General features: G+C 52.4%; 7 protein-coding genes and 1 non-coding gene across 17 annotated transcripts; 3 read left to right on the forward strand and 5 right to left on the reverse strand.

Annotated features, from left to right (window-relative positions):
• The first annotated feature begins 3,956 nt into the window (after window positions 1-3,956).
• On the forward strand, window positions 3,957-4,027 carry TRNAG-CCC. Its single transcript has one exon. It is a non-coding gene; the product is annotated as a tRNA-Gly (tRNA).
• A 106-nt stretch (window positions 4,028-4,133) lies between these two features.
• Window positions 4,134-7,044, forward strand: METTL26 (methyltransferase like 26). Of its 2 annotated transcripts, XM_038151806.1 has the most exons (6): window positions 4,134-4,336; window positions 5,481-5,643; window positions 5,747-5,806; window positions 6,199-6,266; window positions 6,470-6,548; window positions 6,616-7,044. In XM_038151806.1, the coding sequence occupies exons 1-6, from the start codon at window positions 4,134-4,136 to the stop codon at window positions 6,661-6,663; spliced, it is 621 nt and encodes a 206-aa protein (XP_038007734.1). In that variant the 3' UTR covers window positions 6,664-7,044. The 2 variants fall into 2 exon arrangements, with proteins under 2 accessions (XP_038007734.1, XP_038007735.1); XM_038151807.1 differs by lacking the exon at window positions 5,747-5,806.
• A 191-nt stretch (window positions 7,045-7,235) lies between these two features.
• WFIKKN1 (WAP, follistatin/kazal, immunoglobulin, kunitz and netrin domain containing 1) lies at window positions 7,236-10,340 on the reverse strand. The gene is made up of 2 exons (XM_038151805.1): window positions 9,783-10,340; window positions 7,236-8,961 (listed from the first exon to the last, which is right to left on the reverse strand). Exons 1-2 carry the CDS (start codon window positions 10,005-10,007, stop codon window positions 7,471-7,473), a joined length of 1,716 nt encoding a protein of 571 aa, XP_038007733.1. The 5' UTR covers window positions 10,008-10,340; the 3' UTR covers window positions 7,236-7,470.
• A 3,622-nt stretch (window positions 10,341-13,962) lies between these two features.
• RAB40C (RAB40C, member RAS oncogene family) lies at window positions 13,963-50,931 on the reverse strand. 2 transcript variants are annotated; one of them, XM_038150930.1, is made up of 7 exons: window positions 50,818-50,931; window positions 50,348-50,611; window positions 32,296-32,356; window positions 29,554-29,614; window positions 19,340-19,417; window positions 18,718-18,940; window positions 13,963-16,909 (listed from the first exon to the last, which is right to left on the reverse strand). In XM_038150930.1, the coding sequence occupies exons 2-7, from the start codon at window positions 50,499-50,501 to the stop codon at window positions 16,629-16,631; spliced, it is 858 nt and encodes a 285-aa protein (XP_038006858.1). In that variant the 5' UTR covers window positions 50,502-50,611; window positions 50,818-50,931; the 3' UTR covers window positions 13,963-16,628. The 2 variants fall into 2 exon arrangements, with proteins under 2 accessions (XP_038006858.1, XP_038006857.1); XM_038150929.1 differs by lacking the exon at window positions 50,818-50,931 and having other exon boundaries at window positions 50,348-50,811.
• Window positions 50,932-56,184: 5,253 nt separating this feature from the next.
• On the reverse strand, window positions 56,185-90,516 carry PIGQ (phosphatidylinositol glycan anchor biosynthesis class Q). Of its 4 annotated transcripts, XM_038150924.1 has the most exons (12): window positions 89,694-90,123; window positions 89,445-89,525; window positions 86,621-87,311; window positions 80,904-81,035; window positions 79,232-79,352; window positions 72,736-72,862; window positions 71,429-71,582; window positions 68,721-68,832; window positions 66,558-66,638; window positions 65,479-65,593; window positions 61,406-61,467; window positions 56,996-57,148 (listed from the first exon to the last, which is right to left on the reverse strand). In XM_038150924.1, exons 2-12 carry the CDS (start codon window positions 89,467-89,469, stop codon window positions 56,996-56,998), a joined length of 1,773 nt encoding a protein of 590 aa, XP_038006852.1. In that variant the 5' UTR covers window positions 89,470-89,525; window positions 89,694-90,123. The 4 variants fall into 4 exon arrangements, with proteins under 4 accessions (XP_038006851.1, XP_038006852.1, XP_038006854.1 ...); XM_038150923.1 differs by lacking the exon at window positions 89,445-89,525 and having other exon boundaries at window positions 56,185-57,148; window positions 89,694-90,122; XM_038150926.1 differs by lacking the exons at window positions 89,445-89,525; window positions 89,694-90,123 and adding an exon at window positions 90,363-90,516.
• A 146-nt stretch (window positions 90,517-90,662) lies between these two features.
• Window positions 90,663-95,493, reverse strand: NHLRC4 (NHL repeat containing 4). Its single transcript, XM_038150927.1, has 2 exons — window positions 95,382-95,493; window positions 90,663-93,495 (listed from the first exon to the last, which is right to left on the reverse strand). Exon 2 carries the CDS (start codon window positions 93,477-93,479, stop codon window positions 92,355-92,357), a length of 1,125 nt encoding a protein of 374 aa, XP_038006855.1. The 5' UTR covers window positions 93,480-93,495; window positions 95,382-95,493; the 3' UTR covers window positions 90,663-92,354.
• Window positions 95,494-103,106: 7,613 nt separating this feature from the next.
• On the reverse strand, window positions 103,107-127,807 carry PRR35 (proline rich 35). 5 transcript variants are annotated; one of them, XM_038150922.1, is made up of 3 exons: window positions 127,440-127,807; window positions 107,914-109,560; window positions 103,107-106,858 (listed from the first exon to the last, which is right to left on the reverse strand). In XM_038150922.1, exons 2-3 carry the CDS (start codon window positions 109,533-109,535, stop codon window positions 105,928-105,930), a joined length of 2,553 nt encoding a protein of 850 aa, XP_038006850.1. In that variant the 5' UTR covers window positions 109,536-109,560; window positions 127,440-127,807; the 3' UTR covers window positions 103,107-105,927. The 5 variants fall into 5 exon arrangements, with proteins under 5 accessions (XP_038006850.1, XP_038006848.1, XP_038006847.1 ...); XM_038150920.1 differs by having other exon boundaries at window positions 107,914-109,625; window positions 127,440-127,806; XM_038150919.1 differs by lacking the exon at window positions 127,440-127,807 and adding an exon at window positions 120,722-121,337.
• LOC119707095 lies at window positions 121,487-132,814 on the forward strand. Its single transcript, XM_038151624.1, has 4 exons — window positions 121,487-121,638; window positions 122,728-122,805; window positions 122,922-123,261; window positions 132,657-132,814. The coding sequence occupies exons 1-4, from the start codon at window positions 121,492-121,494 to the stop codon at window positions 132,812-132,814; spliced, it is 723 nt and encodes a 240-aa protein (XP_038007552.1). The 5' UTR covers window positions 121,487-121,491.
• Window positions 132,815-138,454: the final 5,640 nt, after the last annotated feature.

Consider the following 138,454-nt stretch of genomic DNA (forward strand, 5'->3'; position numbering starts at 1 on the left):
TACCTCCCCCAAACCTCCCCTCTTGACACGAAAGTACATAACATTAACCCAGGAGATTGGGTTTTGATAAAATCCTGGAATAGTGGACCATTAATGCCTAAATTTGAAGGCCCCTTTCAGGTACTCCTCATCACTAACTCAGCTGTGCTGACCAGAGAAAAGGGTTGGACCCACACCACGAGAGTTAAAGGACCAATCTCACCCCCGGACACTGGACAGGAATCGGCGTCAGTTTCTCCCTCTGGCATTGGACCAGATTCCACACCACTCTCACCCCCTAACTCAGGACAGGATCCACATCACGAGTTAATTCACCTGCGTATACCATTATAAAAGGACCCAAAGACTTAAAGTTGACTCTCAAAAGGAAGAGCCAAAAAGACTGATGAACTGAATAGGAAAAGAGTTTGGTATCAGAACCATCACATATCTTGAAGTGTTTTAAGACAGTTCTGTCTTTAAAAGAGGTTTGTAAAAAGGTTAAAGACTGTTAATAAGTGATTCTGGTTAAGTCCTCCCAATTTAGTACCAGGGACTCCAGGTTAATCTTCTACAGAGCACTCCCCTAGGAGAGACCAAATTAGTAAGGACAGACCAAGAGAGGTTTAACCAGAGAAGCGGATAGCAGGGACTCTAAAGTGCTTGGAAACTTCTTCTTAGTAAAATCCCCAAGAGGCAAGGCCAGGTGGGCAGGTTGTGCAGAATGACCCATACCGGACTCTCGGGAAGGGTACTAAGGATGGCTTCCATTGCTGGTGGTGCTCTGGGGAGCCTGAGAGAGCCGTGCAGTAAGTGCTACCAACCCCTCTATGAGGAAGAAGAGTTCCTTGTTGAGAGTCCACACCGATCTAAACCCTAATTGTGTTAACCTCTCCCAAGTGGTCCTTTGTCAAGAGGATGAGAAAATGTATTGGATGGCCCGGAATCCCGCCACTTTTAGGCAGCAACTCCTGGGAGAGTGCCCTGTGGGAGAAGCCTGGTTGTGCCTTGAACGTGATGTTACTGAAGCAGGCCTGGCAGATATAGTCAAAGAGAAAGAGATAGGAAAAGCGATAAGAGAACAAGACCATTTAGAGAGAGCCCGAGGTAAGAATCTATTCATAGATTCAGTGGAAAGAATCAGCCACGAACTGAATCTAACTCATTGTTGGGTTTGTGGAAGTACCCAGATAATCGAAATTTGGCCATGGGAAGGGATTAGCTGAGGGCCATTGGAGATCTTAAAATAGATACAGAATAACCCAGAATTGAGTGTTACAGAGGTGAGGGGGAAAGAACAATGGAATCTGAAAGCAAGAATAATAGGAGAAAAATGTATTTTAAGAAAAGGGAAAGGGTACAGTACGCCAGTAGGAAAAATAGCTTGTAAAAGGTATTTAGCAGTAAAGAACTCTGCTACCCGGTGGATCCCAAGAGATCCAAATAGATTTTGGTCTGTTGAGAAAAAAGAAGGGAAGAAGTGTATCTACCATGAGGCATATGGACTTTATGAGTGTGCTGAAAAAGGGATAAATCCCTTTTGGGGAATGAAAGAAATTTCTAAATATTGGGAATGCCCAAGAGAAATAAGAACACATTTTGGGAGGCCCCTAAACACCTGTTTTGGATCTCTGGTACTACAGCATACACTAAATTGCCAGGAGACTGGTCTGGCAGTTGCATCATTGGAATTATAAAACCAGCTTTATTTTTATAACCCAAAGAATCTGGATCAAGTTTAGGAGTTCCTATATATGATGATTTACGAAAAACCAAACGGAAGAGGCGAAGTGCAATAGAAATTGGGGGAATACAAAATTGGAAAAGTGAGGTTTGAACACCAAGAAAAATTATCAAGACTTATGGCCCAGCCACCTGGGCTCAAGATGGGTCCTGGGGTCATCGGACCCCGATATATATGTTAAACAGAATCATCAGGCTTCAGGCAATATTAGAGATAATATCTAATCAGACCTTGTTAGCTCTTGATCATATTAATGACCAACTCACCCAAACCAGAACAGTAATTTATCAAATCAGATTAGCTGTGGCAGTCATTAGAAACATCTCAAAAGAAACAAGAAAACTAGCATATGTAGGTAACCAAGAATATGTCCCTCAATAATTCCAGTTGTTGGGATAGCCTATGGGCTTTCAAAGGAGATTGGTGGGAGAAGGTAGCTTTCTTCACTGTGTGTACACTTGCTGGTTTGCTCTTTTTACCATGCTTACTTCCCTGATTAATTAAAATGGTAACATCTGCCGTGCAGACCAACCTAGGGATCTCTGAAGAAATTAACCTGAAGAAACCAGAAAAGGTTAATGAGGTAACCATGATCACCAGAGTGCTCAGGAAATTTATAATCAATATTAAAAATTAAGGAAATTCTATGAGTCAGAAACTGTAAGTTGATGTGGGCTTAAGCCTGATCAAAGAAAAAGAGGAGGGACTGTTATGAGTAGAAAAGTTGTCCATTTTTTTTAAAGTTGCAGAGGTAACAGGTTAAACCAATTGCTGCTAAGTCGAAGTTTTAAGTATTTATATATACTTATTATTTAAGTATATATATATATATAAATAATATTTAAATATTATTTATATTTCATGTTGTAATCACCTGTTGTTAATAGTTTTTCTTTAATTACCTGTTGTTGGTGGTTAGAAATCCCTCTTCGTCGGGTATCAGCCTGCTGCTTCCTGGAAAACGGCACACGAGACTGTGAGGAGGAGGGGACATCGGAGCTGGTATGCGAGTGTGGAAACATCCCACCAAATCTAGCAGGAAAAACCCCTAAAACAAGGAGCCCAAATGAAATTAAGAGATCTAAGTGATGTCTAGAGGCGAGGAACTGAATCCAGTGTCTGCAGCTCCAGTCTGCCTCCTCTTCTGTGCCTCTCCTAGGAGCAGTGGTGGCATGTGCTGTTCTCCCTACCCGAGCTGGTTTTTCTAATAAAGGTATTAAAAAGGAGAAAGATCTGCTGCCCAATTTATTTCTGCCCAAATGCTGAAGAATGCTGCCCAAATTATATTGAAGGCCTCAGGACACTGGAGCCACGGCACACAGAGGGAGCAGATTGGGGTCATTCCTGGGACACAAAGGACCCAGGCAGGGAAGAGTGAAGGGGTGCAGAGGCAGGGGCTGAGGTGCCACCCCCACGGGGACAGCACTGTGAGTAGCCCTGAGCTGAACCTCCCATGACCAGCGCAGGGAGCCGGGGTGGGCAGCCGCGTCCTGGCCAGCACGGTGACCTTTGGAGTGGGAGGTCCCGCCAAGGTGTCCCCGCGTGGCAGGAGGTGCAGACCCGGCTACCCCGCAGTGTCCACCGGCCGCCCCTGTGGCTGGCGACAGCAGCCAGAGTTTTGGGGAGAGACCGTGCGACAAACACACCGGGGTCTCTGGGAGGCTCCAGGGGCCGCAAAGCCACCCCACGAGGGTGACTTTTGCCCTTCCGCCGCGTTGGCCCGGCAGTGGCTCGGGAGGGAGGGGTGTAGGAGGGTAAAAGCCTCCCATAAAAGCCCAGCAGCCCCTGGCCCTGGTGGGTGCCAGGCACGCGTGGACCCTTCGCGGGTGTGCATCCACTGCTGTCACCCCCAAACCTGTCACTGTGCCTAAATGCAACCCTGACCCACGGGATGTCACCACTGGCTGTCATCCGCCTTGTAACGTTAGTCTCCCCCCGGACTTGCCCGGGGTTTCTAAGCGCTTGTTGGCGCATCCCTGAGCTTTCCCATGCTTGGAAGCGCTGAACCCCTAATCCTTGTGCTCCAGATGGATCCCTCCGGATCTCCGTCTCCGGTGACAGCTGTCGCGGAAAGGGTGGGTGGGGGTCCCCGTTTTCCCGGGGTGTCCGCGCAAAGCCTCACTGTGTCCGTTCCGGGGGTGTCGCTGCGTGCCGGGGCAGCGGCCGTGCCGGAGCCGGGGGTCCCCGCGGGGCGGTGGCTCCGAGGGGCGGCGGGGCGGGAGCGCTCCCGGGCGCGCCGCTGGTGTAGTGGTATCATGCAAGATTCCCATTCTTGCGACCCGGGTTCGATTCCCGGGCGGCGCAGTTCTTTATTTTTCCTTCCCTCCGCCTTGTCCCCTCCCCGCCGTGCGGAGCTCCTCCCGCGGCGCGGGGCGGTGCCGGCAGCTGCGGCTCCCCGCTCGCCCCGGCCATGCAGGTCCCGGCGGCCGCGGAGCGCAACAAGGGCCCGATCCTGGCGGTGCTGCGGCAGTGCGCGGCGCCGGGCGCGGGGCCGGGCGCGCTGCGGGTGCTGGAGGTGGGCGCGGGCGCGGGGCTCCACGCTGCGCACTTCGCGCGGGCGCTGCCGCAGACGCGCTGGCAGCCCTCGGACATCGACCCGCGGGCGCTGCGCAGGTGAGCGGGGCCGGGGGTCCCGGGGGGACGGGGGACCCCGGAGGACTGCGAGGGCACCGCCTGCAGCCCCCTCCCACGGGCCCATGGACCCGCGGCCCCGGTTCCCTGCTCCCCGTTTTATTTTTTTCTTTATTTATTGTATTCCGTTTGGGGATTTTGGGAAAACCCCAATGTCTAATTCTCCTGCAGTCCTGGCTCTCCTGCTCAGTGCTTTGCTCCCTCCAGGAAAACCCCGATGTCCGGCTCTAAGAAGAACTGGATACGTATTTTCTCCCAGAGAAAACCCACTCCACAGTGGGCCCAGGCTCCACAATTTTTTTTTTTCAGGAAAAAACCCAGTAACCAACTCTCCAGCAGCCCGAGCTCCCCTGCTCAGTACTGTATTCTTTCCAGGAAAACCCCAATATTCTGCTCTCAGATGAGCTTAATGTGTATTATTTTCGCAGCAAAGACCCCCTTGGACAGCCCAAGCTCTCTGGCTTGATGCTTTATTTTTTCCAGGCAAACCACAATATTGAACTTTTGCCCAGCCCAGGCTCCCCAGGCCAATACTCACTATATTTTTTTCAATAAATCCCCAATATCCAACTCCCAGACACCCCATGCCCCCCAGCTCAGGTCTTTATTTTTCCCAGAAAACTCCCAAAATGCAGCTTTCCACTGTAGAAGAAAAGTAAGCCTGGTGGGGAGATCTGGAACCAGCCCCTGTTCAGGAGGAGTTTTGTGCTGCCCCCCGAGCAGCACCCACCACCCTGGGTAAAAATAATCTCCAGGCTGGGAGGCTGCAGGAGCTGAGACCTAGGTGGTGAATGTGCCAAAAAGGGTGTAAATAACACCAAAATCAGGAGGTGCTGGTGCAGTGGTGCCAGTGGGGTTCCTCACAAGGGGAGAGTGCCCCAAACTGGGGGAGGTTAGGCCCTGAGGCCTCTGCATCCACATGCTGCTGGTTGTCCAGGTGCTTCCAGTTCTCCATCTCAGCAAAGGGCTGGGCAGGGAGCCACCAGGCTGTGCTGCACCCAACGTCCCTTTGTGGGTGTTTTTCCACTTCTGGGAGTCCGTGCAGGGCTTTGTCCCTGCCTGCAGCGGCTGCTTGGGGCTGCACGGGGCACCCAGCTGGGCTTGACATAGGGTTTGGGGCCCACAGCATCGCTGCCTACGTGGAGGCCACAGGGGTGCCCAACCTGCTGCCCCCCATCCAGCTGGACGTGTCACAGGGCTGGGAGACCTGGGGGGGCATCCAGCCCGCCACCCTGGACCTCCTCGTCAGCATCAACATGATGCACATTGCAGAGCTGCGCTGCACCGAGGTGAGCCACCCTTGGCAGCCCCCATCCCCTGCCAGGGCCCAGGGGTTGCTCCCGGGAGTGTCCCCGGCCCCCTGACCCGGTCCCCACCTCTCTCGTTCCCCAGGGCCTGTTCAGGGGTGCCGGGGTGCTGCTGAAGCCCGGAGGTGTGCTCTTCACCTATGGGGTGGGTCACCTGTCCTGGTGCAGGAGCATCCTGGGGGGTGCAGGGTGTCAGAGCAGATACTGGGGGGCAGGTGGGAGGGCAGCTCCAGTCATGGCTTAGGGAGGGAGCTGGGAAATGCAGGGGCTTGGCTTTTGGGGGTTCTCTGCCTTTTGCAGCACATGCTGAGCCCTGAAAGAGGCAGTTGTGGAGGAGACGGATCCTGTCCTCCCTCACCTTATCCAAAGCAGAGTCTGGGGGTGCCTGCAGAGGGTGACAGGACTCCTTGGGGGTCGTGTCTCTTCCTGCTTGGCTTCTGTGCTTGGTGGGGACAGCAAGTCCCCACCAAGCCCGTGGAAGGAGGGCTGGGGTGCACGGGGTGGCTCCTGCCTGCAGCTCCAGCTGTGTCTCACCAGCCCTATGCCGTGGACGGCCGGATCAGCCCCCAGAGCAACGTGGACTTTGACCGCAGCCTGAGGCAGAGGTAGGAGGGGGCTGGGGGGCTCAGGCTCCGGGGGCCCCATCCTGTCCTCTCTGTCACGCCCCCGCAGCTGCAGGAAGCTCCCTCCCAGCGTGGTCCTTCAAGATAAGCCAGGCCTGAGGGCAGCCCCCCGGCTGGGGGTGCCCCCGGGGAGATGGGGCTGCTTTGGGTGTCCCTATGTGTGACCCGCGCCTCCCGCTCCGCAGGAATCCCGCCTGGGGGCTGCGGGACACGGCGCTGCTGCGGGAGCTGGCCGAGGCCAACGGGCTGTGCCTGGAGAGGATGGTAGGTGATGGGCCCTGGGGGCTGCCCGGGCCGCTGCGCACCCCTGAGCCCGGCTCTGTGCTTCCAGGTGGACATGCCGGCCAACAACAAGAGCCTGATCTTCCGCAAGCTGTAATCTGCCCTGACAGCACTTCCTCCCGGCGCTGCTGTCCCCACTGCTGCCTCCTGCAGGGTGTCACCGTCCCACCGAGGCTGCCACTGGGGCTAGGGGCGGCAGGGATGGGACGGAGTCCCTCTCACCCAGCTGGGGCTGACTTGGCTGGGCGGGGTCCATCTCCCCTGGTGCCTTTGGGGCTCCCTTTGCAGTGGGGTGCCCCAGCCTGGGCCACAAGACCCGGCACAGCTGCCTCGGGGGGGCACAGGTTGGGGGAGGGGCGGTACCCCTGGGCATGGGGGAGACTCCTTGCTCCATTTCCTCAGAGGATGCTGTGCTGATGGGTGTCTCCCTTCCCCCTTTCTGCAGGATTGTGCTGCTGCCCCCCCAATAAACTCTGTGGCTTTGCCCCCCACACCCCAGCAGCTCCCTGATGTTTTCAGCACAAACACTGGGGGTGGGGGTGCCCCCAGTTCCAACTCCAGCACCAATGAAAGGGTCAGGTCCAGCACCCAGGGGTGTTACACTGGGCACAGAAGCTTTGGTGAAGTGGGAAGATTTTATGAGTGGGGTGTTCCTGGCAGATCTCCCACCCCTCTGCAACCCAACACAGTTCTCTATTGCTTTTGGACAGGCTGAGGTAGGGGTCACACGGTGCGGGAAACATGCAGCAGATAAATTATAGTGGAGGTGGGAGCTGATCTGGGGCTCAGCATGGGGTTGGGGAGAACTACCTGACAGTGGTAACCTCTAGACACAGGCACTCCCTCAGGCTGCCCCCTCTGTGCTGTGTCTGCAGCTCCCCCGTCAGCACATCCTGATTCTCCCCTAGTCCTGGAAGCGGTTCAGGAGGTCGCAGGTTTTCTTCTCCATCAGCTCGTAGATCTTCTTCACCCGTTTGTCGTTGGCCGCTCGGACGTAGCTGCTGGGGTCCAGCGTGGCCATTCCATCGTGCACCTCGCCCATGATGATCAGGGGCCCGTCCTCTGCCGTCATGTTGGGGCAGGGGCAGCTCCAGTCCATGTCGGTCAAGGTCACCTCCAGGTACTTGATATTGAAGAACTTGAGGCCCATCTTCTCATCCTTGAGGACGTCCTCAAGAGCAAAGCGGGCTATGCCGGAGTCCTGGTCCTCCACGATCTCCATGAGCCGCCCCACGATGGCGAAGTCGCTGCGGCAGAGGCTCAGCACCATCTTGCTCTTCAGGCGGCAAGCCTTGCACTGCAGGCTCTTGGGGAAGGGGCACACGTCCTCGCAGGTCTCCTTGCTCTCAAAGTTGTTGGTGTTGCCCTCGCAGCCGCCGTAGACGAAGGAGTGGCATTGCTTCAGCAGGTGATTGTACGCCCAGCGCGGCTCCCAGTTCTGGCAGGGCCCCTGCACCATGGGCAGGAGGCAGGTGGGGCGGGCGCTGCCCAGGCAGGCGGCTCGGCACTCCTCGTACGTCTCGAAGTGGTTCCTGTTGGCCCCGCAGCCGCCGTAGCGGAAGGTCAGGCAGGAGCCCTGCTTGGCGTCAAAATGCCAGCGCACTTCCGTGGCCTCGCACCGCCGCCGGTCCGGCTCCTTCAGGCACTCGGCGCTGGGGAAGGGCTGGGGGATGCCGGTCCGCGGGGTCCCCCCCGGCTCCCGCCTGAGCACCGACAGCGGGAAGTCGGCGCGGAGCAGCCCGGCGGCGTTCCGGGCCGTGCAGGTGTAGATGCCGGCGTCCTCGTGGCGGGCGTTGTAGATGACCAGCTGGCCGATGTTGGTGACCACCACGTTACCGTACATCTGGTCCGGCCGCATGATGAAGTTCTCCTCCCGCTCGCTCTGCTTCTCCCAGGTGATGTCGGGCTGCGGGCGCCCGCTCACGTCGCAGCGGAAGCTGACGGTGCCGCCGGCGCGCACGGACTGGTGGAAGGGGTTGGTGTAGAGGGCGGGGGGCACCGGCACCTCGGGGCCCGCGCCCGGCGTGGGTCGCGCCGTGGTCTCCTGCGGCACGGGGCTGGTGTCGGGCCAGGTGAAGATGTGCTTGCAGGGCACGGTGGTGAGGCGGGTGCCGCGCAGACACGCCTCGGCGTCCATGTAGCACTTGTTGTAGTAGGTGAGGCCGTCGGAGGCGCAGGTGAAGTTGGGCTCCTTCTCGCAGCGGTCCTTGCACTTGCAGACGGGCTGCCCGTCCCAGATGTCGCAGTCGGAGCCCTGCTGCGCGCACACGAAGCTCTCGCAGGAGGCTGCGGGCGCCAGCGCCAGCGCCGGAACGCTGCCGTCGGCAAAGCGTGCGGCCACGCAGCTCCGCAGCCCACACACGTTGGTGCAGCATTTCTCAAAGTCTTCACAGTCCTGGTCGGGGAGGGAGAAGAGATTGTGGGGGGGACGTGGCGGTCACCGCTGTGCTGGGGCTGTGGGTGCTGTTCCCACCCCTGTGGGACTTTCGGGTGAGCAGGTGTCCCTGCACAGCCCTGTGCACCTTCAGCATCGCTGGGCTCCAGCTAAGAGCCAGACCTCCCCGGCACAGTTGCACCAGCCCCAGCCCACCCTCAGCACCCCCAGGATGTTTGGGGGTGCACCGCAGTGATGACGGTCCCTTCTCCCCACAGCAGAGAGCAACTTGCCCTTTGCTGGCTGAGGGGAGGCAGAACGCCTACAGATGAATTGTGAAGGAGTCTCCCCTCGGAGTTCAGACAGCCCTAACCGGGGTGGAGTTACCCCTGCTCAGCCTGGTGGAGCCAGGGCTCTCTGGAATGGACAGCCCGGTCCGTAGGTGGGCTCCGGCCCTCAGGGAAAAGTTGGGAGAGGATTCTGTCCTCGGCCTGATGGGGCCCGTATCCCAGCACACCCATTCCCTTCACCCCAGCTAGCCCTTTGACAGGGTGGAAACATCCTGGGGGTGCACGGGGAGGGTGTTCTGACCATGGGACACGGTCTGAGAGGGTGACATGAGAGGGCAACGAGCAGTTTCTCTGCCTGTGGAAGACTGGGGAGCCCAGCAGACAGGAGGGGCTTAGGGGGCAAAGCTGCAGCGGGGCTGAGCCCTCTGAAACAACTGAACCGGCTGTGCCACCCAGTACAGGACCCACACCCCAAAGCATCTCCTTCGGGGACCTTGGGATACCCCCCCAAACCCTCTTACCACCCGCCGCCCCCGCAGCCCCCCCGCTCACCTGGTCGGTCTGGCACTCCCGCTCGCAGGTGCTCTGGGCGTCCACCCACAGGTTGGGGTTCAGCTGGTTGGGGCAGACGCCCAGGTGCCGCATCCTGCCCGGCTGCAGGCTCAGCCCGGCCGCCGCCGCCAGCACGGGCAGGAGCAGCGCGATGCCCACGGGGACCCGCTGCCGGCCCGCAGGCTGGCCCCGGGCCCCGCGCCCGCCTCTCCCACGAGGAGCCATCGGGCCACCCCGCGCTGCCGGCCTGCCTCACTGGCGAGGGCTCGGGATAAATCACATTCAGGACGGACGGGATGAGGGAGAAGGCGGGCGGGGGGACAAAGAGTAGGAGGAGAGGACCAAACCTCTGTCCTTCAGCACACCCGGCGCCCGCCGGACCACCGGCGATGCCGCCCGCCGCCTCCATCCATCGCCGCCGCTCGGGTCTCGGGGCGCGGGGGAAACGGCGCCAGTGGCTCTCGGGGCTCAGTCCATCCCCGGCACGGCCAGCGGGGCGAGTGGGGTGGAAGGGGAGGACGGGAAGGTTGTAATCTGAATCCCCTCCCTTCCCACTGATGTTTCTGGGTGTTTGGAATGGGAAAGGCGCTGACCTCAGCCTCTAACCCCGGCGAGCCCGGCGATCCCTGGGCAAACACGGGGGGAGATCAAAGGCAGAATGCAGAAAGTCTCCAAAGAGGGAGAGTGAAAGGGGGGGCGAGGGGGGGCGCACACGAAAACCCGCCCGGCCCACGGAGCCGAATTCCTGCAGGATGAGAAAACAGCCGGAGCCTGCGGTCCCCTCGGACGGGGCGGCGGCGGGAGGTACGCGGAGCCCGCGGAGCCGGGACCCGGCTGGCCCGGGCGTCCCTCACCCCGCACCGCATCTCTGGGCACCCACCGGCCCCACAGCCGAAGGTGCCCGGGAACGGAATACCGGCACGGATCAATCCCTGCTTTCCAGCCCGCATGTGCTGCTGGCACGGGACCGTGTCTCGCCTGGCGGGCTGGGTGTCCACCCAGCCCCCCTGGAGGGGCTCCCTCAGCCCCCTGGGGCTCCCAGCCCTCCCTTCCCGACGATTTACAGCCAGGATGTTTCCTGGGCCACACCAGACCCCGGCATACTGTGCTTGGGCTCAACCAGCACGTCCCGCACCAGCCCAGAGCTGGCAGGAGCCGACCCCGGCTCCCAGGCCAGATCCCCCTAATCCCCGATGGAGACTGACCTGCAGCAGGAACATTTCATGGCATTTTGGGAGCATTAACTCTTCCGGCTCTGGTGAGAGCCTCAGCCCTGAGGGGGGTTTGCAGCCCCTGTGAAACAGCAAACCCGAGGGTGTTTTGCCCCGGGGAGCTGCTCAGCACCTCCATTCTCCCCTCTTGGGGAGCATGTGGTGGAGAGGACAAAAAAACAGTGGGAGCCCTTTCCTTTTTTGTTGGTTTTTTGTTTCTGTTTTTTGGGGTTTTTTGTTGTTTTTTTATGTGGTGGTGGTTGTTTTTTTTTTTTTTTTTTTTTTTTTTTTTTTTTTTTTTTGTGGTGGGGGTGATCCAACCCACCCCCACTCCAGAGCTGCTTTCACATGTAATGGTTTGGTGCTCCCCCAGTCTGTGGCTCCTTGGGGAAGCCCTTTTGCCCCAGACCAGGTGATTCGGGGGACCCTCAACATCCCCACGCTGGTGTGAGCAGGGTGCAGCCACAATGCTCTGGCACGGTGACCTCCAGCCAGTAGCACTGACGGAGTGCTGTGACTGGCCACCCCTGCCCTTCCCTGCCAGCACATGGCTGCACTGCTGCTGCCTCTGGGCTGCCCATGGTGATTCTTGGGGCTCCCCAGGGCCCAAAACCCCAAAGCACAGTCAGGTCTGTCAGCAGCTGGCCATGACCATGCATGGAGGGCTGGAGCGTGTCCCATGGCTATGCCCTGAATCCTGTTCCACAGCCAAGCAGGCACCCAAGGGTCCATCCAGCTGCAGATGCTGGGGGAAGGTTATGCTGCCCTGGGACACTCATGGGGAGGCTGATGTTCTGCAAACAGGGAATTGCATCAGGCTAGCCCAGGCAGGAGCTGCCAGGGCCTGTACCCTGCATGCCCTGGCAGCCTGAAAACCCCAGACTGACCCAGCTGGCCCCAGGCACCCGCTGCCTGGAGATCCCCGATCCACACATCCACAGACTCCAGCTGGGAAGCAACGTGGCAGATGCACGTCACCTTGGTCCCCAGGGCCACAGCCCAGAGGCATAGGGCCACTTTGGGGTGTCCCAGAGTCCTTCCACAGGGGAACTGGTGCAGGAGGCAAGGGGGAACAAGACCTGGAGCCCAACTTCTGCCCATACCCATGTCTGAGCTCTGTGTGGTCACAGCACGATGCCAGTGCCAGGCTCTGGGTTGGTTCTTGCCCCACTGTCCCTTTCCAGAGCCAGGGGGTGGCACGTGTCTCACACCGGAGCCCAAGGTGCGTCACACCCGTTCTCTCAAGATCAGAAGCTGCAAGGACAAGCCAGGAACCTTCACCTCAGTGTTGCAAGGCTGGATGGAGGAATGGCAGCTGCTGCATGGCTGGAAAAGCAGCTCCCAACAACTGGATATCCTCACCCACACCTTGGGACCCCGACCCAGCCTCTTTTAGTGCTTCTTCAGCTGAAGGTGAATGACAAAGCAACTCTTCCCACCCTGACCAAACCCACAGAAATTCCACCATCTCAACAGCTCCCAGCTGTTCACCTCCATGTGTTCAGGCACCAACTGCACCCTAGAACAGGGATCTTTGTGGGTCACTTTCAAAGATCCCAAACACAGATGAGGGTTTTACGGTTCATCTTCACCCTCCAAGACAAGAAACTGGCTCAGCACCGTGTCCTGGAGGGAAGGGTGCCATGCCACGTATCCCTGCTCCCAGAACCTGCTGCACCCGGCAGGCTCCTGCCCCTCCAATGCACCCCTGGGCAGCTGCACCCTCATTTTCAAGCATCTTGCAGTTCTATGAAGATCACCACCTCTTCCCAGCCTATGTGGGACAGTGGGACCAACCCAAGAAACCTCACATCAGAAAGATGGGTGCAGAGAAACACACTCAGTGACCAAAGACCTGAATCATCCCAGAGCAACCTGCTCCCTCCTTTCTCCGAGGAGCAGAGAGCCTTGAAGCTCTGCCAGCCTTCCCACCCCGCTCAGGCTGTGCAGTGTTTTCCTGCCCGGCTCTTCCCAGGCAGACAGCTGCGGCCCCGCAGCCCCCGCTGCTCCGCCCTAATGGGCTCCGGCTGTCCCGACCCCACCTGAAACCACACACAGCCTTTGTTTCGGCCCTGGGAGAGGGAACAGACACTTCCAGAACCCCCTGAAGAAAAAGAGGAAAAAAAAGCGCTGTGTGACTCTTCCCTGACCAGGCTTTCACCTTAGCTCCAGGGTTTTCCAGGCTGCAGACACGATCTCATTTCCCCCTGCCCCCTCCCAGCCCCAGCAATTACTACTTAAGCTGTTAAAACAAGCGTGGCCAGTCTGGTACGAAGTGGAAAATCTGATCCTAGGGAAGTGAGAAGGCAGGGGAAAAGGGAGGTCAAGGGGAGGTGGGCTGGGAGAAGGGGATCAGACAAGAAGTCTCCCTCCACCCCAGGATCCAATCCCCCTTCTCTGGGGCTCCTGAAACCTCCAAAGGTGCCACTCCGGTGCGACATTGGTGCTCTGAGCTCCCTGCAGCATCCTCTCCCTTTCAGTCCCATTCGTCCCAGGACGGCTTCCAGCTTGCTCCAGTCTGGGCTGCCACAGCACTCTCTGCTCCCCCACGATCACCCAGACCCAAAGAAAGGATTTAGGGTTTGACTGTACTTGTCCTGCCCCGTGGAGCAGGGACTGGGCACAACTCCTGGCAAACCGCTCGAGAGCGTGGCTTCCTCCAGCCACCAGTGGGACCAGCCCTGTTGGAGATGAGTTTGTGTTTTCTTAGGGCTCCACTACCCCAAATCAGTGGTTCTGTGAGAATCAAGAACACATTTATCTTCTGTGTCTACAAAACAGGAATCATGGCTCCCCAGAAAATGTAATTCAAGTTATTTTGTGGATGACCTGGAAATGGGAATATACACCTGTAACACGAACAGTCCCAAATCCACAGGCATGGGAAAAACCAACACCTTTTTCGCTTCAACCTCTTCCCAGCCCACACAAAAATGGATACAACTTCTCCTCTTTCAGTTGGTACTTCAAAACAAACAAAAAGACTTTAATTTATACAAAACAAAACCATGTAGAATCAGTTAAACAACACTGACTGTACAAAGAAATAAAAAAATAAAAGGATAGTCCAAAAAAACCCAACTCAGGAATGGTACAAGTGTTGGAGAGCAGCTACAGACTAGTGTTGACATCAGATGCAAGAATCGTTTTCTTTTAAATTAAAAAATAAAAAAGTTTGTTGCTGGGCAATCACTCCAGGGAAATCTTCCATCCCCACTCCAGACAGGATCTGCAAGACTTTACAGGGTGACAAAACCTAAACCAACCAAAGGGAAACAGCACGGGGAGGTGGCACACGTGGCACAGCCAAACCAAAGCAGAGGTACAGCGAGTTTTGAGACATGCAGCAGCTTGGTGATTCCAGGAAGGATCCCTTTATCCCTCTTCGTCCCACACACCGCCGCCAGGCCGGGGATGATTCCTGGGAGGAGCTGCCCTCGGCGGTGCCGGTCACCTGTTGGCCGTATATCCCTGTGCTGCTGAGCCAGCGATTGTCTTCTGCTGTGTGTTAAGTGATGGGAAACAGGTGCCAGCCATCCAGACAGGTTCTCCAAATCCCCTGGCCTTCGTGCCACCGGGACAGCCCGGCTGTGGCTTTGCTCTCGAGCCAAAGCAACTCTTCAAAGGATTCCTCTCCCCCTCCACCTGCCTGGGGTTTAATTCTGTCCTCGCTCACTTGAGCTGGGTGATAAAGCATGAGAGAGCCAAGCCAAGAGACCTGCCCGTGCTGTGCTCTGCAGGGAGGGGAGGGGGAAGCCTCCAGCACTCCCCAGGTCGGCTTGGGAGCAAGGGAAGCGGTGTCCCCACAGGGGGACGGGTCCGTCCTGTCCCTGCTGCCTGGACACCGTGGGTCCGTCGGCCGTGCGGGAGCTGCAGCAGCTTCATTCTGCCCATCAGTGCCCCAGGCTGCCTGGAAAGGGGGAGCAGAGCAAGCTGTTCCCAGGAGGAGATGGCAGCACTGTACACTTCACTTGCTATCCCACTACTCACAGTCTACACTCCCTGGCCACCTATGAGAACCTGCCACCACAGCCCAGCCCCACTGCCAGGCTCCCTCAGCTTCTGGAATAAGGGCTGCGTGCTATTTCTCAGTTTGCAGGTGAATTTCCAGCACAGGTCAGCTGTGGAACAAAGCCAGAGAGGCAGGTGCACTTGCTTGAAAGAAGATCCATCCCAAGCTATTGCCCCTCCAAGATCCAGGAGCCATGCCATGGAGCAAAGCAGTTTGCTCTCCCGGCCTCCTGGGCTTGCTCCAAGAGCCAGGTGATTTTGCCACTGAGGGACCTGGAGATCGCCATTTCCTCACCCCAAACTTCCACCTTCCCAGTCCCTGCTCCTTCACGCTCCAGTGGGAAAAGCCACTTCTGTCCTTTCCCACTTTCATCCAGGAGGAGCCACAGCAGCGCGAGCTCAGGCAGCATCTTTGTAAAAGCAAAGATGGAAGCAGCCAGGATCCAGGAGCTGTCACACGTGGCACTGTCATGGATAGAGGGCACTAGAAGCAAAGGATGAGACTTTGCAACAATAAGGGACAAAATTCAGCATTTTTCTTCTGCTTTAGGCACAATGCTTCCACCCCCTGCTCCCAAATCCCCGATGACAAAGCACAAAGTTAGCAAGGCCTCAGTCTGGCCCCAGAGCTGCCTCTTCCTCCTGCCTGCCAAAACCCTCCAACCCCCAGGACCCTGGCCTCGCTGCTCTGCTTCTCCATGCACTGCCATCCCACCCTGCCTTCAGCACCCACGGGTTCTAGTGAATGACAGGGATAGAGCAGCTTGGGGCACGTTCCACACCAATCGTCCTTTCCTTCTGCACATGTAGTATTTTAAAGCACCAGCATGAGCCCAGAGGTGAGGGAAAGTCTCTTAAAGCATTTATGTGTTTTCATTGGAAAATCCTCCACTTGTCCCCTTTGCTGACACTGGGAAAGTCAATCCAGTGCTTGTATTTACATGGCTGCATAAAATTTTCCCTGACTGCTTCTTAAAAAAACCCTTAAAAAACAAGTGATATTTATATATATGTATAATATTTACATAAATAAGTGAAGGCAGCGAACAGAGTGCTGCCTTCCCCTTTCCAATTGGCCAACTCTTGCCTCGTTTTCTGTTTTTTTTGGCAACAGCAGGTTAACATCCTGGTGCAAACTGTCATTAGTCCATTGTCCCTGTTTCTTTTTGTCTACATCCAATGATCACTATTGCACCAGCAATCTGTTCAGGAGGCCAAGAGTTAAAGTTGCAGCACAGACTCTCCTTGCCTACTCCCTTAAGCCTCTCAATCTTCCATTAAATCCATTGCTCCATTGAGACTGGATGAGCTTTTTTTCCCCTTCCCCCCTCCCTAACCCGGCAGCTGCTGAATTTTCCACCCCAGGCCAAGAGGCGAAGCCCAAAGCATTCTTGGAGGGTCACTTGGCAGATCCTCTCCCCGCCAGCGCTGCGGGATCCAGCCGGCACCACGCTTCTTCCTATGCCAAGCCAAAACGTGAGCACATTCCTAACGCTTGTGCGTGCCATTGGAAAAGCAACCGTGGCCCATCTGAAAGGATCCAGTGGAAAAGGGTTCAGTGTGCAAACAGCTGTACATCGGCGGGTGGGTGTGGATCTGACAGAAGCTCAGGGTGCCCATCCTGCTAAGAGATCTTGCAGTTGTTGCGTGAGCAGTTCTGTGGGGGGCTCTGGGGTGGCCGGATGGATTTGGATCTCTTCAAGCTGTTCCCTTTGCTGCTGCTCCCGCCCCCACTGCTGGCCAGGGAATAGGAGCGGCCGTGCATCATCACAGCGTTCATCCCGTTGGCCATGGAGAAGGATTTCAGGTGGCTCTTGATGGTGACGGGCAAGGGGAGCTTGTCGATGAGGTGCACCGGGGTGCAGGACACGATGGCTCGGCAGCACAGGTCCTGTAAGCTGAACACTGCAGGGAGAAAGGACCACGCAGTCAAGGGCCAGGAGATCTCCTGGGCTGCCCTTCCCCCACAACTATTCCTTACACTGCACAGCTCCAGCTCCTCAGGGAGACATGTCAATAATGATTGCACAGGAGTCAGGAGTAGGGAGCAGGATATTTAGGACAAAAGCTTGGGAAATCAAGGTGAGCTTTGCTGTTGGAGGTTTGTGCTTTGCCAGACACCAGCTTTGGTGTGAACACAGGGTTAGGCACTGCCAGCTCTGCTCTGCTTAGCAGCCGGAGCTGGCAGAGCCTGGCTCACAATCCTGACAGACACTTGGCTTCTCAACCCATCATCTGGCAACCAGGACATGCCTGGGAAAGAGGCAAGAGGGTCAGCAAGTCCTGAAACAGGACAGTGTCAGCTGGGATCTGCTCAGGGGCCAGTTCTCTGCAGAACCCCCAGGCCACAGAGACCCCAAAAAGCCAGAACACTCAGAACACCACTCTGCCTGCCCCAGTTTCCCAGCATCCTCCCAGCTCAGCCTGCACCATGTGAGCCTGCCTTGGGAAGTCCCTCTCCTTGCCGGGGAATTCCCAGCCAGGGGCCACACGAGGGCACTCGTTATCCTCCTGCCTGCCAAAGCCACGCTGTTATAAAATTTCCCGAGCAGGCAGATCCCCACTACCTGCTAGGGAGCCCCCGTTCATGGAATCACAGAACCATTTCCGTTAGAAAGGCCTTCTAAGACCATCGAGTCCAACCATTCCCCCAGCACTGCCAATGCCTCCATTAAACCGTGTCCCCAAGTGCCACATCTGCATCTTTTCTGAACACTTCCAGGGATGGTGACTCCACCGCTGCCCTGAGCAGCCTGTTTAAGTGCCTGACTACCCTTTTTGTGAGGAAACTTCTCTTAATGTCTAATCTAAGCCTCCTCCGGCACAATTTGCGGCCATTTCCTTTTGCCCTTTCCATTCCTAAGCAGGCAGTCTGCAGTCACAAATCCTCTGGAAAAGATGCAGCAAAGGTCTGTGCATTCAGCCCAGTCCCTGCGCACCATCCCTGTGACCGGCAGACCATGGCACAGCAGCCAGGCTGGGGACAGGAGCCCAGGCAGAAAATTTGGTGACTGGGGCTGGCAAACAGGATTTTCTCACACTGCTGAGCAGGGGCTGAAGGTCCATATGAGAGCAGGTCACCCCAGGAACACAGATCTGCTGCTGCTCAGACTGCAGTGGAACACACTGCTACCTCCAGCCAGGAATAATGTGGGAAGTGAGATGATTCTGCTTCAAACTCAACAGGCTGAGATGTAACATGGAACTGGCTTGTGGTTTCCCTCCATGTGGCACACATGCCTGGATATATGGAATAACCCAGCCCACTGCTGCATGCTGACAGCAGGGATGAGATTTAGTCCCTTTCAGCTCCTTGGGCACACTCTGCTTCCCTCCAAAACAAAGAAGACAGGCTCAGGCAAGGCAAGGTGTGAGGTGCTTACATTTGGATTTATCCCACACAGGCGTTTGATTGAAGTACTTTCAGTGTGGGAGCTTATTTGCCCTCAGCCTCATCCAGAGTAAGTGGAAAGGCAGAGGATGCCCCAGAGCACTTCAGGTCCCAGACATGCTGAACTGCGCTCTGGAGCTGCCCATCCCGACGCCAGCACAGGCAGCTCCTGGCTCAGCTTCAGCTTGTCTGGCTCGAGGCATTTCTCCATGTCTGGTGGATGCAGCTCCCGCAGTTCCACCCCTCCCACTCGGGCAGCCACAGCCCCAGGGCTCCACGTGAGCCCAGACTTCCCCCCCGGAGCACCCTCCTGCCCACTGACCTCGGTTGGGTCTCCAGATCTTCTCCATGCCGTGCCGCATGAGGACGATGCGGGACAGCTCCGTGAAGGACTCGATGACGTTGAAGTTGCACAGGGGGCTCACCTCGAAGAAGGTCATGCAGTTCTTCTCGGCGTAGGCACGCGCCTGCTCCGTCGGCACTTGCCGCTTGAAGGCCAGGTGCAGCCTGTTTCCCACCAGGATCCGAGGGACACCTGGGGCGTGCTGGAACAAGGAAAGAAGTGAAGAAATCATGGCTACACCCAGCATTCTGCTTAGCTGCAACAGCAGTGAAGGGACAATAAATAGAAGCTGTTCTGTGGCCGAGGGACTGCCAGCAGCACCTCTCTGTGGTGGGGACAACTAATTTGTTACCTCCCAGTCCATTCATTTCTGAGGGAACTTTCCTGTCTTTTCTTGACCATTCCTGAGCCATTTCCTACTACTCCAGACTCACACAGAAGAGAGGGCAGACACTTATTGCTTTGCTCCACTTATGACTGCACTGCCATCATGTCCCCTCCACAGCTGAGCTGTTCCTGTCCCCACATCAGGTAACACCTTGGGTGATACCTCCCCATGTCTCTGCTATAGATCATCGCATATGTTCCTCTATTCACTTACCTCATCTATTTCCTTTATCCATCTGTCTATCCCATCAAAGGACCAGCGATTAGTGATGTCGTAGACCAAGAGAATTCCCTGGTGGAAGACAATCAGAAGCAATCAGGAAGTTCCATAGTAGGCAACATAAAAGGGGCAGGACACCCCTAACAGACCCCCATATGCAGAAACCAAGAAGCAAAGGGGCAGAACATTGCTCCAGCTGCACCATTTGTGTACCGATAGGGCAAAACTGAGACAACAGGGCTGTGCTAATGCAGTCCCAGGTCAATAAGGAACGTTTTACTCCTGTTTTGGCTCTGGTATCCGCCAAATAATTTCCAAAGCTGCAGTCTCTACACAGGAGGAGGAACTGCCTTGGTGGCTGTCTCTGGAGGAGCAAAACACACTCTACTCCTGTCACAGTTCTGATACAAACTTGCTGAGGCAGAGACACCCCTTTTTTCTATCCCCTTACACAGAACAGCTGCAGTCAGTAGTGAGGTGGCAGCAAGACAGGAAGGAATTTTCAAGCATACCCCTCTTCTCCAGAACCTGTTTCACTGTGAGCCCTTTGCTGACAAGGAAGAAGATGAATAATGCTGATAAGCAGCACAGTATCTCCACAGACTGAGCTCTCAGGACTAGGATCCATCCAGACTTCACTGAAGGTGTTTCTCACTGTCACTGCCACATTGGCAGAGAACGCTTTCTTCAGGCCAGAGGTACCTACAGCATCCTCAGGTTGACATCCACTGCCCCTGAACACCACCCACATCCATGACTTGCTTCCCAGTCACCTCCTGAGGTGCAGCACGTGGTGCTGGCAGCAGCACAGGCATGACTCAAGGCAGGAAAGACAAGGGGCAGCTCTGAGGAGTCTCCATCTCACCCCAAGCTGGGCTGGCAGGATCCAGGAGCATGACCAGACTGTTGGCCATCACTCAGGTCCACAGCATCTCCCAGCAAATGAGCTTTTCTTGAATCTGAGTATTTCTGAGGACAGACAAAAGGAAAGTAGGCTGTGCCTGGCCCTGCAGGCACACAAGTCAGGAGCTGCTGCTTGGTACCAGTTGGGCACAGACAGCATTTATGGAATTGTCCTCAGCAGAGCCTTTCTGCAACCCTCCCATTATTTTTCTGACTTCTTGTCACTCTTCTTTGCAATAAAGGACATTCCAAGTGACAACAAGCACTCCAAGCTCACTTGGCAGAATCATAGTACAAGATGCCTGGAATGGGAACTAGGGAGGAGGAGATGATGCTGTGCTGAGAGAGGAGGAACCCAGCTGGGAAGGCAGCGCTGGATGAAAGGGAACCCAGCAGCAGCAAGACTAAGGGCAAACCAAACCAGACCATTAAACACCAGGTTCTGCAGAATCAGCCTTCCCTGAATCAGGGGTATCCTCCAGGAACAGCCATCCCCTATAGCAAAGCCCCAGCATAGGCAGGGATCTGAAACTGGCAAAGGAAGGTCTCAGCTTTCAGCACAGTCTGCTCTATGAGAGGCCTGGATTGAGCACAGGGAAGGACAGAGCTGAGACATTCCCAGCATCAGCCCTGGTACGAGTCAGGGACCATGGAGCATCCTCATGTACCTGTGGAGCTGCTCCTTTGCCCACTGAAATGAAAGGTGTGCTACATAGATGGGAAACACAAGCTACCCAGTCCTCCCAAACCCCAGCTTTACAGTCCTTGCTGCTGCCAACCCCTCTGGTGAACTGAGAGGAGCCTGTGCAGAAGCTCTGTGTATGATATACCCCAAATTCACAAAAAAAGAAACAAACCCATTAACGTGAAATGAGAAGCACACAGGAATGATAAACTGGCATCTGGGCCACAAAGGCACCTGAATCCTCATAATAAAGTCATATCTGGAGCTGGCACTAGCACTGCTCCCTCCCTCATGGAACAGCAGCCGTTCCCAGAATGCACTGGCTGTGCCTCGACCTTGTCTGCCTTTCTCTCAGCTCTTCTGAAATAAGCAGCTCTCAAAGCCTGATCAATTTTATAATTTTATAACAATTCAGATTCTTCCTTGTAGAACAATTCTCATTCTTGAGCTGTACCCCCAGCCTCCCTACCAACCGCTTCCACCCCAGGCAGTCCTTCTCCAGGTGAAGTTTGTTTTTTCTGTCCACGCTGGCCTCCAGCATCTCCACATCTGCATTTGTACCCCCACAGAAAGGCTCAAATGCACAAAAATAGAAGGGCAGAGGGCACAAAAGGCAAGTCAGATGGGTTGGCTTCATGTTTGACAGTCCAACACAAAGAGCAAGCCCTTCAAAGTCTGGGTTTGAGGCTGTAGGACCTGAAGGTGAGTTTACATAATGGCAGAAGCATCTGTGGGGTGGGGGAGGCATCTTCAGTTTCCTTCAAGGAAAGTCTGGGGCTCCTACCTGGAGTCCGTAATTTTTTGTAGTCTCATTTCTAGGACAGTCCAAAAACTTCATAATCAAAAGAAATTGAGGTTGTTTTTGTTTTGGAGGAGAAAAGTTTCTCCTAGATTTAGAGAGGAAAAATAAGAAGGAAGTAATGATTTTCCGTAATTAAAAAATGTCACAAAAACAAAGATACTGCTTCTCAAGGACCCAATCTGGAAATACCTACTAGCAGGATACATCACATTTTAATTGCATAGAAAAAAAAAAAAAAGACTCTGAGCTTTCTTTTAATTTTTCCTCTATTTGTTTTGATTTCCAACTTCCAAGGCTGTGTGTGAGAATTAAAGAGAGTCAGGAAATAACAAAGCAAAGGGTTTGATGAGCCCCTTCCAACACAAATGGCCAGCAAGATAAATAAAGTCTACTTGCTTCATTTCTGGATTGACAAGTTCCTTCAGCCAAGAAAAACAGACCCAAGACCTAGTTTGTGACGATTTTTTCTGCCAGGACTATGCCTGAGGAGGAGAGAGTTTTTAGGCTTGCTGGCAGCTTCTGCCTGGATCTTCTTTGAATAGGAATAAGGATGAAACTTCAGCAAAAACACACCCCTACTTTCTCAGCAGGGTAGAAGGTCAAGACCATGATTTCTACATGCAAAACATGACCCTTTGTCTGCCAGCTGAGCCTCCAAGCCACACCATGGCTCCAGCACCCACATTTAGAGTGCAGACTGTCCTGGAAAGCTTCTCAAAGGTCAGAATTCACTGAGGCCAAGTTGCCCTTGCCTTGCTCCATCCCCATCCTGCCAGGCTGAGTATGGAGCCCAGCTGTGCTGCAGCTCAGCAGGGACAGGAAGAAGGCTGCTCAACCCCTGGCCAGCTCCTGGTACTTCAGAAAACCTCACACTGCTTCCAAATAGCACTGGCATGCTGCAGACACCACGTTTCCAGAGCACGCATCCCAAATCCACTGCCATTGCCATTTCTGCCCCGGAGAGAACAGCACGCAGCCATGCACAGGGAGGGGGCTGGCTCCATCTCTGCAGACAGTTCCAAGTAAGATCTGTCAGGCTTTTTTAAAGTCTCCTTTGGAATAACATGCACAGAATTTTAATTTCCTCAACTCAACAAATGAACAGTTTCCCATTTGCAGCGTAATTTGTTCTCTAAGTGCTTAGATGGTTGGCAACACCCTATTATCTCCACAGCTTTCAATTTTCAGTTTCACAAAGCCCTTTTGTACCATTATGTACCCCAGGTTCCCACAGTATGGAGTGAAAAGCACCATGCTCAGCTTCTCAGACCGAGGAGACCTGGACCCCTCACAACCCTCCAAAAGCCTTCCTTCTTTTCCTCAGTCTGCCTACAGCTTCTGTGTAGGCAGAAGCTGACTGGACTCATCCCCAGATCCATCTGGGGTCTTTAGAAGCTGACTGGACTCATCCCCAGATCCATCTGGGGTCTTTTCACAGTTGGATTTTCAGAGTTCATTCCCACTCTGGTTTTGTTCCACATTACTGGGATTGGCACAACCCTCAGCAGCCAGTGACAGAAATTTCCACATGAGTGCCTCCCATAGTGAACAAGGAACACAGACAGACCACCGGTTATTGTATCCAGCAGCACATGTGGACACTTACTCTGCCAAAACCCAAATGTGCTTCCAGCAGGAGCTTACACAAAGATCTGTCCATGTAACTGAGGTGGTGGTGGGGAAATATCATCTCTGCCTGCTTGCAGCAGGTTTGGACCAGGTTTATAAGCAAAAAGCTTTTAAAGGTAAGAGAAAATCAGCTTGTATGCTCTAAATGCAAAGCAGGCTTGTCTAAAAAGGCTTCTTAGATGCTTTAGGGGCTTCCAGCACACAAGAAGCTGCTAGGAACACTTACTGCCACTCAACTGCCAAGGACCTCAGCCCAATGCAGGAAGGTGACACGGTGGCCCGGAAAGTGTCACTTGCTGATATTCTCCACTGATAGAAAAAAGCTGTTGCTGAAGAAGGCTGAAGAGCCCCTCAGAGTGAATCTTCTGTCCCACAGGATGAAATAAACCTTAAACAGAAGGTCCAGTACCAACAGGAACCAGAACACTTTGTCTCCTCCTGTCTCCTGTCTCCTCCTCTTTCACATCTCAATTTGATCATGGCTTTCCAGCTGGCACCTCGGACATTGGCTCACGGGCAGTGACATTCTGCTGCCAAACCTCTTCCCAACATTGGGGGGTATTTATCACTGAGCTTTTGATAAGTATTTTGCAGGCAGGCTCCTCCAGCAGCTGTCTGAATTACCCAAGGCAGGTGAGGTGTTGGTAGTAACCAAAAAAGCCATAAGGGAGGGCTCAATCTGCACCTGAGTCTGCTGAGCGGCCAAAAATCCACCACCTTCCTGCATACTAAGAAGCCCCAAACAGGATAAACAGCAGCTCCTCAAACCACCTGCCTAAGCAGAACTCAACAATATTCATCATTTCTTTAGGGATGCAGCTTTGCTGCAAGATGGGAGCATTTTATCACGCTGTCTGGGAAGAGTTTGGCAAGCCACATTTTCAGAAACAGTTTAAATCACTGGCATATGAGGACATCAGGAACGATCCTAACACTGCTTCTTCCTGGCTAGATCAGGAAGCAGCACCACAGCTCTTTCTCTCCTCTGTGATCACTCTTGGAATAGTTTGCATTTGCTCACAGCAGCCAGAACAGTCACAGCTGCTTAAACAGCCGAGATCACTGAGCCAGCTCTGCTGGAATGACTGAGACCTAGAAGCCAAGCAGAAAAGGAACAGGAGTCCAAGAGCAAAAAAGCTTTCTGCAGCACTTTTAAGCACACTAAAGGTGTGCTTAAATATACTTTTCACTGTACCTCATGCTGTGACAATTAACATAAAATCCTTCTGCAACAGAGAAAGCTCCAGACTGCCCAAGTTGGCTCTGCAGAGTGCAACACTACTTGGTTTCCATCTCTCCCTCCTCCCTGGCCCTGCAGTCACCGTGACTCCATCTGTGCTGGAGGCCAGTGCTCTGCTATCCCAGACACAAATGCTCCTCTTTTGTCTGAAAAGGAGACCCTGAAGTGATGTGCTCAGGATCTGCTGGCCCATCAGAACCCAACAGAGAAGGGGATGAAGTGGAAACTCAACATCTAGGGAAGTAAGAGAAAAGGAGACGGGTTCCAGGCACACCAGTACCACAAGCTGGTGCCCAAGAGCTCCCTGTGTCCCTGACAAGATCAGATCTGCTAATGCAGGGCAGGGAGGAAGGCAAGAGACCTGTGATCCTCACAGCAAACCCTGAGGCAATCATGCTGGAACAAGGGGCTGGTTCTTGCTCAGAGCCAGCTCATCAGGGGCAGCAAGGATGTTTTACTGCAGATAATTTCAAGAGGAAGAAGTTCCTGCTGAACATGAAAGTCACATGGCTCGGGACCCAGGCCAGTGGTGTGGAGTTGAAACTAGGGAAGGCATCAAGGTACTCGAGTCCTTTCCCTGGGGAGGGACCAGCCAGAAGTTCAGCCTGAGCACTGCACCAGGCTGTGCCAAGAGGGAAAAAAGAACTCCCAAGAAGGTGTGCTTGCTGTCTGGAGACTGTTTTTCCATGTTGCAACCTCTCCAGGGTCTACTTCAGAAAATTCAATTTTATCACTACACTTGAGAAACAATAAAGAGTGTGTGGGAAAGTCAGGCATGCTTCCCTGGCTTGGAGGTAACTTTTCATACCAAGTATTCTCTCAAGCACTGGCTATTCAGACCTGGGTAAGGCCTGCCAGGTTACTGAGCCAGCCTCCTGCTCTCACAGCCAACCTGTACAAGTCGTCTCTGGAACCTCATTCTTCAAGCTCTCCTTGAGCTCTTTAGTCCTCTACTCAGTGAGAACCTTCCACTAATTCTCATCATGAAGGTGCTCAAGGCCAGTTTACACCAATCTGTTCTTGTACAAATATCACACTGAACTTCAAACAGAGCTTTTCCCATGCTGGCACCTCTTTTCTCTGCTGGATTTGTTCTTCCTGAGCTGATGGCTTTTAGTTTCAATAAGCTGTTTCTCTTGCCTCCAAGGGGATTTGCATCATCTTCCTACAGCAGAAGTCTTCAAGTCTGATGATTCAAGTAGAAAGGAAAGCAAACAGCTGCAGCTAAGAAGCTACTACAGCACAGAGCCCTGAATACATCCTGGAGACCACACTGGGAGTACTGCACCCAGCTCTGGGGCTTCCAACATGAGAGGGATGTGGACATCTTGTCACAGTCCAGAGGAGGCCATGAAGATGCTCCAAGGGCTGGAGCCCCTCTGCTCTGGAGCCAGGCTGGGAGAGCTGGGGGTGCTCACCTGGAGAGGAGAAGGTTCCAGGGAGACCTCAGAGCCCCTGCCAGGGCCTAAAGGGGCTCCAGGACAGCTGGAGAGGGACTTTGGATAAAGGCATAAAATGACAAGACACAGGGAATGGTTTCCCACTGCCAGAGGGCAGGGAAGGATGGATGTTATTGGGAAGGAATTGTTCCCTGGGGAGTGCTGAGTCTCTGGCACAGGGTGCCCAGAGCAGCTGTGGCTGCCCCTGGATCCCTGGAAGTGTCCAAAACCAAACTTGATGGGGTTTGGCGTAACCTGGGATAGCGAAAGGTGTCCCTGGACATGGCAGGAGGTGGAATGGGATGGGCTTTAAGGTCCCTTCCAACCCAAACCATTCCATAATTCTAAATCAGAGAACCCAGAAGCATTTCTGTGTTTCTCTGCCAAGACCACATAGGTTATGCTGTATTTAGGCTAAGGCCATGCCAGACGAAGTCAGCTTCTGCATACTGAAAATAACTGGAGGTGTTGGAAGTCCATCCTTGCAGTCACATAGGCAATTGTTATTCAACACAAACAGTCCTCTTGCTTTGGTTAACCATTCAGAGTATAAATTTAGATACTTTCTTCTCCCACTGAAAGTTGTGGTGAGTTATTTAAGAGACACGGTATCTGTATTCCTGTCAGTACAGGAATAACACTGGAACATCACTTGGGAGCCAACCACTTGTTCCTGAAAACAATCTGAATTTTACTCCAAGCCACCTGGAGAAGACTGTACAAAGACTCCAGTCATTTTCAAGAGGCACCTTCCCTGTGCTCATCTCCTGGGCACTTTCAGAGGGCCTGGAGAGACTTCCCTTGGGAATCACCTCTCATCCTAGGCAGCCTCGCTCCTTTGGGCTGGTTTGCTGCTTTTAAGCATTGACTGTTTGGGCAGACCGGGGCATCGCAACAGCACTTTGGAAAAGGCATTTGTTGTACAAGCAGAGGGCTGTCTTGAGGCAAAAGTGTGAGCTACACCTTGCTGTGCAAGTGAGCTCCATTCCCCAGTATTCAGCAGTGAATTGTTGTTTATAACTTCCTGAAAGGAGAGGGGAGTCAGATGGGGATTGGTCTCTTCTCCCAGGTAACAAGTGACAGGGTGAGAAGAAGCAAGCTCAAGTTGTGCTAGGGGAGGTTTAGATTGCATTTTGGGGTAATTTCTTCAATGAAAGGTTTGTCAGGCATTGGCACAGGCTGTCCAGTGCACTGGTGGAGTCACCATCCCTGGAAATGTTAAAAAAATCCACGTAGAATGCAGTGCTGAGAGACATGGTTTAGCTGGGGCACTGCTGGGTTCCTGGTTTGACTTGATGATCTCAGAGGGCTTTTTCAACCTTAGTGATTCCATGATTCTATACAGCATTGCCATTAGAGGTCCCCCTGCCGGGTTGATGAGGTTCACTGTCTCTCAGACTCACTCCTTGGGAGGGGTAGGCAGTGAGATGGATGAGGCAAACCTTGCTGATGTCCAGGTGAGACTTCCTCCAGCAATACTGATAAATACAGCTGAAAAAGGTCAAGAGCTTCACTTTGAGGAAAAAAGAGAAAATCAATCCCTTTCAAGCCTGTGGGCAGCCAGGCACACGACACCTTGTGGCACCCAAATGTAGTGTCCAGGGAGAACAGGCTGCAGGAATCACATGGAGGTGCTGTGCCAGTGCCTCACAGCTCCATGCAGGTTCCAGACAGACGTGTGTCTCTCTCCCCATCCAACTGGAGTGTTCTCATCACCGCTCATTTCAGCTTTGCCCCGTGCCCCAGTTTGCCCTGGGGCAGCAGCAGGTACAAGGTCTGGCACATGGGCTCAGGCTCTGAGGGTGCAGTGTCTCTGCCAAGACACTTGCTCTGAGGAGCTCCCAGGTCACACCAAGGGGAGTAACCACTGTGCACAGTGGCTGCACACAGGGCTATAAAGCTCCCAGGTGGCATTCCTGGGCACAGTGGTTGCTGCTTTGATCTGAGCATGTGACACAGCAAGGTCTTAGAAAGAGCCAGACCAAAGCTGAGTTCTGTGGTCACCAGAAAAACCACACTGACCAGGTCTGTTCACTTCTAACTGGTGAGGGAAGCAACATGGCCTCAAGGTTCCATAAGAAGGTTGTGGATTCCTGATCCCTGGAAGTGCTCAAGGCCAGGCTGGATGGGGCTTGGAGCACACTGGTCTAGTGGAGAGTGTCCCTGCAGATGGGAGGGGGTTGGAATGAGATGAGCCCCAAGGTCTGTTCCAAAGCAAACTGTGATTATGTGATTGGGGTTCCAGATTTTTCTGAAAAGTAGTAAAGGCTGAAAGAAAATGAAATGTAGAAGCTGAAAGAAACTCAGACACAGGACTGAACACGTGAACGAGAGATCCTGCACTCTTCCACTGCAGAACTCCAACTCTCCTTCCCTTGCACTTTTCTGCAAGCACCAGGAAATTGGCCTCTGCTTCAAAGGAGCTGCCTCACAGCGTCCAGACCACCAAAGATGTGCACTAACATGAATAAACAGGACACGGGGAGATCTCAACAGCACGCTCCAGGTGAGGTGCTCCTGTGTCTACAGCGTGAGTGAATTTGCAGGAAGTCAGAGAAAGAGAACATGGATTTTGCCAGTTAGCAAAGCAAAGGTCTGTAGATAGAAGGAGCAAAAAGCCAAGAGTGGTAAGAGCTTGAGTTGAAGTACAATGTTTCCCAAAGGCTAGGAATCTCCCAGGATACTGGCCTGCTTAGGAGGCTGATACACAGCTTCTGACTCCTAGTGTCTAACAGAGGAGAAATTTTCTCCAAAGCTTTCCAACTTGAAAACAATAAGGAAAATGAAGTAACTCATTTAACTTAGGTAAACTTTATCCTGGAAAGACCCTGCCATGCTACTAAAAGGACAACAGCAGAACTGTCAGAAAGCACTATTAAACAGCAATTTTCCAGAGGACCACAAGATTCTTGTGCTGTTGAGGATCTTGATGCTATTCTGGAGCAGGACCCAAAGGAGAAACTCAAAATGTAACACTCTGCCTCATGTTTTGAGGAACACACATACTTTACGTTCCAACTGAGCTGCTCTAGTTTCAAGTCTGCCTCAAACACGCAAGTAGGAGCCACCCCTATTTTTGGAACTGACTCGAAAGCAACACAGACTGGAAGAACTCCATTGGGAAAGCCAGTGCCATATTTAAACCAATTTTAAAAACCTCAGAAAGTAGGAGCTCCCACATTAAAGCTGAGGCAGATCTAGAGCGAGAATTGCCTCATCCTCTCTAACGACCTCTCAGCTCTCCTCTAGAAATTAAGACTGAATATTGTCTGCACAGACCTTTTCTGTAGGAGTTTAGCAAAGTCTGCCATTCACTCCCTTCTCTCCCACCACTTCCCAAGAACAGAATGCCAGGCAACATGACAACACTGAGTGTCTCTTGTCATCTACAGAGATCCTTTTGGTGATCAGTGCATTCTTCTTCAGAGCTCTTTACTACGGCAGGAAAGAGTTACACAGCCTAAAGTTCAAGCATATATGTCCCATCAAAGCCCTGAGAGCAGCACTTACCTGGGCTCCCCTGGAGTAGGATCTGAAAATAGTGCAAAATCTTCCTTGCCCTGAGGTGTCCCTAAAACACAGAAAAGTTACAGCTGTGAGACGTGGAGAACTGACTCCCATACCGCACACCTCCTACTGGTCATAAAGAAATAAAATAAAAATCAGGGTTGATCTTGTCAGATCTTTAGGACAGGCATGGTACCCAAAGTCCTCTGCATGGTGGGTTCTTCTGGGGAAGAACTGGTGGATAGATCTCTACCTTTGCGTACAGGTTGTCACTGTCATTGTGCTTCCCATGGAGAAGATACAAGCCCAAACCTTGGGCTGCAGCACTACTGGATGATGTGTGAGGGTATAAGTCATTTTACTCCCCAAGGCAAAGAATTTTCTGCCTAGTTCCCTTCAGTTCACAGGAGTTCAAAGTCAGAGAGAGTCTGCAGAGGTCTCCCAGCCATGGAGAACAGCCAACCTAAATATGACCACTTACAGGAAGAGAAATTGCCTTGCACTAGGCTTCACCTGTTTTTCCAATACATTTTAACCAAAATAAAGGGAATTCTCTTTATAGCCAGGTCCCTGACTGACCTGGTCTATATACCCTACAGAAAGCTGAGGATCAGGAGTGGGGTACAGTGTTTCTAGACCACTGTGACAATAAAAGGCTTTTCAGTCACTATAACTTGTCTTGTCTGGACAAGGAGCAACTAAGTTTGACAACACCGCCAGCACCTCTCAGTGCCTTTCTAGAACAAGACACCAGAGTCCAGCACTCTGATTTAACCAGGATATACTGAAATGTGTCAGGCTACTCAGAGACATGTTATGGAGTTTCTCAAATCTATTCCCTGGGCGAGGATAAAAGACACTTTAATGACCACTGAGAAGGCTGAGGAATCCCTCAGCCCCAGATTTTGCAGCTCTAGGAAAAACATTATTGACCTCACGTGCAGGACAGACATTTTTTCAGATGTCATGTAGGATCCTGGACATCAATCTAACAGCCTGTGCTTACATGTCCTTCTCCATCAACAATCAAATACTGGGTAAGTAATGGTGAAAGATACACTAAGGCATCATCAATCAGTGTTATCAGCTTTTCAGTCTCTGTGCTGTTTTCCAGCTCAAGAATTACATTATAAAAAGATGGTTTCAAAAGGGAAGCACTAAGTTACTACACACCTGGGGCAGAAATGTTAAAATGGGTATCTTACAGGAGAGACAAGAATGCAAGTGGCACATAAAAACTTGGAGGCTAGAAGAGATAAATTAGCTGCTTCTGTTCTTTTTTGTAAGAAAAATGAGGACATTCAGCTTCAAAGAGCAGGGGTGTAATTAAACCACCAAACTACACACTGCTAGAGTCAGTCACTGAGGCTTAGAACATGGAGCTCATTCCTATTTAACAATTCACACATGTTACTAATATTCCTGTTACTTGACCCAAGCATTTCTAAGGGGAGATTTAACTCCATGTTTTAGGACCTGTGTCATTCCCTAATTCCCGGACCTGTGTGAAAACCAGGGTAGGGACAGACAACCCATCCTGTCCTTCCCTTCCTCTTTCATCTCCAAAGAGTGCTGTGTCAGCTCCGCAGCAAGTTAGACAAAGCTCAGCCAGAAGGACTCCAGCTGTCCCTCCAGTGCTGACAGATAAGGCAGGGGTTACTCCTCCCATGCAGTGTTCTCCCAGCGCTGCCCCAGGGTCTGGTCACTCCAGTCAGTCCTGCTCTCCAGGGGTTCACCCTACCCTGACGCGGTGATGCCTGTTCACTGCTTGTTTTAATTTATTTTCTACTCAAGGCATTGAGAAATATCCAGCTGCTGAGGGACCAAGGGTTTCACCTGTTCTATTCTTCTACTTTCCTTCTCTTGTTTCTATTTCTCATCCTTGGATATCAGGAAAATCCAGTAATGCTTCCAAAACAATACTAGTCCCTCAGTGATCAAGAGCAGTATGGGAACATAGAATGATGTTATAGCTTGGTTGGAAGGGATGTTAGGCACCAAGCAGTTCCACCCCTGCCATGACAGGGACACCTTCCACCATCCCAGGGTGTTCCAAGCCCTGTCCAACCTGGTCTTGGACACTGCCAGGGATCCAGGGGCAGCCACAGCTGCTCTGGGCACCCTGTGCCAGGGCCTGCCCACCCTCTCAGGGAACAATTCCTTCCCAATCTAACCCTGCTCTCTGCCAATGGGAAGACATTCCCCCTTGTCCTGTCAATCCAGGTCCTTGTCCCCAGTCCCTCTGCAGCTCTCCTGGAGCCCCTTTAGGTCCTGGAAGGGGCTCTGAGTTCTCCCTGGTGCCTTCTCTTCTCCAGGTGAGCATCCCCAGCTCTGCTAGCCTGGCTCCAGAGCAGAGGGGCTCCAGCCCTTGGAGCATCTCCATGGCCTCCTCTGAACCTGTTCTAACATATCCATGTGCTTTTTGTGCCAGGAGCTCTGGACAAGAGAACTACAGGTGGGGTCTCAAGTGCAGAGTAATGGTGAAAATGGTCAGTTATGACAGACAATGACTGAATTCAGACTATTCCAGCAAAGAGCAGCATGGCGTTTGTGCTACTTGACTGACAGAAGGGAATCTTGTTTGCCAGAGTAACTTTCTGGTAAGAACAGCCAGGAAGTCCCACCACACCCCCAGGGATGGTCCACGCTCTTCACAGCCCAGTACAGCGTGCCCCCAGCCCCGTGTCCCTGCTCACCTGGCCTGAACTCCCAGGGTGTGGGTTAGAAAGGCTCAGAAACACTCACCAGAGTTCCAGCTTGACCCTTCTGCCGTCCAACAAGATAGTAGTGGTCTTGTAGTCAATTCCTGAAAGAAAAGCAATGAAAAGCTGAGCAAACCCTGAGGAGGTCTTCAGAGATGCACAAGAACCTTGCTCTGCCCGCAAGGAGCTCTCATTTCATGTTTCCTAAAGGGATGTTTTCTCCTCCTTGTTCTGCTGCCTCTTTGAGGAGAGCTACGGAGACCTGGGAGGAACTGACTTCTGCTCCATAGCAAAGACTGCTCTGTGGAGCTCTATCCCTCCTCCCTGAAAACACAGTTAATCTTAATCCCTACATTGCTTCTGTCTTCTTCATTGTGGTTTTAAACCTCTCAGAACTTGACCTGTAGGAGAAGTTGGATGGGACTCAGAGCAACCTAGGAAGGTGTCCTTGACCATGGCACAGGGGATGGAACAAAGTGAGCTTTAGGGTTCCTTCTAACCCAAGTCACTCCATGATTCTCTGAGATTCAGTGATTTGTAGCATTATCCCACATGGCTGCGATAACTTAGACTTCTGGGGGGTGAACAGACAGAAACAATTTAGATACATCTCTGCTACATCAGCAGGCAGTCCCAGCGTTTCTCCAACACCGCTGCCTGCAGCCACAGGGCATTTTGGGAGAGGTTACAGGAAGGCTGTCCAAAGATTGCTGTCCTTTTTTCTGAGCAGCTCTGGGGTGTGGATCACAGTGGGGCAGGTAAGGCAGGACACACTCCCTCCTTGTAAAGGGCTGAGAAGCAGCACAGATATCTGCTTTTGCTTTTCACAGAGCCACAGCACCGGGGAGCAGCAGAAACCCCACAAACCGCAACAGCCAAGTGTTCTGGCACGCAACTCACACAAGGGGTGTCCACTACCTTCAGATACATAAGAAATTTGATAAAACTGGGAGCCTGTCTCACAGTCAGACTGAAATGTTTGAAAAGAAACAACTCCCCTTGCAAGCAACAGGCCCAAGCCACACGGAACACAGCATTCCCTGCAGCCCCAGGCACAGGGCAAGAGGCACAACTGCACCTCCCATCTCCTTCCCAAAGCCAAGGGGCACCAGGCGCCCAGGAAAAGCAGCTTCTCGGCAAGATCTTGTTAATGAGCTTCAAGTGCAGTGAAGTTGCATAAACAAAGCACAGAGCACCATTACTGCACACCCACTGAAGCATCAACTAATTTACAACCTTTTAATAAAGCAGAGTCACTTCACTCTAATTACATCAACTTTAGTTTTTCTTCTTGCCAACAGATATCAAACTTTGAATCTCTATTAAAATGCCACACTGTTGTGTTACGACCTGCATTTCCCTTTTCCTGCAAAGAGAACACTGCCCCGACAACCCAACAGACAAGTTTGTCAATAAAGCAAATGGATTTTTCTGAGTCATCCGCAGGAGTTCCCTCTTAGTGAAAAACAAATTAGATTTCAGCCTTCAAAGGGTGCTATAAAAAGCAATAAAGATAATTATCTTAAATTCCAACTATTTCCACTGCTGTATCACAGAAAATAGGCAGTTTACATTTTATCTTCCTCCAGAGACAAGTGAATGATCTGTATTTATTTCCAGGCAGACATAAATCTCCCTCATCCCCAGGGATGGCAAGGAGTAGTGGGAGTAAGGCTGCTCTGCTACCAGAGGGGAGCATCCAGACATCTTCCCCTGCCAGTTCCTGAACCAGGATCTGCTGGGCTGTTAGGGAATGGGCTAATTAAGCCCATTGCTCTGTTTCAGATGCAAAATCCCAACTGACTCTGGCCCCTCCTTTGGCACAAGAGCTCCCTGTCAGCAGTGAGTCCCGATCACCCCCAGTGCCACCAGGGCACAGGTGGAGCAGCTGCATGAGAGCACCATGGGGTGGGAACAGGGACAGTTTTCAGGGCACGGAGGCCACATGCTTCCAAAAATGCCACTGCTGAGCTGAAACAAATTGCTTGACTACAGCTTTTAAAAGTGAGAGAGGTTCAGCTTAACTGGGAAGATAAGGAAACTTGTTAATAGAAATGTCAAATATGCAGATGTCTTCATTATGCTCCTCACCCACTAACTACCCAGCCTACGTTCCCAGAGGAACGTGGCTTCCCTGTCCTCAAAACTCATGACTTGGTCACCAGAGAAATGTTTTAAATAGTCCATGTTCATCTGAAACTACACCATGTACTTTAATCCAAAGGGACACCAGTCTTTGGGCGTTACATACGCTGGCCTAAGGAAGTCACACACACTCCAGTTAAAAGCAAGCAGGTATCTGGTTATGGGCTGAGGAAAGTGCTGCACTTTTTAACATAAAACACCCAAACTGAGACTAGGACTGAATTTTCAAAATGTTTGGGAGCAAACTCTGCCTACATTAATGAAAGACAAAAACCTGCACAACTGCAATGTTTTGGAGGAAATTTCAGCTTCCTTTTTCCATAAACACTCAGAGCATCACGACAGCTCAAAGGCACTCCCTGGTTTTGGTCTGTTATTTTAGCTGGTTAGCACTGAGTAGGCTGCAGTTCACAGCTCTCCCATGGCTCACTAGTGAGACAAAATCTGCATCAATTTGGAGGTGCCCTCAAAATCATGGGACTCACCACTGTGCTGAACACCAGTACTGGCCCCTTATATTTCAGTTCCAGTAGCACACAACCGAGTCCTGAGCTGCAGCCCAAGGCACTCCCCCATTTACAGCTCACAGGGAAGCTGAGCAGCCGAGCTCCCCTTCCCAGGCCCAGCCTACAGCTCAAGCTCAGCCTTGGCTCCCCCCTGTCCCAGAGATCTGGGGACAGAGGGTCACAGCAGCCACTAGATGCCACGTCTGCTCTGAGGCTGTTGGCAGTATGGTAGTGCATGGCCACGGCCATACCAGGGCTGCCCCTCCACCTTTACATTTCAGGCAGCTCAGACACAAGCGAAGTTTTTAGAACTTCCTTTCTACATGTGATAAGGGCTCCCCTACCTGAGCATCACCTCTGCTCACAGCCAAGCACAGCTTATTTTGGGATGGACACTGCTCTGCCAGACTGGCTCCGATTCCACTCCCCTGACAGGGAGGGACCAGCCCCAGCACGGGGTGCTGCTGCAGCACACACAGCCCAGAGAACCGGCCCTGCCCGGCCCCGCAGCAGCAGCGCTGGGGGAAAAGAAAACACTCTTGTTTAAAGCCTATTTTATATCAACTGATCTCCTTCTGGACCGATATTACCATGATGCAACAAAGCAAATGAGGCTCAGAGAACAAGTCTGGGCTGTTCTCTGGGATTTAGCATTCAGGCCAACTCCTGTGTTATTTTTCCAGCCCTGCTTTAGACTCCTGCTTACGCTGATGCCATCCCAGCCCCATTTCTGTAGCAAAGAGCTGACCTGGCACAGAGGGATATGCTGTACGAAGCCTGATGTTGGACACTTGATTCTCCTCCATGGAGCTGGGTTTCATGCTCCTGGGCAAGGTTCTGGGGAATCCCAAACCTTTCTTTCTTTCGCCTGTTGCTTTAAGGAAAACCTAAGAAAGCAAGTAATTTTCCCATGGGAATCCACAGGATGTGTTATAGGAAACTCTGATCTCTTCCAAATTACTCATGCTAAGCACAACACACTTTGCATCAGTATCACCTGAAAACTCCACACCCAACCCGAGCTTACTTAAAGCTTTCACCCAAAAGATGACACTTAATGTGAATTGGAAAAGTAAAACCCCTCCAAGAGAAACGGTAACTTTTTCCCATCACTTGATACTACTTTATATCAGGCTGTTCCCTTTCCCCTGGGAATTCATGGCTCGGACACATGTGTATGTCCACTCTGCCAAGCCTCTGCTCTGCACCTGCACAAGCAGCAAAAACACAAAGGAGGAGGCACCAGCCAAGCAGGTACGTGGATCTGGAGTCACACTGGAAAAGGGAGAAACACAAGGGAGATGTGCATTTCATGCTCTCCCTTTAAAGAGGTTGATCTCTTAGGAAAATTGCTTTAAACAGCTCAAGTGAACAAAGCTCTATAAATATTTACTACTGAAACACGGTGGCCTCTGGGTTTTGTGTGGGTCTTTGTTTCAGAGAAAAGGATACAAGTTTGCAGTGCACACTCCTCAGGTGACTCTGTCCTAACACCTGGGTGGAGGCCAGAAGGGCACCTCCCCTTAAAAAGGCAGGTTTGAGCAAAACCTAAGAGCAGCATGTGCCTCTTTCCTCCTTTAGCTCTCCAAGGTGATCCTCACTGCACTGGGGAGAGGGTGATCCCAGCTCCCAGGGTAATGCCAGAGCCGGCACTGCTTCTTTGGTTACTGGCCCAAATCAAGTGTCCTCCTCCAGGGACGCTCTAATGATCCAAGGCCCTACTAACACAGACACCACAAAGGTATAACCAGGGATGAAGGGCTCATCCCACATTAACCAAGCCATCAGCAGGTTTTCCTGAGACCTTCCCCAAAAGCTGCCAGCACCATCTGCAGTGTCTCTAAGAAGAACATAATTTATTAACAAATCTGGACCAGAAGACATTCCAGGTGATGCTCAAAAATCTCTTTCCAAAGGAAAAAAATTAAAAAGTAGTAAAAATAAATCAATGTACTCAAGTGAAACATTGATATAGTTTTAAGACTTAAAGCTTGCTTTCCTTCCGAGAGAGACTCCTTGTCACTTGCAGTCATTCCCCGTTTGTGTGAGTCAGATTGGCCAAAGACGCTTTTCCCACCTCATTTCTTACATGAATGTTTCTGCTTGTGGGAGCTTGGAATCCAACTCGCTGTTAGTCCACCCACAAAAAAAACCAGTGCACATTATTTTAACTTCATTAAAACTCAGTTCCCCCAGCTTGCAGGCATGTGCTGTATGATGCAACCTCAGCTTTTTTCCTCCTTTTAAAAATTAAATTTGGTTTCATTTATTTATAATTCAAAAGAAGATAATCAATCTGCTTGCAAAGAGATACATAAGGTCAACAGGCAAAATTGGAGGTGTGCAACGATGATGAACCAAGGCTAAACCTTTACTCAATGCATCATATAAATAAGAAATAAGATAAACTGAGTGGACTTTTGTTACCTGACTAATGCTGCAATTCAGTTTACTGTTCCTTTACCTACAGACATAATTAAGTCAGAGTGGCTGCATTCTGCAACTCTTGATGGCATCTGAGCACTCAGAAGAGGGCTAAAGGTGAGCTGTGCCTGGTCTCTTGCAGCCCTACAGAAATGCTCTGCTTGACTGGGAAATCTTAAGACTGGCCCAGAAGCCACCAGAAAGACTCACTGTGTCACCACAGTGCCTCACCCAGCCAGCCTGGTGATGGACTTTGGTTTGTGATTGCCATTAGTGCAGCTGAAGCCACCACACCACAAATGTCTAACTGAAAAATTCGCATTTGCCCCCAAACACCCCCAGGCTCCTCTGTTTGCTCACAGGCCATCAGCTCTGCTGAGTGCACAAGGTCTGGGGCACTTAAAAGACCTCGCTAAAGGTTTGTAGGTTTAGAGCCACACTGGCTGCTGGGAAGAGGGGAGAGCACAGGGTTGGAATTAAAACAGAGAATACACAGCAGATATTCAACTTGCTGAGATTTCACAGTGAACTCGAGTAACCAGCTGTGAAGGGCTGGTAATGCTGCGTGGCACCAGAGAGGAGCTTCGAGAGAAAGGGACACAGAGCTCTGACAGCAAGGAGCTGACAGATTCAAAGGTATGCCAAGATTATAAAACAGGCCAACACCAAGAGCATCCAGCCAGGAATTTGTAACCTGTGTTGTGACAATCCTTCCTTACTACACAGGGAAGGATCAAAGCCACAATCACTCAGTGTGCAGCTGGGCTCGAAGGCATGTTCTCACTGCCACAAAGGTAGATAAGTGCCTAGGAACACTTTAGAGTGGGTCAATGGACTGCAAATCCTTTATTGTGTGTTTGCAAAGGGAAAATATCAAGGATGAATCTGTGGTGAAGCTTCTCAGCACCAAGGACTCCAGGAGCTGTGACTAAGCAGGGATGGGTAAATTTGGTTTTAAACCTTATCAACTTTTTGTCAACGCTGTGGAGGCCAAGAACACCACAGCAATTGTGAATTTTTGTGAGAACAAACTATGCATGAGAACCCTGTCCCTTCCAGCCAGGGGTCCATCCCCATGAAGGGTCCGGTCAGGGTGTCCCCTCCTCTGAGCCCTCTTGCAGGGCTGGCACAGCCTGGCTGGGTGTCACTCAGGCTCCCCCTGCCACAGTCCCTTGGCACACCTTTGGGGACATACCAGCATGTTTTCCATCACATAAACTAGCTGTCACCTTACTGCTGTGTATGCAAGACACGAGCTGCTGAAAGGTCCCTCCCTCTCCCTCCTGTGCCAACCTTCCTGCTGGATTAAAAAAGGAAAAAACAATCTGTTCTGCACACAGTGCAGAGGCTGCCCCTTCTCCAGAGCTGGAACTGGAGCCCTTCTGTGCTCTGCTAAGTCCAGCCTAAGGCCATTAATGCAGAAATTCATTTATCCCAAATGCCAGGGATACCCGAGCAGTGTCCAAAGGCTATTTGTTTATTCTATCAAGTCCCTGGGTGTCACAAATGTTACCAGGCCTTTTCAAGATGTTACTAGTCCTTTCCCAAGATGACCCATGCCTTTCCAAGTCATGACTGATATGCCGGAGGCATAGAAAGCCTTGTCCCGGTGTGTGCAGGCACCCCCTGGGGCTGCCCAGATCCTGCTGAAAGCTGGAACCACTCTGAGGGGAGAGCAGCCAGTGGCCAGGCACCCCCATCTCTGCTGAATATGAGGAAAAGGCAGAAGCAGCAACATGCAGCTAAGTCCCATTCTCAACAAGGCCAAGAGAATGAAGGAGAGAGGAGAAGTGCCAGGAGGTCACAAAATTGAAGCCAAAAGGTGAGCATAATAGCTCCAGATCAGCTATGGAGTAAGAACATCACTGCCACTTCCAGTCCCCAGCATGCAAAAACCTCACCCCAAAACCAAGGCAAAGCTTCCAGACCACCTCCACAAGCAAACCACACTCACACATGGGGCTCACAGCAGGAATCTGGACAGCACAGACATCGGCAGAGGAGCTCAGAGCAGCCCTGAGCTGACACCCTCGCGGTGAGGTTATTTCAGGGGGGAACAGCTCCCCAGCCACAGGGTGTTACCCACAGGCAGAGTCTCCAGCAGAGCCTCTCCAGTGCCCAGCTTTGGGGGTGTGCTGGGAGCATTACACAGGTGAGGCCTGGAGTGACAGAGCTGCTCCAGAGCAACTCCACAGCACGTTCCTGCCACACAGAAGGGCCCCACAACCTCACCAGGTTCTCCAGAGGCACTCCCTCACACCAAAGTGGGCGCTCTGACCTCCTGGGACTCATTTTCTGGCAGAACCATATTCACAAGACAACAGTGGAACACCCCCCACACCATATTCAGGTTCACTGCTCCCTCTCACCACACCCCACATCCTACACCTTTTTGTTTAAGAACTGCTTATGGTGGGGATGGTCATGAAATGTCACCTACAGCAACTGAGGCAAGTGACCAAGCATCATATAGCCAACCCAGGCCATTGCTCCAAGAGCAGTATACAAACCCAGGACACATTGTAAATGTGGATTAAAATATCTTATTTTATGGTATTGTTGTTTTGGGGTTTTTTACAAGCCCTCACCATCCTATGAGTGAAAAGGCAGAATTCACCTATCAGAATTGGTTGTTTGTGGGCTAAAGCTGATAGAGGAGGACTTGTTGCTTCACTTCTAGTCAAACAAGGCAGATGGGCATGGAAATCACAGGTGGCCAGGAGCTGCTGAAAGCATGCTCAGAACAAACAGGTTTAACCAACTGTACTAATCCAACACCAAATCCACTCCCAGGCAGAAGGCAGCTGCTGGGGCCAGCACCCAGGTTATGCATGCACCTATGCATGCAGTTTTGAGATCCTCTAATTTCACAAGCACTTTAAAAACAGGCAGAAACATCTGTAAGAAGATACCACAGGTGCATTATCTTCCACTCCAGCTTAGAGGAGTAGTTACTGTCTCTGTCACCCCTAAGTGATACTAAATTGTTCAGAAAAAATGTGGTATGAGGCACAACATAACAGATGTTGCAAATGTGGCATCAACAGATGAAAAAAGAGAATTCAAGCTATTCAAATAGCAACTGATGCAGTCACCCAACCTTAAAAAGTGTGTACAGCAGCACATTAACAGCAACAATTTAACTAGTCAGCTCAGAGCTGTGAGCCACGGGAAAAATCCCTTCCAAACAACACATGAGCTCATCCCTTTGAGTCACGCATTCAGCTACCTACTCTTTAAAGAGAGAAACAATTTATTACGAACAACAGGGGTCAACCAAACATAGGTGGATTCATCCCAGGTCTGTGCCTTTCAGTGTCACAGTTTACTTCACAGTATCACTACTCACTTTTGAGGAGGGTGATAGAAGTTCTCCAACAGCATCACAGCAAAACAGCCCAGTTCCTGCCTGCAGAGCTGGGACTGAAGGTCAGCAAGCATGTGATTTTACCTCCGCGATCCTGTCCTGCACCGTAGCTGAGCTTTGGGAACGGGATCAAGAGGTCTCGGTTGCCACTGGGCATGAAGGACAGCAGCACCGCGCCCGCCCCCTGCTCCTGCCTTGTCCCCTCCTGCTCACGGCAGCTCACACACAATCCCTCGCTGCCGGCAACAAGAGCTGCCCGTTATTTCGGTGCGCGGCCGGTGAGCGGGAGCTGCTTTGGGCAGGAGGGGAGCTCCACGCAGAGCCCACGGCTCCGCCAGCCCCGGGGAGCTGCTGCGGTGCTTGGCAGCTCTGGGAGAAACCCAACGAGCTGCCAAGCACCTCGTACAGACACACGTGTTGAAACTGAGAGAGAACAAAGGCCTTTCAATTATCTGTAGTTACCCAGATTTGTAGATTTTCTCCTGAAAAACATACTCCATCTTCCATTCACAGACCTCATTTCAGCTAAGAGGGATTTCCATTTAGCCTGGAAGCCTTTAATAGGAAGTCTGCTCACATCAGTTCCCAGGCATCTTCATCTCCAGCTGAGAGGGCTTGGAGGTGGGGATCTCCGGCAAATAATTGCTTGTTTGGTTTCGTAACCAGCCAAAAGGAAAACATTGATTTGGAGACCTCTAAGAAGGCCGGATTTGCAGATTTCACTTGTCCACTGCCTGCTGCAAGCCCAGCACCGTTTCAGCAGCTCTGTGGTCCTCACACAGAGGAACTCTGTTCTGGGCACATTTAAGGGGGACAATTGCATCAGAAAATGGCATTTGAAGCCAGGAGCAAATCTGTTCCTAAAGCTCCAACAATTTCAGCAGACACCCGGGAAATCCCAGAAACAGTCCAAAGTCAGTCCAGAATCAGGGATGTGAAGTGGATTTGTGCTTTAGAAGAAAATCAAGAATGATTTTATGCACAGAAGCAACAACAAACAAAAGAGTTTCTTCATGCCTTGCAATTCAGATCTCCATAAAAACTACACAGCTGCACGCAGAAACAAAGGCAGCCTGTGAGGGAAATCAGAGGGCACCATAACAGTCTGCATTGTTGCTGGATGACCGTACAAATATCAAGATATGCTTGGAGACAAAAAAATCCCCAACACTCAAAAAAATCCAAGTATTTGTCCAAAATACTTTGAACATCCTATCCCTCCATAGTTACACTTCTTTGGAGACTGTGCAGGGAAATGCTGCTCTGCAGCATCAGACCCTTGTGGCATCCCCCACACCATGCCTGGTGCGTGCCAGGCTCAGGTGCACACCCACACAGGGATCCTGCAGAGGCTGGTTCTGATCCCTGGGATCCCCATCCAAACCCCACTGGCATGTCCAGGTTTTGCCAGCAACAAAACAGCATTTCCAGACCCATGCTCCACACCCAAACACCCAGAGAGAGCTGCAGTCCCTAAGCTGGGTGTAGACAGGTTAAGCAGACACTTGCAGAGCTCCTGGAACAGCTACAGAGATTCCACTCCCCAGGAATTTCTCTGGCTCCCAAGTTTGGTTTCACTGCACCAACCACAGCCAGGAAAGGGCTGCTGCATGCTGGAAGCACCAGGATGGCTGCTAACATTGGTTTCACCTTCCCATGTGCTGTTTCCAACAACAACAAATCTCCAGGGACCTGACTTACAGTGCATGGCAGGTGTGCTCAGTTCTCCCTCCTTGTCCTTGAAGGATGGACTGGCCCTGTTGGCACAGCAAGCACCTCACTACACACCTGTACAAACTCTGCTGCCTCACAGCAGCTCTCACCAGCCTGAAACCAGGTTTTCCAAGCCCAAATCGGAGCCTCCCAGGTCCCCTCCTGACCTACAGGACAAAGATTTCACTCCAGCTACCCTGGCAGCCACTCTGGAGCACTTTTGCTGCCACCAGGGAAAAGCCAGCATTTGATATTTTAAAAATAGAAGAAAGTATTGAATTTCAGCCTTTTGATACAGATAAGTCCTACAAGAACACAAGTGTGTCTCACCCACAGAGGTGTTCCACAGCACATTTGCTGGCAGGGTGAGCAGCACAGGTAAGACCCACCATGCAGAGTTTCATCTACTTGTGCCACAGCACAGGCCTGCAATTTCCTGGACAGATTTTACCACTAAGTTACTCAGGCAGTTTGACAATGTAAGAAAAATAACAACTCTTGGGACAAGAGAGGACTTAAGATTAAATAAATGATGGGCAAAATGGGGTGAGGGGGTGGGTTGCAGCATTTTCTTTGTTCATTGCTTGGTTGGGTTTTTTTCCATCTAGTTCTGTCTCCAGTCCACTTGGCCTCCACTCCAGAACCATGGGCAAAAGGCCTGTTACAGGTGCTGTTACAGCTGGTACCAAAGGAAACAAGGCAGGGTAATTTCTGCGTCCAGGACTGAGCAGGGAGCAGGGCCAATCACCTGCACAGAGAGGCAAATGCTACAGTAAAACCCACAAATGGTCCCAGGAACCCAGCAGCCTGGTTGGAAACAAGTTAAAATCCTAAACAAAGATTTTTTTAACTCTGTATTTTATTTAAAAGGTTACCCCAAAGATGCTCAGAACCTTCTGTTAAACTGCCATTTAATTACAGCTTTTCGTGTGCCCGTTCTGCCTGTCTCCTCCTTAACCACTGATGGCTTAAGCAGCAAATACTATGTTTGAATTGCACGAAGACTTTTGTCCCAATTCAATGCCCAATCCTGCACAGAACATAGAGGACATTAAGAATTTCAGGTATTATATTTATAGGAGAACAGGTGTCAAAGTTTTAAAATGATCTAACAATATCTAGAATGGGCCGATGGAAATGAAACAAAGATGAAGCAGAAAAGAGGAAGAAAATCTAAAACGCTGTGGCTACGTAAAAATACTTTCAGCAAATAGAAGCTCTATAGGAACAAACAATCTCTAAGCTATGTTGCAACTTTACTATTTACTACAACTTTTGCAGAAGCAAACAGACTCTTTGATGGAGGTTTCTTGCCTTGAGCCACCACCCTCTGTGCCCCAGGGTAATTTTCTTTCAGGTGAGTCTCACCTTACAGCAAAGCCTTTAGCAAAACAAAGCTGAAGGTTTTCACATTGGAGCTTCCTTCCTCCTCCAGTGCCTGCAACCACACAGGAATTGATATGACATAGTGCTACTCTGGAGCTCGAGCTGGAGTGCCAGGGGACAGCAAGGGACAAAGGGAAAGAAATCCAGATTTTAACCAGCAAGGTTATAAAACCACAGCTCAAAGCCTCAGCTCAAAGCGCAGCTATTCTCAAGTGCAATGGAAAGATGCTGTGCTGCTCCGAGAGAGTGAGGCCACAGAGGAAAACATGCCAGGGAACAGCTGGAAACAAAAGCTGAAGGAGGAGGAGGAGGAGGAGGAGGAGGAGGAGGAGGAGGAGGAGGAGGAGGAGGAGGAGGAGGAGACTAACTTCCATAGTCTTTCCTATGCAGCTTAAACACTGAACCAACCAAAAACCTCCATACCAGGAGAGGTGTGGACAATTTTGGCGTGGAATCTGGAGAGAGCAAAACCTGCCTGCTTTTTACAAACATAAAACACAGTGAAACTTTTAATCCCAGTTATTAGAAGAACATTCCACCCATTTCAGCTTTGTACTGCTCAGCTCACATCACCTTTGTGCACTCAGGACTGTGGAACACGTTAACAGCCATAAAAGCACAGCTTTTATAGAGGGATTAGAGGTGGTGAGAACTCTGCAGTGCAATCCAGAACTTTGCAGACTAGGTCCCCAGCCTTATAAAACCTCAACAAAACCACAACGCTCCTCAGAGGTTCTGCACACATAACAACCTACACTGTTGTGCACCTCTAATCCTGACTAGAGAGTGACACCAAACCTGCCAGATTTGGGGGTTGGGTTTTGGCTTGATGGGGATTTTTTTGTTTGTTGGCTTTGTTTTGGAATTCAAGTTTAGATCGCAGCTGGTTAGTCCCACAACAAGCAGAGCTGGAGGTTCAGCACTGTATCTTTGGAACTATTTTTCACACAAAGGTTATGTAGTAAACAATGGAGAAATAAGAGATGCTGGAGCTGTTTCTGAGTTGCCTGCTCTGATGAGATCAGCTCTGCATCTCTGATGACAGGGAAATGAACATCCCTGAAGGACACTGATGCAAGTGCTGGCAGACAGCAGGAATTGCTGCAATAACCACTCTGCAAGCCATCCAAAGAGGTTTCCAGCAGCACGACCAGCACAGTCCAGCTCAAACATTTCCTGCACATCAGTTGTGCAGCCACTACAGGAACGTGATGGCTGGGCTGCACTTGGAACACTTCGCCTCAATCCTCCTCGCACCAGAGTGCTAAAGCCTTGAACTGAAACATTATTCCAAACACTATTCCAAAGAATACAGTCTTGCCAGAAAACAAAGAGCAGTTTCCATGGGTGTGCAGCAGCTGAAGCAGTGGGGCAGCCAGTGTCTACCATCACCAGGGACAGTGCTGCTCCAGCAGAGCAGGACACATCGGGTGGGAGCGGGCCAGGTGAGGAGGAGGAGGCAGCAGCAAAGCAGCACCAGAACCAAGGCTTCCCTCCCTGCGGATGCCAAAGAGAGCCCTGGCAGTGCAGCAGCACCAGGATGAGCATGCAGCTGCCATCAGAAACCTGGGCTCATCGCCTGTAGCTCTCATGCCTATGCCCAAAAGGTGTCACTACATCAGTGCTGGCCCTGTCTGAGGTTCTACTGCACATGGGGTCACCCAGCAATTCTTGTCTGCTCAGGAGAGTGAGCCAGTATGAAGAGAGGTCCTGTGCTTACACGAGTTCAAGTTTAGAGCAGAGCTGCTCAGCTACACGCTTTTTTAAGGCTGTGAAAAATAAACCAGTGCAGCAGAACCTGCAGCCAAACACGGAGTTGCACCATGGCGGCTGCAGATCAGAAGCGAGAGACCATCTCCATGGTCAGTCTTGGAAACTCAGCAGGCAAGGAGCAGAAGCACTGGGAAACATCCCTTCACATGCCCTCCATGGCAGCAAGCAGGATGACACAAAGTGTCTCTTCACCCCCTGCCTGTGCATGCTGCTGTAGGACAGGTTACCTCCTGGCTGGCATGGAACTACCAGGGGAGTTTCTGGTTGCACACTGGTGCCTGAGGGGTCACAGGACATATCAGGAGAGGAACTGCTGTAAAGGAAGACTTGAAAGAACCATCTTAGGGATCTCCAGATTTAGACAGTTTCACAGAAACAACCAGAGGGAAAAGACATCCAAAGCTGTGGATCACTCAAATAAACAAGCTGGTAATTAACAGCAGCCCCCAGGCAAACAGTGGCAGCTGGAAGGGACCGACCACCTCCAAGGGCTGGGCAGTGTCTTCAGCTGCCTCTCCCGTTCCCCCTGGCCAGGGAAAGGGCAGGAAGCTGCACTGCCCCAGCCCTTGCTTCTGGCAGGGAACCCCAGCCCTAGTGGGCCTGCTGCTGCTGCTGCCCAGGAGCTGAATTCCTGCACTTCTGCCATTGGGGAAGAGTTCCTGGGAAAGATCCAGTTTTCACCTGAACCATAAAATCTGTCAGCAGCTATTGCATTGAGCACTTCAGGTGCCTTTTCCCTGACATTGCCTTGGGCCTGGATAGCAGTGGGATACAGAGCACCTAAGGATGGTGCCTGAATAAAGGTACTAAAACCCAGCCAAGGGACAGGGTTGAAAGGAGGTGCTGGGGCTCAGTGCATTAGGGCTGGCGTCAGCACCAACTCTGTGCAGGGCAGGGCTCTCATTTCAGCTTTTGTGTGCTCATTGCAAGATCAGAGTGAGGACATTGGCTGCATCCTCATCACTTTCTTAATACAAGCTGAGGACAGGGAAAATAAAAATAAAAATCCACCCCCTTTCCAGTCAAAGCCATCTGCTCCAAAACACGCTCTACTCTCTCCCTAACACACATTTCTGCTTTCCTGTGGGAACAGCAGCAGGTGAGGGGGAAGGCAGCCGCAGAAAAAGCCCTCTATCATGTGAGGAGGGAGCGCATCACCCTCACGTCTGTGTGGTGAGCCCAGCCCTGACCCTGTTCCTGGGGCACCAGCACTGTCTCACAAAGCAGCGCCGGCCCTCTCGCCTGCCGAGCACAGAGAGATGCCCTGACTCAGCCAGGGCTCAGCTCAGGGCTGGCTGCTCCTGCAAGCCAACAAACCTGCTGGGTGAGATCATTTCAGCACATGAATAACCAGCTATTCGAGAGTGGATGCGTGACACGGCGGTGACAAAGCCACGGGTCCCTCAGGTGAGGAGCAGCCTTGTGCCCCTAATGCACGGCACGCACACCGCCCCTACTTTCACGTGCAGCTCCACCACATCCATGTCCCAGACCACCCCGGGACCAACACATTTCTGTCCTGCTTCAGTTCCTGGGGATGGATGAGGACAGCTGTTTAAAGACCAAAGTGATCTGTGCAGGGGACTCACCCACAAGTAAAGCACAGTTTCACTGGAGTCTGGTGTAACCCCGTGGCTCAAGGCACCGAGCAGCCCCTCCCTGCACCTGGGGAGAAGGAGCCAGCGATGACAGCACAGAGAGCATTCAGGGAAAATGCAGGATTTTAGGCTCCCAGGTGAGATCCTCCAGCTGTCCAGAGCAGCAGTGAGGCTGTAAGAACAGCATCCTGCCTCCACAAGTACAGATTTGGGAAAGGGAGGGTGAAAGCTGGGAAGAAGGACAACGTTGGAAGCCCAGAAGAGCATTAATGTTCTCCCTGTCAAAACAATAGTAGGAAGGTTTAATTCAGGGTCTTCTGTGAATGGCCAAGAAAAGGCAAAAGCTAAATCCAAATCAGTTACAATATCCAGCCACAGGACAAAAACAACACTCCCTGCTCTTCAGAGGCAGCACGCTTGGCTGATGCTCCTGGAGACTGATATACTCCATAGCTCCAGCATGAACCTAGTAAGGAACACACAAGTGACAAGTGGACGTCAAATTTCCTCCTCAAAATGCCACCTTTTTGTCTCTAGAAGTTCCATACTCACTGCCCTCACAGCTTGGTGCAGCAATGGTCAGGGCATCGCTCACATCTCCTGCACCAGGAGTAACAACCACCTCTGCTCCCACAGAGCAGATTTATTTTGCCAGCAATTTAAAGAAAGGACATTGCTGAGGCCTTGCTGTGCACCACAGGAACTGCAGGGGCTAATATAAGATGTGCCCGATTTAGAACAAGGTGCCAAGCTCCAAGGCTCTGCTGAGAAGTGACACTGCTGTTCAGGGATCCTGAAAAAGGATGGACAGAAGCACCTATGGTGCTGTATGACAGACACAGCTCCCACTGCATCCCAGGCTCTCAGATACTGGACACAGGCAGGCAGAGGCTGCTTACAGCACCTAAAATCCAACAGAAAAAGGGCTTTTCATCTCTCAGCTGTGTGCTGATCCAACACCCAGATGCCCACGGAGCAGAGAGGAATCTGTCAATCCCTTTTCGGATAGGCTGGGTAAGAGCAGCTCAAATACAGAGCTACATTTACAGAGCTTCACTTCTAAGGGTGTGCCTTCCCCGACCTGGAAGGACAATCCATTCCACACCGCATCACAAAACCTGGCTGCTTACAACTGTTTCCACAAAACAGAGTAAAAGTAGCAGACCCCAACCAGACAGAGAAGGCAAATGCTCTCTCTCCCCTTCCTGCCAAGGTCAGGGACCTGAGCTCCACACGAGATGTCCCCACCACAAGAGCAGCTGAAAGCACACACAAGTTGTGCTTTCTGCACTGACCAAAATAGTGGTAGATGACACAACACTCATTTTAACACTGGGATGTGGGATCTGGGAGGGGATGAGGACAAGGACAACGTGCTTACAAGCAGATTTACAAAGAGAACCTGCACATAACATTCTGGCATTGCTGTTTTGGGATGGCATTAGGTACTTGCCAAAGAAGATGCCAGACTTGAGCTTTTCCCAAAATCCAAGAGCCTTTGCTCAGGGAATGGTCTCTGTCAGGGAAGCGAGCAGCAAGCCCTGTCAGCACGTCCCAGCTGCGCCAGAGGCACAGGGAGTTCCACTGCCAAGGCTGCCAGCAGCATCAGCAGGATCAAATTCACTTGGATATCCAAGCCACTCCAGCTGATTATCCTAAAGGTGCGTCACCTCCCAGAATCAACAGAAGCAGAGACTATCAGAGCACATATTACTGTGAAAAAACAGTGTGTGACCTAATTCTCTAATTAGGAATGGGCTCAATTGCCCACAGAGGACAAGGGAAGGTTCTGAAATTATTCACTGAGATTTCTTTTTCCAACAAAAAGGTGCTGGTATTTAGTTGCTACAAAACAGTGGGTTCTGAGACAAAAGATCTACAGCCATAGCCAAAATCCCTGTTCTTTGGGTCTCATGCCTATAACAAAGACCCCACTCAACTCACTCCTTATTCCTACCCTGTCTGCTTCAAACCCACTTCAACCAGGAGACAATTCCAAGTGTAATGCTTCACCTAAAACAGCCACCCCGTTACACTCTACATAGTAAACACCAGCCCCATGGAGCAGTTCCACAGCTCCCAGGTGAAGCAGCTTCTCCAGAAACACAAACTCTTTTCAGGGAAGCTCTGAAGCGCCCAGCACCTCCTCAAAGGCAAACCACACCAGCCCAGCCAGACACCCGAGGAGATGAACGATAGCAAAGCCTTCTCCTTCCTGAAGCGCTGCTCCCATTTCACAGGCAGCTCCACTTCTGAGTCACCACCTCCCGTAAATTTCCGTGGAGCAGGTGTACATTTGCATCAGCTCCTGGGAGCTGGTGGTGGCTCCAAGGACCAAGTGTGGTCGGAGCCACACCACTCTGCATGCTCCAAATTTGGCCCGTGCAGAGCACCAAGGAGCTCCCGATTCCCTCGAGTTCCTGATACAGGCAAAACTCGGCACTGCCTGCTCCTGCCCTGGGTTGCAGCGATGATGCAGGGTCTGAGCCCTTGGGGATGTTATTGTGCACGGAGGAGGGGGAAGGATGATAGATTGACACCCACAGCAGGACCCGCACCCCGCCAGGCCGTGCTACACGGTAACTGCAGGAAATGCACAGCGCTACTCCTTGGCTCTTAATTATGGTCTTGTGATACCGTAGTTAATGGTCTGTCATGGGCTCCATTAGGAACCTCGACGCTGGCAGGAGGTGGATCGGCCAACCCGGCCGCTCCCGGCACAGCCACCGAGCCAGAGCGGCTCTGGGCTGGGAATCAGGCTCCAGTTCTTTTGTTACAGTCCCTGCTTCCTCTGGGAACGGCTAGGTCCTTGTGGCAGCCGGGGAGAGGGAGGGCAGCCCTGCCCTGCGAGCGGGACCGCCTGGGAAGGGTCCGGCTGCGCATCCAGGGATTACATCAGACACCAGCCCCTCTGCCCACATTCTCCTCCAGATTTGGGGAATTTCAAGGAGCTGAGGAGGCCTCTGAGCTGCCTGCCACGCGCTGCGCTCCCAGTTAATGAAAAAGAAAAAACAAAGGAAAAAGCAAAACAACCCCTCCCTGCCCGCCAGCGCGGCGCTGGGGTGCCGGCCCTCGGGGTCCCCGCGGGATGCGGGTGACATCAATAGCGGGGGAGGTGACAGCGACAGGAGTGTGTGACAGCGATGGGGGTCCTGCGACCCGGTTCCCCCCAGCCCCCCTTACCGTTGCTGTAGGCGTAGGGGGACTCGGAGGCGCCGTCCTGCAGGCTCTCCAGGATCTCCCCCTTCCCCACGTCGCTGTCGCCCACCAGCAGGAACTTCAGCAGGTAATCGTAGCTCTTCACTGGGCTGCCCTGGGTGCCCATCCTGCCTCTCATCGGCGGGGCGGCCCGGCCCGCATCCTCCGCCCGCCAGCCTCGGGCTGCGGCCTCTGCCCCTCCGCCGCTCACCGCCGGCCGCGCATCTTCCGCCGGGGCCGCGCTGGGACCTGCGGCGGAGGAGGAGGAGGAGAAGGCGGAGGAAGGGCCCGGCCCGGCCCGGCCCGGCCCCGCAGCGCCCCCGCCGCTGACACGGCTCCACTCCGCCCTCCCACTCGCACAAAGCGCCTCCGCCCCACCGGGGCCCGAGCCCGCTCCGCCCCGCCGGGCCGCAGCACCGCGCCCGGTCAGCCCCAGCTCCGGTCCCGCCACCCACCTCAGCCGGGCAGGGCCGCCCCCGCCTCACGGACCCGCCGCGTCCGCCCGAGCCCAGGCGGTGCCTCTGCCCCGCTCTCTCCGCTCCCATAGGCTAATCAGTGCGTCAATCAGAAGTGACCCCGCCCCTCCACAAATTCGCCACTTCCATAGGCTTAGTCACACATCAATCAGAAGCGCCCCGCCCCGACGCGCCCCTGACAGCTCAGGGGGCAGGGCCAGCGGACGGCTGGGCGGCTGAGGACTACAGCTCCCGGCGTGCCTTGCGGGAAGCGGGACATGATGGGATAGCGAGGAGGTACCCGGGGCTGAAGAACTGGGATTGCCGAACTGGGATTGGGGACCGGGACTGGGGAGCATCCGTGTGTGCGGGGCACCCAGGTGTCATCCAGGACGGGGAGGCATCCAAATGTGAGCTGAATGTCCAGATGGGAGGGGCATGTAGATGGGGGCGCATCCGGATGCGTGGGGCATCCAAGAAGAGGCGGCACCCAGGATTTGGGGACATCCAGGTGTGAGAGATGTCCAGGTGGGTGGATACGTGGGAGGGAGGGCATACAGGTGTCCTCCAGATATGGGGTGAGCATCCAGAAAGAGGGGCACCCACAATCTGGGGGTATCCAGGTGGGTGATCATCCATTTTAAGGCAGGCAGCGGGTTCTTGGGGTGGGAGGTGGGTGCACCCCATTGTCAGTGGGGCAGGGGGCAGCCATGGTGACATCCAGCATGTCCCCAGGGAATGGGGCTGTGGGTGCCAGGCTGCCCCTGCCAGTGGAGAAGACAAACTGAGCAGCTGAGGGTGAGGAAGCCCTTGGCCCACAGGACACAAACTCCTCACCAGAACTGTCATTCTGGCAGGAGTGGCCAGAAGGAGCTGTCACTCCCAGGCCCAGCTTGGGCTGCTGCTCAGATTGTGCTGTGCTGCAGAGGATTGTCCCCCGTCTTGCCCCCTCACACTGAACACAGCACATGGGCAGGCCCATGGGACACCAAGGACCCCTCCTCTGAGTCACAGAACACCCAGAGCTGGAGGAGCATCGCTTCAACCATCTCCCAGGCTGAGGTGGCATTCATTGGATCTCCCTTGCACAAGCTTTGTGGCTTGGCCTTGGCAGAACAATTATAGCTGGACAAATGCTGAAATTCCCCGTGTGTGAGAGCAGAGGTTTGGGAGCTGCCCAGCCAGGCCCTGGGATGGGGATGAAGAGCCCGCCTGGACCAGCTGCCCTGCCCGTCCCTCTGCTGCTGACAGCCACACTGTGTTCAGCAGCAAGTCAAACTAGAGGTAAGGGAAGGATTTTCCTCCCAACATCTTTATTCTGGAGTAATCAAAATCTATTTAAGTTCTTATTAAAAGGTTGAATTAACTGATAAAACCTATCAGTAGAACAAAGCTCTCCATCCCTAAACTTGCACACAAGCACTGGAATGTGCAGCATCCCTCAGCCCTGCTGCGACTGGCACATTGTCACTGTCCTGCTGTGCCATTGCTCTGCCCAGCACTCCTGCCTGCAGAACTGGAGCTGTGATGAGCCTGAAGCCAGTGTGGTTCCTGAGCCAGGGCTCGTTCCTGGACTGGTGCACGGGGCTGGCCTGTGTCTCACGTCACCAGGCTGCGTTTCACATCAGGGCTGCAGTGGGAAGGAAGTCACCTTCAGCTGGGGTTAGTGGTGACATTTAAAACAAACACTGTGTCACTGCTGTGGGAGCACTTTGCTCCTGCTGAACGCCTGGTGGCTCACGTGAGGGAAGGAGAAATGCACATTGGCTTTTAATCTCCTTGCCAAACCTCACTCACAAACACTCACACACTTTTAATGAAACTCTCAATGAGTCAGTGCTCTTTTATAATACTTTACCCAGAACCAGAAAACACTGTGAGGAGGATTGATTACAAGAACTGTGAAGTTCTCACCAACTTCCCCAGTGCCAGATGTTAAATAGCAGTGGATGGCAGAGGAGCTGCAGCCTGTCCCTGCCCTGAGCTGGGCCTGGGTTCTGCAGCTTCCCCCAAACACCTCCACTGCTCCCAGCCCCAGTACCTGGCAATGCAGGGGAGTGTTCTGTCACCTGCAGCACCTATCACTTATCATATTTAGCTTGCTGAGATGGTAAATGGGGAGTCTGAGCTTTCCTGGTTTGAGGCCCAGGTGTGGATAAGGGCTGGAGCCAAAGGTGACAGACTCTTGCAGCAACCTCTAATACAAAATGGTGAGCCAGAGGCACAGGTGGTGGGCACTCTGTTCTCATCCAGGAAGGCAGATCAGCTGCCCACATGGGGCTTGGATTGCTCTGAACATGTTTATCCTGCACCCAAAACTCCTAATCCAGCTGGGAAGCCCTGTGGCCTCCTGTCATGTGGGAGATCAGCTGAGATCCAGACCCATGCCCTGTCTGTGCACAGCACACTCACCCTGCAGAGCCCCAGGGCTCTACACTCCAGGCTGTTCCCTGATGCTGCAGACCTGGACACTGCCAGGTTTGGAGTGCTGCTGCACAAGCCCCCAGAGCTCCCACTGTGAGCTCAGCACAGGCAGGAGTGTGGCTGGAGAGAAAGGGCTCTCTGCTACCAAGTCCAGAAAAGGACCAAGGAGCAGGTAAGAGATCTGAGTCAATGCACAGGCACTCCCCTAACCAAGGCTTTATCCCCCAAAAGGCAAAGGGGCTACTGAGCAGTGCCTGAAGAGGGGGAACAGGAGCAGAGATGACACAGGACTGCTAATGTCCACATTCACTGAGGCAATCTGAGTTACGGTGTTGCCGAGCTCTGCACAACACAAGGACAAGGGTCATGAACTGAAACACATCAAACCCTGCCTGAGAGCAGGGAGCACCTTTTCTCTGTGGGGGTCATCAACCACTGGCACAGGTTGTCCAGGGCGGGGTTGGAGTTGCCATCCTTGGAGATATCCCAAAGCCATCTGGACATGGTCCTGGGCAACCAGCCTTGAGTGGCCCTGCATGAGCAGGGGCTGGACCAGATGATCACAACCTCCAGCAGCTTCCTGTGATGGTGTGACCAGCAGGTCTGAGCATAAAGGCTAAATCACTGAGGGACAGAGTTAAGCAAGAAGATTTGGTGTTGGAGCAGCAGGAAGAGGCAGCACAGGGCAGAAGGAAAGCAGCTCGTTCTCTGCAGGGTGAAATGCAGATTTTCCTTACACTACTGGAAGTCAATATATGGGTTGTGTATTTGTGCAAGAGTCTTTGTGTGGGCCTGAACAGGGCACGGTCCAGCTGCAGCATCAGGGAAAACTCCCAAACCCATAACCAGAGCTTTCGGTGCAGTGTAATTACTGAGGTTTCTTTTCAGCATCATCACATGCTGTCCTGGTTAGGGGAAGAAAGTGTTTCTCCAAGGCAGAATTTATCTCTAGGATAGAGTTTTTCACACAGTGAATCACATTTTCCTTCACAAACCCCCTGCCTAAGTAAAGAGGGGGTTTGCGGCACCACTGGGAACCAAAAGGTGGGAGAAACAATAATAAGGAAATGCAGTACTAAAAAAAGTCTGTAAGATTAGAGTCTTTGACTGATGCCTGGCAAAGCCTGCTTGCTGCCTGCTATAAGGGGTGCGTGGTAGGAATGGGAGATCTGAAATTTTTAACTACTTCTCATCTAAGAGCTGCTCTGGATAATACGAATCTGAGGACAAATCAGAGCCAGAGCCTTACCAGCAGCCTCTTCCCTGAGGAAATGCCAGCACTGGGCCAGTCTGTGCTGCTGTGGAAGATGAGGCTGATCCTAACTTCTAATTAGGGAGATGACATAAGGTCAAGTGCTCTTGAGCAGGATGTCTGCTACACTGTTGTAATGTCTCTGCACACAGTCGGAAAAGGGTGGGGGAAGACTCTTTCAGCAGGGACTGGAAAGGAAGAGGAGAGACGTGGCAAACATCCAGCAGAAGCAACTCAGATGCTCAGATACCATTGCAGGCAAGGAGAACACCCAGTGCAAGGAGCAGAGAGGCAGCTCAGGCACCAGCTCTGGGTGACACAGGAGAATTGCAACCACAAGGAGCTGCCACTGCCCAGCTGGGCTGCTCAAGGTTCTCTGTTGCAGAAGACTCAGGATCTCAGGTTTGAGGAGAAGCTTTTTCTTGGCTTGGTATTTCCCCACCCCAGAGTCAGTACCAGCCTTTAGTAAACAAATCCAACACGAGAACATCTGATACATCTGGCAAGTTCCCAGTAGCAAGGTCACAGTTGCTGGTTTTCATGGCTCTGTGCTGTCACTGGGGCTATCATGGCATTTGAACCCTAAGGACCACGATTAGGACCATCATGAACTGTCCGGTCCCACAGGAAGATTTTAAAAGCCAGGATATTGGAAACATTACTTTCACAAGACCAAAAATAACAAAGTTTCTCATAGCAGTCAGCAAACTGAACTGTGCAGGCGAGGGAGGAACCAGGGGATATCATTTAGGAGCTCCACAGGAAAGACGAGAGGGAGGTGAGGTGTAAACCTGCTCTGCTCAGTGTCAGGTGAGGATGGGGCTCATGACTCTGACTTCAGCTGAAGTGAAAATGTTATTTACACCATTCATCCACCGAATGCATCACAGCCTGCAGTTATTCCCACCTGGAGTGCAGAGAATTCCTCAGGTAGTGATCATTCCAAGACAAGAAGACGCTGCACAGGAGTTTTAAGCACGGATCATCATAGAACAAGCTCTCTTCAGTTTCTGCAGGCAGGGATGTCCCAGCCAGAGGCTGTAATGGCAGATGGTGAGGGGGGCTTTGCCACACTGCTTTCCCAGTGATTTGCCCTGGCTCAGGGTGACAGGGCATCATGTAGTGCCCATGTAGTCCTGCCTCCCTCACATGTCCCTAAGAAACCTCAAAGGCCTTGGAGCTTTGCCTGCTAAGGAATGTCTGGACCATGCACCTGCCTGCAGAGCTTCTTTTTCTCCTGCTCAGGCTATGCCTGTAGAGGCAGTGACTGCACCATGAGGGGCTTTTAGCAGCTCCAGACAACCCAAATACATCTGGCCAGGAATGTCCTAAAGCAGAGGGGGCATAACCCTTCCCTTCTGTGACAGCTGCCAGCACATGGATGAGACATAGGGCTGGGGTAGGAAACTCTGACCCTCTTGCTGGGAGTGCTGACTGAAGGCTCGTAAAGCCCCAGGGCACCTTGCCCTGCCAACGCCCACTGGAGTACAGAGGTAGCCATTCAGAGAAGGGCAGGGCACTGCAGCCACTGCACCCTCTCTTCTTCCTCCTCCATCCTTGGTGCCTTGGCCAGCCAGGGGAAAAGGGGCAGGATCCAGCACAGCCCTCACCTGCCAGTGCAAAAAGCAGGGTACAGTGACACTGACTCCTTGTTTGAGCTGGGGCAGGGGAATGAGCAGAGCTGGAGGACATGCATTTTGGGTAAGGACTGTATTTAAATTTGACACAACCACCGCATACCCAGTGGGACATCCTCCAGTGCACAGGCACCCTTTCCAAGAGAGAGAATAGGAGACACATCAAAATAAGACCAGAACATGGAAAGCCAAGCACTCATGCACTTTGGAAATGTATCCAAAGCAAACTACCCTCCCAAGAGAAATCACAGAATCACGATAAAACAGTCTGTGCTTCTGGGCCTCCAGCCTCGCTCTTCCAACACCTCTGGTGCTGCAGTGAGGGTGAATGCAAGCTCTCCTCAAAAGAAATTAATAAATATCCCATGAACTCAGACACCCAGCTGTTCAGTTTTCATTGTAGAACTCCACAAGCTGATTCTCCACATGTTTTTGATCAGCTGGCTTGAGGGCTGAAGCATAAAAGGTCCAAAACATGCTCTGGCTGAAGGCACCACAGCATTGTGGCTCCGAACCACCTGAGGGGCTGATTTGCTATAGCCCTGTGAGCTGACATGGAAGGAGAAATTCATCACCGAAACATTTGGGAGCTGCTCCCTCCATGACACTGGTTTCATGAGGCACTGATGGGTTTAACCTTTTGCTTCCAAAATAATCATTAGCATAATATACAAACACAGTGTAGGGGAAGAGAAAGTTGAAATATAATGTTTAAAAATACTTGCCTTTAAAAATTCAGCCCTTCCTATGTTACCAAAATCTGTTTAAAGGGATGGAGCAGTTGCTGGCTCTGAGTAGCCTTTGGTCCCAAACATTAGGAGTCAGTATGTTTTTCAGGTCAAGTTCCTAAGTTCTTCCACTGTCTTTAGTTCTGCTTGTCTCCTTTGTGTTTCCAAGGGTAGATGAGCTCTCCAAGGAACAGTTTCTTGCAGAGAGATGCCCAGGAGTCCCTGGGATAGCAGCTGTAGGTGGGCAGTCTGTATGTCTGGACCACACCTCCATAGGAGAGGGGGTTGATCTGTGTGGAGAAAGAGGGACAGCAGCAAGGGATGCATCAGTCCTGCTCCTCACACAGCATAGAATCCCTCTCTGGCTTGCTAAGGCTATTTATCTCTCTCCAACATCCCCCAACATTAACAAATTGAGCTTGGCAAGGGGTGTTACTAGAATCATTCCCAAGCAGAGGGGCAGACAAGAACCAGCATGAGAACTGGGGGAATGAGAGGGGAGTGTGTTACACACCAGAGTAGAGGGAACAGTGGCTGGAGAGACAGTAAACAGCAACAGAATCACAGAGTCATGGAATTTTTTAGTTTTGAAAAGACCTTTAAGATCACTGAGTCCAACCCTTAACCCAGCACTGCCAAAGCCACCACTAACCCATGTCCCCAAATGCCACATCCACATTTCTTGTGAACATCTCCAGGGATGGTGATTCCACCACTGTCCTGGGCAGCTGTGCCACTGTCTCACCAACCTTCCCGTGAATAAATGTTTCCTAATATCTAATTTAAATCTACATCTAGTACTGCACTGGGACTCCAGGAATTCCTTTGGAATTTAGCTGTACCTGTTATGAGCTCTCAGCCCACCGCTGTGTGTAAAGTTAAACCTGGTATCACCTGAAACCACCCAGTGGAACCAAGTCTCAGCACAACAGGATCACACCACAGAGCTCCTCATTACCATTTCAATTAAATCTCCTTGGCTGAGTTAATCTTTTTTAATTTGACTTCAATCACCACCCCAAGTCTGTGCCTACAAAAGTCCTGCCCGTGGTCCCAAGTTGCTGCATTGACCTTTTGAAGACAGGGATGTGAATAGACACATTTACTGTACAAGGGGTGACAAAAGCACATCAGACCTTGGCAATGCTCATCCCAGTGAAGCATTCAGGGTAGGGAGGCAGGTAAAGTCCACAGGATGGATCCAGTGTGGCATGAAAAGGATGCATAGCACAGCCTCCAAAGGACCAAAAAAGATGGCACAGAAATGGTGGGGCTTAGAGCACAGACCATCGGAGATGTCCAGCGATGGCGACTTACAGAGGCAGGGAAAGCTTGGTCAGTGGAGAGAAATGGAAGGACATCCTTCTCTAGCAGAAGGGCTCAGCTCTGCTGGAACCAACCAAGCAGCTCTGGGAAAGGAGACTGTAATTCACAGCACAGAATCCAGCCACAAAAGGAAAGAGAGACAGCAAAACCCATGCACAGAGTCACTACTTGGTCAAAGCTGAATATATTTTTTGTCCACTAAAAGGCATCTGGGTTTCTGGGAGTTTGCCTGTGCCACCAGCTTGCTTCAGCTGCTTGGAGCTCAGGGAGTGGTGAGGGATGAACCCCCAGTGCCTACAGGGATGAAGCTCTTGGAAAGCAGGGTTGAGCTAAGAGTTCGTTAGAGCTAATCCTGGAGATCTTTGTCAAATTAGTTTCAAAGTACAAGATTGCTCAAGCAGAAGGGGGAAATGCTTGTACACAGAAGCATCTCTAGGAAGTTCAGGCAAAAGGCCAGAGCAGCTGCTTGCAGGGAAAATTATAAAACAGAATAAACAGTGGGGGGGGAAAAGGCCAAAGAAACCTGTCCCCAGCACTAATAGCTGTAAAACCCAAGTAACTATTTCTGCCCATTTCCTCAGAGTGTCTGAAGTGCAAACATGCTGGGGGAGGAGGATAGGAACTGCTGCTCTACAAGGGAGAGACACAGCATGTGCTCCTTTGGCTATTTGCTGTGTGGGCTGGAAGGTCTGCACACAACATTTCTTGTTGAGAAGCATCTCTGGGTGGAGTGGTGACAACCAGGGGTAGCACTGGCCACTGTAGTAACCAGGGCTTCTTACACCCAGAGCAATTCACATCCCTGCCTCTCCTGGTACAAATGGAAGCAAATAGGCAAAACTCATTATTAATGAAGAGGCAGTACTTGTTCCCCTTACGAAAGTTCTGTAGGTCAAAGCTATAATAAACCCTGCTAGAATACCCATTCTAATGGAGCTGTTCCCTTTTCTCTTCCTCTGCTGTTTAACCCTTTCCAAAGCAATTGCTGGAGAAGATGAGACTTTCAGAAGAAGGTACATGAATGGATCAAACCCATTGTCATCTAGAATCCCAGAATCTCAGACTGTTTGGGTTGGAAGGAACCTTAACGCCCATCTTGTTGCATCCCTGCCATGGCAGGGACACCTCCCACTATCCCAGGTTGCTCCAAGCCCTGTCCAGCCTGGCCTTGGACACTGCCAGGGATCCAGGGGCAGCCACAGCTTCTGTGGACACCCTGTGCCAGGGCCTCAGCACCCTCACAAGGAAGATTTTTTTTTTCCCTAATACCTACTCCAGACCTGCCCTCCTTCAGCATAAAGCCAGTTTTCTCCCTGGGCTATCAGTTCTGTTGAGCCACACTGCCAGAAATATTTCTTCTTGTGCACCAAAAGAAATTACTTTAAACACTGATGAAAATACTGACCTATGCAAGACTTCCTGAAGAAGATTAAGTAGCATTTGAAATGGCAATATCATCCCCCATCCTCTGCCCCCTCCAGGGTCTGGACTTTGCATTCCAGAGGCACTATCTTAAAAATAAAAAATAATCCCTTGGCTGAACCAGGAGCTGATTTGGAATACTCAAAGCCAGCATTATTGATTTCTAATCCATTCCCAGTGCCCTACAGGACAGCTCAGACTATCACCTACAGATGCAATTATTTTGGGTGTAGGTCCATGCATCCAGCCTGACTTCCACCAGGCTCCAAGAGGGCTTCCACACAGAGAGGGGGCAAAGCCACTGCAGATTCTCAAGAAGACACATCAATGTGTACAATAAATAAGAATTTCACTTAAAAACAGGTTTTTTTAGATTAACCTCTCCAAAGGCCTATCACAAAGTGGGATATTCAGTAGGATTTCTGACACAAGCCCCTTTTTCATTTCCACCAGCACAAAGAGAGCAAAAAAAGTGCCTTTTCTGATTATCTGCTCACTACTATTGGAACAAAAGGCTGGGACAGACAACTACAGCAGCACTTCCACCTCTTGAGGTGACGACTTGTGCTGTATTCCAGATAGAAAATGGATCCTCCTGCAGTGGTCCAAAGAAAATTCATCACAGTCATATGACTCATTGCCTTTGCTCTTTAAGTCGTGGTCTTTTCTCTCTGGAAACTCCATCCACCTCATCTCTCACATACACTGATGCCAAAGCCTCTGCCTAGCAGCTCCTATGCCTCATCTCTGGTGTCTGGTTTCCTTTCTCTGGAATCTCCTGGCCATGGAGGATGGCAGATTTTGATTCTTACACCACTATCCTACTGAAAGGCAGGAGCAGGGAAGTCAGCTTGTTTAGAGAATGCTAGTTTTGCCCTAGAAGACATCTGTAGAAGGGATTCCCTCTGGAATTGCTACTAGCTGGTTTGCTGGTTCCCTGCTAGCCTGACCTTTGCTGAAATAGGGTGGGACTGGTGATGGAAAAAGCAAAAGGACTGGGAAGCTGCACTTAAATCCTTCCCACACACTCCCCCAGCGTCCAAGTGCTTTTGTAAGTGTTATACACTACTGGCAGCCTCTCCTCTTTAGGATGCAGAGAGCAAGAAAAGCCTCCCTGGGACATGGCTGTGTTCCTGCTGGGTCAGGAGATGGAAATTCCACTCCTGAAAGTGTAAGGAGAACTTCCCTGCTGCCAATACCTCATTTCTTCTCCGAAGATAATATCCTTTAGTGTCTTTGACGCCAGAGCGTGGGAATGGGGGGGTTACAAAAGCACAGGTAAGCTGTTACACCGCACCCTTCACCAGGGCAATCCTGGAAAAAAGCAGGAGGCCCTTTCCTCTCCCATCTTGCCCAGGCTCTCGTCCTGCTGGCCTCATGGAGCAGCCAAGGCTTTCCAGCACCACTGGAGGGGAAGAGCTTTTCCTGCTGCTTCATTCTGGAGGGTTAACTGCCTTCTTTTGCTTCTCCCAGTGTTCAGCAATTATGACATGAAGCTGCACAGAGCCAGGAGGTGATAATGGCATGAGGTCTTAATCCCAGAAGTAACACAGCTCTGTGTTTCTCCTACTCCCCTTCTTCTGCATTTCACTTCACACCATCCAGGGCACTGCATTTCCTCCAAACACAGGACCCAAGCAGGGCATCAAAAAGCACAGAAAGCAGCAGCCAGCCACAGCAACACAAAATTATTTCCCTTGTTTCAGCATTTTACAGGTGATAGTGTTGAAGTGGAGCCTTCTAGTGGGAGCAGCACAGATGGACTGAGGTCACTCTGGAGGAAGGCATGGGGGCCTTACCTGCATAAGGAGACGCAGAGGTTTTCCATCCTGCTGCTCAAGCACTCTGAACTTCACTCCAGCTGCAAAGACACAAAACAAGGAAAGCAAACCCATGGTGGGATTGTTGGGGTGTCCTGTGCAGGGCCAGGAGTTGGACTCGATGATCCCTGTGGTCCTTTCCCACTCAGGATATTCCATGGTTCAATGCCTGGAGCACAGACCATGAATTTGCTGCCCAGTGCTATTGGCTGAGCACTAATTCCCTAGGACCTTTCTGGATTTGGGAACATTCCCCATTTTCAACAGGAAGCATGGATTGTCTCTACAATGCTTTAAGCCTAATGACATAGCTCCACTAACAGTAACCCCTCCCACCTCCAGCTTGAAAACTCAGTCCTAGGGCAAGCACAAAGCCTAGAAATCAGCCAGCCAGACCTGAGGATGATAGACAGACTGGAAAAACCTTCCACTTTTCCCAAATTTCCATCAGAATGGGAACTCCATGTTAGCAGCAGGCAGAGAGCCTGCCTTTAACTTGTGCTTATGTGGACAGAGCACATGTGGAAATCTGTCCCTCGTTCAGGCTGAGGAAGGGAAGTGGCTGACCTGGAGGCATTAAAACATTTCAAAGCAATCCCTGCCCATTAATCCCAGCATCCACATGTTTTTAAGAGGCTAACCCCATCACACCTGGCACTTTCCTATTTTCTCTTGGATTTGCCTCATTGCCAATACTGTAAAGATAAATAGGAAAGATTTTGGGTTCCAAGAGTGACACAGTGCACACACAGATTTAATACAAAGTTTCAAAGGTAACAGCTTGGACCAAAGAGGCATTTTTCTTACGAAGATGTCAAATTACTTCACAGAACTAAAATCACCAATCCATCTCTGCAAACCTGTTCCAGCCAAGCATGGCCTGTTATTCTTTTCTGCAGGTAAGAAGATGAGACAAGACTAAAGCACAGATCAAACACTGACAGGAGCACAAACAGAATAACACTCCTCACCATTGTAAGTGCCATTGCTGCAGTATCTCTGTGACTCCTGAACACTGAAAAACCAAAATGTTTTCTCTTTTTCCTAAAGCTTTGAATTAATTAAAATAATACCATTCACTACTGGGATAGAGTGCTTTTCTCTAGCACACAGCTCTGGTTTAAACTCTCTCCCCAAACCATAAAACTTTTTCTGTCCAGGACAGGAGGGATTTATCTGCATTTTGCTGGATTATATTGATAGAGGAGCTTCCCCAGTGGCTTGAAATAGATGTTTGAGTACCCTGGGCCTCAACAAGCAAATGTGCTGGATGACCAAAGTGCTCAATGTGATTCACAGAGCTTTGGCTATGAGGAAGTGTCTAAGCCATTCCAGGAACTACTTTTTTTGGCAAACTTTGTGACAGAGAGACAGAAACAAGCAGGCACTGAAGGTTCAGATATGAGGTTGGGCACTCTGGAGTCTTACCCCAGGAACAGTAACCCATTATCCCAGCAAATGCTGGTTCTGTAGGTCCTGGTCACACATCTCCCTTGTAAAGCTACAAGCCAACACTTTCTTAATTAGATTATTTAATTGCTCAAGAGTCTTAAACTTCTTAGAAAACACGAGCACAAAAAGGCTAGAAATTAATTTTAGAATGACCTGCAGGTGACTGCAGAGCTCAGGACTCTGAGCAGTTCCCTTCTCACAGGAAGAGCAGGCTCAGGCTCCTGCAGATCACTCCAGCACAGAAGAACCCTGAACTATTCCCTGACTTCCAGCCAGCTCCAGAACTCAGGGGTCTGCTTTTCCTGTACAAAGGCATCAGCAACGGCAGAGGAGAGGTCAGGACATGAATTCCGAATTTGCTTTGTTTCACATGACAGCACACTCAAGTGAGGGTTTGTATTCAAGCAATTGTGGCAGGTCCCACAGGACTATGACAAAACCTGTCCCAACAATTCCAGTGTGAATCTTGGGAAAGGGAAGTACAGGAAAAACGAGCTGGCCTGTTCACAATCAAACGATGCTGGTAACCTGTGTGTGGGCAGTCTGAGAGCCCTGAAACCCCCGCTGTTCCTTTCTTCATGCAGTGAATTCACATCCCAACCAAGGTGGCACCCCTTGAGCTGGCACTGGGTGCACAGAACTCTTGCACAGAGGATATCAGCTGTGATCTAGATAAGAAAGGTGTTTGGAATTAATAAATATTTCACTTTGGATGTGCGGAAAGAAAAAAATGCATTTAGTTTCTGGTGTGTGGATGGATCATTCACCTACCCCTGGCCTGGGCTTTATCAGTGGAGTATTTTGTCAATTCAGACACTGAATCAATGAAGGCCACATGCCACAACAAACTCAACCCCCTTTCCACCAGCAAAAACTATCCATTCATGTTGGCAGAACTATCTTGATGGTGCCTGTAAAATCAGCTGCCCTAACACCTGCCAGAGGATGTCTTCTCCAAGTTCTGAGTCTGACAAGGGAGTCAGCACCTCAGCAGTGAGGACACCATGTGATGTGTACTCTCTCAAGTCCTTTGAGTTGGATTCAACTGTTCCATCTGTTCCTGTTGCCATGCCACAGTTTTGTGCTGGGGGCAGGAACACAGGCTGCAGAAATGCTCAGAGATGCCTCTTCCTCTCACAGGCAGCAAGGCACTGCAGTGCCAGTTAAGGAACACAGCTGAGAAGTCAATCCCCTGCTTGGGTGGGGGCTTGTTTCCTGCAGCAGAGACCTGGCTGAACAGGAAGGAGGAGAAGTAACCTGTGGTCTTACATAACCTAAAGGAACTCATGGTCTTAAACCTCTCAGTGGCACCAAGATTTCCTCCTGCCCTACATCCTGCCAATTACTGGGTCAGTTTTCTTCAGCAGCATTCCTGTTCCCCAAAGACAGCCCTGAAGGGTTTAAGACGTTTCTGCCAGGAAATTCACAGGAACCTGCTGAAGACTCCCATGGAAAAGCAACAGAGTTGGTAACAGAGCTCAGCTCTACCTTCCCAAAGCTGATCCTGGCAGCACTCCAGCAGACAAAGCTGCTGAGGTTGCCTCGAGCTTCCTCTGCCTTTGATGACTGGCCTTGGTTTACTGATGATCAAGCTCTTTCTTCTACACTAAATTCCTGCTGCATGATCTTTAAAAGGATGGGAGATAATAATTTAGATGTGCTTGACTGTAACTAGATCAACCATAACTGTGGACAGTCAAAGGCATTCCAAAATGAGTCCTTACTCTGGTGCCAGCCCTGGTTTATGGTTATCCAAAGCAAAAAAACAATGACTGGTTTCAAACTGGTGACAGATTAGTCTCAAAAAGGGAATGATTATCTGAACTCTGCCCAGAGCTTTGAAATTCATCCAAACACCAGGGCTTCAGTCAGTCAAAGTCAGCATAGAACTGAAAGAGCTCCATTGATTTGCAACCACTGCAGATCCAACCCTTTGAAACAGCTATTGATATTCCAAGTATTTTTGTGATTTGGCTTGTTTCAGAGGCCAAACACCCAAAGTTATGAACTTGTTTCACAGAATCATGGAATATCCTGATTTGGAAGGGATAACGATCATCCAGTCCAGCTCCTGGCCCTGCACAGATCCCCCAACAATCCCACCCTGGGCATCCCTGGCAGCGCTGTCCAAGCTCTCCTGGAGCTCTGGCAGCCTCGGGGCCGTGCCCGTTCCCTGGGGAGCCTGGGCAGTGCCCAGCACCCTCCGGGGGAAGAACCTTTCCCTGATATCCAACCTGACCCTCCCCTGCCACAGCTCCATGCCATGTTTGACTCACAGAAGTTTTACCTGACCTGGTAGTCTGGAACTGGAATAAAAGATGACCTCATTTATATGGTGCTTGTTTGGATATAATTTTTAGGGGCCAAGGACTTTCTAAAGGTGCTCCTGATTCTGCTTCAGGTTCAGATTTCTTTCCATTGACATCCTCATCCTGCTCCTTGCAGGAACTGGTTCACAGCAGGGATACCTGCACATTTCAAGCCTCGGGTTCTTTCCTACCCCCACTGTATCCTCAATTCAGGAGTGAGCCAGTGCACCAAAATCAAGCACATAATGCAAAATGCTTGAAGTGCTGCAGGGGCAGAGCTGAGGGACTCACCTGCGAGCCTGTAGGATCTGCAGAGGCGAAGGATAAGGGAATAAAGAGGCAGGGAGTCAATCAGGTCCACCAGCAAGTGTATGAGGCCCTGCACAATCACCACCAGCAACCGGAGCTACAAAAACCAGTTTAACAGAACATCTCAGGAAACAGGAGATTAAACACTTGTAAATTCCTGAGCTGAGTTTGGATCTAACACTGCTGTGTGCTAAGCTAAGGCCTCCCAAAGTGGGTGTGATGTTTGGAAGTGCTGAGCATCCAGACCCTGTGTGAGGGTCCTCACCAGTCTGGGTTTAAGGGGTAACTGGAATGAAGCTCCTGCAGCTGGAGAAGCTGTGACCAGCAAGGACATGAGAACTATTCCACTTTCAACAGCCACAGTTGAAAAAGAAGCCCAAATTCTCCCACTTTGAGTCAATTCCATCACTGTGTACCATTGAATGTAAATTTTACTCTCTCCAACAGTGAGCTGCAACAGCTCATTTCAGCCTGAAGAAACCCCAGGTAGAGTTTAAGCAAGAGCAGAGCAGGCAGAAATGAGCTTCCTGCTCTGAGTTTTCTGTCCCTGACTAAAGCACCTCCTTTTGTCACACTGCAGTTATTTTCTGCTGCCAAGCTCATCTGAAAAGAGAGGGCTCAAAAAAGATGCTGAAAACATGTGATGGCCACTGTCTGTGGAAAATTTGGCTCCGGGCAGACCGCGGAGAGGACCGGTCATATTGGGGGAAGAAAAGAAAAATAAAGAAGTTCAAACTTCTGAGGAAAGCTTGGCTAAAAACATTTAATGCAGCACGCTAATTCCCTGAAAAAAAAGTTCTGGATCAGACTATAGAGGCCATCACCACAGATGTGGACACAAACATATCAACTTCTGAGAGAAAGAGGGAACAGTTTGTCCTGTGGCCAGGATTTGTTGGGAATTTCCTCTGGAAAAATACAAACATGAGCTGTGTGTGAGAATCCTTCCTAAGACATCCACATTTTTTTATTTTCTTTATGGATGACCATAAATGTCTAGGAAACCATTTTTTACTACCTCAGAAGAGAGTGTTTGACTTGTTTCAAGGGTTAAATCTTACCAGGGTAAACACCAAATAATACAGTGCAGTTGTAGGCAGAAGGAACAGCAGGATCGTGAACAGCAAAGTGCCAATAAATAACTAGGGAAAGAGGAAACACAATCATGAGCAGAGCAACGGTAAAATAAAATACATTACAAATAAAAAATAGGAGACTCCGAGGCAATGGAAGTTTGCAGGACTCCTTAATGTGTTTTTATCTTGCCTATGTGAATAATGCTGTTACCTTGGATACTTCCAGTATTTCTCCTCTCACTAGGCCTTCTTCAAATTTCTTATTATGGGAGTACATTTGGAAAGATAAAAGCTGGATCTTGACAGCACTTTTCCTTTACAGACAACATTCAAGATTTCCAATTTCAGGCCAGCTTCCTTAGGAAACTAGACTTAAGTGATCTTGCAATTTTCCCACTCTCTGTCCCCAAAAGTTTTAGAGCCCCTGATCAGATTTTACCAGAAAAATGTGGAAAATAACAGAGAAGTGGTAATTTGAATGGGAATTCTGGAAAGAACTGAGAAGTACTTTTGTTCCTCCTTGTTTTAGCAGTGCAGGCACCTGGTGCAAACCTGACAGAATTATTTGTGATAAACATTCCCAGCAGCAACTGGCTGAGCTTCCAGCTACAGGAATTCTGCCTCTTGCTCAGTGGGAAGGTGGGAGAGACAAAGAAGCTGGAGTCGGGAAGCAATATTTAGAGGATGAAGGAGAAAAATCCCTAAGGAAGGAGGTGTCATTAGCTCCACTGCCCACAGAAAAAGTTATTTTTATTCTGGGCCAGCGTAGGTTGGCATAGGTCTAAATAATTCCAAGTGGGAGAATTCAGATTTATACCAAACAGGGACCTGACTCTTCTATTTCCAGTCACCACTTCCAGATCAGAGAGGCCACAGGAGCACAGGGCACTGCAACCTCTGCAAAAACGGACCATGGCTGCAGGATACAATGGAAGAAAACAACCCAGCAGCCACAGCACGGAGATGGATCAGCATCACAGCTTTAGGGATGTAACCAGGAATAGATCACAACCCAATCCATTCTCCTCACAGCAGTTGTTTCTCCCTTCTCCTGTCACTTCACTGCAGTTGTTTAAACCTCCAAAAGTCTTTTAAGGTCTGCTTTGAATGTCTCTTCCTACCCGGCCAGCGACACAATTCCCACTGGTCTCCGCAGCAGCAGGATAAAGCCTCAAGCGCCAAACCAATTCTCCTCAAAGTACACAGGGAGTGAGCCCTGATGCAAACCTGGCACGGAGGCTTTTAAATCACCAAAGAAACAGAAAACCAGCTCTCAGCTGTGGTGCAAGAAGCTCAAGGTTATCTGTTGTAACAGAAAGAGGCGCTGACCCTGCAAGTTTCCAAATATTATTGTATTACTTCAATGATGTTTGCAGCTGCTGGCCTGCAGCAGTTCAGGCTCTGTTGGACTTTTGCATGGCATTTCAGAAATTAAAAAGAGCTTACAGCACTTCACAAAGAACTGTCTCTGCCTGAGTGAGAGTGTGTGGGCCAGGCTCCAGCACAACGTGAATGAAACGGGGCCTTTTAATAGAAACGCTGCCACGGCTGTTACTGTGGCAACACTGCTGGGCACCACATTTCCAACTGCCTCCATCCCTCCCCCGTTCCCACTCCGGGCTCAGGAGCTCCCAGCATCTGCAGCACCCACCACAGCTCAGCTCGCAGGGTGCCTGGCACATGCTCAGGGCAGCTCTGCACTTGCCACAGTTTGGCCCTCTGAGAAACAGAAGGGGAAAGGGAAGGAATGGGATGGGATGGGATGGGATGGGATGGGATGCTGGAGAGCAGGGATAGAGTGCAGGGTAGGGAAGGGGTGCAAGGAAGGGGTGCAGGGCAGGGAGGAGGCATTGCAGGGTAGGGGAGGGGTGCAGGGAATGGAAGTGGTATAGGGAAGGGAAGAACTGCTGCAGGTAAGGAAAGGGTGTTGGAGGGCAGGGAAGGAGTCCACGGCAATGAAGGGGTGCTGCAGGGCAGTCAAGGAATGCTGTAAAGCAGCAGAAGAGCCATGGGCTCAGAGTGTTGGGGTATGTCCTTGTTCTGGGCACCACAAAGGCTCCTGTGTCTGTGCCCCAGTATCAGTCAGAGCAGGAGGGAGGGCATCACCAAAGGCAGTGCCCTGGGGTGTCCCCAGGGCTGTGGCACTACCTGGTCCAGGTCATAGGAGCAGGAATCCACCCGCTGCCGCAGCACGTTCCACTTCTTGCCTCGGAACAGGCGCCACAGAGAGGACAGGCCGTAGATCTTCAGGCAGTAGAGCCTGAGAAAAGAGAAGACTCTGCAGCACAGCTGGCAGCTCCCAGCTCCAGCACCACCCAGCTGTGACCAGCACAGCCCCATGCCTACTAACCCACCTGCAGAGCCAGGGGTGGCAAAAGAAACACACTGGGAATGATGCAGATAAATACTCATGGCTCAGACAACTCTATCTGGGCTGGTCCCTGGCACGGCTGGTCCCTGGTACTGCAGCCAGCTCTGGGCCACTGGAGGGCAATGGCCAGGCTATGCCCTGGAGCTGCAGCAATCACCAGCCTCATGGCAACACTTTCCCTGCAGCAAAAGGGTGGGGAAGCCCTGGTACAGGGTGCCCAGAGAAGCTGTGGCTGCCCCTGCATCCCCAGAAGTGGCCAAGACCAGGATGGATGGGACTTGGAGCAACCTGGGGTAGTGGAAGGTGTCCCTGCCATGGCAGGAGATGAGCTTTAAGTCCCCTTCCAACCCAAACCATCGCATGATTCTATGAGAAGAACCAGCAATCCTATTTCCCCAAGGTCACCTGTATCTCTTCAGTTCAGATCTGTCCCTTTCTCTGCCTTCAGACCCTTCCAGACAGGGCTGGCCAAGGTGTTACCTCCACACCTGAGACAATGCAATGCAATTGTGCCTCTGCAGCTGAGATACAAGGGAGAGGAGTGGAGCCCCTGAAGTTTTCCTAGTAGCCCACAGCTCTAAAAATCCTTAAGAGTGGGAAGAGACCAGTGAAATGCCTGGTGGCCCCTACTGCATCCCTTCCTGAGGCTTTCAGAACTTGGTGCTATGAGACTTGGAGCTAATTTTCTCACAGAAAAATGACAACAGTGAGGAAAACTTGTGGTGACAAGGGGTGGGAAACATACACCTCTTTATGGAATAACAGCAAGGAAGAAAGAGCCCTTGGGATGGAGAGGAGGCACAAAGTGCCCTGGGCCGCAGTGCCAACATACTGGGACATAAAGAAAGGGTACATGGCCAATGTGTGGAGCAGAACAGAGTCTGAGAAAGCCTGAGCTACAAAAGCCAGACTGGCAAACCAGGCTACCTAAGGTGTGGAGGCTGCTCAGATTTCACAGCAGCAATGTGAAAGCAGAGGCAAGGAATCTCATCCAAGAGAAGAATCTGGTTTGAGGAACACCAACTGCTTCAAGGAATTGGCAGGGTGCCTCCAGACTGGCAGGCACAGCTTGGTGCACTAATCCCTAGGCAGGAGAGAGCCCAGGACAACTCCTCCAGGTTCTGGCACACACCTGCCCATGGCTCTGACTAAGGCCACGCTCTCCCTGCAACCCCTGACATGACACCCAGCAGGTGTTGCTGCAGTGGCACCTGCCCCACCTGCCCTGCTGCCTGCACACACATGCCTGCCCTCGTTTCACTCTGTGGTTTGCTCCACAAGGAGATCTCAGGCTTCACCAGCACCTGAACCAGCAAATTCTTCCTCCTGCCAGCTGCAGGAATTCAAGGGGCTGTGCTGGCTGTGGGTGACTGCTGACTCTTCCTGGCTCTCCATGGGGACAGCACACATCTGTACACCCTGTACTTCTGACAAACACAAGACAGGTAGGCTGGCTCCCTGCAGCTCCAGGGAAGAGCAATCAGCTGACAAAATGCTTTTCCTACTTCCTACTACCACTCTGCACAACCAGGTTGAGCAAGGCCATTCCTCCCAGACCAACACAGAAATTCCAGTAATTAGAGGTGTTGGGAAGAGACCTCCCACTCCTGACATTACTGATTCTGGGTGTAAGACCTATGCTCACAACAGACTGGGCTCATAAATCAGATCTCAGTATTTTCAACCATTCCCTAAACTACCCATTGCTAAAGATTTTTTATTTCCTATGTTAAGTCTGAGGAGGGACAATGGCCATTCTGTACTTTATAAGGCAAAAGGTCCTTTATCTCTTCTATCCCATCTCCCTGCAAGCACATCCTGTGGCCTGTGGGACTCCTTGGTGCAGCACAAATTAGAGGAGAGCAGGAACACAGCACAGCGATGGGCACCTCTTGCACAGGAAGCCCAATATGCCCCAGATGTGCCCCAAAGCTCCCTGCACTCACCCTACTCATTCAGAGCCTCTGCCCAGCTCTCAGGCCATGGGACCCTCCAGACTATGACACCAGGATAGTGTCACAGGCCCCCTGTAACCCCAAATCTGCCACCTGTGCTCCACAGTGCAGGCAAGGACCTCTGAAGCAGGGCAGAGACAGGGATTTTGGGGATTCTCCTAAACTGCAGGGGTTCCCCTCTCCTCCTCCTCTTCTCAAGCTCCCCTCCAAATCTCTAGCAGGGTGCAATGGAGGAGAGCACTATGAGGTCGGATCAAAGGGATGGGGTGAGCTGCTTTCTTGTCCTCTGCCCGTCATGTAGTTTCATTTTTCCAGGTCACTACCACAACAGACAAATATCTAAACGGACGAAAGCCATATCTAAACATGGCTTGCTTGCACTGCTGTGGCCATCATTTCTACAGGCTCAAAAGACTGCAAGAAATTACTGTGGGTTAAACTGTGAATTCAGGAGAACTACACCAGGACTGAACGCTTCACCACAGCCTGAGGGGTTTCCAAACAAAGCCCAGAGAGGGAGGGGGACTCACCTGGCCCCGTAGACATAGAAGCAGTAGATGTGGAAGGTCAGGAGCGCGATGATGTCGGAGAGGATGCAGAGAGCCACGGTCAGGCCCAGACAAGCCGACAGCCCCACGTACCACAGGATCATCTCAATGAAGGGGGACAGCAGGTGGATGTAGCCTGGTGGACATGGCAGAGGGTCAGTGTTCAACTGGGTCATCTCCCTCTTGACCCTCTCAAAAGGCTGATTCCCCTTGCCCTAGAACACTGCTCAGAAATCAGAGCCATGACAACATGGAAGTGGAGCTGGAAAACTCCTTTAGATGCCATCTTCTCTTTAAGGGGGCCAACAAAAACTCTCCTTCTGCCTGAGTTCTGGCCCAAGGTGGGGCAGCACTGGGAGGATGGGAAGGAGTGTGCACAGCTTGAACACAGCAGTCACCTTTCTCCACATGGGATTTCATGGAATTAGCATGACATGCTTTAGGTTGCAAGGCACCTTAAAGATAATTCAGTGCCACCTCCCTGCCACGGGCAGGGACACCTCCCACCAGACCAGGTTGTTTCAACTCCTTCCCAATCTGGCCTTGAACACTTCCAGAGATGTAACATTTGATTTTCTAAATTTGTGTCCAGGTTCTTAAGTATGTTTTTAACTGCACCCATCAACCTTTACTGCAACCATTCCTGTTTTTCTGCTCTTCCCACAAAAGCCACCTCATATGGCTTTTGTAAAATAAAGCAGTATGGACAAACAGTCTCTTTCATCACCAAAGTGGGGCAAAGTCACAGAAACAAGACCATACTTGACTGGTGAGCAAAGTAAATAAGTAAAATAACTACTGAGTTAATGTCCATCACGTCTGCACTCCTCCATCAAGGATAACAAGAGTGTTCTATTTCAAGGAAGAAACTGAAATAATAAAATTGCACTAAGCTGAAGTTGGTGATAGCACAGGGCTGGCATTTGCATCCTCACACATTTCTCATCCCTATCTCAAGAGCTGCCTCTCACATAACAAAGACCACGAAACCCTACAAAAGACCTCACAGCAGTGCCTTCCCTTGGACACTCACCACCAGTGACACCAAGGAGCAATCCAACAGCATCCACACTTCTTGCAGAGCATCAATACCAGCACTTTATTTAATATGCATGAATTCCTTGTGTGGGAATCCAACTTTGGCTTCAGTTCCCACAGCAGGAAGACTCTCAGACAAGTCTGTACTTGCAGAAGCACATTTTGATTCATTACTCACCTCTAGGCAAACATTAAACACTCAGAGGGAAGAGATGAAAAGGGAGGCTGGAAAGTTAAACAATTTCACTTACTGATCCAAAGATGGATGTGATAAAGGAAGAAACGGCCCAAAACTTGATCCAAGGCTCGGTTCATTTTCAGTCCAGCTGGTGCTCCCATCAGCCACTGGAGCAGGTCCTGCAGCTCTTCAGCCACGTGCTGCAAACACAAGGAAGCCAGGCCATGGAGAGAAAAGACTGCAATCACTCTGAACAGGGCCAGTGCACTGTAACTGCTGCCCCCTCAAGTATTCCACTACAACCTTCAAACCAATGTGAAAAAACCCAAACAACTGCTTTACAGACAGCTACCTGAATCAGAAATGCACTTTTATTAACTCCTTACTGAATCAAACACAACAGCTGAGAGGAACCTGAATTGCTTCACTGGTCTCTGTGCCGGGACCATGGAACTGTCACTTCTGGCCACCTCTGGAAGGTTTGCACAGTAGGATTCCTTGGGGTAATGAGGGTTCTGGTAATAGATGGCAAATGCTGGTGCACAAATCCACTTCTGGGGACAGTCAGGTGAAAAGTCAGAGCTGAGTTTGAGGAAGGCTGTTAGGATTTTAAAAGGGGGGAAGATGGTAGTGCACTAATGGGCAAAAGAGAGTTAATTTTTATAAACAATCTGTGTTTGTTTAGAGCAGGGTAAAAAACACAATTACATAAATGTATTTCATGCACGGACTCTCTTGATACTTTGTGGTGTACTAGACAATATCCCTGATCTTGCCTATCACTCTCTGCTGGCTTCATGGGTACTCATGGCATCCCAGCAACAAAGCAGCCTTGGAATCACTGATGAAAAACACTAATGGAGGTCCTCCCCACATCACTGAGTCCGAAAATCATTATGGTTGGAAAAGCCCTCTAACATCAAGTCCTATGAACCTAATACTGCCAGGTGCATCACTAACTTACATCCCCAAGTGCCACATCCACATGGCTTTTTGCACACTTCCAGTGACTCCACCACTGTCCTGGGGAGCCTGTGACAGTGCCTGACCACCCTCCTCATAAAGCAATTTTCCCAATATCCAATTTAAACCTCCCCTGATGCAACTTGAAGTTGTTTCCTCTTATCCTGTCCCTGGTTACCCGGCTGTCCCCTGCTGTCAGGAGTTGAGCAGAGACAGAAGGTCCCCCCTGAGCCTCCTTTTCTCCAGGCTGAGCCCCTTGTCCAGCTCCCTCAGCCACTCCTCGTGCTCCAGTCTCTTCCCAGCTCTGTTCCCTTCCGTGGACCTGCTCCAGGCCCATGTGCTGTCACTTCACTGCTGCAAAAAAAACCAAACCCCAGCTCTGGGCTTGATCTTCCCTACCTCAAATGTGTGCTCCAGACCATTCATTGAGGGCTGTTATTCACTTTTTCTGGTGATTTCAGCCCAGGCTGGCGTTATCTATTGATTTTCTGCCTCCACTCCACTACTCCACACTTCTCTTGCAGTTGGGTGATTTTTCTCCTCAGAAGTTCACACTTGCCCTGCTCCCCTGAGCTGAAACCATTGCTGAGCACCAGTTACCAAGCTCTGAGCTGAGGGAGCTGATAACCTTCAGCAAACAGGTGGGGAAAATATCTGGAAGTGATCTCTTACACTGTCCCACATGGACAGAGATTGTGAGGAAAAGCCCTCTTTCTCCAAAAATCCCACTTACAGCCCACGCAAGTGAAGGGCACTGAGAACTGCCCATGTGCTGAACCACCAAGCCACGCTCCCTAAAGCTGATGCACTGCAGCCTACTTTCCTTATCATTCACATGTGTAACTTCCCTATGGAAAAAAATATTTCCAAGGAATGGTTCCATTTTCTTTATTAACCAACAGATCCTGGCAAAATGGGTATGTAAACATTTACTTTCAGTGCAATGGCAAAATTAATGGTTCCATTTTCAACTTCTCCAAAAGGCTTGTCTTTCTATTCCCTTCCTTTTCTATCTGTCTCACTGCAAGTCAGGACTGATTGGATCCCATGGAGCTCACCTCTGTGGCTAAGAAGCGTTTGCTGCTTTATAAATAGACTGGTTTTAATATTTAAAGTGTTGGATTGGTAACTTAGAAAAAGCATTTGGGGATTTTAATGAAATATTTAAATGCTTGAAAGCAGTCCTTCAGCAAGGCTGAGTTTTAGCAGGGAGTATTTCTGGAGGCTGCCAGTCCCAGAGGTGCTGCTAAACCCTGACAGGGGCACGTAGGCCTGGGAAGGTGCCCTACCTTGCTGTTATTTAGCTGGGCAAGGCACCTCAAAACAGAGTCCTGGAGCATAACCTTGCAGGTTGTTTTCCAGACAGGTATTTTAGGACTGATCAATAGCGAGCAGAATCAGGAAAGGTGACGGTGAGTCCGATTCTCCTCCTGTAGTCATGAATACTGAATGTGGGCATATTAATAAATCAGATACAGTGGTTTGGAAGTGTTTCATAACAGGATACTGGGACATGACCAAACTGGAGAGAGACTGGTGCTAAGGAGAGTTAGATGAGCTCACTGTGGAAATATTCTCTTTCCTGTCATGCTCTTCTTCCTAGTTTCCATGTGCAGAGGACTAATGCTGATGTGCCACGGCTGGAAAAGGACACACAGGGCACTGTGATGCTCCAGGGAGTGGAACTGGGGAAGGGTCAGGAGCACCAGCAGGGGCTGAGGGAGCTGGAGTGGGGGCTCAGCCTGGAGAGAAGGAGGTTCAGGGGGGACCTTGTTGCTCTGCACAACTCCCTGACAGAAGGGGACAGCCGGGGGGGTCGGGCTCTGCTCCAGGGAACAGGGACAGGACAAGGGGAAACGGCCTCAAGTTGCAGTAGCAGAGGTTCACACTGGATATTGAGAAAATTTCTTCACTGAAAGGGTGGTCAGGCACTGACACAGCTGCCTGGGGCAGTGGTGGAGTCCCCATCCCTGGAGTCCCTTGAGGACAGGGGTTAGTGGTGAACACAGTGGTGCTGGGCTGATGGTTGGACTTTGTGATCCTAAAGGTCTTTTCCAGCTTTAAGGGTTCTATCTGGTGCAAGTCAGAGCATGCAGAGCCAAAGCTGTCCCTGTCAAACACACCTGCCCTGTGTCTGTTTCAGGTGATTGGGGCTCTAAGATACAATATTTTATAAATTAATATGTAAACATATTTTTCAGGAAGCACTCTCTCTGCTTGCTTTGTTTATGGATCAGTGGAACAAGACCGACTAGAAGCATACATCCAATTATCTCCAAGCCCCAGTAAAGCTTTTGCAGGCACAATCTATGATAAATATGTAACTGTTTCAAACAGATTGCAACTTAGGAAAAAGAGACATCAGCAAGGATAAAAGAGATAAAGGGGAAAAAAAAAGGGAGATGGTTTATAAGCAGTTCTGTTTAAAACTAGTGCAGTGCTTTGAGTCAGGTATTTCTGAAAGAAGGCTGTCTTGTGGAAGGCAAAAGCAAGGACAACCATTGGGAAGCCTGGTGGGATCAAGAGAAGGAGGAAGGTAGGAGTTGTGAGGTCACCTACAGAGAGAAGATTATTCAAGTTTTCCATTTTTGGATTTGAAAGCCTGCTTCAAAAATCAGTCTTTCCTAACAGCTCCTTGCCAGTTACTCCCTGGGTGTCTCTGAATCACATCTGCCTCACTGAGTGACAAAAGCAGCTTGTTATTACAGCCAGCACAGTACAGCTCACCACGCTGGGAAAGTGGGAGCTGCATTCAGTGATGTCTTGTGCAGCATCAACAATTGCCACCCAAGTGCTGATTTGAGATCCATTTTATCAGAGGATGACAAGAGATGGCCAGGGAACACAGCTTGAACTCCTGGCAGCAGGCTGAGCTTGTGACCCTGACAGTGCTGAGAGTAAAAATCACTCACCTGCACTGCCTCCTTCCAGAGAGATGTTGGTTGGAAAAAACCCAAGCACTGTATCCAGGGCCCACACAGCTGGGATTTTGTCAATGTTAAAATCAACCAATCAAACCAGTAAGGTTATGTGTTATATAAGGGTAGTCTGTCAATATTAAAATCAATAAGGTTAAAGTGAGGTTATGTATATAGCCTTATTATACATAACAACCTTATTATAATAGCAACATAGAATGTCCTGAGTGGGAAGGGACCCATCAGGATCATCCAGTCCAGCTTCCAGCCCTGCACAGACCCCCCCCAACAATCCCACCCTGGGCATCCCTGAGAGTGCTCTCCAAACACTCCTGGAGCTCTGGCAGCTTGGGGGCTGTGACCATTCCCTGGGGAGCCTGGGCAGTGCCCAGCACCCTCTGGGCAAGTGAGATACCCAATGTTCTATTTACCAACAGATACAGAGGTGTAGGGTCAATGCTATCAGCATATCTGGGCACAGCTCAAAGCAGAAAAGTGTTAGGGAAGGATCTCTGCTCACAGGGAATGCTGAGTTACTGAACTTGGCAACAAACAAGCACTTGAGAAAGCCCAGTGATGGGAATAATGCAGACCAGATGGACACTCAGCAGCAGAGAGGAAACCTACTGCTGAATGGCTGAGGGGAGATTTTGCTGTCATACTGGAAAAGAAGTGGTGCTGGCTTGCACACCACATGCTGAAGTCATTGGTATATTTTGGGATCACTCAGATCTGCATTTTTTAAGGCTGCACATAATGCATATAAATCAATGCCCAGCAAAGGGAGTAAAAAGACTCCAAACGATTTTGTCCACAATCTCATATGCCTGAAAGAAGAAAGAAAGGCTGGAAAAAAAAAAAACAAACAAAAACCAAAAATTTGTGAATGGCCTGAACTGATAAGCCTGGAAAAACAGGGAAGAAAGGCACTGACTGGCTATCAGCCCCCCCCAGACATGGAGGAGTCAGCACTTCCAGGAATGAGAGCAAACAGCTCCTGGTGATAGCCAGGTAACAGAGTCCACGCATGGAGGAGGAGACTTGGTGAAGATAGCTGTCACTGTGATGCAAAAGCTGAGTGACAGATGAGCTAAATTACTGAAAGAGGAACAAACAAGCAACCCTCACAAGAAAGCCTGTCCAGGACAGGTGCTGGGGTTGGACACACCTTGAGCACAGAGAGCATCCATCTGCCAAAGACACTGGGCAGATGGAATCCCTCCCGGAGCCACCTGTGCAACCAGGAATGCAGCCAAAGCCACTTCCCTGCAGACTTGTTAAGAAATCAGATTTCTGAGAGCTGGGCACTTGCAGTAATCCCACAGGGAAAGATCTAGATAACTTAAACTTCTCCAGCCAAAATATCCGTAAGGGAATAGATGTAGGAATAAGGCTTAGAAGAATATTTGCAGTGTATAGCTCAAACACAAGACCAAGTATCCTGAAACAAATGGGGGTCTCCCTACCCACCACCACTGCTGAGTAGTGCCTACAGCACACATGCTGTCCTTAAAAGTTTGACTACAAAAGATAAGAAAACCAGAAATAGTCCTGATCCACAGCTATGCTGGACAATCCATACATGCTTTCTGAAAGTCCAGCATGTACAAGAATGATCAGAGACCTTGCAATAATTAAGGAGTTAGACATAGACCAAAAAGATCATCATCAAGGGAAATGTGAGCTCTTCCCAGGAAATGTAGCATAAGTAGGAAAAATAAACTGCTGCTGGAATTCTCTGATCAAAATCAAATTCTTCCCAACCAAGAAGCTGGAGAAAGAGCAGAGAGAAGACATTCTCCAGCTGCTAGAAAGAAACCAATGGAAATACCCATGCAGAAATGAAAGGAAAGTGGGCAGAGAAAGGATTAGGCTGTGCAGCTGCATGGCAGGACTCAAAATTGGCTGCACATGTAATCCCAAGACACAGAAGCTCTTAAAAGAGAGCTGACCTCAGATTAGTGGTCTGGTCTCCAGCCTCTGAAGTATATTATATGTTCCTTGCTGCCACTAAACAGATATACTGGAGCTCTGCATCTAAAATGAACCACCAGAAGAGCAGGACAGTGTGAGTCTGCTGATGTTGAGGGATCTCAGTGGGCAAGAGGAGTTATGTTTAAGGAAATCAAAACACACGGCAGGTCTTCCTAGTTTAGCCATATCCCAGAGCTCTTAGGCAGGATTTCAAGTGTTTGTACCCTGACCAGCAAAGCCTTTGGACTTCCCCATGAACCTCCTTCCACAAGCACAGCTGCACTGTTTATCATATTTGACTTTCCAGCAGTTTATCAGACTCAACCCAGGTTACAGCTTTTTTTTTCACCACGAACAACCCATAAAGCAACAACTTAAGGACACTTTCTGTCGACTCCAGAAAAAAATAAAAGCACTATGGCTCCATAATCACCCAACCCGCAGCTGCAGAGCTCTGTCCAAGCCACAATTTTTCCTTTAGAAGCTCGAGGAGCCCTCCCATAAACATCTAATTACTGTTCACAGCACATGCAAAGCAGAGCTGAGTTTCTTTTGAGCAGCCCCAACAGGCTTGATTTGAAGATTTCGTGTTCTTGAGCAGACCTAATTTACATGACTTCAGACAGGTCTCTCTGAAAGCTTGCGTGTGAGGCATTGCCTCCTTAACAACCAACCCAGAGCAGGTGAAAGGGGATCAGATTTGGCCAGACTTACGTCAGCCACAGGGATGAGAGTGTCAGCAAGGTGACCAATGCGGTTCTTCCTGTACAGCCACGACATCAGCAGTATCCCCAGGGCCACATCAATCAGCAGAGACACAAAGATGTTGGCTTTCCTGCAGGCAGGGCAAAGAGAAACAGAGTTAAAGGAAGGATAGTGTTTAATGTTTCAATGACAGTTGTTGGCTTCGCTTATGTAGCACCTTTAATGTCCCAGGGACACCAGGACAACTCACTGAAGAGGAACAATTTTGGAATCTTTTCACTTCCACTGGTGTGCTGCTCCTTCTATAGCCGAGCACAGGAGAGGTTTGTTCAGCCTGGAGAAGGGAAGACTGAGGGGAGACCTCCCAGCTGTTTACAGCTCTCTCCTGAGGAGCAGCTCCGATCTGTGACCAGGGACAGGACCCAAAGGAACGGCTGGAGCTGTGCCAGGGCAGGTTTAGGTTGGAGATCAGGAAAGGTTCTTCCCCCAGAGGGTGCTGGGCACTGCCCAGGCTCCCCAGGGAATGGTCACAGCCCCGAGGCTGCCAGAGCTCCAGGAGAGTTTGGACAGCACTCTCAGGGATGCCCAAGGTGGGATTGTTGGGGGGGTCTGTGCAGGGCCGGGAGCTGGGCTGGACGACCCCTGCGGGTCCCTTCCCACTCAGGATATTCTGTGATTCCATGTTTCTAAACTCAGAGCCACTCAGAGCCACACCACAAAACCTTTCTTAGTAGGGAGCTAAGAGTGGACTGAAGCTACAACGAGGAATGTTAGACAGAAAGGTATATACACACTCAGGGGGATTTACCAATTACCAGTACCAAGGGCAGCAGCACTTGGCACATCCACTGTGATCAGATGGCTTTCCCAGACAAGGCAATAAATAGTGGTTTTGGGTTCATACACAAACCCAGAAGGGCTGCTGGGCTGCCCCTTCCTTTGTAGAGTTTCTGAATGGAATTCCATGACGTGAGTTATTCAGGAATCAGACAGAACAATCACAGTTACTTTTGGCCTTCAAATCTGTTAATCTATTTTAAGTGTTCCCTGGGAGTCTATTACTGCAGGATCAGAGAATGACACAGAACAAGACTGGATGTGGAAGAGCTGTAGGGCATCCAATATCTGTCTCAGATCTCCTCTCTGTTCCTCTCACTGTGCTGTGTGTTTGCGTTTTCTCTTACACTTTGTTACTGTTCTGACAGTGTAAGTGGAGTCTCTAGTCTGCAGTTTCTGCACAAAAAGCTTTCCCAAAAGAGTGGGTGAAAGAGGGGAGCATTTAAACCTTTCTGCTCTTGTAGAAAATGCCAAAGAACACTGATACATGGCCGTGGTTGACAGCAGCACATGTGAAAGCAATGAGCCTGTGGGAGTAGCGACAGCAAAGCACTCACACATGGGTGCAGCACAAGCTTTTGGGGTACAATATCCCAGTTGCCTTTCCTGAGCTAGGGAAAAAGGCAGCTATCTGGCCAAAGGCATGATTAACACATAAAAATACAAATATATATGCATATGAATACAGTGCAGAGTAAAGATATGCAAACTAGCAGGAAATAGAGCAACATGATAGAGTACAGTGAGGACCTAGTACTGTCCAGGCATGGGATACATGGTTTGGGTTCCCTAAAGGAGACAGGAATAGAGCCAAGACACACCTAGCTTTACATGTACTCCATACCTCATCAGCTGATTTTGGTTTTGAGCCTTCTTGTTGCTGCTGATGACCTGGAGGTGCTGCAGGCGATGTCCCAGCTGCTCACAAGTTGAGAGTTTGCTCCACAAGAAAGACAAAGGCCAAAACTTCAGCACCCTGCAGAAACACATGGGAATGTCTCCTCTTGCCTTTGCCATGTAGCAGGCAGGCCAGCATCCAACATCCACGCAAAACAGTCAGCGTGAAATTAAGGTTGTGCGACCAGAGCTGGTGATTAGATGTTAACGAATCTGAAAGCTTAACAGAATTAAGGCAGCCTTGCCAGACCAAGACATGCAGACAATCTCATTTGCACTCTGTCAAACCACGTCTCACTCTTCCAAGGAAGCTACAAGGCAATTCTGATCCAAACCTTTGCTTTTGGATACATCACTGGGCTTGCACAATGCTCCGATCTCCAGGAGAGCAGAGTCGTGTTCAGTGCAACAATACAACACGGTGTAACTGCAGCACAAACCCCAGTGTTACTCATCACAGATCATGGATAGGGGTGGGTTGGAAGGGACCTCAAAGCCCATCTCGTTCCACCCCCTGCCATGGCAGGGACACCTTCCACTATCCCAGGCTGCTCCAAGTCCTGTCCAACCTGGCCTTGGACACTGCCAGGGATCCAGGGGCAGCCCCAGCTGCTCTGGGCACCCTGTGCCAGGGCCTGCCCACCCTCCCAAGGAACAATTCCTTCTCAATATCCCATCCAGCCCTGCCCTCTGGCAATGGGAAGCCATTCCCCTCTTGTCCTTCCGCTCCATCTCTTGTTCAAAGTCCCTCTCCAGCTCTCCTGGAGCCCCTTTAAGCCCTGGAAGGGACTCTAAGGTCCCCCCAGAGCCTTCAGCTCTCCAGGCGAACCCCTCCAGCTCTCCCAGCCTGGCTCCAGAGCAGAGGTGATCACAAGTCTCTGTGTGGTGTGAAGCTGGTATAACAAACAGCTGTGCCCTCCACCCAGTTTATGTCCCTTCCCCCTTCCTTTTCTTTTCTCTTCCACTTGATCCTTCTCTTTTTTTTTTTCCTTTATTACTTCCAAATTATTTTTTCAGGGTCTTCACTTCTACCTTCTCTCCACTGCCTTGCAGTGACCAGCATTATGTAGATAACACAACATTTAGCATTTAATTAGGTTTCAAAGTTAACATCCACATCAGGCCTGTAGGGGAGGAAACAGTCACAAGGTTCTTTTCTTATGACTCAGAAGAAAAGTACAAAATGATGCTAAATTATTTTGGGGAGTTACTTTTATTACCACACAACCTATAAGGCAAGGACAGTTGGTGATTTGTGCAGGCTGAAGTGACACAGTACTGGGAGCAGGCTGGTCATAGAAGACACAGCAACACACGGCACCAGGTTTGGTTTGGGGGATAAATTCTGATGTGGACATAATTTGGATCACTTCTCTCCTGTACACAGGAGTACACCAGCCAGTGCAGTTGTTGCACTATTTTTACTGTGTTTTACTGTTTTTGTTACATGTCCAGGAACCCACGGTCACTTTTAGTCACTTCATCTACTCTCTTGTGCTGCTTTGGCACAGTTTTTCAGGTTACATTCATTTCACACAATACCATTATTCCTTGTATCCTGCTTCACTCTGGAAATTGCACAGCTGCTTGGATCATTACTGAGCACGGCCTGGAGATGAATGTCCCTGGAAACTGTGCGTGCCTTCCACGGATTTCACCCGGAGCGTGCCAGCCCATGCCCAGCAGCAGATGCCTCCATGACTGGTCAGGATGGGCACACTGGGGTGCCCACTGCTATTTATACAATTCACATCAATTACAGAGGTATGGTTCCTCCAAACCCTGCTCAGTTCCCCGGGGCTGCTGTCCCTTTCCTCCCTGCACCCTCCTGAGCCCTTTGAACCCCACTTTGTGCATCATTTGTCAGCTGAAGGACCAGAGTGTTGAAATCCCCCTCTTCCCCCTCCCTCCCCATTCAAATTTCAGACACATTGGGTTCGAAACACACGCAGTGTACTGTGAATCATTCTTAATTTGAGGTCTCCAAGTTACTCAGCTCTGCGCTACAGCCTCCCACCTTGGAGACAAATGAATGCACTGCTCCTCAGCTGACTTGTCAGGAGGAGGGAGCTGAGGCGGTGGAGAAAAGAGCACCGTGCAGGGGAGGGAGAGGGGGTGACTGCTCTGGCCACTGATCACACACACCTGGGCTCACAGATTCACCAAGACATGAGAGCAGATGAGTTTTCCCTTCCAATTATGCCCCAGCTCAGTGGTTACAAACTCCGGTGTGGCAAAACTTGACTAGAGCAGAGAATTGCACTTGAAATGTAAAGAAGGGGAAGGAGGAACACTCTACCTGTGGGATTATGTACAGATGGCTGAAGGTGAAGAATTATGGGTCAAACACCAGCTGCCAGACCCTGTCAGCTCGGGCAGAGAGCAGCAGCTCTGGGGCCTGTGCTACATTACACACTCACTGGGTGACAGTGCCATCCTCTCTCAGCAGTGGGTGTCTCTCACCATCCATGGCTGCTCCTCAAGCAGCCAGCCCCTGGGTCACTCTCAGTCTGACACCCCAGCCAAGACAAAGGACAGGCTGCTGTTGTCTGCCGGAGGAATGTCTTGCACAAGTGGGAACGATTCCCAAAGCAGCCTCATACCCAGAGCACCAAAACATTGTGCAGCCTGCAATGGTTCAGCTCCTCAACTGGACACCATGGGGCCAAAAATACGTCACAGGGATGTCCTTGCCTGTGCTACAACTGACTCTCTTTTCACTCACCACCACAAGCACAACCTCTATTCCAATCACATACTTTCTTTGCAAAGGAAATGCATACACATACTTACTGAAATAAAAATACTAACATACTGCAAAAAGCTCAATAGAGCAGCTGCAAGATGTGCTATGGGAACTCGCCTCTCTGTGAGGACTGAGGAAGAAAGCAAAAATATATTCCTTGCGTGGTCTCCTACCCCTTTGCACATCAACTGTGCATTGCCAGAAATACTCCCACTTGTTTACAACACAGTACATAGAACCATTTTCAGAACTTCAATGGAAAACCAACCAGATAAAAAAACCCAACAAATATCCAGTGATGTTGTGTCATTGCATTATTTAAGCAGCAGGAGATCTTTGGGGTATTTCCAAATACATGGAATTTTTGCAATAAATTAACATAGCCTCCAAGAGTAAGTCTTGATTTTCCAATTCAGTTTTTTCCAAAGAGTGAGAGGGGAATTTTCAGATATCAGATGAAAAGCAATCTTTCCGAATCTGGATCACATGCAAATATTAAGCTCCATTAACCAGAACTACTTCATGTTTTCTTGCTCCTTGCTAGAAACTGCAGGAGCAGCGCCTCCCTTTGGATGAGGAACTGGAGGTGTTTATAAACAGACTTTTTTAATAACGAGCACATGGAATTTATTGCCTCAAGACTAAAACATCCTAACGTCCCCAAGAGCAGAGACCTTCAGGTAAAATGGGAATGCTGCCCCCAAGTTCCTCTGAAGCAGAATCGCAATGCCCACCCCTTAGCACACGGTGGTGCTGAAGAAATGCCTTAATTCAGGATGAGCAGGACTTGGGAACACGGGGTGAGCTTGGAGGGATGGCAGCGACTCACTGCCTGAGATTTCCAACACTGCTGCCCTGCTTCTCCCGTGCAAATACACAACAGGGGCCTATCCAAAAATCCCCAAGCCTCCCCAGCCTGAGAGGACATTGCTGATGTCTTTCTTTAGCCTTTCAAAGCTGACTATCCCTTAACATCACAAAAAAAAAAACCAAAAAAAAACAGACAGAAAGAAGTCCTGTGACCTGAAGGAGAAAAAAAACCCAGTAAATCTTATTTTATGGGATGTCCTGCCTCAGCATGGGGAGGAGGGGACTGGAAAGACACCTGCATGTGACTTCTTGAACCCTCCCTGCCTCGAGTATGTTGGCATGAAGGAGGTTGTCCCACACATCATGTGGTAGAAAAGGGAACCAAATTCCTTTAAATTACTTAGAAGGTCAAGCAGGAGACTCGTTATAAAGCCAGGTACTAATCTCTGTACCCCAAGACTGATGTTTTAAAACATGTAGGAGATAAGTAAATATAAAGTTGATACTGTGGGTTAATAAAACAAAGGAGAGAGAAAGCTCTGCCTCCCAAGGCTAAGGACAGGCTCAGTGTTGGTTTATGCACAGCAAGCCTTGCATTCTGCCTGCTGCCAGGTACAGCTGGCTGCTGCTCTACCTCAAAACATCCGTCCTGCCCCTAGGAAAAGCTGAAGTCAGAATTCCTGAGAAGCTGGGTAGCAGCTATCTGGGCCCAACCTGCCAGCTGAGCTTGAGCTCCCAATTTATGTTTAGACTGCAGACTGCAACTGGATGCCAGCAAGGCTTGAGCTTAACCTGACTCCAAGCCTGGCCTGAATCCTGGCACCAGTTGAGGTGGGACCAAGTGAGACCAAGTGCCTGTGCAGAAAAGAATCATCCTGTCTGTTGGTGGTGGCACACAGACAGAAAAAGGACCATTGGAGCTGACTCCAAATCTTCTGCCCAACCACAAAGTTGTGACTTAATCACCATTAAGAACGAGTAACACACAGTATCTACAGAGCAGTCCCAGGACACAGGGTTTCTTGGTGATACCAGGTTTGAACCTCAATCTCTTCCAATAATCCAAAACTGGACAGTTTTTCCTTTGTGTACCAGACTGTGTAACCCAACTGCTCAGAAAATCTTTCTTTGCATGGGAAGAGTTTCACTGTAATTCTTATACAACTGTATCACACAATTGGAAACCTGTTAAATACCTCCATTCCTTTAGGCTGTACTTAAAAAGATTTATCCATGAATACAGTAGTAGCTGTCACCAAAATTTCATCAATTACAGTGTCTTCTTGCAGCTTAGAACCAGAACTCCACTCTCCTCTCTGTCACAACCTCTCCAGGCAGCTGCAGTGGTGGAATCACCATCCCTGCAAGTATTCAAAAAACATGTGGCACTCGGAAACATGGGTTAGTGGTGGCCTTGGCAGTGCTGGGTTAGTGGTTGGACTCGATCTTAGAGGGCCTTTCCAAGGTAAATGATTCCATGATTCTAAGTTTCTTCCCTGCAAGTCTGCTCAGAATTAGCTTTCAGTCCAAGCACTTGCCAGGTATTACATTTGGAGCATCCTATTCAAGCTCACAGTTGTGAGAACAAGATTTCACCAAGGATTCAGGGTGAGCAGCAATCACTCCAAACTTCTGTAAAGTGCCAAGGTTGCAGCACCACAGTCTCTTGGAGAGAGGATGGATTTAGAAACTGTATTTGCTGATGTTTCACAGCTGCACAGGGAGTCACAGTAAACAGGGAGCAGGGAGTCCCCAGCAATGGAGACTAAGGACAGCCTCATGTCCTTCTGTCAGCCACAGAACAGCTGGAAATCCATTTTCAGCTGTGATGAAAATGAAGCAGGGCTGAACTATCCCTGCTGCAAATGGAGAGGACATTAAACCCTTCCCAGAAAACCTCCCATCTCCATGAAGAGCTCTGAGGGAGCCTTTAGCCTTGTGTTTCCTTGTGTTGGAGCTCCACTCCAACAGGACCTCTTGCAGCAGCCTGTTTACAACAGAACAATTTTGTATCGCATTTCTCACTGGGGCTGAGCAGTAGTACTGCAATGCCTAAACATGAATTACATTTCCAGGCAAAACAAGCTGGGTGATGTCACATCACCTACCTGCTCCTGCAGATCCCAGAGACCAGTGAGAGCAGGAATGTCAGCAGCATGCAGGCAGGTACAGAGGCCTGCTTCAGCAGCTCCACGATGATACTGGCCTCCACCCCATCCGACTGCCAGTGGGTCAGCTTGATGGGCCCCTCGTCGTACCTGTCCGTCATGAACAGAACCTGGCTCCTGGCCACTGTGTCAAAGATGGCCGAGAGCTTTGAGGCATCCTCTGCCCTCTGGCCAGCTGTGTCCAAAGGGGGGTGGAGATGGGAAAGCATGACCTTGCGCTGGTCATAGTATACCAAGATGATTTCTTCCTCCTGAGGGTTCTTAGGGTGTTTCTGAAGGATAGAACAGCTCCAGAATTTGCTGTCTCCCTCTTTGCTTATCTGGATCCATGGCTCATGGCAGAATATGGTCCCAAGGTCCTCCAAGAACTCACTGAGACTCTCTTCTTTCTCCTGTTTGCTATTGCTCCATGAGCCAAGCACAGAAACACTGACTTTAGTCAAGTGCTGAACTTCCCCAAGGTACTGCTTCACCTGGACAGGGATAAAGGGGAAGTGTAGCACAGCAAGGATGACAGCAGAGTTCTGCTCAGAGATCCAGCGGCCGATCAAAATGCCGCTGTCCGCTGAGGAGCAGCACGATGGAAAGAACACCTTCAGTACCATGGCAGTGACCCTGCAGGGATGCACACCTGCCAATAAACACAAAAATTCAACTTGAGGATGGTGAGTAAACACAAGGAAAATCTGAGCTGGCCAAAGCCACCAGAGAGCAGAACTAAGCATGCTCGAAAGCACTAAGCCCAACCACTTAAGTAATGACATTAGTGACAGCCAACAGCCATACACACACATTCAGGAGGTTCCTGATGATCTGCAGTCTTTGAAGTGAGGGAAGGTGAGCCTGAAGTTTCCCAGTAAAGCCCTTCTCCCAGTCCTGGAAAGGTCTTTTGTGGTGGTACACAGATAAGCACAGCCCATCAGACCAGCCAAGATCTGGCATTCACCCAGCCTTAGATCTTGGATCCCACACCAGGTGTGCTGGAGCACCTCCGAGAGAAGGGACTACATCATAGCTCACCATGGTGCCTCTGGGAGTATTTCCTGCTGCTACCAACAATCAAACACTGGTTCATGCTATTCAGTCTCCTTTACCACCTTACAACCCAGACCTCTGCAGCAAACTCACAGAGCAACCTTGATCCCATCACTCAGCTCCTCCTGTCTCACTACTCTCATCTGGAAACTGAGATGATAATTTTGTCAGAAAGGACTACAGTGATTAATTGAAGTACTTTTAATTCATTAGATTAAACAGCCTAAAAAATTAGAAGCAACTCTATTTTATCAGTGCTCTTTATCTTTAGTGTTTTTCTCCCCATCATTAAGAACCCATCTCAGTGGCCTTGGGAGACTTTTCCAGAAAGGAGCTTTGAGGCAGTTGACAGTGTCTCTTTAAATAAGGTGGAGGTTTCTAACAGGAATATAATTGCAGTAAGGAGGGCGCTGGCGCAGAACAGGCAGCATCCGGCGCCCGCTGTCCTTTCCTGTCCTTCAGTGCTTTGTTAGGGATGTGGAACTCCACAGGCCCCCGAGGCTGCTCCTCTGCAAGGGACCAGTCAGTTGGAAAGGGAACACAGAGGGTATTTACAGCGCAGCGGGAAGAGCCTGGTGGCTTTTTTCCTCTCCCTTAGGAGAGGAGAGCTGAGCCAGTAAAGCTCAGCACCTGGGAATTTCCTACAGCACAAAGGGATAGAGGAGCAGTTATGGGGAGTAATTAACCTCTGGGGTTAATCACTCAGAGTGGGGTAATCTCGGGAGTTGTGGACTCCCCATCCCTGGCAGTGTCCAAGGCCAGGTTGGACGGGGCTTGGAGCGACCTGGGACAATGGAAGGCGTCCCTGCCAATGGCAGAGGGTGGAATGAGATGGTCTGTAAGGTCCTTTGCATGTCAAACCATTCTATGATCTATGATTCTTCTGAGATCCTGCTTCCTCACAGACTCCAGGTCTCTGAGGTTATCCCTCGGGTCAAAGAGGGAGAAATTAAGTCCCTCTGCGGCCTCCAGATCTTGCTGGGGGTTGGAGGATCTCTGGAGCAGCGAGGGTCAGTGCTGGGTGCGTTCAGGACCTGCAAACACTGTGCTTCCAGCACTGCCAACAAAATCCCTCAGGAGAGGGAAGTGTTGGGATATACTTTGCAGTTTTGCAGTAAAAGGGAAAATTCAGTCCAAGGAAAAATAACAAAGACAGCCTCATGATGTTTTTCCCATCAAAAGAGGAGAGTTGTTGTGAGTATTGCTACAAGAGACTCTCAGTGCCTATGCATGGCTGTCCTTAAAGGTCTGTCCATCCACTGAACATTTCAGAGAGGAATTGTCAACTGACTCTTCATACACACACTTATTTTTCACTGAGGTTGTTCTTAAAGACAGCCACAATCCTCTGGGAAAACTTCTCATGGAGCAGAAACACTTGTCATCCTTATCTTCTCTAGTTTGTGAGTTTCTCCTCTTACATCTTTCCCAACTTTTAAAATTAACATAGTTTTATGCACCCAACTCCTCTGGCTATAGCTCAGGTCAAATGATCTGCTCTTCAGCTGCTTGAGACATGGTAGAGAAGATTCTGATATGATACTCAGGCTGTACAAAATATCTTGATAGTTGAAAACCCGGCTCATCAACTATTGTTATGTTAATGTTCTTGTATTCCCAAATCCACGACTTGTCATGCTTCCACCTCATTCATTTCAACAGACTGAAATATCAAATGTCATCACAGTCAAATGCTTCACTGCTGCTAATTTTAACAGAAAAATCTTACCAATGCTCATGCAGTCCCTGTTCATCAAGTGCCTAAAATCTTTGAGATCCACCTATTTCTGCTGAAGACATCCACCTTTCCCTGAGAGCACCAATGCAATGACCTCAGGTCACCAAAATGAACAAAATAAACACTACCTAATATGTGTTAATGCAACCAACAAATGAATACAGGACTCCAGGACTGATTAATTCCAGAACTTTTGTTAGAAAAGCAAAGGTGAATGGTGGGATGTGGGCATGGTCTCACCCCAGAGGCTGTCCTGTGGACACAGGGTGCCAAGGGGGACTGATCCCATAGCAGACCCACACCTGCGCATCCCACGATCCTTGCAGGGGGGTTAAGGCCAGGATCTAAAGAATCATAGAAACGTGGATTTGTAAAGATTGGAAAAGCCTTCCAAGTCCAGTCATTCCCCCAGCACCACCACCACCACTAAACCATGCCCTCAAGTGCCACATGCACACGGCTCTTTGAACACTTCCAAGACTGGCATTCCACCACTGCCCCAGGCAGCCTGTGACAGTGCCTGAGCATGCTTTGCGTGAAGAAATATCCCCATCTATCCTATCTATATACAAATTAAACCTCTCCTGGCATCGCTTGAGGCCATTTCCCCTTGTCCTGTCCCTGTTCCCTGGGAGCAGAGCCCGACCCCCCCGGCTGTCCCCTCCTGTCAGGAGTTGTGCAGAGCCACAAGGTCCCCCCTGAGCCTCCTTCTCTCCAGGCTGAGCCCCCACTCCAGCTCCCTCAGCCCCTCCTGGTGCTCCAGCCCCCTCCCAGCTCCGTTCCCTTCCGTGGGCACACTCCAGCCCCTCAGTGTGGCGAGGGGCCCGGCGCTGCCCCCGGCCCCTCGGGGGCTCCCCGGTGCCCGCGCAGGCCCCGCGCCCGGCCCGGCCCGGCCCGCCCCGCTCCTACCGCCCGCTCCGATCCGCCGCTTCCGCCCGCGGTTGCTCGGAGACGCCGCTGCCGCCGGGCCGTGCAGCGGGACGGGCCCGGCCGGCGCCGCCGCCCGCCGCCCGCGTTCCGCGGTGCCCCGGCTCCCCGCTCCTCGCTCCCGGCAGCGCCGCTCCTCAGGCTCGTCCCGGCGCCTTCCCGCGGGCCCCGAGAGCGGCGGGGCCGCCTGAGCCGCGCGATAAGGAGCGGCAGTGCCCCCCGCCCGCCCTGCCACCGCCCGCCTGGAGCGGGGCCAGGGTCTCGGCTGTGCTCAAGGGACACTGCTGGCTCCATCCCCACAGGCCAGGCACTCGCCTGTCATCACAGGACCTCGCTGTCCTCTGTTCCCAAAATCGAGAGACCCCGCTGTTCTCACAAAACCCTGCTGTCGCTCATCCCACAAGCCAGGCACTTTTCGATATGGGACCTCATTGTCCCTCATCCCCAAAGTCCAAAGACTCACCTTTCCTCAGGGAATCCCGTTGTCCCCCATCCCAGTGGCGAGGGACTCGGCTGTGCTGATGGGACCCTCTTGACCCCCATCTTGACCGCCTCAGTGGATGCCTGGCCCAGCAGAGACCCACGGGTGCCCACAGGGGCCCAAGAGCTTTGTCCTGTGATCCGGCAGTGGGATCGGGCCAGTGAGCTTGGGAAGATGCTGGGTGGTATGAGAAGGTCCCACATGGAAAAAGAGAGCAGGTGCAGAACTGGGTGTGGGCTAGATAAAAGGTTTGGGATTTTATTTTAATTGTTGGATGCCACAGAATTGGAAATAAGATGGGGGAGATTAGTTCTTCTGGGAGGGAGCTGAGCTTCCTGGGACTGGACAGGCTGATCTCGCTGTTCCTGCAGACCATGCAGCCCCCCTCCCTGCCTGCCTCACTCTGCAGGGAGAGGGGTGCTGGAGGGCCCCACGGGGTGTCTGCTGTGTTCAGTGCCTGTCCCAGGGCCAGGAGGGAGCAAGGCCTTCTCCAGGGATCATTTGGGATGAAAGGTGGTGACTTGGGTCTGGGACATCAGCAGAGACCGAGGAGTCGTAAAGCTTCGTGCCCACACCGAGGCCCGGAGCGGGGAGAGGAAAACGCCCGTCCCTGTGCCGGCACACCCTGCCCGCCTTCCCCTGGCCCCTGCCGATAAAGGCAGCGGACGTGGCTCTGAGCCCTCCTCTCCAGAGGACAGCAGGGCAGCTCCCGCCCCAGGATGGGGGGCAGTGTGAGGAGTTCCATGATTCAGTGTAGTGGTTGTTGCTTCCCTGTAGAGGTCAGGAATGCAGCACAGAAGGAGTTACCTTCATCTTACCCTTTTCCTGAAGTCTGCTGCAGACCCAGTATGTTGTTCTCTGATTGCAAAACCCTCCCTAACAGCCTGGGAATGAATTAGGACAGACCACTTGGCTCAATCATGCCAGGCTGGACTTGGAGCAACCTGATCTAGTTGAAGGCGTCCCTAGTTATGGCAGGGTGTAGATCTAGGTGATCTTTAAGGACCCAATCCAAACCATTGTGTGATTCCATGATTCTGTGATAGAGCACGGACTTCTAGCATGGCCATACCCCTCTGGTCATGCTCTGGCATCAGGAAGATGGGACCATGGCACATCAAAATCGCATGGAGAGAGGAGAAATATTGATATCAGCTTTGGAAAACATGCAGGGAATCAGGGGTATGGTGATAACAAGTTTGCTGAGGCACCAATGCAAGGCCAGTTCTGAGTAGCTGGGTCATCCTTTATATGCTCTGGTTGGTCCAGAGCTGGTCTAGTCCTGGAGAAGCTGGGGGCCATCAGGCAGTCAGGTCTGGGGTAATGTTCCATCCCTGGAAATGTCCAAGGCCAAGTTGGACAGGGCTTGAAGCAACCTGGTATAGTGGAAGGTGTCCCTGTCATGAAATGTTTTTTACAGTCCCTCCCAACCCAAACCATTCCATGATTCCATGAATCTGTGAGAGCTGTCAGAGCACCAACAGATGCACAGCTCAGCGGGGCTGGAGGGGAACCACCCCCCCTCCCCACCTGTGTGTTTGTTTGGGGTCAGCACATGATGCCCCAGCATTGGTGGCTCTGCATGGGGGCCTCACACAGTACTTAAAGACTTTGACACAGTTCTCCACTGTGTCTGCCACAAAGAGGTGCCCAGAGGAGGAGCAAGCCATGCCAGCGGGCCTCCGCAGCCCTGTGGACACCAGGCAGATGGGAGCTCCATGCTCCGGGAACAAGTGGACCGTACGGCGCTGCTCATCTGCCACCAGGATGCTACCATCCGTGTCTACGCAGACCCCAGCAGGGTTGCCAAACTGGTGTCCATATTTGCTGCTGAGGGAGCAGAGGAGCTTACAGCTGCTCATGAAGACTTTGACGTCTCCACACTCCTCGCTCACCACAAAGCCTCCACTGGGCGCCGGACTGATGTAGCGAGGTCCCTGCAGATTTGGGACAGCGTGGACATTGAGTGTCCTGAAGGCATGGTCCAGAGCAAAGCTGTGCACTTGGCCTTGTGCGTAGTCTGCTACCAGGATCTTGCCCATGGAGTCTACTCCAATACCCCTGGGGGAACCAACCTTCCTGATCTTTATCCATTCCCCCTTGGAGAGGCTGGTGTGAGGGTTGAAGACCCAGATGGCTTCATTCACCATGTCAGCTACAGCCACCATTCCCATCCTAGTCACAGTCACATCTTCGGGCAAGAAAATGCTGCCTCCCTTGCCTGTTTGCTGGCAGGGCAGGGACTGCAGTGTGTGGCCTGTGCTGCTGAGCACATGGACCCAGGGAGCACTCTCAGCTGTCACGTAGATGGAGCCATCCAGGGAGCAATGGATTCCACGGACACCCCCATAGCGGCTGCCGGTGGGGTTGGGAATTTGCCAGACCAAATCATCCTGGCAGTAGTGGAGGAGGTTCTTGATGTTGTCCAGATCTCCACAGAGGTTTTTGGCCTTATCTGCCAGCTGGTGGACCTGGTACTGCGTCACCATGCCCATGCCATGCTGGCTGTGCAGCAATGGGCTGGCTGACTGCAGTGTGGTAAATGACTTCAGCTGGAGGCTGTAGATGGTTTTCAGAAGCTTCTGCTTTAGCTGGCTGGTCTCCAGCGTGCAGTCCATGACAAGTCTTTTGTCCCTGTTTGGGGGAAGCAGTTAGGACCATCACTGTCCCTGCCTGCTGCCATTTCTGGGACCGTGCTATGGTGCTTGCTATCTACCCAGGGTCAAAGAGTTGGTGCTAGTCTGGATTCACTTCATGCCAGAGAGACCACGTCACTTTATTGCCAGCTAATTATGAAATAAAGACAAACAAGGACCATGGCATAGAAATTAAAATGTCAGCAAACTGGACCTGCAGCTGGAGGAACAAGCTAAAAAGGTCCAACAGCTCTAACAGCTCAACTGGTGTCAGACGTGGCCTGAAGATTTATGTGTAAAGGTGAGCCCGTGTGTGAACTTATTGAATGGGACCTCAGACTCCCCATTCCTGAGACAGTGACTTCTTTCAGGTCTTTAACGCTCATTACCCCTATTTTCTGTGAGCCTCATTTCTCCAAACCAAGCTCAATCCATGGTAACCCTTGAGTCACTCAGGGTCACCATTCCTTGACTCCCACATGTCAGATGTCAAACATGGCCAGCGCATGTCTTTGCTCAGGACAGCCCCTTTCCCATCCAAATAGTTTAATAGAATCACTGAATATCCTGAGCTGGAAGGGGCCCACAAGAATCATGGAGTCCAACTCCCAGCCCTGCACAGACACCCCAACAATCCCACCCTGGGCATCCCTGGCAGCGCTGTCCAAACTCTCCTGGAGCTCTGGCAGCCTCGGGGCCGTGCCCATTCCCTGGGGAGCCTGGGCAGTGCCCAGGATTCCCTGGGGGAAGAACCTTTATTGATATCCAACCCAAATCTCCCCTGCCACAGCTCCAGCCGTTCCTTTGGGTCCTGTCCCTGTCACAGGGAGCAGAGTTTAGCACCTGCTGATCAAGTTATTTCTGAAGTAGCCAACAACTTGTCAGGAAGAAAAGGGGAGATTCTGCTCTGAAACATACATTTAATCTTCACCATTTTTTTCAGACAAGAGAGCCACCATAAGAACCCAAATTTTTCTTTTGCACACTCTCCCTCAGTTTTAAAACTGGGCAGTGATAGGAGCCCAGTTTTGCTATGTTGTCCCCAGGCCTGGCTGGAGCATGGCTTACAACACACAGCCAGGAGCTGGCAAGTGAAATGTTAAGAGAAATATGACCTCATTAAAACTCCTGGAGAGACATAGCTTTACTTTGCCTTAAATGTGATTATAATTAAAATTATAATGGGCATACTTGACTGTTTTGAGTTGTTTGCAAGCCATCACGATGCTTTTATTGCCCCATGTCCCATGATTGCCTGGATCATGTGCCTTATGCTGCTCACAAAAGTGACATTTCCCCAGACCACAGCTGAAGAAAGCTAAGGCATACGGTGCCAAATGGTCCTTCTCATGTGCAAATACTGCAACTATCTAAAAGCCATCCCTGCATAATTACAGAGTATCAAATGCAAATGCACAATGGTGGGGATGAGAGAATACAGATGGAAATCCAATTTCTGCTGTTTTGGGGCCTGGGAGCAGCTTTTTCTTCCCCATGGTGGTTATGCCTTGTGTCTCCAGCAGCAGAGATCTGCTTGGTGGAAACAAGCCCTCCATATGCTAGGACTGCTTGTCAGGATCCTCCTTCAGAGCTGGACAGAGCTCTCGATCCAAGAAGCTGGATTTTACAGATGGGGAAACTGAGTCACTGCCAGGGAGACGATGTGCCAGCTGCCACACACCCCTCATCAGGAGCACTCACTCTCACACACCTCACTTCCTGGGCACTGGACACCCAAAGTTGCCATTAGACCCTTGATGGTGTGTCCTGAGCCTAGCTTGAACTGCTTGGGGTCCAAACCCAAGAGGAGGGCTCTGACACTGTCCCCCACACAGCCCAGGCCAACCACCTGTAGATACAAGCTCAGCACCACAGATCCTGTACCTCAGTCCTGCTGTTCTGGAGGCTGCCTGTTCTTCCCTGGCCGCGCTGGCCTCCCGCTGGCTCTGTCCTGCTCCCTCGCTGGGCTCAGGGCAGTGGGACCAAGGGATGTTGTGTTGTTAGTAACGGGCGATTGCCCTGAAGTCTGGGTAAACACAAGAACTTGTGCTGACAACCAGAAGCAGCAAGACGAGGGCTGTTCCACGTGGTTTTTACTCCCTGCTGGTCTCCTGCCCAGAGACAAGGTGCCTTTCTCCTGCCATCAGTCTGTGTCCTACTTGCCTGCTCCTGCCAGAGGGAGGCACCCGGCTGCCTGGGGGATTTGGGGCTTTTATGTAGAGGCAAAAGGGCTGATTTGCTGCTCCTCACCCTTGGCAGCTGCTGGGGTGGGACAGGGATGCTCACATGGTGAATCAGGGCTTCTCACGGCTTCGCCACTGCCTCCCCGTGTGCCCCAGCCTGGGCACAGTGCAGCTGTGTGCCTCAGTCTACCCACTTACAAAAAGGAGACTGGTGAATTTTGCCATGTCAAGCTTTGAGGTGCAGTGATGGAGAAGCAATTCTAGAAGAGGCAGATCAGCCAGGACTGCTAGAACAGCCCCCCTTTCCATCTCCACACTGCTCAACCCAGGCTCCCCACAACTGCACAAAACCATGCTTGGAGTTGGTGGTGGCATTTATTAGTTCTGCCCCAGCAAAGAGGGTCAGGAGTAAAAGCAGAGTTAGCAAGGAGCAGCCTGCAAGGTGCTGCTCAGAACCTGCTCTCCCTCCCTGGCAGTGATTCCCAACAGTGCTTCCTGAAAGGGCCCTCCCCACCTTTGCCCACAGCGAGCTCAAACCTGGAGCTTACAAACCACCTTAAACCTGGCAAAGTCGTGAAGAAGTTTGCGTCTGTTCATTATTCAGATGGCCCAAATATGAGTGAAGGAGGGGCTGCATGTGCCTCACTTAGGACTAAGGAAGCAGGTTGGGTCTGTCTGGCTGCAGGAGCTGTGGGATGGGGATCTGCCTCCCAACTCCCAGGGCTGGGTGCTCTTCTCAGCAGGTGTTTAAAGCCCTTCTGGTCCTGGATCAATGTATCCCTGAACATCACACTGCCTGCCTCAGACCTTTTACCAGCCAAAATTACAAAAATAACTTGACATGACAAGCGTTGGGGCCGCTCCATCCAAGCCCCAGCAGGACGGGAGGCAGCTTCAAAAACCATCTCCCAGGGCAACAGGGTCTGACCTTTTGTTTTGCTGTTGTGTGCTCCACCACCAGGATAAACAAACACAGCCTGGCCCTGGGGCTCCTGTTCACCTTTCCAGGACCATGGCTCTGTCACAACCTGTTCAGAAGCCACCCCAGACCCCAGGAGAGGCCTGTGTCATGGCAGAGCTCTGGCACAGCCCATGCCCACGCCAGCACCGGGACTGCAAGGGGTCAAGGACAGGGGCATGGTCAGCCTGCTGCTGCCAGAGATGGAGCAAGGGAAAGAGAGGTCGTGCTCAGTTCAGGCTTCCCTGGAGAGCGTTCCTTGCAGGTTTAAGTGGCAAAATTCACCCCTTGTGGCTTTTCCTCCTCTGGTGCAGGGGCAGCAGCTCTTTGTTGTGCGTCCACAAGGAACACAACAAGCCCTGGGTCTCTGCCAGTCCCTGTGCCCATGGAGACAGGCATGGTGCCTGCCTGGCACACTACAAGTGTGCAGGGAGTCGGCAGGAGATCCCACAGGAGGAGTCAAGGTCATTGCTACCAAGTCACAGACTTGTGGGAAAACAACCCAAACTCATCTACTGAGAATATTTCCCCTCCTAGAGCACAGCTCTGTGACTGGGGAGAGCGTGGAGGCACCCAAAAATCCGCAGTGTCAGCCCAGTGTCACATGGGAGTGACAGTGGGGCTGCAAAACCTTCCCGTGGCTCTCGTCCCAGCTGGACACCAGAGCACTCCGGCCCCGAGGATCCCAGCAGTCCCCAGCCTGCTCCACACCACTGTCAGCGGCCAAGGGCTGTGGTGGTTTGCTGGGACTGAAGGGACGATGAGGGGACGGAGCGGGGTGGCAACGGGCTGCTCATTGCTGGTCATTGCCCTGTACGGACACCAGGCGGCCCCGTCTGTCCGAACAACCGGGAGTGATTGGCACTGATCAGCCAACAGCTGGATGTGTCCGTGTGTGTGCGAGGAAAAGTCGTATCCCAGAACTGTGCAAGAGGTTTCCGTGGGAAGCTGGAGCATCCGCTGCACATCTACACACAGAAAACACGATCCCAAGCCTGAGCAGAGCCTCTGTCCTGACTGCACGCCCCCACTGTTCATGGAATGCTTGCAGTGTCCAGCTGGGGACATGCAGGGACCTGGGGACACTGGGGGACACAGCTCTTGGAATCTGATCCCCCACGCGGACTGAGACTGAGCTGGGGCTTTCTAATCTTGGTTCCATGGAGGTGACAGCAAGAATTCACCTCCTCTTCAAGCACAGAAGTCCCCCCAGAAAGGAAAGCTGTCCCTAAAACTCTGGTCCCTAAAACTGACCTGGCTCTCTCCTCTGACCAGCATGGAGACCCTGGAACCCCTGCTGCTGGTTAGCTGACCAATGGAAAAGATTCTCCAGAGTCTGATAAGGGCTCAGCTGACACCTCAGCTTCTCCCTTTCTCCCTCCTCCTCTGCAGCCTCCCTTGCTCACAAGGCTCACAAGAGGATTAGGGAGTTAATCTTCTTTGGGACATCAAGCTCCCTGTTAAGATTGCTGGGAAGGGCCAGAAGCTGTGAAGCACAGTGGGGCACTGCTACAAAGCCCCTTTCATGCCAGGAGCAGCCCTGTGGATGAATCCCTGTCCTGGTGGCAGCCTCTCCATTGCCACCACCCCATTTCTCCACCCAGCCGGAGCACAAGGTGTCCCCAGGGCCATGGCAGCTGGGTAGGTGCCAGGCAGTCTCCCTCCACCCCATCCTGGCCTCTCCACCTGGTCTGGAAGGGTGGTGGGAGGAACGAGAAACATCCTCCTGTCCTGGCAGGGAACAGCAGCCCAAGGTGGTGCAGGAGGTGGGGAAACGAACAAAAGCTTTCTGCAAACACAGCTCCGTGCTCAGCCCCCTGAGGAGGGCTCTGGGTGCCCAGGAGCTCTGTAGAATTCCAGGGGCATGGCTATTACTGGAGCCAAGTGATGTGCTGGAAACATTCCCTTATGGATGATACTGAGCCAATTGGTCTTCCACGAGGGATTGCTCTGGCTCTTCCTCTGGAGAGGAAGGTTGCAGGCTGGCACTGCTGGTGTGTCACAGGCTTGTGGCCATCGGCTATAGGTGGGCAAGGAAGCACCTGCACCTCCACTTTCTGTTCCCACTTCCCACCCAAACCACAAACTATAAACATCCTCGGGTACCCTGCATCTAAAATCAGGGAGGAAATAACAGTGGCTGAGTGCTTTTACTCCCTGAGCCCTGGATCTGGGAAAATTATATGGGTGTTTTGGTTTTGCAGCAGCTGCTGCCTGGGGTGGGGGACCCAGGGCTGCCCAGACACAGTACCCAGCTGTGCAGGTGCTCCTGGGTCTTCAGGAAGCTTCTGCCTTGTAGGAATGTCTGCTCCTTGTCTCTCAACCATTCAACCATCAGCATCTTCTCCTGCACCCCAAGACAGCAGTGGGGAACATGGAGCCGCACTGCCCTGGCACCACTTGGCATCTCCTGTGCTGCCTCAGTCCCAGTGGCATGGGCCCCTTCCAGGCAGGGAAGAGGGCAGGAGCTGATCAAACAGCAGCAGCAGCAGCCAGGATCTCACCCTGCCTTAGCCTGCAAAGCCTGAGGGAAACCTCTCTGCTCAGCTTGGCTGCCTTTGGAAGCATCAGCCCTGGTGAGAGCCAGAGCACTGCTCTCACCCACCCCAGCTCTTTTAAGTACTTAAACCCTCACTACTTCCCTCCATGGGCCTTTGATCCAGCTCCAAAGCTAAAAAGGTTCTGCCCTGGGCAAATACCCAGGGAACCAATCCATTCAGAAGCATCTAGGAGCAGAGAAAGGAAACCTTCAATTGCAATAACAGATGAGAAAACCAGGCAGGGAAATTTTATAGCCTTTTGTACTGTTTTTCCTCATGTAAAGCTGAGGAGGTGGGATAGCTACTTCTCCACACTGGTTACACGCTATGGGGGGATGGAGAACACAGCTGCTGCCGGAGCAGATCTAGAGCTGCAGTCTCAGGGACCGCTCTGCACTTCAGTGTTTGTGGCTGATGGGGGTTGAAGAGTTCATGTGGGTCCCAAAATACACCAGCAGTGCAGCAGTGTTCCCGTCAGAGCCAGGGGACAGTCATCAGGGCACAGCGAGGTGGCTCAAGGTGCAGATGCCACCACAGTGGTTATGGTGGGGAGAGTGGTGAGGAACAGTAATACTGCTTCCACTATCAGCTGGGAGCAGAGGATCCAAGATAAGCCACAGGCAATGTGTGGAGTGATGCTTCTGGCTGCCTCTGCTCCTCTTCCTCCCACAGAGAAGCTCCCAGGAGGACCAGGAGGACTTGCTGTTCGTCCCCAGGAGCTGCAGTCTGGGTGAGAGCAGGCGGAGGCCCGGGCTGGGCTGTCCCTCTGATCTGCATTGCCTCGGCAGATCAGCCCCTGCCAGGTCTCAGCACATCTGTGCTGCTTCCCTGGTGTGCTACCAGCCCTGGGGGCAACATTTGTGCCTCGAGGGGAGTCACAGCCTCCCCTGCTTGCTCTTACTGTGCTAAAGCTTCCAAGGAGGAACAACACTGAGAAGAGGTGTGACAAAGAGACAAAGGGAATGGTGTTGTCCTGGCACTGTTAGTACCTTCCAGAACACTTTACTTGGAGCTCCCAAGAACAACACCAGTCCTTACTTACGTTGATGGGGAAACTATGCCCCAGTGGGGTAGACTGACTACGTGCAGTCATTTGGCAGAAAGAAAACCTTCCCAACCTTCCTCCTGGTGGGAAGTGCAAGGTGGGTTGGGGCAGGACCTCTGGAGTGATGAGACCCCTTTGGGGTCAATTCCTGATTTGTCTTCCCAGCCCCAGAGTCCTCTCAGCCTGGTATCTTTCCCTGCCCTTGTCTCACAGTTAAAGTTGCCCTGTCACCGCTGCAAGGCTGGGTCATTGCCTCCCTCCTGCCTGAGATGGAGCAATTCTGCTCCAGGTTGTCTTTGCAGTTTCACATGTCTGCCCAGAAATCTCCTGTCCGACCTTGGCCCTTCTTGAGCCCACGTTTGGTAACTTTCCACTGCTCCGAGCTCCGGGCTGCCCATGTTGGGGTAAGAGAAAACTGGTTGTGCTGGGCAGGAACCACTTCTTGTCCCCAGCTGGTTCCACTTGGTAGCCCACAGTTCTGAGTGAGTGCCCAGCTCCCCCAGCCTGCTGCACATGGGGCCCTGGCACAGCGGGGTGGGGCACCTCAGCACTCACCCTCCTGGTCATCTCAGCCACGGCCTCTGGATTTGCGTGGTCCCAGATCACTTGGGTCTCCCCCACCCAGCTGCACATTGTTGTGTGCGAGGGATGAACTCCCCCTGGCAACAAACGTGTCCCCATTTCTTGGTGTCACACCCAGCACCCTGCTGATGCTTGGCAGCATCCAACTCTGGAGATGGCATTGGGTCTACCACATCTTTTGCTTGTGGGCAAACCCAAGGGAGTTTGCAGCTCCATCCCTTGGACCATGGCTTCCCTGCCAGGCTGGAGTGCAGTGGGAAGAGGTGATGCCCACCACAGCCCCAGCCATCCTCCGTGCAGGTGGATGACTCCTGGGACTCCTGCTGACTGTACCTCTGCAGCAAATGTCCTCTTCCAGCATGGGATCCACCCCCAGATTTTGTCACTGGCCCTTTGCCACCAAGCTGGGGAAATTTGGGGACACAGCATTTCCAGGGGTCTCTGGGATGTTCCCACCTCATGGTTGGGGCTGTCCTGCTCGCAATGAGCAGCCTGGTATGATGTCCAGCCACTCTTCCCCAGGAGCTCTGGTCCCATCCCTGTGTCCCAGGGTGCCTGGTTTGCCCCTGCACTTTCTCCCCTTGCTGTTGACCCTGGCAGGGCATCCAGTCAGAGCTCACAGTCACACCAATGTGGCTGGAAAACTGGTGGGGGATGCAGCAAAGCCACCCTCCGTGTCCTCCACTCCCAGTTTCCCTGAGGTCATGTCCTTGTGCCAATGGGATGGGGAGCATAACAACCTCCTCTTTTACAAGGAACTTGGAATCTGTTTCCTTCCACTGCCTTGCCTGAGATAAGCCTTCCCTCAGGGTTTGTTTATTAGGAAACTTCCCTCCCTCCCAATCTCTGAGCTCCATTGCTCTTGAAGCTGGAGGAGAAGGAATTCCTCGGCAGGAGAAGGAATTCTTGAGCTGTACCCACCTGGGGTTAGAAACTCATAAAAGTTGTGCAGCTCCATTGACCAGGAGCTGCTGGGCTCTGAGCTTGCCAGGGACCTGCTGTGACCCTATATCTCTCCAGCCCAAGGAGCAGGGGGGCTGCTGCCTCATCAGGGCAGGGGAGGGGTTTGGCTGGGTCCTCCATCTGTTGATTGGGAGTGGGCTTGGACGGCAGGAAAATGGGGGGGGACATGCAAGTAGGGGGAGTGTGGCCAACCATGGCCAGGAATGATGGCTATCATAGTGGCTTGATATGAGATGCCTCTAGGGTGACCAAATAGCTGTGTAATGGGTCCTGTGCTGGAGTGGGCTGAGGGCCCTGGGGGTGCAGATTGCAGCCTGGATAAGCCACCCCTGTAGTTCAACTCCCATCCATTATTTAAATGTAAGGGTAAATGCTTTCATCTTTTCAACTGGAATGGTGCCAGCAGCTCAGCCACCTCCCTGGTGGCCTGCAGGCAAGAGTCCCTGGGAGAACTGCCTTGGACAGCCATGGCATGGCAGAAAGGGGAGCCATTCCCTCTGTGGGGGTGCTACCAGCACCCTGGGGGAAAAGGTGCAAAGGCTGATGGACAGGGTGAAACTGGGGACAAGGGATATGACCGTGCACACTCTCTCTGCTCTTCCCTGCACCAGAACTCAGAGTCTAGTATTGTGGTCCCAAAGTCCAGCCATGGTGGATTGTGAAGGAGATGGAAAGGCCATATGTGTGTGCAGAGACTTCTGCAGGAGCAAGTAGTGTCATGGTAGGATATGGGGAATGACTTCAAACTGAAAGAGAGCTGGTTTAGATTACTGATTACAAAGAAATCCTTCCCTGTGAGGGTGGTGAAGCACTGGCACAGGTTGCCCAGAGAAGCTGGGCACGGGTTGCGCCATCCCTGGCAGTGTCCAAGGCCAGGCTGAACAGGGCTTGGAGCAGCCTGGGGTAGTGGAAGGTGTCCCTGTTCATGGCAGGGGGTGGAAAGAGATGAGGTTTGAGGTTCTTTCCAACTCAAACCATTCTGGAGTTCTGGGATTCTATGAATTAGGACACTCATGGCTTCTGTGAGGACATATCTCAGCCTGACTTCTGCTGTCAGACACAGTGGGCAGCCCCTCTCCCCAGCACAGTGCAAGCCAGTGGGATCCTGGCGTTGATCCAGCAGAATGAAAGAGTCAAAGCCCACCCACATAAACACAGATCACACTCAGTCAGTGTGGCCACATCATCTGGCCACATCCTGCTGGTGGCTCACCTGGCACCTCAAAAACAGAGGCTCTGTGATAGGAACTGTGGCATGAGACTGCTGCAGCATCCAGCCAGAGCAGGCAGAACTCCCAGGGAAGAACAAAGCAGCCAGCAGCAACTCCCACTCGGAGGTTTTCCCTTTAATGGTTTGGTTTTTGTTTTGTACATTCGTAAAACTGTGAACAATAAATACTGTGTGATCGGCCCCCAGCTTCCACTTGCCCCCCCAGCTTTCTGCAGAGGTGAAGGACACAGGGAGTGACACAGGAGGGCTGCTCTACTCATGGGAGGTGCCCAGCTCACATCATAGGCACCACAGAGCAAGGCAACATCCCAGCTCTGGCAGCAGGATGGAGTCAGGATCTGGGGACAGAAAGGTGACAGTGTGCAAGCAACATCTCAGCTAAAAAGGGGTGAAAGGCAGCATGGCCTGGTGATCTGGACGTGGATCTCCTGCTGAAGCTCAGGGCTGATGGTCCCAGAGCTCAGTTACCCCTCTGGTGTCCTGGATCTCCAAGGTGCCCATGTTCAGATGGGGATCTGCTAAAAAATATGGGATGATGCTTGGAATTGGGAGGAGATGTGGCTCCCAGGTAGGCAGAGAGACCTACATGACTTGTTGTTCCTCAGAGGAGGTAAAGGCCGGGAAGGATACCATGGGAAAATGGGCTTCCAGCTTCCTGGCTATGCCTGTGGTTTTCCTGCTGTGACTGGGGTGAAGGTCTAGACATGGAAGAAGAGATGGTGAGGGGAGAGAGTAGGGAACCCTGAGATATGGAACAGGGAGGTGCTGGCAGAGGGGGTATGGGCTGCCAGGGTAGTAAGGGGGCTGGGGAGAGGAGGTGACAGCAGGGCATGGGGTGACAGGGGACACAGGATGACAGAAGAGGCTGGAGAGAGACTGGGAGGCTGTTGGGGGAGGGTAATGTGAGCAAGGTGCTTGACGTGGAGGGTCTGCTGTGGTGATGGTGTTCTGGCATCCAGAGATGACAGCACAATTCACACCCAGAAAGGCTGGCAATGCCACCTCCCTGGGCTCTGGGATTGAGGAACTTCCACCCAGATTCTGGGGTCTGTTCTGGTGGGGTCTTCTCAACTTCTCTTGTGGGACCAAGGCCATGCTGGGAAGCAGCAGGGCATGGCCCATCAGGAAGATCTGGAGCTGGCTCAAAAGGGCTACACTGCAGAGCAGAGCATCTCTCTGAATGTCGCCCTTTCCCCCACCCCACACTTTCCTCCAGAGAGAAGAGACCAATAACCCCACAAGGACCCTGTACCCTAAGCAAATTCTTGCAGTGAGAAATAAACACCTTTGATGACGTGGAAGCTTTGTCCAGAGAGCAATCAGGTGAGAAGGGCCAACTCTTCATATTGTCTGGGTCCATCAAAGCACCCGGGAATCCCAGGTGCCACATGGGGCCTTTCCTTCTTCAGCCACTACAGTAGCTCACACCCTTTGGGCCCAGAGTGTGTAAAGCTCCTGGGATGTGCTGTGTACATCCCTTATTTGTGGCTTTGCCACTGTCTTCTTTGTCCTGCCTTCCTGGCCCCCATCCCAGCACTTCCCATTTCAAGGAACAAGCCACCAAGCTGGTGAAGGGCCTGGGTGCTAACAGAACACCCCACCATGTTCTGAACACACAGTATGGATGGGAGAGGAAATGCTTTTCCAGGAGAGCACTACAGGGAGGGACTCCAAGAGTTTCTGGCCCAAGCATGAGGGCATCCTGAGCCAGATCAGATGTTTCTTACAAGGGTGGTGGGGACAGGGATGTGTGACTGCCCTGCAGTGGGTCCCAGTCTGCCCAACAGAGTCAGGAGCCCCCACTGAATACAGGGAGAATGTTTCGGGAAGGCCAGTGCTGATCCCACAAGCAGCAGGCACCTGCCTGGATGGTTTGATCTCCAGTGCTCTGGCTCAGGGGTCATTGCTCAGCATTGTTCCAGCTTGGAACAGGCCAAGTTTGTCCTTTCACAGTTGTTTTGGGGGTTTGTGTCCCTTGAGCTCTGTGGTTCACAGCAGCATCCTTCTCACCCATTTCGCTGTTCCATGTGCCAGTGTTTGAGGGATTAGGACTAGTGGGCAGGAGGACTAGTGGGCAGGAGCTCCTGGGAGCTGAACTCTGCAGGACTGGGGCCTTGGTGAGGAACATGCATCACGTCTGCATGTGCAGAGAGGGAGGGAAGGTCCTTTCTGTGTGAAGGCAAAAGGAGGACCAGGACCCTGGATGGTCAGTGGACAGGAACAAGTCCCCACAGACCTGCATTTGGCAAATGGCCTGGGCAGGAGAGCTCAGGAGCCAGGTATGGAGCTGGTGGCTCCTGTGTTGCACTTGTCATTGTGACTGGCAGGATGTTCTTGTCTCCACAGTGCAGAAAACTCTTGGCCTCTGGGGCAATCCAGCTGGCCATCTGGTTCCTGGCTGTGATCGTCCAGCCTCTGTGAGACAAAGCCACTGTGTCTTTGCTCTGTACAAGGTGACGGCCATGGTCTGTTTGAGCACAACCTGGACCAAGGCTTGGCCCTCTGTAGTCCCTCCCCTGTCTACAGACTGTGGGAACTGGGTGGCAAATGTCCCTGAGTGTCCCTGGTGAGAGGGCTGGGTGAGCCTTTTGATGAAAGCTTGGTGCTTTTGGCAGTTTTCTCTTGGTGTTTTTAGCAGTTTTCTCTTAGTGCTTGCCCCTTTCTAAGGGAGTTCCAGGACTGGGGTGCTGAGGCTGGGAGCATGCAGAGCCCAGCAGCACTGTCCGTGACACACTGGGGAGCACAGGGACTGGATTTTTACACCTGGTGGATTCAGCCGGGGGAGCTGCTGGAACCCCACACAACGTGGTCCCAGCCAGGCAAGGGTGGAACTTTCATCCATGGTGAAGAGGAGTGGAGAGGTGGGACACTGGGAAGGTGAGGCATGAGGTGGTCAGTGAGATCCAGGAGCTCTTGAGCAAGGTGAAATTAGGGGTCAGCATGCAGAGGACTGTGGACACACACGGCATCGGTGTCGCTGGGGAGGCTGCAGGACAGGGAGCGCTGCATGGCCCGGCAGCCCAGGGGCCCGTCCTCGGCGCTGGCCGGAAGCTGTGGGCCCTGCGTGCTGCTGGATCTGCCGTCGGAGCAGAGCAGGACGCTGGAGTCTGCCTCGCACTTGGTGGTCCGGCTGTAGTAGGGCTCCATGACGTGGCGCAGTTCGAGGGGCACGGTGAGGGGCAGCACCTCCGCCTTGATCACGGCACCCAGAGGGGCCTCGGAGGAGGCTGCCCGCAGGCTCTCGGAGCGGCTCATCTTGATCAGCAGGTCAATGGTTTTGTTCTCGGACTCGAGGAGGCAGTTGGGCAGCCCGTCCCCATCTCCAGCCTCCCCGGTAGCTGGACATTTGCTGAGGGGCCCTTGGTCTTTTCCATGAAGCTTCTCGCTTCCCAGGCTCATGTTGCAGGGCTCCTTCTTGGCCTGCTGAACCTTCTCCAGACCTTCAGAGGATCTCTTCACCGACAGGTCCAGCGGTCCCTCGTGGGGTTTAGTGGCTTTCTCCAGTGCCTGGTGGATGTGGTAGAGCTCTCTTCGGATTTTGACCAGCTGGTCCCTCAGCTCTTTTTGCCCAGGGGTGTCCTCCTTTGCCAGATCAGACAGTTTCTTCTCCACCTCTTGGTACTCCTCCAAGGTTTTGGACAGGTCCCCAATAAGCACGGTTGTGGCCTCAGGGCCTGTGATGGCAGAAGACTCTTGGGGTTGGCTCTGCTTGTAGAGGCCATGGTCCAGGGCAGCACCCACAGAGGGAAGGAATTCAGTGTCATTGCCACTCTCTGGTTCCTCAGGCTGGCCTGTGAGGACATCCGAGTGCCAGTGGTCCAGGGCCTTGGGGATGTGGCCAGGGTTGGCCCTTGGACCACTGCAGAGAAGAAGTGGATACAATCAGTAGGGGAAAAGACAGGAAAATCCTTGCGCTTATGTCCAGGGCCAGCATTACCAGATTAGCCGGGTTTCCTCCACTGGCTGCTGCCAGCATGAGACCCTTCCAGAAAGGGCTTTCTGGAAGCCCTTTCAGAAGGTCAGAGCAGGCAGAGCCCTGGCTGGACCTGCACCTGGCGCTGTTCTCCCAGAGGAAGGTGGATCCTGACACACACTATTTCATGGCACCAACAAAGGGAGAGGCCAGCCTGGGGAGATGGTGCTGATCCCACCTCAGCTAGCCCAGCCTGGACTCCCCCTCTTCTTGGAGCACTGGACAATGTTGATGATGTTGACGGAAATGACCGTCCCACAGTCCTGAAGGCCCAATTGCAGGGAATCTGTCCAGCCAGCCTGAGGGCATGGAAAGGGCACGTGGAGATAGAAAACCACAGAGATCTTCTCCACAGAAAGCTCCTCTGGGTGTCAAAGCTGTGGGTTTACTGCGACATTTTTCTTGGACCCACAGCTGGACTTGCACAACCGGGGGACAAACTGAAATTCTGTTTAAAGGAGCTGTGCACATTTCTAGCCCCAGGTAAAAGGAAATGTTTGGGAACATGACCCTCCTTCTGGGCTTTGAAACCAGAAGGTGAATCAAAGGAATGCAAATGTGTATGTTTAAAAATAGACAACGATTGCTCCAGCAAACCTGGGATATCTGGGGACACAAGAGGTACCTTCCTGGTGCCTGTAGAGCACAGGTCCACCCCACAAAGACATCACATCACCTCTGGCTCCATATTGATCAGTGGAAGGCAAAGGACAGCAAGTATGACATAGCTCAGGTGCTTGGCTGCACTTGGGGGCTTTTGAGGCCCTGGAGGGCAGGGAGCTCTGCTTGGGTGGGCACTGGTGTGGACCACCAGCCTGAAGAGCGCTCAGCTCCCTGGGACTCATCCCATGGATTAGTGGGGGGAACAGAGAAACAACAGGATATGGAGATAAACAATAACAACCTGAAGTGAGGAGGCAGAGAGATCTCAGGCACCTTACCTGCTCTGGTAGCTGAGCTTCCCAGGCATCATCCTTTCGGGTCCTATCAAATCCAGCCCATCGGCAGGGAATTTCCTCTTCAGCGGGTTTCTTGGAGGGCTACTGGTCTCCAGACAGGTCACCACTGGCAACTCTGTCTTCCTGACACTGCTGTGAGTGAAAGCTCCATCCTTCATCCCCACCATGGTTTGGTAGATGTCAGTGGCTGACTTCTTGCGTAGGTTGCTGAGGCCCAAAGCTGGGTTGCTCTCCTTCTCCTGGGACAGCCATTTCTCTTCCTCTTCCTGCCCCACCACAGCAGAGTGGCTGAGCTCAGAGCCTGGCTCCTCCCGGACACCTTTGGACCAAGGAAAACTTGTCTTCAGCACGGGAACTTTCAGCAGCCCGGGTTTGTTTGGCTCACTGGAAGGTTTGTTTTGGGGTGGCGTGGGCATGACTGAGCCCACCAGCTGCTGAGGGTCTGGCTTGCTGGAGGACATCTTGCTCTCCGTGGAGCTGAAGGTGTGCTCGAAGAGCAGGGGGTAGTAGAAGCGGGGGAGGAAGGCTGAGCGCTCAGGGCTCTGCAGAGGCTGGAAGTGAGAGGCATGGGGGTGCATCAGCTGTGCTGTGGAGGCCAGGAAGGGCAGCTGAGCCAAGTGAGGGTGTGTTGTTGTGCTGTTGGCCATGGTGGGGCTCAGGTAGGAGAAGAGACTGGGGTTCAAAGGGTAGTTAATACCCAGCAGTGAGAGATTCAGGCTCTGAGGTTCATGGTAGTCACTGTAGGCTGGAGGGGGGTAGCACGGGATAATGTTGCTGTCGGTACAAGGTGGGGACACCTCAGGTGTGTTCCTCCTTTGCCCATTTGCCACCAGTTTCCATTGCTCCATCAAGATCCCACCACTGGCCAGGCATTTCTTTGGCAGTTTGCAATGCTTTGGCTTTGCATCCAGGTCAGGGGAGGCCATTTCCCTGTTCTTCATGACATGGTTCTTGAGGGAGAAGACATCTGTGATGATGAAGTCGGGCTCCACCTCCTTGCAAGGCTTGTTATCCCTCTTGTTCTTGAAGCCGAAGACCAAAGTGTTCACTTCTGGTTCAGCTGGGTCACCTTGGCAACCTGGCTCTTCGTTTCTCTCTTTCTTCTCCCCCGCATCCATCTCCCTCAGCAGGCCAGAAACATCCTCCTCCTCCTCCTGGAACTGGCCACCTTCCTCACCAGCCCCTTCAGCAGGCAGGATCTCCACCCCTGTCATCGGCTTCTCCTCATGGCCATCTCTGCTGGGGACCTGCTTGGCCCGGACGGAGCCTCCTGGGGTGGCCGCGGGGTCGCAGGTGTCCTGCTCGTCCCGCCGCCCACGCAGGCGGGAGCTCTCCGTGTGCAGCAGCCGCAGCTCCGGGTGGAGCAGGTTGCCCTTTTTGTAGGGCCAGTCAGACTCGATGAGGAGGGAAAGTGAGTTCTTGCACAGGCTGTACTTCATGTGGTTGTAGAGGTGGGACTTCTCCATGCAGGTGAAGGGACACTGGAAGCATTTGTAATTGTAGGGTTTGCCCCATGGCCTCGGGATGTAGTGAGGCTTCTTCGGCTTCCTCTCCTTGTGCTTGTAGACTGAGGTCAGCTTGCAGGCCCCGTCGTCCTTGGACATGGTGGAGGCTGCCTGGAGATGGCTCCTGGTGGGAATGGAGGGGCACGGCAGGTGAATCTTCCCACGCCTTTCTGGGAAGCACAGTGTGCCCTGGAAGAGGGACAGCATGGAGGTGGTGAGCTGTGCCTGCAGCTCCCAGGGAGATGGCTGTGCTCTTTGGGCACCTCCTGGCCCCAGACAATGGAGCCCCAGATAGTGGAGCTTCTGGGAGCTCAGTATGGAGCTCCCAGGTTTGCGATTTAAACCCAGGCTGGATGGAATTTTTGACGGAATTTTTGCCCAAACCCTGCAGGTATGCCTGTATACACTGATCCCATTATCAGCCCTCTTCTCTGAAACCACCCCAGAGGAAAAGGAAAACAAACACTATTAAAGGCGTTGGAGCTAAACCACCTCAAACTGACATTGAGGTGCCCAGGTGACCTGCCTGGCCAGGCAGAGCCTCTCTGGGGCAGCCCCAGCCCAGCTCAGGGACCATTTCCCTGCTGAGGGCAGGGGATAAAAGAAAAGAGTCCGTAGCCCCAGTACCATGCTGGTCATGGACTCGTTCGGCTTTGCCATCTCCTGGGGTACAGCAGTGCCAGAGCCTACCAAGGTGTTCCAAAGCTCTGGCACCAAAACTGCTGCAGAGTTGGCCTAAATTTGATACCAGCAACTCTGCATGTGTATGTGTGATCCAGGAGCAAAGAGGCAGTGGGATTGCAGTGGGATTGATGGACTGGATGGGAGAGGCTGCAGACTGACTGCCTGAAACCTGGTGTTACTGCCGGAAAAGCAGTGCAGCCTCCCTGGCCCCGTGGGACTGACACTGTCCCGTGACAGAACAGGGATAATCTGGCCTGGAAAACCAATCCAGGCTAAACTACACCTCCCCCACTTCCAGGTGGTGCCAAGATCAAAATGTCCAGGCAATATCCCCCACAGGACACTGACACTAGGCTGCCCCCTCTGTGCTTCCCACCACAACCTCCCTGGGGACAGCAGTGTTATGCCTGTCCCACAGCCTGGCCCCCACCAGCTCTGAAATGGGCAGGAGGCACAGCTCCCCCACTCCTCATCTCATAGAGGAGTCAGACTGCAGAGGCACCAGTCATGAAATTTGGCTCCTTCACAGATGGCCAAGCAGTCACAGGGCACCCAACACTGATGAAAATGCCTGTGGCACCCCTCTAGACGCTGCTTTGCTTTGGAGGGACTTGCCAGCTTCTCCTGGGGAGAGCAGTAAATTTGAGGGCTCATTCTGTGTGTCTGGGGCTCATTTCTCAGGGGCCAAACCCTTCCCCCATGTACCAGGTCCCAGGGCAGAGCTCTGCCCCAGAGACCTTGCAGCCAGGCTGGTGTGGGAATGCAGCACCCAGAAAGGAAAAGGCCAGAAGCAGCTCCAGATTGGCACCAATGTGGCAGCTGGAGCCATTTGGGGAAAAAATCTGCTCCCTGGCTTCTGGAAAAGAGACAAGATTTGGAGGATGGAAAGGGAAGCAGCATTTGTCTCTGCAACTTTGGGCAGCTGGGACAGGGAGTTGCCTGGGGCCAGGCCTAAGAACCTGACAGCCCCTGCAAAGGACCCTGCTCCCCAGCAGCCTGGAGTGTGCCTAGCCATAGCCCACATCCTTCTGCACATGATCTGGGGGCTTCCCTGTGGGGCTGGAGGGGACCATTGCAGCTCCCACGGCAGGGGGATCAGCACAGCAGTGCCAAGGGGCTGGGATCAGAGTGGGATGGGCAGGGAAGGAGTCCTGCAACAGTACCACATCAGAGGATAGATTGCCACATGGCCCTATGGTAGTGCCCACCTCCCATGGCTGGATGGCATTCCTGCTGCTCCCCTTGGTGAGCCCACACCTTGGGGCTGGCCTTTTGCCCTGCAGCCCCACGGCCCTGTGCTTTTTTCCCTAATCATCTTGCTCCAGGTACACAGGGATGCTCTGGCTGCAGCCTGCAATAGCAGTGACTCTGAGGGGGACAGTCCTGTGGGGACACCAGCCCCACTGCCATGTCTGGGCAGTGGCTGTGCTGGGCTGAAGGCTGCTTCCATGCTCTGGTGCCCACTCTCCTCACCCAGGGCACCTAGGGGCATCCCCTTCCCCTGGGAGCATGTTTGTGTGATAGAATTACCTGCATAGAACCATTTCAAATTTCTTTCTGAGGTTTGACATTGAACAGCGGAGTATCTACCACCTGCCATAGGGGCAGGGAATGAGCCACACTGTGGCTTTCCCAGGGGCAGGCTGAGCTGCAGGCAGGGCTGGGGGACAACCCCTGCATGCCCACGTTGTGGGCTCAGCTGGTACTCGACCCTACCACTAGGATCTGCTCATGCAGAAAATAGGCAAAAACATCCCCCTGTAATGAACCCGCGTCCCCTGGGATGTGGGGGGGAGCCCCAGGGGTGCAGCCCTGACCTGCAGCAGCCCAGGCTGATTTCTCCCATCACAGTGGGATGTGCAGGCAGAGCTTGGGGCCTCCTGCCTGCAGGTTCACCTCAGCACTCACCACTGCCCGCGGGGACACGCCTGTCCTTCAGCCCTCAGCCACGATGTGTGTGCGTCACGCCTGTGAGCTGCGAGAGCTGCACACTCGCTGCGCTGCCCAGGGGAGCAGAAGGGATGCAGCAGCAGCTGGGCAGGATGGGGCCCCTCCAAGCATCACTCCTTGGCTCCAGCCACTGAGCCTGGGGTGCCCTGAGCATCCTGGACCTGCTTGTCCCTGGTCCCCTGCCCCTTGTCACCCTGCTAGAGGGCGAGAAACCAAGAGTGGTGGAGCGGGGAGCTGGGCGCCTCTGCCCCGCTGCGATGCACGTCGCCTGTTTGCAGGTCAGTTGAACAAACATTTGCTGTTTATATGCCAGAGGCAGATTAAATCTTTGCTGGAAGACTGGAACTGGTTGTTCCATTCCTGCACACCTGATCCTCCTCCTCCAAGGCTGCTGTGAGAGCCGTTTGTTCCCCTCCTGTGCCCGGTGGTGCAGAGGATGGCAGAGAGATGTCCCATATAGGAACAGGCAGCTTGGCTGCTTCCACATCCTTAACGCTGCAGAGAGGAACAGCAAGGGAGGAAAAGGGGAAAGAGCAAAAAAGGAAGAATGGGAGAGAGTGGGGAAGTGCCCTGTGTGTGAGCCAGGCAGGCTCCGGCAGAGCGGAGGCATCCCCAGAGCTGGCTCAGGCCCTGCGGAGCTGGGAGACAGGCGTTGTGGCTCCTGGTTGCTGAACAGTTCCCGCACCAGCAGATCTTTGTGGTCTGCTGAGTCTCTCTCTGCCACAACACATTATTTCCAGTGGGCTGTCAGCTGCGGCGGCGGGGGCCGTGCCTGGGGGCAGCGCATGGCGAGGACCGTGCACCTGTGCCTGGGAATTGCAGCATCCCCGCTCTCCTCCCTGGGACTGCCGAGGGGAGAGGGGCACGCTCCGATGGAGGGAGCCGAGCGGCAAGGGGAGAAGAAAGAGAAAGGGAGACAAAGGGAAGGAAGAAGAGAGAGATGCCCACGAAAGAGATCCGCAGTCCCTGGTGCTCCAGTACTTAAAAAATGCCAGCCTGATCTCCAGGGACAGGGATGTAGGAAAGGGCACACTACCACTGGGGCAGCTGAGCCACAGCACCTCAGTTGTCCATCCAGCTCATATCTCAAATAGCAGCCAAAACTCAATTTCCAGGATGTAGGACAAGCATCTATGGTACTGCTCCAATTTTCCCTACCCATCAGCCATCCCAGCAGACCTGGTGCCACTGGATGAAGCGCAGGGAATGCACATCCCCACTCTGAATCTGCAGGAGCTTCTCTGGAAGTGGAAATGTTTACCCCTGAAGCATGCATAGCCCCATCCCCATGCTGCAGCAGGGAGTTTTTGGCACACCACCCAGAACTTCATCCTCCAGCTTGTCCCCACAAGTCCATTTGATGCCCCCCAATTCTTTGACTGGTAGAAGCAACAACTGTGGTCCCTGTCCATCCTCCAGACACATGGTTCACCACCCCACCCCTGCTTCACCATCTCCTTTCCAGGCTGAAGCTGAACACAGGGCCAAACCCTTCCAGATCCCATCCCCTTCCCTGAGCCTGCTTCTGGTGTGTGGCAGCCACTTGCAGGAAGGGGCTCAGTTCAGTGAGCTACCTGCACCAATACAAACCCCCTCCACCCATAGGTGGGCATGGGAACTTGCCCTGATCTGCTTTTGCAGGCTCCCAAGAGCTTTTCTGACTGGAACAAAGACCCTGTCTCTCAAACTGATGTCCTTTCTTTGCTGCTGACCTCCAAGTGCTTCAGTGCTGACTGGGAGGCTGCCAGGGAGCTGCAACGCTCCCATGAAAATTGGCTACCCTCAACCTTTCCCAGATGGTTGTAGGACATGGCATGGAGGAATGGGCTCAGGAAAGGCACTGAAGTTCTTCTCCAGTCAGTGTTGTTGTGATGAATCTTCTGCCTTGCACCTTGTCCTACAGCTGAGGATTCCTGTGGTCTCCTACAAGCTAGTCCTACCTTCCACAGGTGGGATTTCACTGGTGGTGCCCTGCACACCCAGCACCAACCACAGGACAGCTCTTCCCTTCTCCTACATCCACCAGGTGCTTCCTTCCAGGCTGTCCAGGCCACTCATTTCCCAGGGCTCAACATCACTCCAGTCTGTGTGGCCCTGGCATTGCTGTTTGTTATCCAGGGATGCGTTGCCCTGGTGACTGTGCCGGGACAGGACAGTGTGGAGCAGAAGGATGGCCCTTTGGTGGGATCTCACACCAACCCCACAAACCTTCCTGCTCCTGCCACTACCTGGAGTCTGCCTTTCTAGAAATTCCCGTGGGGTTTTATCCCGTTTTCCCCAGCGCCGGGGCTGGAGAGGCCGGGCAGCGCCGCGGGAGGGGAGCGGCTGGGGCGGGAGCCGCTGATCAATGCAATCCACTTTCCCTACACTACACGCTTTTGCCGCAGGGGCTGCTCAGCTATTAGCGGCTATCGGGTCCCTTTTCGTTTTCATAGCCTGGAGTGGTGTGATTTGAGCTTTTAAGCGTTTATCGGAGCTGGGATGAAGGCAATTGGCCATGGCAAAGCAGCAGGCACTCGGCAAGAGGAGGGAAGCGTGGCTGGTGGGGCTGGGAGCTCTGCTCCTCCCCAGTCTCACCCTGTACAGCCGCTGTGTGAGTGACTGAGGCCATCCCACCACCTCTGCCTCTGGCTCCCTACATCAGCAGCTTTGAAACTATTCCGACCTCGAGCTGTGCCTTCCTCCAGCTTGATCTCGATTATTGCACCCAAATCTCTACTCTTCCCAAAAGCACGTCTTCAGAAGAGCTGAGGTTTCCTGTCTCCTCCAAACAGTCAATCTTTCCATGTTTGCCCACCCACCATGTCTTCGTGTCCAAGGCCAGAGGCTGTGGCTCACGTCCTGTAGCTCAGCGTGGCTCTGCTGCTCAGAGGGTTCTTCAGCACCACTGCTGTGTCTCCATATGTGGGCTCACCAAACCGTGTGCTACACACCCCAGGGGCAAGACAAAGTCAGAGTCATGGTCTACAAATCTGACAGCATTTGGATTCCCAGCCTTTGGGTTTCCAGCATTTGGAGGGATCTGGAGTTTCTGGTTGGGGAAGTTTAGCTCTCTTCACCAGTAGATTTTGGTGAGACCCAAACCCCAGCCCAGACATGGGGTGGGTCCATCTTTGTGAGCATTGCTGCCTTTGGACGTGCAGGTTGTCTGGCATCTCCTGCCTGGCCTTGGGGTGTCCTTCAGCCAGATGATGAACATACTCCCCGTAGTCACAGCACCTCCACATGTAAAGTTTTTCCTCATTTTGTGTCAAATCTTCTCCCATTTGTGCACTTCCTCAAGAAGTGTTGCTATGTCTCTGACCTCTCCTCCAGCCTCCACCCACAAAAAGTTGGCCCGAAGGCTCCCTGTGGCAACCCCAACACCCCGTGAAAAGCATTCAACCAAGTGACAATGGGCTGGAGTCATCATCGTCTGCCTGTGACAGTCACAGCACAACTCACAGGCTCCCTGAGAGATGAGATCAGGCCGTCACAGCCTCCAGGCTACTCTCCAGAGACCTGAGGGTCCTCCACCGCAAAGGGCTTTCCTCCCACAGCCTTTCCTGCTGCGAGCCCTTCGGGGGAAGAGGCAGATCCTGGTGAGGAGATATCAGACTGTCTCTCCACATTATATCAACCACCTGCAAAGCTTCTGCCTCGGCACCACTCTGGGAGCTTCCTACATCTTCCTCCACCTCCACTCTACCTGCTAATGGAGCCTCAGGAGACCACAGGCTCCCGGCCATGGAGTCAGCAGCTCATTGGCAAAATGATCTCCAAACTTGTGAAGACATCATCGGTGTCCGAATGAAAATGTGCAGCCGATAGAGAGGAAGGTGTCTGTGCAACTCAGGAGGAAAAGCAGTAGGGTTGGCATGCAGGGATGTGCAGAGGAGGTGGTGCAGGCTGGCATGGTGAGCATAGGAAGATGATGGACAGCTGGAGAGAACTTGAGGGCTTACAAAGTGTGTGCAGCTGGAAGGGGAATGTAGGTCCAGCCATCCTTTGTGCTAAAGTCTGTGTCATGCCTGTAATGTTCAGGGCTTTCCTGTTTCCAGAAAAAAAAAAAATCCATAGCTTTTTCCAGTTTCTATGACCTGTGAAATTCCTTTCCCCACTTACAAGTTTCTCTTTTTCCTGCTGGAGAAGGAGATAGAGCCAAGGATGGATCCCACTGCCTGTGACCACCTGCATGGGGAGGTTCCCTCTCAGCCTTCCATCTGGAAGACCTCTGGGGATCTCCAGAAGCCCTTTCTGATCACTGGTACCTGTCCCCTCTGTATGCTGTGTCACACCAGCAGCAGTCCAAGACGGGCAATGTGGGGCTCAACTCTGCCCTGATTACCAAAATCCACCCCTCCTGCCCACCACAGACCAAACCACATGAGTGTCCTCAGTGTGGACACAGAGGTTAGATCAGCTCTCTGCCCACACGAGCACAGATCCCCAGTCTGGGTGTGGACAAGATTCCACCTCCTCTGCCACCTCCTCTGGAAAGCAATGAGCTCTGTCATGCACTGAGGTGCATTTAGCCACCCCTTGACCAAATTGAAGGCTCCCCAAACTTCTACACCCCAGTTCCTCCTACTAGAAATGTTTTCATCCACTTTACATTTATCCTTGGGCAGTTCATGTTCCATAAATGCCCTCCACTTTGCTTCTCCTGGCCTGGCAGAACCCAGCTCTTTTTGTGTCTCCTGAGACACTCCAAAGATGGCCAAAGGTTCCCATATTGATACAACCTTGCTCTCTCCCACCTGCTGTTCTTGTATTTGTTGCTCGGGTGTCCTGCTCCACCAAATCACTCTCCATCTTCCAGATGCACCTTCTTGCAGTTCAGATTTACCCCATATCCTCTGGGGACAGGAACAGGGAGTCTTCACCCCTCCTCTGCCTGTCCCCCTACTGCTTTGCAGTCCAGCCCTCTCCTGCTCCTGGATGTGTCCATTGCTGTGTCCTCACTTACCCTTTGCTGCAGGAGAGGAGCTTCCACACAAGGACATCCCAGGCATTTCCCTCCCCTTCCCTGTCCCCATTCTTTCTGCTATCTTCAGAGCCTTTCCCATCCTCTCCTCTCTTGGTCCAGCTCCTGGCCATTGAGATCCTGGCCCTGCTCATGTCTTGGATGTGGCTTCTTTCCTGAAAAGCTGCTTTTCAGCTCATTTGCCAGGACATACCCTGCTGCAGGGGGCTACTGCATCCCAAATGCAGGACTTTACCATTCCCTTTCTCCAGCTGGGAGCTGCACCTTGCACAGCCCATCGAGCCTGGCAGTCCAGCCAGTTTTTGACTCACCTTGTCTTTGCATTTCCAGTTTGGCCATGAGGACTTTGCAGGAGACCACATCTGGGGCCATGCTAAGGTCACTTAAACAAAATCCCTTTCTCTCCCTCCCCTGTTTTGGCAGCCCGTCCTCTCCCCACAGTGGGCAGTTGTGCTGCTCTGGCAAGATTTGCCCCCAATCAATTCACCCTGACACCTTCTTGCAGTCCTTGAAGATGGAAAGGACTTCAAGGAGGGCTCACAGCTGTCTCAGAGATCAAGATTATGTCTGACTTGCTCTGGGTGCTCCCGATGGGTCTGAGCCATGTGTGCTGCAGGGCCAGGGGCCATCGTGCCCCTGCAGGGACCTCTGCACCTCTCAGCAGAGACTGGGATGGAGCTAGCAGTGCCCACAGCTGGCCCTCTTGGGGCTTCCTCGCTTGGGTCAGTGTCCCCAGGGGCTTGCAGAGCAGAGCATTGCCGGTGGCAGCCACCCAGCCCTCATTTGGGATCACTCCACGCAGCCAAAGAACTTTGCTCAGTACATGCAGCAGGCACTCCGTCTCTGCCTCCCTCCTGATAGACTCTCCTGGCAGCTCAGGTGGGCAGGGGAGGGCAGGAAAGGGGACCACAGGTCACAGGGAGCAGACCTTGCACAGTACACCCCTCTGTTTTCCTGGCTGGAGTGTTGTTCTCCCAGGGTAATCCCCAAAGGTCCTGCCTCCTCTAAGTCACAGGACAGGTCTCTTTGTAGCCAAAGTGTGGCCAAAATGGGGCCGTGATTTCAACCACTCCTAGGAAAGGGGAGTTGCAACGCTGTTGCAATGCTGCAGCCCCTTCCATGAGGACATGGGCTTATCCCTGCTCCTTCAGCCAGCTATTCTGGGATGGAGGCATTTAAATCATGGCAAGGTTCAACCAGCCACCAAGGAACTGCCACCTGCGAAAGACTTGTTATGTTTAAGGTTAAAGCCAATAAAATAAACTGGGAAGGGGGGGTTTGATATGCCGTGGGCAGTTTTGTGACCGCATCCATGAAATCCAGCCCACTGTAAAATCCATTTCAAAATGGTCCTAAATAGGAACATCCCCTGCTTCTCCCTCCCCATCCTTAGGGGAGCACAAACAATTCCACCTGCTAAATAAAAATCTAAAGGGGAAATGGTTCAATGCTGGTTGGGAGAGCTTGGGAACAGCAGGGAAATTGCAGAGCAGAAAAGCTGGTTGGGATGAACTCCAGGGAATGTGGAGGAGCTCTGCCAGGCAGAAGCCTTCTCACAGGGATGGGACACCCTGGCAGAAGGCCAGCACACAAGGACACCCAAAAACCCTTCAGGAGAGGAACTCAGATTGTTCCTGGGGGATACCCTGCTCCCAGCAGAGAGGAGGGAGGAGGCTGTTCTGAAGGGACACAGAGCGCATCCGGCAGCATATCACACCCTGAGCACAACACACCTCTTTGCAGCCTCTTTGCAGGCAGATTTCTCTCCAAAACATGTTTTTATTGGTATTTATTATTATTATTATTATATACTTATTCATTCTTGGTCAGGACCCTCTGCAGTGCTGTGGGCTGACCCGTGGGCAGCAGGCACCTCTTTACCTTCTGCCAGGTACTTGGTAGTGGTGTTTGGCTGGGCTCTTAACGCAGATTAAGGGTGGTGCTGCCTGCTGGGATCCTCCCTGCGTTTCAAGCTCCATTGCACCCCAAAAATGGGCCGAGCTGAGCTGCTCAGCCCCTGGCCCTGCACCATAGGCAGTGCCTGGGCTGCAGCGTGGGGACGGGAGCCGAGGGGTGTTGCTGTGACTGGAGGCAGAGCCGCTGAGCGGGCAGGTAGCACTTGGCCACCGAATTGCCCAGCGAGGTCTGCACTGGCCGAGGGATGACCAGGACGAATAAGAAGGGCCCCAGGCAAAGCCACCGGGGGGAGGCAGGGATGTTGTTAGCTGGCGCAGGAAGCGGGAATTCAGCTCGTTAACCTGCGCCGAGCCGCAGGACGAGGTGGAATGGCCGTGCAGTCGCATCCCTGCGGGTCCCAGGTGCCCGCACGGCGCCGGGAGCAGCCGCTGTGACAGTCCCCGGGATGCCTGTGCAGGAAGGGGGGCTGTCTTCATCCCCCTTCCAAACCGCGGTCCCCCCACTGGATGGGGCAGCACTCTTAAATTCCTTGGGATCTCCAGGAAAGAGTGAGAAGACCTAAGGGAATGAGGGGTGACACATCCACGACCTCCTGTCCCAGATTTTCACAGAGGGGAACCCAAATCCTCATCATGGGGGAGGAGTGAGAGCAGGGCAGCAGCATCCAGTGGGCACCAGAAATTTCTCCCCATGCCAGTCCCAGGGTTTGCCACCAGCCTGATACACAGCTGGGCCTCACTGACCTGATTTCCTTACCTTTTTTCAGGAAGCCCCTGACTGCTGTGGACTATTCCTTGTTATGTGACCTTTTGATTTAATTGCCAAAATTCCTACCATCACGCATTCCCTGGCGTGAGGAAGTATATTCCTAGTGTCAAGTATATTCCTAGTGTTAAGCATCTCAGTAACTCACCTCCTCTGGCAATTCAACCGCTCAGTTTAATTTTCACTTCCTTTAAGAAGGATTTAGAGTAAAAAAAAAAAAAAAAGGATAACAAGTATAATACTGTCTTACTGTTAAATTTCCCCGTTCCCCTGGTTTGTATTTTTTTCACAATTGCAAATACGCATCACATCTCCAAACCTGCAGAAAACCATTGATCTTTTTGATTATTACTCAAACGGGGAGAGGTAAATATGTTAAAATTAACCTGCGCCCTCCCAGGCTGGTTTCCTTTTCCCGATGTATCCTTTCATTTTCCCGTGGAGAAACCAGTCAGACCTCTGCAATCACCACACGGTCATGGGAAAAGCATCCAAAATCCTCCAAAAACTTTCTATTGTCAGGGACTCGTGTGAGCAGATCCCTGGTGAAGGCAGTCGGACGTGTCATTAGGAGAGCAACCCAAGCAGAAAGGCCCCATATGACCTCCCCGGTGCCGAGTGCCTTTAATAATCAGGAGTTACACGGCTTGCAAAGAGACCGGGGAGCGGGATTAAAGAGCATCCCTTTGGAACCGTCGGCTCCTGCTCCCAGCGGGTTTGCACATCCCTGCTCCGGGCACCGGCTCCTGCTCCCGGCGAAGCCCGTGCCTGCGGCGTGGCACAGGGCTCCCCTGGGCACCGCCAGATGCCCGGAAATTTATTTGGGAGAGTGCAAAACTGGCAGGAGCAGGCAGCTTTTAACAGGGGGTTGTTTTCCGCTACACGTCCTTGGTGGGTTTTGTTCCCTGCCCAGACCCGCAGTGAGTCCCTGCGCTGCCTCCAGCACCGTCCACCCTCCGCCCACCCCATCCCTCCCCAAACAGATTGAAATGTCAGGACTTACAGCTCGGCCCCCGTCCCGGCTGGGTCCCCGCTCAGGGCCGGGAGGCGGCGGGGAGGCTGTGGGAGCGGGGCTAGGGCTGTCCCCCCCGTCTGGGACCCAGCGTCCCCAAACCCCGCCGAGGCGGGGGGCAAGTGATGTCCGGAGCCACTCCTGAGCATTTACAGGGTTGTTTGCAGGAAACATCAAACTCGGCAACAGAAGCTCCAGCCCAGGAGTCATCGCCCCCGCCGTCCCTCCCCACCCTCTTGCTTGGTCTCATTTGTACCGATTTGCCCCGCAGGCTTCGCGCTGATTTGCCACGTCCCTGGCAGGGCTTCGACCGGGGAGGGGGAGCGAGAGCCAGACGGGGAGCGGATCGGGGGGAGCAGCCATGGGGAGGGTGGTGGGGACCAACAGGAGCCTGGCTTGCCAAAAGCAGTTCAGACCTAGAAAAAGCTTTAATGTGCACAGACGGAGCAGGCTGGAAGCAAAACCAGCTGGGCTGGAAGAGAACGTGCTCGGCAAGAGGCTGGTTGGGGCTGGGTGCGTGCGTGGCTCCGGGCTGGCTCCTTGCTCCAGCCCTCTGCCCGCGGAGGGAAAGCAGAGAAGGGAGGGGAAGGTTACATGTGAAAATTTCCCTTCCAACATCAACTTTTCCTATCGACGAGTGATGGGCACGATGCCAGCCTGGTTTTCTCCGGAATTAATGATTTACCTGCTCCTGCCACCACCCTTGCCCTGGCACCTCCTGCACCACACCTCTGGCTCAAGATCCCCCTCTATGCCATGAGATGGGTCCTCTGGAGCTGGGACAGTCCCACCATCACCCTCACCTTGTGCCCACCCTGGAGCTGATACCATCACCGCCACGTCGCGCCCACCCTGGTGCGCTGTGTGGGCTGAGCACCATCACCCATGGGGAGAGACAGAAGCCCCAGGTGAGGGTGATTCAGAGCTTGGGTGCTTCCCTTCTCCCCTTGCAGGTCCTTTTCTCCTAGAAGTGAGTCCCAGACCATCCAGCTGGGGTGTCTGGCGCCCAGCAGGGTGTTTGCCCTGGTTGGAAGGACTGTGGGAAGCTGTATCCCAAGAATCTCCTCACAAGATGTTAGATCCAGTCCAGACATCTGCATTGAGCTGTCCCTGCATGGCACGATTTAATGCAATTCCTTAAAACCGGACTCTTCCAAAACCTCCTGATGCTCTGAGCCAGCTCATCTCTTTGGGGCCAAGAGAGGACACACTGTGTCCCCCCTCACACTTGGCCCACTAGCTCCATGCCCTCGCTTGATTATTTCACAGGGCTCTGGTGTCGATGCTGAAGCACTGGATCCAGCAATGGGCACAGCATTGTGGGGACCCCCCCCGGCTCTGCACCCCCTGTGCATGAGGGGGCCCTGGCGCTGCTCTGGTCCCCGGAGCGTGGCAGGGACACATCCCTTGCCGGGCTCTCCGCAGGCAGCCGGCCCCAATCTGCCGTGGCGCAGGGCCACCTGTGCTGGCTGCCCACGCCATCTGCGCGGGGCGGGCCGGGGGCCGCTGCCACCCCCGCCCGGGTCAGCGAGCAGGGGACAACTGGGCTGGGGGCAGCACGGCTGCCTCGCTCTGTCCGGGTGGATGCCACTGCATCCCGGAGGGAGGAAGAGGAGGGGATGGGAGCAGCCCCCCGCAGGTTCCTCCTGGGATCTGCTGCCAGGGGGCTTGCGGGGACATTTCTGAGCCCTTTAGTGGGGACAGTGTGCACCCCGGCCGCGCCGGCTGGCTGCAGCGTCCACTCCCTGCTGCCTCCGGGTGTCCCCTGGCGCAGGGACACAGAGGTGGATCCCGGGGGGGTCTTTGGGGGTGTCTTGAATCCGGACCCCCTTGCACTGAGCACGTGGCTGAGCACGGGGACATCCCGTCCCCTCCTGTCCAAGGGTGTCCCAAGGGGAGCAGCCAAAGGACTCCCGGGAGCCTGCTGGCAGAGAGATGTCTCTGCCCTCCTGCTCTCCCTGGTGGCAGCCACCATCCTCTCCTCCCTCCCTGCTCAGCTCCGGGAGCATCCTGAGCGCTCCCGGCCGCGGCCGGAGCCCACCGCGCGTCTGGAGCCCCACAGCCGCTGGAGCCAGGTACCGGCAGGCTCACCCCGGGATCCCCCGGGCGCCGCGGCTGTGCCTGTCCCGCTCACGGGGGACGTCGTCCTTTGACGAGCCCATAACGGAGCCTGCCCTGCGCCTTCCTACAGGTAGCCGGAAAGTTTTATTCGTCACCGGCTGCTGGAAAGGTCACGGCATCCTCCTCTCCCTTCTATTTCTGGCCCGTGCCCTTTCGCCGTCAGACGGGAAGCGCTCCCGTGCTCTGGACCCCGGACACGCCGTCTCGGTGCGGCCGCGTCCCCGGCGCCTGGTCCCGGGGGCCGTGGGAGCGCTACGGGCAGGATGCTCCGTGCCTGCCCACGCCGCCTGGGCTCTGCAGGGACCAGAGAAAGCGCTGCAGGGCGGGGGAGCCGTGTGCCGTCGGCTTCACGGGAAACAACGGGAATTTGCGGGTGCTGCAGGAATCACCGGGCTCCGGAGCCGGAGGAGGTGCGTCTGGCATCAGGTGTCACAGGCGCTGACACGCTCCCGAGGCACCGGGGCTGCAGCAGTGGGTGCTGTGCCTGGAGCAGGGTGCCAGAGATGCAGCGGGAGTGTGGAGGGTCTGGAGGAACCCCGGGAACCTCGCCCAGGGTCGTTCCTTCAGCACAGACACACGGGCAGCTCTCAGCTGCCCTGCACAGGCTGGGCAGGCACCAGGGATGGGAAGGAGAGTCACGGGAGCATTCCAGCACTGGGGAAACAAGAGCTGTGCAGTGCTCCCGGGTTTTACTGCTGCCACCTAAAAATGAGGAGCAAAAAGGGAACACCCCTCACTGACAACAGGACACTGAAAAAGGGGATTCACCCTGAAAACTGCCCTTTGCTCAAACCCTGCAGTTTTTCCTAACTCTGAGAAATACCCAGAGCTTCATCTGAGCTCTTCCTGGGCTAGGCAGGAAGAGCCCAGGAACCCACCAGCCTTCCCAGACACTGTGGCCTGGGATCACCCTGGACCCAGCTCTGCATGCGTGGGTTGACTTTTAGCTGCACGAGGAGCCCTGGAGACCCTTTGTACCCCAGAGAGGGACCTCTGTTACTGCTCACAGCATCCCAGCATGTCCAGGGAGAGCAGCAGAGGAGCCCAGCTCCCCTTCCCAGCCTCCCCAGTTTGCCCAGGCAGAGTTGCACCCCTCATAGTACAGAGCCTTTTCCAGCTCTGGGCCAACCTGAATGAAGAAGGTTAAGAAAAGCCCCGGGGAGGTTTTTCATCCGTCTTTGTTCATGGAGCAAAGATATTCCCAGCCCTGAATCTATAGATTGGCCCTTAAACTACAACCATCTCCGGGGAGCAGAGAAACAAACGTAGATTTTGGTTGCGGTTTGTTGTGTTTTGTGGTTTTTTTCTGTTTCTTTTCCTACGCAGACAGCCTTTGCCCAGGAGGGGTTAGCATGAAAAATGCATGTGGGGATTGGGGGAGCGGGGGGAGTGGGAAGAAGGAGCTATCGATCAAGTATCTCTGAAAGCCACGCAGCTGTGCCAGCCCCACTGCCTCTGCCAGCCCTTCCCGGCGCTCGCGGTGCCGGGCTTGGTGCCTGCCCTGCATTTGGGATGGGGCGCCTGATGTTGTGCCCAGGAAGCCCCCCTGGATCCCAGGGAGGAGCCCATGCTGCAGTGATCAGATGCCTCTGCCAGCCCTTTCCAGCAGTGCCAATGCCAGGCTCGGTGCCCACCCGGGTTTGGGATTCGGTGTCAGGAAACCACCCTGGATCCCGCAGAGCGATCGGGTCCTCCCCAGTCCCTGCCCTGTGTGCAGCTCCTTCCATCCAGGCTCGCAGCTCGCTCCTCGCCGTACAGCATGTCAGAAACGGGGCCCGTCCCTTTTCCCCACATCCAAGGGATTCTCCTCCCAAGCTCCACAGAACCACAAGGAGGGTCTGAGGAACAGCAACAGCTCTGCCCTCTTTGCCCATCAACCCTCCTGCCCACCCCATACCTCTGAGCCACTCTAATGAGAAATAATTATAGTAATTGCAAATAATAATGATCCTGAGTCTGACACAAACAGGGACACAGCACAAGTTTGAGGGTGGGCTCCAAGGCAGGCAACCACGCACGAAGATGGGTAACCCAGCCCATCTCCACAACCAAGAAGAGCAAGCTGGGGCATCTCCAGATCCAGCAAGGGCTGGCGCTGCCAGAAGATCAGGGACACAAGTCCTGCTCTCAGCTTAGGAGCTGTGCTGTGTCTGGTCCCGGCAGAGCTGGTGCTCCTAGCAGGGTTGGTGGTTCCTACAGGCAGTGCCCTCTCAGCTGTGTCCCTGAGGAACCCAGGGTACAATCCCTGTATCAGGGTAAGGCACTGCAGGGGTAAAACCTTCTCCAGATGGTGCTTATCGAGATGGGAACATCAAGAAATGGCGCTGGAGTGGATGCTTCATGCTATCGATATCTCCCCCACCAGACCCAGCACTGCTAGCCAAAACCAGTCTGGAGTCTGAGAGAACCAGAAGGGCTGATTTTAGGCATCACCTTGGCTGAAAATGCCCTGAAATTTGTCCCAAATGTGAGATTTGGGAAGGGTGGGAGAGGAGAAAAACAGTGAGGAGAAAAGCAGTGGAAGAAAGGGATTCTCTCATTCCATGAGGGGGAAAAATCCCTGATATCTTTGCTTCTCCCTCTGGCTGGGCACTAGAGAATGATATTGGGGACCTCCTGCTTTACCGGTGGCACCAGGATGTGGCACCCAGCAGTTCCAGCTTGGCCTGATTTAGCTGAGATTGTGCTCAGTTCCTGCCATGCTCTGTTCCTGGGCACGTGGGGGGAGCAGCTCAGTGCCCTGCTCACAGCTGGGATTTTGGTGTGTGAACAAAACCAAGGGGGCTCAAAAAAGCTGGAGAGGGGTTGAGCTGTCCTCATTTCAGTACAGAAATCTGAGAACATTTGCCACCAGGAAAGATTTTCAAAGATCTGGAGCCATGGGGAGGAGGTGTTCTCTCCTCTTGTCTGCTGTGGTCTGAGCCAAGGGCAGGGGACTCCCCGAGCCCCGAGGCCCTGTGCTGCCTGATCCCGGCCATGCTGAGATGCTGCTGCCTGATCCCAGCCACGCTGAGATACTGCGAGCCCTCGGATCCCCACCCCTCATGCAGGAAAAGCTCATGGCAGCAGAGGGAGAGCTTGGCCCGAGTCACTGACCCCATGCCTGGCACAGACCCTCGACTCCCTGCTAGCCCCCAGCAGATCTCTGGCCCCGCGTGGCAGACCCCGGGTCCATAACCCAACTTGATCACACCTGATTGCCTTCAGGATGGGCATCTCCAGCCGTGCCCGCAGCCCCGGTGCCCCCAGCGGGGTGCAGGGTGCTGCCGGGTGATCCCAGTCTGGCTGCTGGGGACACAGCCATCCCCTCCCGCCCGCAGCTCTGCTCACAGAGGCGCCTCTGACTGCTGCAGGTTCTCTGAGTCCCCTTATCTAAATACAATCTTAATTACACCCAGTGGCTGAGCTCTGATGCTCCCCTGAGTTGACCTTTCCTGCGTGTACTGGGGCACTGCATCGGGCACTGCCCCTGCGTGGGGCTGACCCAGGGACCCAGCGAGGAGGAAACTGAGGCACAGAGCAAGGGAACATCCTCAGCCTTGCGCCCACAGAGCAGTTTCATCATCTCCGCGCTTGCTGGGGGTGTATAAGCCCAAATGCCCCAAAACATTAATTTTAATGATTTTGTCCATCTTTATCCCAATTACAATTACGGAGTCCCTTTAGCCTGGGACTGCCAGGGCTTGTCCAAGACTGGCAATTCCTGGAGGTTCCCCAGCTCCAAACACAGCCAGGGCTCCTGAACCCCCACATCCCCACCAGGCACAGCCGATGCCCCGAAGCCCACAAACCTCTCCCCGCCGTGACCTCGGCGAGGCCCCGCGGAGCGCGGAGCTGTTGCTAGGATGATTTTCCATTCAGCAGGACACAAACTATCCCCGGCACAGAGCCCGCTCCCGCTCCGTGGGGCCGCGTGTGTGCTGCGGGGACGCGGCAGCAGCTGGGCTGCGCAGACCCCCCACACCCCCACAAACCCTCGCCCACACACTCGGGTTCGTGTTTCGCCGCCTCGTTGCCTCCAGCCGCGTCCCCCCGTCAGTCCCAGCTGGGAGCAGTTTCCCTTGCAAAGGAAATTCCAGTGCAGGAAGGTGAAGGCAGCCAGGCAGGCGCTGGAGGCGGCGGGCTGAGCAAAAGTGCTTTTTAAAAAAAGTTGTTTGATTGTTCCTTTTGCTGCTTTGTCAAAGGCAAAGGGACCCCAAACGGGGCCGGGCGGGATGGGACGGTGACGGGCGGGAAATGCCGGAGAGGAGCCGGGCAGGAGCCAGGCGCTTCCCACAGCCCAGGCGGACCTAGACAGCGATTAATGCGAGTAAAGGAACGTCGGCTGGCCCGGGATGCTCTCCCACTCATGGTGTCCGCGTTTGTAGCGACAGAGGCTGAGGCTGGGCTCTGCCAGATTCTATCTGCCACTCTCTCCACCACTGTCCTGAACTCTGCTGGCAACAAAAGTGCTTTAAAAATCCCCGCTGATAGCAGCAATAACTGCCCCATCCCACCTGCCTGCACTGCAGCCGGCCACGGAGCAGGTCCCTCGCGCCTTCCCCCTCCCTGGGACCCCCTCGGGGTGAAGGAGGCGAGGGGGACTTACCTGCACGCAGGACTCCTCTGCCCTCGCTGCGGCTCCGCTCTGCCTGATGTTCACTCTGTGGAAGTGGGAAGCGTTTTAGATCATGCAGTAGGTTATATATTGTCTGCAAGTCTGGCCCTAGGGCGTCCATCAGTTGGTCTTGCCTTGCTCCTGCCCCTATATGGAAGATGCATCACATGCTCCGCGGCTCCCAGCTATCCGCCTGGCGAAAGAGGAAAAGAAGAAGGAGAGGAGAAAGGGGGAAGAAAAAAAATTAAAAGGATCTTCATCACCATGAAAGAAGCAGGGAGAATTTCTCAGTGGAAAACCCACCAGCCAGAAATCCCTGAACTTTCCCGGCTCTCCTTTTGTTATCCCTGGCTCCCAGTGCCCCTTTCATCTGCTGTTCAAGGCCGGGGAGATGTGAAGATGCCTTCACCTTGATCACTCTCCTGCCTCGCCTCCGAGCAGGTGAGGGGCTGCAGCTTCTGCCGAGTGCTGCCGTCCCCCTGCAGCTCTCCAGCACTGAATATTTATCCCTCCCCAGCCATGCCCCCTGTGCTGCCAGACAGGGCAGGGATGAGACGCTCCCAGGGCTTCCCAACCATCCTGCCCCAAACACAGTCAACATCCTGGGGCATCAGGGCCATCCCACAGGGGCAAAGTTACTGAGGTGGCACCTTCTGGAGCGGGGGGCTGGCCAGGAAAACTCCGTGTGGTGTTTGGGATGGGGGCTGCTCCCCTCACCCACCCAAGGGAAAGGGGCTGGTGGGGAGCTCCCGGCACAGTCAGGTGTGAGTGTCCTGGCCACCACCGTGGCGGGGACAGGAAGGACAGGCAGGAGGTTGCTGCACCTGCTGTCTGCCAGATGTCCTAAGGGTTTGAGGACATTTCTCCAGAAGAAGCAGGAGTTTCCTCCCTTTCCCCATCTCATCTCCCTGGCAGGGCTGCACAGCTGGTTGTGCAGAGCAGAGGCTGCAGAAATCCCAGTTTCTTCATCTTCTGCACCAAATCTTACCTGGTGGCTTCTCAAACCTTGGTACCACTGCCACCACCCTGCCAGCTCCCCAGGCCAATGTGCAGGTCCTGCTGTCCTGCTTGCCCCTTGTGTCTCTAGGCTGGGACCCAAGCAGGGCACATCACTCTCCCATTTTGTTACACCACTTAATTGAAGCAATTCTGGAACCTTGGGTACACTCACATCTGAACCTGGGTGAGGGATTCTCATCTTCAGGCGACAAAGACATGGGGAATTTGAGGTAGCATCTGATAGGACCCCTAAATACAGCTGAGCCCCATGAGATCATGAGCAAAGATTTCCTTGTAACACCTTAGGAGCTGAAGGGCCAAGGGTCAGGCTGGTGATGTGTCTGCATTGAAGGGTCTTTCTGGGCAGAAGGCATCTGGTATCATAGAACCATGGAACATCCTGAGCTGGAAGGGGCCCGAAAGAAACATGAGTCCAGCTCCTGGCCCTGCACAGACACCCCAACATTCCCACCCTGGGCATCCCTGGCAGCGCTGTCCAAACGCTCCTGGAGCTCTGGCAGCCTCGGGGCTGTGCCCATTCCCTGGGGAGCCTGGGCAGGGCCAAGCACATTCTGGGGAAAGAACCTTTATTGATATCCAACCTAAACCTGCCCTGGCACAGCTCCAGCCATTCCCTGGTCCTGTCCCTGGTCACAGAGCAGGGATCAGCGCTGCCCCTCGGGTGGAGCTGCAGCCCCCAGTGAGTCTCTCCTCAGTCTCCTCTTTTCAAACCAAGTGACTTCAGCCACTCCTCACCTGGCTTTATTCCCCTCTATACAATCCTCATGGCCCTCTTCTGGTGGCTCTTTTGTAGGTTTGGATCTCTTTTATGTTGCAGTTCCCAAAACTGCCCCCAGAGCTCCAGCTGGGGTTGTGCCTACTGCCTTTGGTTCATCAAAGCTGGGCTGAGCTGAGCTCTCCTCCCTTGGAGCTCACACCTCCATCCTGCTACAGCTCAGTTCTCATCATTCTGAGGATCCCAGAGGCAAAGCCATGGAGGGGCCAGTGCCTGCTGTGAGCATCCCTGGTCCACATGGACCAGGATTTCCTCAGAGGGCCCCATTCTCACAGCATAATTGTTTCTGGTGTCTCTGTGTGCTCTGGAGTTTTGTGGTGTTGCTGTAGAGGGGCCCATGGCAATGCCAGGAGGTCTGGTCTTCCCGACCTCAGTTAAAATAGCTGTGTCAGAGCAAAGGATGTTTCCCTGGATCTCCATCTGCAGGCATACACGGCTGTGTGTCAGACCAGAACCTGCTGAGGCTTTGTGAGAGCTCACAGTTCTTTCCAGCTGAGGAGAATGGTCCCCAGCTGGGACTCTTTTCTCAGCCACAGCTGTGATCTTCAGAGCAGAACAGTCCCTTCTTTAGGGATGGCCTGATGGAACAGTACAGGGAAATCTTTCTGGAGGCAGAGCAGGTGCTCTCTCTTTCTGGGTGCTCTCATCAGGAGGTAAATGGCTTCTTTCTCTTTAGTTTGAGCTTCACTTGGGTTCCACTTCAGCCTCTTCCTGAGGTTCTCAGTGATTTTCAGCAATCTTGAACTCATGGTTCTGATTGTGGAATTTCTTACTGGATCCACAATTATCCTTGTATTTTACATACACAAACATGCTTTCCCAGCTTTGGGGCTGGGTAAGGGCCCCATCCCCCCTGCCAGGATCCCCACTCCACTGAACACCTTCCTCTCATGGCTGATGCCATTTTGACATGACCTCCCACCAGGATGGAGGTGCTGAGATAGCAGAGCTGCATCCAGCTGGCAAGCTCAAAGGCAACACAGCTCAGACCCTGGTGGGAGACACTGTTCCTGTTGCTGCAGGATCCAGGGAATCTGAGTCCTGGAGCAAATCACACCTTCTCCTTGCTGAGCAGGCTCAGTCTGCTCCCAGGGGATGGAAGCAGGAGTGGAGGGATGAAAGCAATCAGAATAACTGATGTGAATGTTCAGAAACTGAATGGCTCACAAGGACTTTGGAATGGGAGGGATGGGCAGACCTAGCCTGCTTAGGCACTGCTTAGGTGGGAACTCCAGCAGGAGTCACTGAATGTGGAGAAATCATGCCTGGTTCATGAAGTCCCCCAGCTTTGACCAGCAGGAAGCTTGGAGAGCGCCCAAGAGAAGTCTCCTGTGAGTTTGCTCTGCCTGTGTCCTCTCCCCTTTCCACTGTTCAGCACCATCAGAGACTTTGCTAGAAGGAATTTTTTCATGGCCTTGTGCAGGCAAGGTGTCCCCTGTGATGGGTTCAGACACTGGAGAAGATGGGGAAGTCTCAGGCCAGTTCCAGAGAGACTCAGATGATATTCTCTAGAATCAGTTAAAGTTTTCCCTTTTAGGTAGACCTGTTCCCTTGATTATAATCTTTTACAAATGAAATTGACAGTTAACAGCTGGGCATGTTTGTTTTCTGGAAGGAATTTGTTTCCCTGAGGACCAAAGGAAGGACCAGTTCCCATTCCCGTGGAGTCTTGAATCTGGAGGGTTTTGTTCTTCTGCCCAGAACTGAAGACAGTTTTCTCAGTTCTGCTTTGTCTATTCAGCTGAAAGTCCCACCCGAAGGGTTGTGCTGAAGGTCTCAGAGTTAAAAACTCAAATGTCTACACGTCAGTGTCTGGGACAGGTATCTGTGGTTCGGGCCTGAAATTATGAACCTGAGCCTGGTTAAGGGGGGAGAGCCTTGTCCTGCAAGGAGCCAGCCTTGCCTAAGTCAGCCTTGCCTCTGCAGCTGGCCTGGAGCTGGTCAGAGGAACTCCCCGAGAGCTTTTGGGGTCCTGTTGGGGCAGCTGCCCCATTGCCTGTGCAACGCTGAAGTGGGAGGGTGGAAGGAAACTCCTGCCAAGAGGGGGGACTTCCATTTTTCTGTGTGATTCAGAGGTGATGGAGACCATCGTACGTGGTGGAGAAGACAGAGAGGCCTGAAGGGGCTGTGGCTGCAAAGTCCATCAGCTTTTGCTGTGACAGAGGAGCTCAAGAGGATGGAGGCAGCTGCTGTGACAGAATGAATGTGGAGCCGATATCCCTCCCTCCCGCAATTAAAAAGGCGGAAAAGGGGAAAAGAGCAGCTTCGCTGGTGACCTTTCCCTCCTGCAAATCTCAGCCCGCCTCACTTCATACACCAGCATCAGGAGCAAACAGCCGGGCTGGGACCTGGCAGACCGGTAGTGGCACAGAACTACCCAAGGAGGTTGGCCGTGCCTGTGTGTGTGTGCACACCAGAGTGGCTGCTTTCTTCCAGCCTGCAGGCTGCTCCGGGGAGGGGGAGCGGGAAGGGCTCGCTTGCCAGCTTCTCCTGAGGTCCACTGAGAGGTGTCTGTAGGGCTCATCTCAAGAATGTCAGAGTGCATGTGCTCCGCGAGACGGCCTTTCAGAAGGCATCAGCCCTGCTGTCACGCAGTGGACCACAAATCGGGAGTGACAGCTGTCTCCGTGTGCACCATCCATCTGTGGCAAATGTGTCAGCTAGCTGAACACTCCCGAGGAAACTGCTACGGAGCTGGGAGAGGAGGAGAGAGAGACAGAGGGGGAGAGAGGGCGAGGGAGAGGGAGGAAAACAAGGCAGCAACAGGGGCCACAACCAGCAACACGTTAACACACCAAGGCCAAGAGTCCTGGGTGGTCTTGGAAGAGAGAGCAAAGGGCTGTGTGTGGTGGCACCTCCAGTGCTTGGTGGAGATGCCCATTAAACAACAGCTCTTTGCTCTCCCAACCCAAGAAGCTCTAAACCATAAACATTGATGGTGCCATAAAGCTGCCACACAAGGTGGTGTCACTGCTGCCACAGTGGAGGGAGGAGGACAGCTGGGCTTGTCCAAGGCCGTGGCTGGAGGTGCAGCAGATCTGGGAGAGGATGCAGCTGTCCCAGCTCCACCCCAGCTGCTGATGCTGCTCAGGACCAAGGAATGGGCTGAGCATTGGGGCCACAGTGGGACAACCTGTCTCTTCTCCTCTGATGGATATCACCTCCCCCTTTTCTCCTCTCCCCTCCTGTTCTTTCCACCACACTGAATTCTTCATCCTGAATTTGGTGCTATGGGACATCACAGCCATGGGAACTGCATTTGTTTCACCAAGCTTCTGAAGCAGGTTAACAGAGAAAAGGTGATGGTTCTTCCCTTGAATTTTTTTCTCTCATCCTGTTCAGATGTCCTTGAAGAGGAGATGTCTTGGGCAGGAAAAAACTTGGTACTTACTAACCACTCACTCCTTCTTCAGGTGATACCCAAACATTCAGTCTCCTCAACCTGGCCTGTGTTTTTGATGCTTTTCCAATAATACCTTTTGAGATCCTCCACCACAAATTTACCATTGGCACAAAAAAACTTGGAACTGTTGTACCAACTCTGGGGAGCTGCCTACTAAATTATGCATGAATTGGAGTCTTTCCAATGGAAAGCTGCTTGGAGTATTATCCGTGTATTCCCAGCGACCAAGGAGCTGGACGCTCCGGGCCACCAGCCACCGGTGATACACGCACCTTGTCACCAGCTCAAGCCTGACAGTGAACAACAGCTCGAGCCTTTCAGCAGCCAAAAGCCCAGACTTCATTCTGGGGCAAAAGCACTGTGTGGGCACCTTCAGAGCTGTTTGGAAGGGGGAGAGCCTTCCCTTGCTCCTGTGGAGGTTGGAGGACAGAATTAAAAGAAGGTGCATAGGAGATCAAGATCTGAGTCTTTCTCTGTAGATATTTCTGCTTTATGGTCTCAGCTGAGCTCCAAATTCCAGTTGACAATGGTAAACTGGGTTGTTTCTGGTCACAGGAGGGGCCACAGGAGCAATTTAATTTCCAGCCTTGAGTTTTCCAGCAGGACACACCCACTGCAGAGAGGAAACTTGGCCAACACCCATGTATGGGTTCTGCAATGACAAAATACCAGTTTCCTGCCCCGGATCCCAAACTTAGGCCAGACATCTGCACAAACCTGGGGCATTTCCTGGCCCGGAGTGCTGCTGCAATGACCGTGAGGAGCTGTGTCCATTCTCCAGTATAGAAGGGGATGGGATGGGAGGGGATGGGATGGGATGGGATGGGATGGGATGGGATGGGATGGGATGGGATAGTTCAGTTGGAGGAGACCAATAGTGACCATCTAGTCCAGCTGAAGTCCTTTCGAACATTTAGCATCTGAAGCTGGGAATTACAGCAAGACAAAGCTCTCATTTCCTCTGAATTCACTGGAGTTGCAAGGAAAACTTTCCAACAAAGGAGGCATGAAATCCCTGGCACTGGCTAGGACAAGCTGGACATCTCCCTCACTGCCACAGCGCTGCTGAGGAATCCCCAAAGCACAGGCAGTGACATTTCCACATTGGCTGCCCTGAGCAGGGGGCTGGGAATGTTCACAGGAGCAGAGGAGTGGAGCCAGTGGGGCAGGGAGGAGGGGGCTGGGAGATGAGTCCACCATCTGGGAAAAAGGAGCGTGGTGTAGAAGATCAGTGATCTAAACCATTTTTCATGCCAAAAACTCTATGCAGTAAGAGCTAATTACAGTTTAAATCCCAGAATAAGCAACATATTCCTCCTCCCGTTGGGTTTGAATGATAATCCCTCTAGTAGTGCTTATTTATAACACCACTTAGCACCAAACTGAGCAATGAACACAGCTAAAACCTCGTCTGGGAGACAGGAACCTGTCAGCCAACAAAGCCAGTGAAAGGTGTTTCCACAGGGAAAACATGGAAAAGACATTTGGGTAATTCCCAGCTGGTTTGCAACACCCAGGGTGGTTGGAGGGACAGTTGCACAAAAAAGTAAATCAGAAAGATCCATGACTGGGTTACCAAAAGCCACATTGGTCTGGCAGAGGTGAGTTCTCTGCTTATGAACACAGGGATGAAAGTGTTGAAAATGTGAAGCAATTTATAGAAGGATTAATTCTGTGTTTCTCAATCAACTAAGGACCACTGGGAATCAGGGCAGATGAGTTTAAGTAATCTGTGGAATAAAAGTTATCCCAGAAACGTGGGAAGGTGAGAGCAGAAGCAAATACAGTCCCAGCATCAGCTGTCATGGGTAATAGAGCCTCACGAATCAGGCTCTAAAAGAGAGATTTTCTCCATTTCATTAAAATTGCAGCTTCTCTGATGGCCTTGCTGGCACTGGGACGTGCCCTTCATGCCCAGCCCGTGTTCGATTTCAACATGTGGGAATGATCACATGAGGGACAAAGCACAGGGAGGCTGGGTCAGAGCAGAGGGAGCCTCCTGCTCTTCAGGTGGCTTCCAAAAGTGCTCCAGAGAACAGATATGCAGGTCTGTGAGGGTGTCCCAAAACAGCAGCAAGTGGCATTTTAAAATTGGGTGTGGAACCCTGAAGAGCAGAGGGAAAGAAGGAGCACAGCAGCGTTCAAGGGGAAAGTAATTCCAGTAATTCATACAGCAAGAACTGCTCTGATCAAGGTGTCCTCAATTCCAAATTAAGCAAAGGCGGCTGAAATAACGATCTGAGTAAGACAAAATGGAAAGCTAAAGTCTTCGTTCTGTTAGTGTGACTCTCCCCTGTCTTGTGCCTGTATCAAGCACACACCCAGAGGTATTTCATATTAAATCTGGGCAACTGAGACCACCAGAGAATGTGCACTTGCCCAGAAAATGCAGTAACAGGATGGGTAAAAAAATGCTCAGTGACTCAGAGAGAAAAACTGGCTTTGCTTTGCTTTTCAGGGATTGAGCACTAAACCCCTCCAGGAGTACAGGTGCTGTGAGAGGCTTTGCACAGGACCCAGTCAGCACCTTCCCCACCCAGCTCACCTGGTGCATTGTCCCTTGTGCCATGTCTTCCAAAAGATTAGGCTGGACAGAGAGACTGGGAGCTTTTTTACCCATCTGATCTTCTGTTTCATCACTGTAAAATGCTTTCACAGATGTCCTCGTTGCCACAGGTCTTTGGTTGGCAGCATTTCATGGGGACATGTGACTTGCATACCAATAAGGCTCCCCTTGGCAGGTCCTTTCTCCTCAAAACTCTCCCAGGACGAAGCTGTGGCCTGTGTTTGGTGGCCTGGCCATTTTCTTGGCAGTTGGGAGAGATTTAAACTGACAGAGGGCAGGATTAGGTTAGTTAATAGGGAGAAATTCTTCCCTGTGAGGGTGGGGATGCCCTGGCACAGGGTGCCCAGAGCAGCTGTGGCTGCCCCTGGATCCCTGGCAGTGTCCAAGGCCAGGCTGGACAGGGCTTGGAGCAGCCTGGGACAGTGGAAGGTGTCCCTGCCCATGGCAGGGGGGTGGAATGAGATGATCCATAACATCTCTTCCAACCCAAACAATTCCATGGAATTCAGTCTGCAGGACTGTGGCTGCAGACAGAGCTGGTCCTGCTGTTTTCCTGTTGGGATGTCCCCCCTGTTTGTCCTGAAGAGTAGCTGTCATGGGCCCACTCCTGCCTCATGGATCTCACCACACTTTATCTTTTGGGAAAGGGCCTTTCCCCAGCCCAGTAAATACCCAGACTCCTTTGAAAACTGCTCTCCTTCACCCTGCCTCCCCTCTCTGTGGTTGGATCTCACAGCTTGGTTTTCCAACACGGGACCAGGCAGGGGTGTCATCTCCCTCCCTTGCAGCAAGTGTCCTCGCTGGATCCCAGAGTCCCACACAGGCACCTATTCCACGGGCTGGTTTCCAGCCCCTTCCAGGGGCTTGTCAGTCTCAAAGCCACAAGAGAAGCCAAGTGAGGGCTCTGTCACCCCTTCCACCCCGCTGGGTCAGGAAGATTTGTGCCAGCTGCCAGCCGAAGACCCAAGCCTGTGCCCCTTGCCTCTGCCTCAGTCCCCGTGTCCTGGCGGTGCCTGGCACCTGCAGGATGCAGGATCTTGCCCCAAAACTCCACCACCCGTCCAACGGCGCCACAGACGGGTCAGAGCGCGGCAGCGGCGCAGCGGAGCCCGGCGGCCCCGCTCGGCGGCTCGGGCGGTGGCGGAGCGCAGCGCGGCCGCGCAGGCGGGGCCCCCGGGGCGGCGGTGTCCGCTCCGTGCTCGGCTCACTCCGCGCGGCCCGATGGGCTCCGGCTGCCTTCGGGAGCCATTAACACCGAGGCAGGGAGAGAACGGCGAGAAAAGGCTCTGAGTTGTTCCTTTCTTGCCTGGGAAAGTCCTCACCGGGATGGGGGTGACAAGGTGACAAAACCCGCGGAAGACAGGCCCTGGACAAGAGTGAGGCTCTCACAGCTGAAAAATAACAACAAAATTAAAAATCAGCAGAAGAAAAATGGCAAAACCCCTGCAACCTGTCTGATGCTTTTGCCACCCAGGGAACAGGAAATGAGGTTCAGAGGCCAGCAAAAGAGGTTCTAAAGGATGGGAAAAGCCGTGGTGGGAGCAGCTGCTTTCTGGGATTTACATCCCAGTCTCCTCCCACCTCACTTTTCTGCTCTCTGTCCATGACACACTGCATTCACTCACTTCACCAGCTCTAATGAAACCTTCCCATTCCTGTGCCCTGTCATATCCTCTCCTGCAGGACCTGAGGCAGGATTTCCTGGAGCTCTGGTGCTGGCTGGGTGGCCATGGTGGTGCTTCTAGGAGGTCCTGGTGACTTCACGTGGCAGCATTTACCTCGGAAATTTGGGTCTTTTACTGGGCAAAGCCCAAGAAGCCTCACAAAATTCATACCACTTTTCAGATTTTGACTATTTTGTCCAATTCAGTTGAAATGGAGTCAAACACTCAGGGAGGGAGAAGGCTGGGACAGCCAGCACGACCACATGAACCTCGTCCAGCCAGCTGCACTCACAGCACTGCATTGAAACTGTGAGAGGGACCAGGACAGGCAGGAGCTGGGAGCAAGAACAGGGATGAGCTGCTGCTGCTGGGCTGCTCACTGGACACCAGCACCTGGCAATGCCAAGGCTTGCTGGAGCCATACAATGAGGAATTGGAGACAAGTCCATGTCAGTTGACACAACCTGGCTTCCTTCAGCTGCTCTGACAGGTTTTTGGAGAGGATGAAGCTTGGCCAGTGACAGACCAGCCCTGTGGCCAGTTGCCTTGGAAGCACTGGTCTGATCCACGCAGCACATTGATTCAGAAAAGAGGGAAAGATAAAAATAACCTGCTGCACGTTGAACAAGCCAGGCCCTGGCCTGGGAACATCTCCCAGGCAGGGAGTCAGCTCTGGCAAGTTGTGTTTGGGTTGTCATTTCTCCAGATCACCACCCACCTGCTTCTTAACCTAACACGGGAATTCAGGGAGAAATGGCAGACCTGGAAGCACCAGCTTCCAGGAAGGAAGAGGGCAGGTCCTGCTCTCTAGTCCTGCACAGAGCCCAGGGTGGACGGCAGGGAAGGAGGCCCTGTGGGATGGAAATGGTAAGGAAGGTCTGGCTGAGGGTCTGAGCCCACCTGGGCTGCCCCCAGTGCTCAGTAGGGTGGATGGAGGCACCAGGGTGTCTGCAGGGTGCTGGGAAGGGTGTAGGGAGCAAAGGGGAGCACTGTGATCCTTCACTGTGACCCACCACAGGTGTTGGAGGCAGAGCCTTGTAACTTCAGCATAGCAAATGTGTGCAAGACAACAGCAAGGCAACAGACCAGACAGAAACGGGAGGGTGAGCAGCTCTTTCAAGCAGCCAGGGAAGAAAAAATAATCAAAAAAAGCACTTTGGCTAGAAGGTGCTTTACAAAGTATTTATGAGGTGGGCTCGTTAAAAATGGATAAGCTGTGCAGTGAGGCTGCAGAACTCCTGCCAGCACCAGGGGTGGGAACTTCTGCTGCCCAAGGAAGGCCAGGAGGAGTGAGCCTGAGCTCGGGGAAGCAGCATGGACATGACTGCTGTGCAGCCACACTGGGCTGCAGGACCTGCACAGGTCCTGTTGCTCTGCCTTATTTGTGTTCAGGATCTGGGTTGGAAGGGATCTCTACCCCTCATCTTCTACCTCTTTTCTGCAGGAGCTGGAGTAGCTCCTGACACCAGGGATGTGCCCCACACATTTTAGGGGCTACTGCGTCCAGGCTGAACCCACTAGCAGCTTTCTAAACCTGGCTGCTCTCCACAGGGAAAAGGAGTAGGCTTGGATGCAAAG

The sequence above is a fragment of the Motacilla alba genome, chromosome 14 (assembly GCF_015832195.1).
Source record: "Motacilla alba alba isolate MOTALB_02 chromosome 14, Motacilla_alba_V1.0_pri, whole genome shotgun sequence".
In the NCBI taxonomy this organism is placed as follows: domain Eukaryota; kingdom Metazoa; phylum Chordata; class Aves; order Passeriformes; family Motacillidae; genus Motacilla; species Motacilla alba.

Coding starts and splice junctions, on each gene's coding strand:
- PRR35 (XM_038150917.1), bottom strand. CDS start 120,940: ATGACTCCTGGGCTGGAGCTTCTGTTGCCGAGTTTGATGTTTCCTGCA. Junction 109,626..120,721: donor GCCGGGACGGGGGCCGAGCT/GTAAGTCCTGAC, acceptor TCCCTCTTCCAG/GGCACACTGTGCTTCCCAGA. Junction 106,859..107,913: donor AAGCTCAGCTACCAGAGCAG/GTAAGGTGCCTG, acceptor TCTTCTCTGCAG/TGGTCCAAGGGCCAACCCTG.
- RAB40C (XM_038150930.1), bottom strand. CDS start 50,501: ATGAGAGGCAGGATGGGCACCCAGGGCAGCCCAGTGAAGAGCTACGAT. Junction 18,941..19,339: donor GGATAAAGGAAATAGATGAG/GTAAGTGAATAG, acceptor TCCTTGTTCCAG/CACGCCCCAGGTGTCCCTCG. Junction 16,910..18,717: donor GATCTGGAGACCCAACCGAG/GTCAGTGGGCAG, acceptor TTCTCCCTGCAG/TGTTCAGCTTACAGGACCTG.
- WFIKKN1 (XM_038151805.1), bottom strand. CDS start 10,007: ATGGCTCCTCGTGGGAGAGGCGGGCGCGGGGCCCGGGGCCAGCCTGCG. Junction 8,962..9,782: donor GGGAGTGCCAGACCGACCAG/GTGAGCGGGGGG, acceptor CTCCCCGACCAG/GACTGTGAAGACTTTGAGAA.
- NHLRC4 (XM_038150927.1), bottom strand. CDS start 93,479: ATGGACTGCACGCTGGAGACCAGCCAGCTAAAGCAGAAGCTTCTGAAA.
- PIGQ (XM_038150923.1), bottom strand. CDS start 89,763: ATGCGCAGGTGTGGGTCTGCTATGGGATCAGTCCCCCTTGGCACCCTG. Junction 81,036..86,620: donor TCTGGGATCTGCAGGAGCAG/GTAGGTGATGTG, acceptor GTGTTTCTGCAG/GGTGCTGAAGTTTTGGCCTT. Junction 57,149..61,405: donor CTCTGCGTCTCCTTATGCAG/GTAAGGCCCCCA, acceptor TTCTCCACACAG/ATCAACCCCCTCTCCTATGG.
- LOC119707095 (XM_038151624.1), top strand. CDS start 121,492: ATGGGTCCTCTGGAGCTGGGACAGTCCCACCATCACCCTCACCTTGTG. Junction 121,639..122,727: donor GGGAGAGACAGAAGCCCCAG/GTGAGGGTGATT, acceptor CTCCCTGCTCAG/CTCCGGGAGCATCCTGAGCG. Junction 123,262..132,656: donor GGGCTCCGGAGCCGGAGGAG/GTGCGTCTGGCA, acceptor CTCCTTCTTCAG/GTGATACCCAAACATTCAGT.
- METTL26 (XM_038151806.1), top strand. CDS start 4,134: ATGCAGGTCCCGGCGGCCGCGGAGCGCAACAAGGGCCCGATCCTGGCG. Junction 6,267..6,469: donor GACCGCAGCCTGAGGCAGAG/GTAGGAGGGGGC, acceptor CCCGCTCCGCAG/GAATCCCGCCTGGGGGCTGC. Junction 6,549..6,615: donor GGCTGTGCCTGGAGAGGATG/GTAGGTGATGGG, acceptor CTGTGCTTCCAG/GTGGACATGCCGGCCAACAA.